Source organism: Thalassophryne amazonica, chromosome 9 (genome assembly GCF_902500255.1).
Source record: "Thalassophryne amazonica chromosome 9, fThaAma1.1, whole genome shotgun sequence".
Taxonomy (NCBI): domain Eukaryota; kingdom Metazoa; phylum Chordata; class Actinopteri; order Batrachoidiformes; family Batrachoididae; genus Thalassophryne; species Thalassophryne amazonica.
The window spans coordinates 40,009,927-40,154,105 of record NC_047111.1 but is presented as its reverse complement, the minus strand read 5'-3'; the positions used below and the strand labels follow the sequence as shown (position 1 = coordinate 40,154,105).

The 144,179-nt window shown below is 43.1% G+C and overlaps 1 protein-coding gene across 1 annotated transcript; it reads left to right on the top strand.

Moving 5' to 3' along the window:
• The first annotated feature begins 70,699 nt into the window (after positions 1-70,699).
• LOC117517024 (15-hydroxyprostaglandin dehydrogenase [NAD(+)]-like) lies at positions 70,700-137,894 on the top strand. Its single transcript, XM_034177940.1, has 7 exons — positions 70,700-70,823; positions 103,307-103,430; positions 108,464-108,570; positions 108,908-109,004; positions 114,713-114,789; positions 131,002-131,159; positions 137,694-137,894. Exons 1-7 carry the CDS (start codon positions 70,731-70,733, stop codon positions 137,833-137,835), a joined length of 798 nt encoding a protein of 265 aa, XP_034033831.1. The 5' UTR covers positions 70,700-70,730; the 3' UTR covers positions 137,836-137,894.
• Positions 137,895-144,179: the final 6,285 nt, after the last annotated feature.

Here is a 144,179-nt window from a genome sequence, read left to right as displayed (position 1 = left end):
TATCATAGGATAGGCACCTCCCTGATCACTATGTTCCACCATGGGAGGGGCTGTAGGCACTTTCGCTTGACTGCGTGTTTGTGGTTTTTCTGGTTTTTCTGGTTTTTCACTTTTTACCTTAGGTTTTACTGCCAAATCATACTGTGGTGGCGGTACATCGTCATACTCCGGTAGAGGAGATAAGGGTGTTGTTGTCACCGACGATCCAGCCGGCGGTGGTTGTTGAGGCTGTTCTGGCTCTCTGTGCTGAATTATCACATCTTCTGCCTTACCTACAGCTTTCTTTTTCCTCGCTTTCTCTAATCGTCGCTTCTCTGCTCCTTTCTGTCTGTTCTCTGCTTCCTCCTCCCAAAATGCCACTAAATCTGCCCCTACTTTCTGCATCTTTTTCTCATCACCTTTATGTTCCCGTTCTAACTCCTTCTTCAGCTTTTGTATGCTGATCAGGTTCAGTCGTCTGTCAAAGTCATGTTTATTTATCCAGGTCTCCAATTTCTTTGTTGCTTTTGGATTTTTTTTGCTTCCATAAATTTCCAGTCGTCAGTTGATAAATTTTCCTTATTTTTAGACGTCTTACCCCCCATTTTTATTATCCCTTGTTATAATTTGGACTTCAGACGGGGGCACACCTAGGGTGTTCTAAATCTGAAGTTTTCACACTTTCTTTGGACGTGACAATCAATTTGCCGTCGTGTGGTTGATTCCTTTCACCTCCCCGTAGGAAGCGGAATCACTTGCCTGCTGCTTCCACACGCACGGTTGTCACTAACGTTGTCCAAAGTATTACACTTTCACACAGTTATTTACACTTGCGCAAAACACTATTTACACATAGAAACACTCCTAATAATCGTACGCGTATTCTTATGTCAGGGGAGCTCGCCCTCCCGTGAAATTTAACTAATGTCCTGCATTAGGGGACTCCGCCGTCCCTGCCAGATTTAACTGCTTTTTTACAGTGCACGTATTTCTACCCGGGATTTCCTTTACGTATTAAAACAGAGGAGTCCGTACCCTCCTTCCGGAATTTAACTACGGGCGTCCCTCGCAACCGTAGAGGAGTCCGCCCTCCTCGCGGAGTTTAACTGCTTTGCATTAACAGACGATTCCACGCCATCGCTTACGGAGTTTAACTGTTTTATGTGATCACTTTTATCCCCTACCGGTACGCGTATATAAACAGAGGAGTCCGCACCCTCCTTACAGAGTTTAACTGCTTTGCATTAACAGACGATTCTGTATCATCGCTTGCGGAATTTAACTGTTTATGTGATCTGATCACCACTCACTCAGTACTATTTACAAAGAAATTCTACTCACTGACGCGACTTCCTGTCTGTCTTCTTCGGGAAAATCTCCTCAACCAGACGATGCCAACGGTGGTCGACAATTGCAGACACGATCAATCGATCGGACCTTGGCCAAGGATTTACGTCTGGACTTGACGACCTCCGCTGGACACCTCCGGTATTGTTGAGCTCCCGGACGTAGCCCCCAGTCAATGTTGGGTATTTTCTCCTCCAAACATTGTTAAAACCTTTAACAAGACAAACAGAGTCAAGAAACACCAGTGAGACAGAAAGTCAAATTTTACGCGCGGAGTGCGGCCAGGCTGTACACCAAGGCTACACTCAAGTCTGGCCTGCTTTTCCGCTCTTTTTATTAAGAGACGCCCTCATCACATAAACAAGAAACTTGTCCTAAGGGTGGGGGTGATGACGCAAGACAAGTTTCTTCCCATAACATAAACGCATACGTCAATAAGTGCAGCTGTAAGGAAGAACACTTTCAGGTCAGCACATCTCGTTCGTCTGTTGCAGGTATCAGCTGTTCTGCATCTGCCTGAAGTGTCCTGTCTTCCACACTCCTTCACACTAAACACCACATCACAATAGTCAAAACGTTCTCTTACTCCCAGTCGTTAGAGGCTGCGAAAACAAAGTTATATTATAATAATAAGTACATCCAGCCCTTCATTCCCAGCTCAGATTGACCCCAGAGTGCTAAAACAAAATTGAATTCTCAGGATTGCATTAAGACAGGTGCAAAACAGCACATCTCCATTCTCATGAGAAAGAAGACAAAGCTAAAACAAGGTTGAATAACACGTACATTCTCAGGGTGAAGTGCAAAACAGCACAACACCGTTCTCATGAGAAAGAAGACAAATGTACAATTGTTTAACAGTGATAACATATATACAAAATCCTTAACACTTAAATATGATCAATCTATCTTTGTTAGTTGGCTATGTACCACAGGCTTTTAAGGTGGCAGTAATTAAACCATTACTTTAAAAGCCATCACTTGACCCAGCTATCTTAGCTAATTATAGGCCAATCTCCAACCTTCCTTTTCTCTCAAAAATTCTTGAAAGGGTAGTTGTAAAACAGCTAACTGATCATCTGCAGAGGAATGGTCTATTTGAAGAGTTTCAGTCAGGTTTTAGAATTCATCATAGTACAGAAACAGCATTAGTGAAGGTTACAAATGATCTTCTTATGGCCTCGGACAGTGGACTCATCTCTGTGCTTGTTCTGTTAGACCTCAGTGCTGCTTTTGATACTGTTGACCATAAAATTTTATTACAGAGATTAGAACATGCCATAGGTATTAAAGGCACTGCGCTGCGGTGGTTTGAATTATATTTGTCTAATAGATTACAATTTGTTCATGTAAATGGGGAATCTTCTTCACAGACTAAAGTTAATTATGGAGTTCCACAAGGTTCTGTGCTAGGACCAGTTTTATTCACTTTATACATGCTTCCCTTAGGCAGTATTATTAGACGGTATTGCTTAAATTTTCATTGTTACGCAGATGATACCCAGCTTTATCTATCCATGAAGCCAGAGGACACACACCAATTAGCTAAACTGCAGGATTGTCTTACAGACATAAAGACATGGATGACCTCTAATTTCCTGCTTTTAAACTCAGATAAAACTGAAGTTATTGTACTTGGCCCCACAAATCTTAGAAACATGGTGTCTAACCAGATCCTTACTCTGGATGGCATTACCCTGACCTCTAGTAATACTGTGAGAAATCTTGGAGTCATTTTTGATCAGGATATGTCATTCAAAGCGCATATTAAACAAATATGTAGGACTGCTTTTTTGCATTTACGCAATATCTCTAAAATCAGAAAGGTCTTGTCTCAGAGTGATGCTGAAAAATTAATTCATGCATTTATTTCCTCTAGGCTGGACTATTGTAATTCATTATTATCAGGTTGTCCTAAAAGTTCCCTAAAAAGCCTTCAGTTAATTCAAAATGCTGCAGCTAGAGTACTGACGGGGACTAGAAGGAGAGAGCATATCTCACCCATATTGGCCTCTCTTCATTGGCTTCCTGTTAATTCTAGAATAGAATTTAAAATTCTTCTTCTTACTTATAAGGTTTTGAATAATCAGGTCCCATCTTATCTTAGGGACCTCGTAGTACCATATCACCCCAATAGAGCGCTTCGCTCTCAGACTGCAGGCTTACTTGTAGTTCCTAGGGTTTGTAAGAGTAGAATGGGAGGCAGAGCCTTCAGCTTTCAGGCTCCTCTCCTGTGGAACCAGCTCCCAATTCAGATCAGGGAGACAGACACCCTCGCTACTTTTAAGATTAGGCTTAAAACTTTCCTTTTTGCTAAAGCTTATAGTTAGGGCTGGATCAGGTGACCCTGAACCATCCCTTAGTTATGCTGCTATAGACGTAGACTGCTGGGGGGGTTCCCATGATGCACTGTTTCTTTCTCTTTTTGCGCTGTATGCACCACTCTGCATTTAATCATTAGTGATCGATCTCTGCTCCCCTCCACAGCATGTCTTTTTCCTGGTTCTCTCCCTCAGCCCCAACCAGTCCCAGCAGAAGACTGCCCCTCCCTGAGCCTAGTTCTGCTGGAGGTTTCTTCCTGTTAAAAGGGAGTTTTTCCTTCCCAGTGTAGCCAAGTGCTTGCTCACAGGGGGTCGTTTTGACCGTTGGGGTTTTACATAATTATTGTATGGCCTTGCCTTACAATATAAAGCGCCTTGGGGCAACTGTTTGTTGTGATTTGGCGCTATATAAAAAAATTGATTGATTGATTGATTGATTGATTAGAAAAGTATCCGACCTTTTTATTTTTTTCAAAAACCTGATGGATTTGAATCAGGTGTGCTTGCAGGAGCCAACCTTGAACCTTCGTGCGCATGTGTGATTTTTTTCACACCTGTCGGTTGCATCATTTGCTTGTAAGCAGCCTTTGTGTGAGGATGGGTGGAGTCGCTCGTCGTTTCAGTTGTCGGCAGAACAACTGGAGCAGCGCGACTGCATCAAATTTAGCCAGAAACTGGGCTGCTACTGCTGTTTTTTAAAGGTTTTTTGTGGTTCTACATATGCAAATACAAGATGGTGATTGCTTCGACTTTTTTCACGTTGTGAAAACAGCCAGTGTGACGTAGCCACAATCTCCCCCCCCTTGTTGACGCATTGGGTTGACGCCTCTGGTGTGAAAGGCCCTTTACAGGCATCTGTTACGAATTTGTGGGTGATTCTTTAACTACGGGCACTATTGTCCTTGTAAATGTAATTTCCACCACACCATTGCCTTAAAATATAAAGCGCCTTGGGGCAACTGTTTGTTGTGATTTGACGCTATATACATGTGCTCTGATGTCACTGTTTATCTCCATAGAAACTACCCAAACAATCTTTCATACAAACTGTTTAAAGGGACATTACAGTGTTGTGGTGGAAATTACGGCAATAGTGTGGGACAACTACATTTTGTTTAATAAAATCACAACAGTTGTATGACATTGAATACCCCAATTATGTTTTGATTATTTTACTGATATTTTATTCAGAGATATTTTAAAACATTAGAAAAAACATTTCTTTACCATTCATTTTTATCATTGAAGATCAAAAGTCTGGGTGTGGGACAAGCACAAAACGGCAATATTTGCATATAATGATGCTGAAAAAAGGTGAAAAAGTCATCATAGACTACTAGAACAAATTTCTTAACACACTTTCATTGTAAAGATAACTATAAAAGTGTGAAATTTCTCCTTTTTTCTGTTTTTCATACAATATGATCAAAGGACATAATAAGTGCCCGTAGTCTAAGAATCACCCTTGTATTGTCTTTTTCGATTACACCAGTTACATCTTCATGGTGGAGTGGAACTTAGAAAGATTTTCTTAAAGATATGAAATTTGCATGACAGTTTGAAAGCATATGGGAGGCCTAATCTGATCGGACCTGTTACGACCTTTGCCAGTGAAGTTGCGCGGACGTTATGTTTTCACCCCTGTTTGTTTGTTTGTGTTGTGTTGCCATCTGTTTATGGGATTGATTTGATTTTTGTGTCAGGTCTGTCCTTCATAACATTTTGTCACTTATGAATGTCTTGGTGTTTGCTGCCCCCTGGTGTTCTCGTTTAGTTTGCACTTGTTTGTGTCGTCTTAATTATTTCCACCTGTGGTCCAATTAGTTTGTGTATTTAAACCATTTCCGTTTTTCTTCTTGTTGCAGGTTCATTTTCATATGTTTAATTCCTAGCTCCAAATCATAACAGTTTGTTTGTTTGTGAACAGCCTGGAACCCACAATTTTTCTTATATCATTATGATTTTTTTTTTTTTTTTTTTTTTTTACAGAGAATTCATACCATGATAGGCAAGAAGTGTTAAAATTTTCAATGTCAAAGGCAAAGTCAGGAAAAATCCCTATCCTTTAACATTGAATGAATTTTCAAAAATTCATAACTGTCCAAAAAAATGAATTTCTTTCATATTTGACAGCATTATTTAGGATGGTATCCTCTATCGACTGACAAAGTTTGATCCGGATCTGATCCAGATTACAGATTTTGTGGCCATTGAAAACCGCTTTTTATGTATATTTTACATTATCACTTAAACGTGCCCCAATCACTCTCATATTTGAAAGTGAGGTGTAGACTGACACTATCACCTGACAAAGTTTTATCCAGCTCTGATTCGGATAGTGGATTTTGTGGACTTTTTTTTTGTGGATTTTTTTTAGTTTAATATTGAAAAGCCCATTGGGTGCACATTTTGCATTATATCTCAGTCAAAAGTGCCTCAATCACTCTCATTTTTCTGTTATGGATTTACCTGCACCACCAAAACTGGATGGAGGTTCCAATTTTATGCCTGTTTGTCTAACTTCCAGTTATCAGTCAGAACCCAAGTGCCAAAAAGCAATGACAAAATGTGCATAGCAGAGATAACCAATGTTCTGTGAAAATTATCTGGAAAAGAATTCAGAAACTGAAAAAAACTGAAAAACAAAAAACCTGACAACACACCAAAAAATCTCTGATTCAAGTGCATGAACTAAATACATACTCCTAACATTTGGTCACATCTAATTTACCTTACTAGGCGGTCGTAAAACCAGGCCACCTTGCCAGAAATCCCTTTCTTCAGACAACTGTGCCTCAAACTGCAAAGAAAAACACAAGTCAAAATCACATGCTGTCATGTCAACATCTCCTTCATCAATGACTGATGTTCAAGCTCACATGTAAAAAGAAATAATGTTGTAAATACGAAGCTATAGCTCCAGTTAGGCTGAAACAAAAGACCCCTTTCAATACTTACATTCGAAAATACAAGGGGCTTATAGTAGGTTGCTTGTGTGCATGCACCACCAACATAGCGACACACCTGGGAACAACAAGTCGCGACACCATTTTGAATCTATGTTTACGCAGTCGAAGTAATGCCATGGCCAAGAAATGGATGAGTAAACGCATCAGAATATTTCAAAGATAGGAATGATTCGACCACTGGTTACAGAAAGCAGGAGCTGTTAGATTTAGCAGAGAGAGCGGATGAGATTGGCCTGCTGGTGAGAGAAGACAACGATCAGGAACGGGAATACCAACGACGTAGAATTGTTGTTCGCAATGTAAAGTCATTCATACAACCTGCATTATTGGCTATTCCATATGCCCAACAGTTATATCCAGGCATGTCTACAATCTAATTGTTTCAAAAGATTTATCAAATTTAAGCATAATCTGTAATTTCTGTGGCAGAAATGTCCCATAGCAAGGCCTCGGACTTCCGAGCTCTAGATAGCCAAAAACTGCCCGGGTCTCAATTTTACATCCGGTAATCGCAAAATCTGTGCGTGTACAAAAGCGCACCTAATATCTTCTAATGAAAGTATTTGATGAACACGGCTGGTCTGTAATACCAATGGTCCAGGTACATGAACAAATGTGTGATGCAGCATGGCGGCAACGTGCAAAACAGTTTGCAAGTGGACATGAGAGACTTCTGCAGTTCTGTGATGAGAGTTTACATGTTTCAAAAACAAGAACAAAATACAACTGGTTTTACAGGACACACGTGATTCTGCTTTGAACTACAGAACAACTCTTAAGTGTCATATCATCAAGCTGAAGGACATGCTTCATTAGTCGTATCTCGTCCTGGAGGTTTTGCTTAACAGGCATAAAACTAAATGAAAATCAAAACTTTCCGTCATTTCTAGATTGATTTCTTATTTGTAAATTATTGAACGGATCTTGAATTAAAACTGAAAAATTTAAATAATGGAAAAAACAATCTTACATGTGTGAGACGTTGCAGTCCGAGAGGGAGGGACTGAAATCCGTCTTGATCAACAACACTTGGCCAGACTGTTGTCTCCTCTGCTCCAACAGAACCACAGATAATTGTGAATAAAAGAAAAAACAAAATGAAGAAAGAGATCAAAGGAAGACTGAGACAGATTCAAATTTCCACCATAATTTGTTGCAATTTCTCAGCCACATGTTTCCTCAAAATTTGGGTCTCAGTCTTGAACACATATGGCACACGGGCTAAACCCATAGACTGTTTATATACTGGACGAAGTCTGCAAGACATCATCCATTGGTTTTGACACAAATTTGGCTTTCTTCTCAAGAAATTATTCAACAATTCGCACATTATTCATAGCAGATGATTAGTTTTGTGTTAATTATTTGCTCCATGTTTCAGCTGCACATTTTAACTTTCACAGAAAGATGTCTGTAAATTAAATGATTAATTTACTATGTCAGTGTTTTTTTTTTTTTTTTTTTTTTTTTTTTGATAAGTGACTCAGCAATTAGCAAATTTTAAGTTAGCTGATAATTGTTTTTCTCCCTCTGCTGGTTTAAATGCTTTTCTCATCCCAATGCAATCCACTAATTGCCGTGTCAAATGTTCAGTACTGTGTAACTTGCCACATTAATGTGTGTACATCTTACCAGCTTCTTCTGAAAATGGGACGTCCACCCAGTATGCCACTGCTGGGTCAGATGGCAGCTGCACATAAAGTTAAAATATATTGTTATTGGATCCCAACATTCATGCTGCACTAACATCGCAAGAGTATTTTTACCTGCCATCTTTGTCTATGTGAAAGTCATAAATTCCTAAAGCTGTCACAAAGTAACTACAGATGTTTACTGACATATTTGCAGTTAAGATTAGTACTTTGCAAGTGGCTTATCAGGTGTAATAGCCAAAAATTTGACGCACTTCACAGCGTACTGAATTCCCACTTTATATACCTTGACCCAGAAATGTAAGTGACATACAGACGAAAAAGTGTACAGACGCCAAAAAATCCAGCAGGGCCTGGTTATCTACAGCATTAACAACTGACAAAAAAAAACAATCAAAACAAAATGTAGCTAGGGAGGGGTGTTATTTCAAAAAATTTGGAAATCTATAAATGTTTGCATGGAATATGGAAATATACACGGAATCAACCATACCAGGATAAATTTTGGGTCATTTGGTTCCAAAAACCCATATGGACGGAGCCAGTGAAGATATCGGGTTCAAAAATCGCCAAAAATATCGATGAAAATGTCATATCTTGAGAACCGCTACACCTAGAGACTTGAAATTTGGCTCCAAATATTGCTTGACCCCAAGTTTATATTCAACTTCTATAGTAACAATAAGCTTATCTGGTGTTTTTTTAAGAGTAATTGACAAAAAACCTAATTTCAGTACATATGTTACGACCAATTGTAACAAACGTTATGCGTAGGACGCGGGTTAGAGAACCAAACCAGCGTCTGACTGAACCCAGCGCTAAATAACCAGAAAGCGGTTCCAAAGAACAAAATTTATTTCCCTCCTGTGCAATAATACAAGTGCAACATAAGACATTTAATGGCCTGGCGAGGTGAACGACGGCGCGCTCTCAGAGCGCCCAAACGGATCGAAGCCCAGCAGTTCTGGACCCAAGAAACCCCGCCGACACCCCCCAGGTGGTTAGAACACGAACTGAATCTGTGAAGGACGGACAAGATGAGGTAAGTTAATACTGTAACACAAAACACCCTTCAGAGGCACACATCATCAGAAACACATTCAGGTTTAAATTCAAGCTTAAGTTAAAAAGGCAGCTTCTCACGGCAAGTGGAGGATCATTAATCCGCACGCCACGGCGGTGAGGAGCAAACCACACAATTTTCACCACAGTTCCAATAAAGCTGCGTAAAAACACCAATTTACAATCATTAATTACTCAAACAGTGATCACCTCTGAAGTGTGCTGACAGCGTGTATCCCTCACCCTTGACCTCCTTCACAGGCACGATGTGTGAGAACCTGGAGCGGCCCTCAGCGTCACACAAACGGTCGTCACAAGGTCGATTCTCCGGCAATTCAGCCCTGGTCACTCAGGGCTTAAATGCAGTACTTCATCTCATAATTGGTCCCAGCTGAAAGTCCTTAGGTCCGCACGTGAGCGTCATCCACAGGTGCAGCAGATAGGCTTAATGGGGGTGAAGGATTCTTCTGTACAGCACATTCCTTTCAGGAATTAGTTCAAAACCACCTGGAGAGAAAAACAAAATAAAAGCAGCACCAAAAGTCCAGCCAAACCCCCCAACACACAACAAAACAAAATCTATGTAGTTTTTATTTCAGGAACATCAGTTGAGTATAATCAGCACATGTAAAGAATGACATGGCCACAATGAGCTAATTATAAGCAACAGAGTGGTTTTCTACGTCAACAGCACATATACGACACACGCGTTACTTGAAATTTTCAAACGCTATGTCCATATGGTTTTTTTGGAACCAAATGACCCAAAATTTATCCTGCTATGGTTTATCTGTGTATATTTCCATATTCCATGCAAACATTTATAGATTTCCAAATTTTTTGAAATAACACCCCTCCCTAATATAGCCTATATCGATAGACATTTTTTAACATTCAAAAGATACATATTGTTTTGTCACCCAGCCTTGAAGGGAACACTAAAATAGTGATTCTGCTTTGAACTACAAAACAACTCTTAATTGTCATATCATCAAACTGAAGGACATGCTTCATGATTTGTATGTGGTTCTGGAGGTGTTGCTTAAGAGCAATAAAACTAAATAAAAATCAAAACTTTCTGCCATTTGTAGATTGATTTGTTATTTGTAAATTATTGAACTGAAATAGAAAAATTGAAGACAGTCTTACCTGTATGTCATCTTCCTGCAGCTGGCCTGGCAGGAACTGATCTTCATTTTCTCCATGCCTGATAGTTGTCTCTGCTGCTCCAAAAGAATAAAGATAATTGTAAATAAAACAAACAAACAAAAAATAAAGAAAGACATCAAAGTAAAACTGAGTTAAATTCACATAACCATAATTAGTTGCATTGTCTCGGTCACCATCTTTCCACAAAATTTAGGGCTCAGTTTTGACCATATATTGCACATGGGCTAAAGCCATAGACTGTATATATATTGGTCAAAGTCAGAAGTCACCCATAGGTTTTCGGAACAGACCCGGAACAGCCAACATGACCCCATGTCTGACAGACACCATGTTGACAGCCCCGCCTACACTGATTCACAATGACCTCATTAATGCATCAAGGGGTAGACCATGGGTGGCTCAGTGTGTGATGAAAAAACCACGAACACGCCCCTCTCTTCAAGTCCAAACCACCAGCTAGCGTCAGTTTGGTTGTTTATTAAATCAGATTTTTTGGACAACGCAGTGGTTCTCCTGATGATTTACTTTGGTGTGTAGACAGTAAAAGTTATGAGCCGATTATTTTCTCAGTAATCGTACATTAGATGGATCTAATGGATGAAACTACTGACAGCTGCTAAAAGCGCTAACAGACAACATAACATACGAGTTTCACGTGCTGTGAATATTCCAACAGAGATGTTTCATGACACAACAATTCATATTATTTCTGGTGTTTGTAATGAAATACTCCAAACAAACAAACACACACAGTAACAACACAACAGCAGAATGGGCGCAGGACTCTGAGTTATGGTCACAGTGAGAGGAGTCGTCACTGGGCTCAGCCGCTGTCACTTAAAGCAACCATGCACACAATTATACTGAATTTTATGTCTTAAAATGTCTGAAACTAAGACACTAGAAGGAAATTCACCCTCTGTACAGTTGTCATGGAGGAGGAATCTATCTATAGAGACCAAAACTGTTTTTTGTACCAGGCTCTAAACATGTTTATTTCTGCTCTATAGTTGAACATTATAACACGGAGCCCTATGTGAATGTGCTCTGTTTTAGAACCAGCCTCAAGTGGCCAGTCAAGGAACTGCAATACATATTACTTTCGGGATGGGGTCAAAATACCTGATTAAGGTTTACATCTTGACTAAAGCACATGGCACCTCTTCATTTATGGTGTGCCCACCTCCACCTTGCAATTAAGAGGGGCAAAACATGATGTTATATTTGTTCACTTAATGATTCATGAACACGTTTAAGCAGAACATGAGGCAAAGCAATCAGACTGTCTTCTGTCGTCCCATTTTACAGCAGATTCAAGTGAGAGGTTTTCTAGTGAGCAAATGGATCTGTGCACAATGCAGTGTACTATTGTAATGACTCATCTGTGCACAATACATTCAGTGATTAATTGTATTCCACTTTACTGAAGTGATCACTGTCATAACACGATGAAGCCAAGAGAACTACATAATCTGCAAAACCCCAACATTTCTGTCACTGTTTGCTCCAATGCACATTTGTTTTTTTCATTGGTATGGTGACACCAGATGGTCACTCTTCTGACTCTGGTCTGCTTGAGGTTTCTTTGTATAATAAAAAACAAACAAACACCTGTAGGAGTTTTTGGGGTCGGCGATGTTGAATCCTTGCTTGTGTGCACTGCATTAAGCTGACCTATCTTGTGAGTTTTTGCCGTATAAATGAATGGAACTTAATTCTGAGTCTGTCTTTCAATAAAATTGAACTGTTCTAAATAAAAATTAATAGAACATCCACTAAAATAATGAAAGATAGCATTGAAATTACTTTCATCTGCAATTAATGAATTAAATTTTAATTTCATGTGTACCAAAATATGTTGAGTGAATAAAATCTGGTAAAAGGCCTTTTTTTGAGAGGGGTGGTGGTGGAGGGGTGTCTTCATATTCTCTTTCTTGGAAGTGGTGGCCGGAGTTTAGAGATGCAGGCTCAAGATAGATCAAACCACAGTTTACTCCCACTGGGTAGCTGAATGCGCGCACACTGTCATCAGTGTGTGTGTATGTGTGTGTGTGTGTGTGCGCGCGCGCATGAAGAGGTGAATGTGAGCCATTATTGCCATCTGTTCATTAATACCACAAACATGCACATAATATTTTTTGTACAATTTCAAATTCATGTTTTTACAAGTGTCAAATGTGATCAGATCATTTAAAATCATGATGAAAAATATTTTGAGATGATAAAAACAAATCAAGGAGAATCAAAGTGTTACAGTTGTAGTTGGTAGACTTTCTACATGATGTGCTCGGTGTCTCATTATTCTGACTCTCCAGGATTCCTGAGGAGGAGGTTGAGGAAGAGGAACCATCATGTTCTGCTGCTCCTCCTGCAGTCCTCCTCCTTTTTGACTCCTGTCTCACCTGAAGTCAGAAAGATACAGCAGTCAACCTGTGCACCCCCCCCAATAAACACAGTGATTATCATGAGAATACTACAGTGATTTACAGCATCATTGGAGTCTTCTGAGTCACTTCGTCTTCTTCTGTTTCCAGACTGAGGCCTGCAGCAAACAAACACCATAACAGTTTTCCATTAAATCAACCAACAAAGACTTATTCTTGTAACAAATCCAAATACTGGTTAATACCTGGATCTTTCTGGCCGGGTGTGGCTCAGATTGAGTGGACCTTCATCTTCAGACCAATCTGACTCTCTGTCCATCAGTTGTATCTGAATGACATAAAGACAAAACTTGTCATGGTTAAATCCCAAACCTCTTCCACAGGCTCAGACAAGTTACTTTAGTTTTGTCAGTGAATGTGGTACAGAAATAGTGACCAATAAAAATGATTCTGTCACAATGAACAGTCCAAGTGAATATTAATTACACATTATTGCGATCGCTGACAGCAACATGAAAATACCATGGTAACAGTTCAGTAGTCCACAGTAATTAATACACACAGATATTTGTGCCGCTGTTTCCAAATGTGTGAGGGGAACCTGTTTGAGTTCAGGCCACTACGATTAAATGGAGCAAAGACGCGAGTTTGTTCTGGCAGACACTTTGAGTCTATAAGTGTTTTGTGGGCTTGTAAAAGGTGTACGACCGCGTCCCTCAAAGTGTCCTGTGGGGGTGACGGAGAAGGTGGGGATGGGATGCAGGAGTATGGGGTACCAGAACTATTGCAATGCATGATCTGGTCTTCATATGACCAAAGCAGGAGGTGGGTCTGCATTCTCAGCATCACATCGGACCTGTTTAATTTAATTTAACCTTTATTTAACTGGGTTAATCCCATTGAGATCAAGATCCCATTTACAAGGGAGACCTGGGCAGTTATTTTAAAGTTTCCAACCTGGATGTCTTTAGATGTGGGAGGAAGCCGGAGCACCAGGAGGGTACCCATGCATACATGGGGAAAGCATGCAAACTCCACACAGAAAGGCCACAGATAAGAATCGATCCCATGACCTTCTTGCTGTAAGCCAACAGTGCTAACCACTAAGCCACTGTGCTGTTCCCTGTGTGTGTTGGACTCCACCAAGGCTGCCACTTGTTACCAGTCCTGTTCATGATGTTCATGGATGGGATTTCAAGGCTCAGTCAGGGACCAGAAGGTGACCTATTTGGTGACTTCAGAGTTGCATCTCTACTTTTTGCAAATGATGCAGTTCTCTTGGCATCATCAGGGACTGACCTCCGATGCAGACTGAGCAGGTTTGAGACAGAGTGTGAAGTGACTGGGATGAGAATCAATGCTGCAAATCTGAGACCACTGTGATGTTAGAAAATGGTGGATTGTTCCATCTGGGACAGCTGAGAGTTATTGCCTCAAGTGGATGAGTTTAAGTATCTCGGGTCTTGCTCATGAGTGGAGGCAAGTTGGAGTGTGAGATTTACAGATTGGAGCGGTGTCTGATGTTTTATGGATGGTGCTCCGGACCATCGTGGTGAAGCAAGAGCTCAGCCAGAAGGTGACACTCTCATTTTACTGGTCCTCTCCCTTGGGAGGTCGTCCAGTCACCTCCAACTGGGAGGAGGCCCCTGGGAAGACTCAGGACACATTGAAGGGATTATGTTGAACCATCTTCACAATGCCTCTGGATCGCCAGGAAGAGTTTGAGAACTTGGCTGTTGATAGAGAAGTGTGGAATGAGCTGTTTAGTCTACTGCAAGAGTGACCCAGATCCAGATAAGCAGCAGAACAAGAATAAATGAATGAATCGTGTGTGATTTAAAATGAATCATTGAAATAATGGACATACAGCAAATTGACTCACATTTGTGTTTTGTTCTTCCACCGGGAGCAGGAACTGAAGTACGTTCTCTTGATCACCACTGGAGTTGACAGCTGCTGGTGCTGCTTTTATAGAACAAATTAAAATGGTTAAGAATTACAAAACAAGTAAAACCAACCTTGAATTTTAATAGCAAAAAATAAACAAGCAACCCCCAAAAAGGAAAACAAATCAATAAAAGAGTGTTCAAAAATCTCATCCTTGGTTAACAGCACGATTTCAGTTTCATACATTCTCTCTTCTTTGTGTCAAATGCAGTGGTGGGTACAGCTAACCCATATGTTGGCTTCAATAATCACTAATTCACTCACTGAAAACTTAAATGTGATATCAAACTTTTTTCTATCTGAAAAACAGACCTAAACAGTTGAAAATGTACTATTCATTCATTTTCCATATCCACTGGTGCCAATCAAGATATTTAATGTGATTGCAGTATTCTTAATTAGTGAGTAAATTTGCATTGAATTTCTAATAATCTTTGAACTTAGTTTTATGGCTTTTGGTTAGTTTGAGATTTACTATACAGTGATCACTTCTGAAACGTTTCAGGATTCAATCCAAAACAAGCCAATAATCAATTCGAGATTTGGCTTTCCCATTTGGCTTAAATTGTGTAAATGATCTTTTATCCACATTTAACTTTCTCCATCCATCTATCAAGTTACTTTTTTCAATAAATTCAATTCAATTCAAATTTATTTATATAGCACATTTAAAACACAGCTGCAGCTGACCAAAGTGCTTCACAATAATAGCAATACAAAAGTGTAAAATATTAAATAAAAATAAAAATAAAAAAATAAATAATCTACAAATACAGAGCAAAATAGCAGAGCAAAGCATACACCACTTAGCCAGTGTTGAAAGCCAGGGAGAAGAGATGAGTTTTCAGTCTGGACTTAAACTGTCCCACAGACTCTGAGGACCTAAAGGAATTTGGGGGACTTTATGGAATTTATTTATAATCTGATTTGGATGTTCTTGTAGAATTCTAGTTGGCCACCTGTTGTAATATTCATCAGGAGTTACATTAAAATCTCCTCCTATCAGTATATGAAAATTCACTAAGGTATATCTTATATATTATATTCCAATTCTAAGGTGGAACTATGCTAGTATAATAAGGTATATTTAAATATCTAAAAAGGAAGAGCAGAATAGAAGAGTAGAAAAGAGTAGAGTAGAGCCACTTAGGTGCCTGGTCTTGAGAACCAGGGATGGTAGGTTAAATATGTTAAATAAATATAAATAAATAAATAAATAAATATGTTCAGTTCAGTTTTTATGCTCATCATTATAGCCGATATTTACCAAAATTATTATACTTCAGTGCATTCTGACTTTCTGGCTTTAAGAATTCATTCTGCCTTAAAAATCCTCTAAAGGTTGGAGATTCTGAACTCTTGCTCTGTAAAAATGCCTTGAAATGTTGTCTTCTAACATATTTTCACTCATGAACTCAACTATGTTTCTACTGTTGAACATGCAACTTTAAAATTATTTTTAAGACAGCATTACTGCTGTATGTTAAACAGTTACATTCTATGATTTAATTGAGCCCAAAAGGAAGACGGAATAAAGGGGTAACATCGCCCCCTGTCGACCGCGAGTGTGAAGCGTCACTGGTGGTTACATACAGAAAGCAGTTACCACAGATAATCACAGGAATTTGTGACAAAAATGATCCACTAGACCCCAGTAGTTCAGCTGTTTCTCTCCAACTGGTGTGTTTATTTAATTCTGGCAGACGTGAAGTTAAGTTGGTTCCACTCCTCCAGCCAAGGCAAAGAAGCTGTGGTACCAGTGCTAATGTGAAGTAGTCAGAAAACCAACGGCTGCTCTTACGTCACTTAGTGCATTCTAAAATTATTAATGGGTGATTTATGTTGAAACCGGAAGTTTTATTCTGGAGGGGACCGGAAGTAAAGCGGTGTGGTTTGTTTACAACGAACTATAGTACCAGGAGAAAACTCAAAAGATGAATAATATCCATCCACCAGAAGAACTGAAGTTATCTGATAATGTTCATTAGAACTTGAGAGTTTTCAGGCGAAGTTTTAAACTTTATACCCTCATCTGGAAGACGATGGGAAAAGGAAGATAGCGTTGTTGCTAACAGTAGCAGGAATATTTGACACTGGATGTGAACGACACGCTTGTCTTTACAGAAGATGAAACGGACGAATATGATGCTGTCATTGCAATGTTACTGCATACCAAAGAAAAATGAGACCTATTTAAGGTACGTCTTCAGAAACAGGATGCAGAAAGAGTCAGAATCAGTTTAACAGTATGTCACAGACTTAATCACAATCAAATTTATTGCCAAGTAACTTGTAACATACAAGGAATTTGATTTGGTGTCATTGGTGTATAAACAACAAAAGAAAATACTTCTGCAAGAAGTAATAGATGCACAACAACAATAAAAAGAAAAGAAAAAATAAGAAAAAAATACTTATGTAAGAGGTAAAGAAGTCAAATAGACAAAGTTTACTGTTAAATAGTTATAGTTGAATGGGGCTGTGCAGATATCAGGGCTGTGAAAACTCCGCGGGGGGAGGGGGCGGGGGTGTTAGTGTTGTACTCTAATCATGATGTTACTGAGTTTTTAAAATGCTTATTGCAAAGCGTTCTTTTTTTACGACATCATGCAAGTTTTCTAAGTCCGCGGACACTGATCTGTGTGTTACAGATACAAATCAGTTTCCTCGGATCCGTGGAGTTTCATGGAATGCCACTCAAAACCTGGCTGTTACGACAGTTGTCGTAAAACGGGGCTGGTTAGTTGCGGCGATGCTGTGTGGCTCCTGTGTGAAGCTTAGCTAGACGTAGCATGTGGACATCGCAAACTTTTAGAACTTTCAAGTTTTTAAAAGAAAAATTTTGCAGCATGTCTGTGTCACGGAGCGACATCAGACAGAGCGAAGATGGCAAGAAAGACGGTTTGAAAAAGTCTGATAAGGACAAGAATCCGTGGAATTGTTGCTGGCTTCATGAACACACCTGCAAGATAAACGGGAAAAGCAAACTGGTAAGAATTTTTTTTCTCTCTCTGGAAAATAAACATTGTGCTGTTCAAACAGAATTTCAGAAAAGATTATGTGCCTTTTTCTTTCATTAATCTAGACTTTCTTTCATTGAAAAAAGACATTGTGGCTTTGACTAAATTTAGGCTACATGAATTTACACAACAATGTAAATTAGTTTTTATTAATGTAGACTTTTTTCATGGGAAAAAAGACATTGTGGCTTTTAGTGGCTTTACAGGAATTTACACAAAAATGTAAATTAGTTTTTATTAATGTAGACTTTTTTCATGGGAAAAAAGACATTGTGGCTTTTAGTGGCTTTACAGGAATTTACACAAGAATGTGTGGCTTTTTACTATAAGGTATTTTATTGATATTTTACACTGATTTTTAAAATATTCTACAAGGTTTAGCTGTGGTTTTTGAAATCCTTTAACAGTCTTTTCAGTCTTCATGAATTTTATGTAGTTTAATTGTTCTGAGTTAATGCATAATTTGGCTTACAATTAAAAGGAAAATCATTCCAGGTCCTACTTCCACGTCATATTCTGTTATTTCAACATGATCATTAATGGTTCAAATGAAAGGTTGAATCTAGGATCATTTAAATATGCACTAATTTTGAGATTTGTTCTTCCAGGAGATGTTGAAAATGTATCAGTAGATGAAAATTTAATTTGGTTTCTGGGGCCCCACAAGGTCCTAGACCCTGGCTCCTCGGTGGGGGGTGCGCCCCCCAGAACCCCTGCGAATTTTCCTCGGATTTCACAATTTTAATTTCACAGCCCTGAGATATGCAGATGAACAGTACAGGGATGACCAGTCTGTACTTTGTGGGCGTGGGGGGGGGGGGGGGGGGGGGGAGAGACAGGGTAAATGGGAATCTCTGGTATTATTTATGAGTCTAGCTGTGGATGGAAAGAAGCCATTTTTGTGTCTTGAGGTTTTAGTCCTGATGGACCTCAGCCACTATCAGAGGGGAGAGTAACAAAAAGTTTGCGTCCTGGGTGAGAGGGGTCGGTCGTGATCTTCCTTGCTCACCTCAGGATCCTAGAGGTGTAGAGGTCCTGAAGGGATGGCATATTGCAGCACCTTCTCTGCTGCATGGATGATATACTGCAGTCTGTTCGTGTCCTTAGCAGTGGCAGCAGCACACCAGACGGTGATGGAGGAGGAGATGATGGACTCAATGATAGCAGTGTAGAAGTTCACCATCATTGTTTTTGGCAGGTTGATCTTCCTCGGCTGTCGCAGAAAGTACATCCTCTGTTGTGCTGTCTTGGTGAGAGAGCTGAAGTTCAGCTCCCACTTGAGGTCCTGGGTAATGATGATCTCCAGGTAGCAGAAGGACTGTACAATGGCAACTGGGGAGTCACACAGGATGATGCAGTTGACCGGGACTGGGTTCTTCCTGAAATCAACAACCATCTCCACTGTCTTGAGGGCACTGAGCTCCAGATTGTTCTGTTTGCACCAGGACACCAGGTGATTCAACTCTCGTCTGTAGGCAGACTCATCTGCATCAGAGTTGAGTCTGATGAGGGTTGTATCGTCCGTGAACTTCAGGAGCTTTACAGACTGGTGGCTAGAGGTGCAGCTGTTGGTGTACAGGGAGAAGAGTAGAGGGGAAAGAACGCAGACTTGGGGGGATCCAGTACTGATGGACCGTGTGTTGGAGACGTGCCCCCCCCCGCTTCATGTGGTGCCTTCTGTTGGACAGGAAGTTAGTGATCCACCTGCAGATGGAGTCAGGCACGCTGAGCTGAGAGAGCTTGTCCTGCAGCAGAGCTGGGATGATTGTGTTGAAAGCAGAGCTGAAGTCCACAAACGGAATCCTGGCGTAGGTTCCTAGGGAGTCCAGATGCTGGAGGATGGGGTGGAGATTGAGATAGAGATTGAAAAGTCAGTCGTGCAGCTCTGGAACGTTATGTAACTCAATGATACGTGACCAAATAGTCATCAGAGTTCAAGATAATGGAGTCAGAATGCACCTGCTAAAAGAATCTGAGCTTACGCTAGAAAAGACTATTAACATATAAGTGTCAGAGAGTGCTAAAGCACATTTAAAGACTTTTTGTACAGAGAAAGAGGCTGCACAGGTGGATTTAGTGCAAAAGGATGACAAAAGAGCCTCAGCAAAAGGAAAGGAAACGAGGCAGAAGACAGATATTAAAGGCTGTGAGAGGTGTGGAGGCAAACATGCACCCAAACAGTGTCCAGGATTCGGAAAAATACTGCAGGGAATGTAACACAAACAGAAAGGTCCAAAAGAGAAATTGTGAAACCAAAGAGACTGATTGAGGAAATGTAAAGGAACAAGGATAAGGAGAAAAGGGTTAAGTTATTGTACACGTTTACAAGATAAAAATTCTGTTAACACAAGAAATGTTTAATGAAAAATAATGTGTAATGCCTGCATAAGCAGTAATTTGATGTTGTGGTGGAATAATTTATTTTAGCAGTTAAACATCCTGGTAACATTTATTTTCCTTTATTTGAAAACAGGGGAGCTGTATTGATGGGTGATTCGTGTTGAAATTGTAAGTCTTATTCTGGAGGGGACCGGAAATAAAGTGGTTCTGACTACATAACTGAGGTATGTTCACAGTGAAACACTGACTTTGGACTTTTTTTTTTTTTGTAAGAATTCATGCGCCTTAAAAATCCTCTAAATGTCAGATATTCTGACTTCTTGCTCTGGAAAAATGACTTGAATGCTGTCTTGTGCCAAATTTTCACTCATAAACTCAACTGTTACTAATGTTGAAAATGAACCTTTAAAATGAATTTTTAAGACGGCATTACTGCTGTATGTCATACAGTCACCTTCTATGCACAATTAGTTATTTTCTGCACCACACAACAAACATGCTGTTAACAATTTAATTTAGCCTAAAAGGTAACATTAGCCTAGCTCTCCTGTGTGTAAATAACTAATTGATATAACATTTTATCTCATGAATGCACTTTTTCTGTTTGTAGGGGTTTTTATTTCTGGTTTTTCTGAGGGTTCTGAATGCAGCACCATCATTTATACTGCAACGTTTGTGTTGAACAACTCAACACAACTCAACCTTTATTTCTAAAGCACGTTTTAAACAATAGTAGTCAACCAAAGTGCTGTACATAATGAAACAATGGGCACCACGTTACCCACAATCATAAATAAATGAATTAAAAATAACAACATTACAATAGCCACTAAGACAAATAAAAGACAGAATGAAAGAATAAAAAGTAGTAGGAAATAATTGAATTTGATTTCATTTATTTTATTACATAGCGCGAAATCACAACAAAGCTGCCTCAGGCGTAACACATAAGTAAGGTCTAACCTTACCAACACCTAGAGCAAGCACACAGGCAACAGTGGTAACGAAAAACTCCCTCTGATGATACTGAGGAAGAAACCTTAAGCAGACCAGATTCAAAGGGGCGACCCTCTGCTTGGGCCATGCTACTGACAGATGACAAATAAGGAATCATTTGCCAGCATTAAGAAAAAACAGAAGACAACTAAGGTGAAAAAGAGATGTAATTGCTCATTTAGGTAACACCAGAAAAGAAACAGGTTTTTAAAAGAGGCTTTAAAAGTCTCTCGGGACAGGGATGATCTAATATTAAAGGGGAGATTATTGCAGAGCCTGGGGGCAGCCGCTGCAAAGGCTCTGTCACCTCTCGTCTTTAATCTGGTTTTAGGCACCTCCAGCAACAATTGGTCAGAAGACCTTAAGGGCCCTGTCCCACTGGGGAGAGGATTAATTGCGCATGATTTGAGTATACAAAGTACGGGCGTTTGTTGTCGTCCGCAACAAAAATGGCCAAAAATGACAAATGTCCCAGTATGAATTACGGATATATTAATAATATATAGCGAATATATGATGAACAATCACGGTTATATCACGCATGTAGTGAGGAAACTGATCCGACACATTGAGATTATCACGGCAGTATTACAGTGTATTATGAATGCATCGCGCACGGCATCTGCATTGCGGCCATAAAATAAGTGCACTCGGGCCGTCGGCATCACTATTCACACCAACAATACAGGCTCTGGAGCATTTGCTGGACTTTACAAGTTGATCACAGAGTTAATGTTCTTGTTGTCATGCGAGGGTTAACTGTTAATGAGTTTGGGGAGCGGGAGGGAGGAAGCTGCTCGGGTGTGAGATGGTGTTTTGTTTTGTTTTTTTGAGAGTGTCACAGAAAACAGACTTCAGCGTGAGTTGTGGCTAAACAGCAACTCTTCTGTTATGTGCAGACGCAGGTTGAGGAGTGGACCAACGTCTGACCGAACCCAGCGCTAAATAACCAGAAAGCGGTTCCACAAACAAAACGATTTTATTTCCCCTCCAGTGCAGTAATTAGTGTACAACATAAATATTTGGTTTGTCTGGCGGAGTGAAGGACGGCGCGCTCTCCAGCGCCCAAAAGGATCAAAGCCTCGGCGCTTCTGGACTCAGATTCACCGCCAAACACCCCCCAGGTGGACACGACAAACTGACTCTGTGAAGGATGGAAAAGGTGAGGTAAGTCAACAGAGCTACAGCAAATATCCTTCAGAGGCACACACTATTAGCAACACATTCAGGTCTGAATTTAAGCTTTATGTAAATGAGCAGCTTCTCACAGCAGGTGGAGGATCATCAGTCTGTACGCCACGGCAGTGAGAAGCAAACTGCACAATTCTCATCAATGTTCAAATATACTGCGTAACAAAATGCCAAATTACTATTAACGATCATTCAGACAATAATCACCTCTGATGTGTGCTGACAGCATGTGTCCCTCACCCGTCCTCCTTCACAGGCACGATGTGTCAAACCCTGGCGCGGTCCTCAGCGTCTCACAAACGAACGTCACAAGGTCGAGTTCCCGGCAATTCTGCTTGAACCACTCATGGCTTAAATGCAGAACGCCATCTCATTATCTGCTTCAGCTGAAAGTCTTTAAATTTGCACGTGAGCATCATCCACAGGTGCTGCGAGTCAGTAGGCCTGCACGTGAACATCCTCCACAGGTGCAGCTAATAATGCTGATGAGGGTGAAGGACTCTTCTGCCAGCACCTTCTCCACAGACAAAAACCAGTCTGCACACCACTCGGAGAGCAAAGAAAAGAAAACAACACAAAAACATCCAGCCAAACCCCCAACACACAACAGTACCCCCCCATCAACGGGAAGACTCCCGGCGACCGAACAGACCAGGCCCGAGAACAACACCTCCCTCCGGGGTCCATGACAGAAAGCAGACGGCAGGACAGGGCACCGCGGCTGGAAGGCTGGCTGGCATCAACAAAAACCCCAAAAAAGTCCCATATACAACCCCAACATAGACCCGGTAACACCAATGACGAACGGTCAAAGGCCCACCGGGGCTGGAGAGGAACCGGGCCCTAACCAAACCCAAAAAAACGCCCCTGACAACCCCCCCCCTAGGTGCAGAGGTCTTCTGAGAAAAGCTCAGCGTGACCAAGCTGCACCACCCCACAACCCAAAAGACAAACGGTCTCAGAGCAATGTGAGGTTGGGGTTAGGGAAGCAGGGAAATAAAAAACAACAAAACAAAACAACCCAATCCTCAAACAGAAAATACCTAAGTCCAAATAATGAAAACAAACGATTACCTGAGTCCAGCCGAGCTCCGAACTGCCAGTCGTTCACTCCTCCAGAACCGCCTCTAAATCCCCAAACAATTTATAACCCCTTACAAAAAAACAAAAATAGCCCAAATAACTAAACAACCAAAGGTTTTTTTTTGTGTCCATTATTATGCCTGTCCCAGAACACCTGGAGATACGTCATCACTATCTTTCTTGACGCTTATGTGACCAGGGCAATATGGCGGCTTCAGCTCGTCCGAGCTGCATGGGCTCATCCGCAAGAGGAGCCAGAGGTCCCTTCGGAGGAGTCTCAGTGGGGCGAAGAAGAGGCGGCCCAGATCTGCGTCGGGGAAAGCCCCGAGACGAAAAAACCCGCTCTGATGTCCGCCCTCTCTCGCGCCCACACTCCTTTATCTGATCATCTAGACGAATAACCAAAGATATTAGTTCATCTAAATCTTTTGGTTCGTCACGGACTGCTAGCTCGTCTTTTAATGTATCGTTCAAACCATCCACAAACACTCCTCTTAAAGCTGCGGCATTCCAACCGGACTGAGCAGAAAAAATTTGGAAATCCACGGAATAATCCGCCGCACTGCGCCTCCCCTGCCTGAGATTCAGCAACCGCTGGGCAACGGTACTTGTTTTCACCGGATGGTCAAAAACCAAGCGGAACTCCCGGGAGAAATCCTTAAAGGATCCTAACAATGGAGAGTTATTACTCCACAACGCAGTGACCCAAGCTAAGGCGTCACCTCGGAGCAAATTTGTCACATATGAGACATGGCTACCATCAGAAGAGAAGGAAGCCGGTCGCTGAGCAAAAACCAGAGAACATTGCATCAAAAACGGAGCACAGGCTTCAACGTTTCCCGCATAAGGCTCCGGATGACAAATGATTGGTTCGTAAGCTGAATCTCTGGGTGACGGAGTTATCTGCACCGGTATTGATGGTGCCGCAGCTGGAGCAGCAGGAAGCGGAACGGCTTGCGCTGCAAGCTCCATAACGCGGGCATCTGTTTGTTTAATTTGGTTTGCGAGATGCTGTAATTGCTCCATATTTTCTCCAAGTGTTCTTGAACTCTTTCAGCAAATGGAACCGCTTCTGCCGCTGGGTCCATTTTGGAATGGCCGGGAACTACTGTTATGTGCAGACGCAGGTTGAGGAGCGGACCAACGTCTGACCGAACCCAGCGCTAAATAACCAGAAAGTGGTTCCACAAACAAAACGATTTTATTTCCCCTCCAGTGCAATAATTAGTGTACAACATAAATATTTGGTTTGTCTGGCGGAGTGAAGGATGGCACGCTCTCCAGCGCCCAAAAGGATCAAAGCCTCGGCGCTTCTGGACTCAGATTCACTGCCAAACACCCCCCAGGTGGACACGACAAACTGACTCTGTGAAGGATGGAAAAGGTGAGGTAAGTCAACAGAGCTACAGCAAATATCCTTCAGAGGCACACACCATCAGCAACACATTCAGGTCTGAATTTAAGCTTTATGTAAATGAGCAGCTTCTCACAACAGGTGGAGGATCATCAGTCCGTACGCCACGGCAGTGAGAAGCAAACTGCACAATTCTCATCAATGTTCAAATATACTGCGTAACAAAATGCCAAATTACTATTAACGATCATTCAGACAATAATCACCTCTGATGTGTGCTGACAGCATGTGTCCCTCACCCGTCCTCCTTCACAGGCACGATGTGTCAAACCCTGGCGCGGTCCTCAGCGTCTCACAAACGAACGTCACAAGGTCGAGTTCCCGGCAATTCTGCTTGAACCACTCATGGCTTAAATGCAGAACGCCATCTCATTATCTGCTTCAGCTGAAAGTCTTTAAATTTGCACGTGAGCATCATCCACAGGTGCTGCGAGTCAGTAGGCCTGCACGTGAACATCCTCCACAGGTGCAGCTAATAATGCTGATGAGGGTGAAGGACTCTTCTGCCAGCACCTTCTCCACAGACAAAAACCAGTCTGCACACCACCCGGAGAGCAAAGAAAAGAAAACAACACAAAAACATCCAGCCAAACCCCCCAACACACAACATCTTCCTTTTGTTGGTGTTAAATAAAAGTCCTGGAGGAGACGCGATTGCAGCAGCTATTGTTATGTTGGGACGCGGGTTAGAGGAGCGAACCAGCGTCTGACAAGGACCCAGCGCTAAATCAACAGAGAGCGGTTCCAGAAAACTGATTTATGTACAAGTGCTGTTCATAAACAATGTGAATTAACAGCCTGGCGGGGTGGATGACGACGCGCTCTTCCCAGCGCCCAAAAGGGATTGGAGCCCAACAGTTATGGACCCAAGAATTCCCGCCGGCACCCCCCAGGTGGTTAACGAGTCGGACAGCGCCTGTTAAGGACGAGAGGTGAGGTAAGTCCACACTGTTCACACAAATACTGTTTAGGGTTCACACCATCAGCAAACACATTAAGGTTCTAATTCAGACTCAAATTACAGAAACAGCTCTCACAGCCTGTGGAGGACCATCAGTCCGCACGCCACGGCTGTCAAGAGCGAATTTACACAATTATCAAAGTAGCTCAAATATTGCTGCGTGCAAGACGCCAAATTACTACTGTTAATTACTCAGTCATTTAAAGCTTTAGTTACCTCTGAAGTGTGCTGATGAAGCAAGTCCCTCACCCATCTCCTTAACAGGCACGGTGCGTCAAACCTGGAGCGATCCTCGGCGTCAGTGTTAGACAAATGACCGTCTCACAGCAGCAACAAGGTTGAGTCCCCAGCACCTTACACAGAGCAGTCATGGCTTAAATGTAGTACATCATTAGGATAGCTACTTCAGCTGGAAGTCCTTTGGAACTGCACGTGAACTGCTGATCAGGATATCCACTTCAGCTGGTAGTCCTTTAGCTCTGCACGTGAACTGCTCATCAGGTGCATCCTCTTCAGCTGGTAGTCCTTTAGCTCTGCACGTGAACTGCTCATCAGGTGCATGGGGTTGGCGTGATGACAGTGGAGGGTGAGAGACACTTCATCCATCATCACAGCTTCAGACACGCCCCCCACAAACCACCTGGAGTGCACACAAAACACACAAACAGTATCTTGGCCAGCCAACCCCCCCCAACACATAACAGCTATGTCTTTGTGGATCTACACTGCCGGACCGGCACTAACTGGCAGGTATGTCGCTTTCTGCCACATATAATACTTTAGGTTTATGTGACATGTTTGTTATGCATTCACAGATTGTCCGCAAATCAGCTGCAAAGCAGATGTAATAAAACCACTTTATTCATGGCCAATCTGTATGCAGTCGCTACAACATATTTTACTTTGTGATGTGGATGTGATAGGCACAATATATATCTGTTTTACACACTGTCTGCTGCCAAGCCGCAAATCCCCGTCAGTTGCGGATATCAGCGGTTAATGGCAGATACACAGCGCATAGAGTGAGTATGTATTGTGTATGAATTGAGTATGTATGGAGTATGTAAGGCGGATGTCATCCACAGCCAAATTTTGTGCAGCTCAAAAATCCTGGCAACAGAAGAACATGCCTCTGCAGATAATTGCGGACGTGTGCGGGTGTCGGCCGACTCATACAAGCATGTTTCACGCATATTGTGTATGTTAAGTGAATATGAGCCAATTTTAAAATGATGGGGGAGTTAAGGGGGATGTAGTTGGGGGCAGGGGAGCTGCCAGGGATTTTGGACCCCATGAAAAGAAATCTTATGGGGCCTCCCTTTCCCACCCATGTTACTTTTGTCAGCATTACAATTGTATTTGGGGCGTCTCTGGGGCCCTGTCAATCATGTGCCCCTAGAATCCTCCTTATTCTCCCCTTTTTGGCACCCCTGGTTGGGGGGGGGGGGGGGGGGTCTGGGGGCTGAAGGTTTTTAACCATGTTAATGCTCCCCAGAAGCATTTACTGAAAAAAGTCTGAAAGACCTAAATAACATGGTGAGATCCTGAAGAACTTCACTCATTCATGAAAATTCAGTAAGGTATGTCTTCCCTAATATATTCCAATTCGAAAGTAGAACTCTACTAGTGTATACTAAGGTATATATAAATATCTAAAAAAGAAGAGTAGAATAGAGTCGAGTCACTTAAGTGCCTGGTCTTGAGAACCAGGGATGGTAGGTTTGTCCGCGACATATACATATTAACAATAATAGTTTATTGCATAGAAACATAACTATAAAAACACACCAAGGGGGTGTTAAGATGAAACAAATGCTCCCCCTACCAATAATATCATTAATTGCATCGATATTTCCTTTTAAAGTCTTTACATTTCTTGAATTGACAATGTCATGTCTTAAGTTATTCCACTAATATACAAGTCTGTTTATCCAGTAAAACTTACTTTTATCTGTTCTACTATAGAATCCAGGGTTTTCATGTATCCCATAATCCCTTGTGCGCCAGAGGGTCGCTGCAGTCAAAACAACATAGAGAATCCACATGACAATTGTAAATGAATATTATACTACAAAAAATAATTTTTTATGCTTTTCATCACGTTAATAAGAGACTGCATGCATGATACCCTGAAAACTTGCTAAAGCAATTATAACAAATAATCTGTGTCTGCTACATTTAATCTGCGTGGAATTTAATAAACGCAAACCGAATTTCAGATATATATATTAGTCTGGAACAAAGATGACAAACAGTGTTGTAAAGAACAATAATCAAGACGTTAAAGAGCAAACTTCACTTTCCCCCAGAACGACATGATCAGGAAGCGAGCGTAGCTCACAGCAGCTCCCATTGAAAATAACTGAGAGACAGACTGTGATTCTCGCATGTTTACATAAAACAAATGCAATAACGTCTATAAAGCCAGAGAATATATATTCATGAGAGTTTTAGGCACAATATAAAAATAGTTTTATGTTATGATGTTAATGGTGTTGTCTGTGTGCAGCGGTTAAAGTGCAGCGTGATCAGAGCGTCTCAATGCAGTTCTCAATGTTACCGAGATCTCGCAGAGCAGCGACCTCTCCGAAGTTTTGTGGGATTTGAAACCTGAAAAGGGCAGATGTAAATAAATGCCTATTATGACCTCTTAACCTGTTTACAAATCTGTATTGGTCATGTACATCAACAAACGTTAGACTATTTATTAGTTCATAAAACAATATAAGATCTGAACAAATTCTTATACTTCTAATTCTTCTACTACTAGTTTTAATATTAAGAAAATCTAATCTGTCTGCATATGACATAATTTGGACAAATTCGCCTGGTGAAATATCTCTGAACACTTTCTATTCTGTCATTTTTCTTTACATTCCGTGACCAGACTTGACTTGCATATTGTAATATGAGTTGAACATAACTTGTATACAATTTCAGGTAAAATGCGGGTTCATGATATTTAAATACAGTACAGATTACACAGTATGCATTCTTGACAACATTTGAACAGTGCATAGTAAATTTCAAGTTTGACTGGATAATAACAGCAGCATCTTTTACTGTATGTATTTAACCGTTTCTATTTTAGTGCCTTTCAGAATCTAGTAAAAAAAAAAAAAAACAGTTTTGTTACCTATAGTTATCCCTTTTGTTTTTTTTTTTGTTTTTTGTTTTTTTGCTGAGTTTAGACTCATTTGTCATAACTCTGCCCATTCAGAAATACAATCATTAACATTTTTTTCTGACTTGTAAACTTTAGTATCATGACTTTATTAGTAACAGGATAAAATCCTACAGGACAGTGCAATGAACATCTCAATGTACAAATATAAGATAAGAATATATATATGTACTGAGGCAAATAAGTATTTGATCCACTGTTGATTTTGCGCATTTTCCCACTTACAAATAATGGAGAGGCCTGTAATTTTTATTGTAGGTACACTTCAACTATGAGAGACAGAATCTAAAAAAATAATAATCAGAAAATCACATTGTATTATTTTTAAATAATTTATTTGCATTTTATTGCATGAAATAAGTATTTGATACAATGGAAAAACAGACCTTAATACTTGGTACGGAAACCTTTGTTTGCAGTTACAGAGGTCAAACGTTTCCTGTAGTTCATGACCAAGTTTGCACACTGCAGCAGAGATTTTGGTCCACTCCTCCACACAGATCTTCTCCAGATCTCTCAGGTTTTGAGTTTCGGCTCCCTCCAAAAAAGTTTTATTGAGTTCAGGTCTGGAGACTGACTAGGCCACTCCAGGACCTTGAAATGCTTCTTACGGAGCCCCTTCTTAGCTTCCCTGGCTGTGTGCTTCAGGTCATCGTCATGCTGGAAGACCCAGCCACGACCCATCTTCAGTGTTCTTACTGAGGGAAGGAGGTTGTTTGCCAAAATCTCACAATACATGACCCCATCGATCCTCCCTTCGATACGGTGCAGTCGTCCTGTCCCCTTTGCAGAAAAGTACCCCCAAAAAATGATGTTTCCACCCCATGCTTCACGTTTGGGACAATGTTCTTGCGGTTGTTCTCATCCTCCAAACACGGAGAGTGGAGTTGATTCCAAAAAGCTCTATTTTGGTCTCATCTGACCACATGACCTTCTCCCATGCCTCCTCTGGATCATCCAGGTGGTTACTGGGGAACTTCATACGGGCCTGGACATGTGCTGGCCCTGAGCAGGGGGACCTTGCGTGCCCTGCGGGATTTTAAACCACAACGGCGTGTGTGTATGTATGCATGTATGTATTTACATGCAATTCACATTTTTCCCATAGCCATGTATTGCAGTGTTGTGATGTCATTCATCTCGGGCATTATTATTATGTTACTACGCTGGGTGGGAAAAGTAAGCTCATTCATGATGAGGTAAACCACAAACATTATCCCTGCACGATCAAACCAGTAGCGTGTTACTGAATCACTGCCATTCAACATACAGGGAATATCTCTCCTTCCTCTCTATCTTTTTCTTAGGCTTCTTAAAAGTCCTCCTCATGATTCTGAACAGTTTGGCACCTTATAGACAGCAGCCAAGAGCTGTTTGGTCATACAAACTTGGCACTAATTATGGAGTACAGGGTCACGTAGAGAATGATAAGGCATATGAAAAACTTGATGTCTGCCAGGTACCCCCTGCTGCGTTTGGCCCCTGGGGACCACCAAAAGAGGCAAAAAAACAAACAAACAAAAAAAACTCCCCAGCTCAATCAAACATACCACAAATAATGTATTTTTAGGGTCATTTTCAAATCACACTAGGTAACAAATGGTTCATGCCAGACATAATCTCTGCTGCATTAGGCCTGCCAGACACCCAAAAAGGGCCTAAAGACTTTGGCTGGATCAAACATTATTGGTACCACTTGAAACGTTTAAATACTTTGAGACATCTCATAGGGTACAGAATGGTCAATACCAGACAAATTACCCGCTGCACTAGGCCCACCAGACACAGCCAAAAGTTGAACCCTACCCAGCATCCCCAGTGCTGATCAAACATTATTCATAGGCCTACACTTGAAACAATGTTTAGAATCTTGGGGAATGGTTACTGCCTGTTAAATGTCTGCTGCAGTCGCTCAACCAGATAAGCGATACATACAAAAAAACCCACCTGAGCTTGATTCCTGGCATAGTGGAACACACGACGTTCCATGTCCCAACAGCCAGAGGCTGTGAGCGCAGATCAGGCCGCAGGACCACCCGTCCTCGACTGCCACCCTGTCCTCTCTGCACCCGACTCCCATGGCCCCCTCTGCAGGTGGTGAACCCATGGGAGGGCAGGCCCACGTCGCTCTTTTGGGCTGAGCCCGGCCGGGCCCCGTGGGCTAAGGCCCGACCACCAGGTGCTCGCGCGTGAGCCCCAACCCCATGCCTAGCTCCAGGGTGGAGCTAGGCATGGGGTTGGAACCACCCTAGCTAGGCAGCTAGGGTGGGGCCCGGAGCTAGCTCAGTCCTTGATATCGCACTGGTCATAGGAGCTTCTGAATTGCTGCAGCTCTCAGCCAACACTGTCTATAGTGCGGGAGGGGAGTTGTTGACCCTGACTGGAGATGTTGTCGGGCGGTGGACGGAATACTTCGAGGATCTCCTCAGTCCCATTGTCACGTCTGCCGAAGAGGAAGCAGAGACTGGGGACTCAGAGGTGGACTCATCCATCACCCAGGCCAAAGTCATCGAGGTCGTCAGAAAGCTCCTTGGTAGCAAGGCTCCTGGGGTGGATGAAATCCATCCTGAGTACCTTAAGTCTCTGGATGTTGTGGGACTGTCTTGGTTGACACGCCTCTGCAACATCACGTGGCGGCTGGGGACAGTGCCTCTGGCTTGGCAGACCGGGGTGGTGGTCCATCTGTTTAAAAAGGGGGACCGGAGGGTGTGTTCCACCAACAGGGGGATTACACTCCTTATCCTCCCCGGTACGGTCTATTCCAGAGTACTGGAGAGGAGAATTCAATCGATAGTTGAACCTCGGATTCAGGAGGAGCAGTGTGGTTTTCGTCCTGGTTGCAGCACACTGGACCAGCTCTATACCGTCCATCAGGTGCTCGAGGGTTCATGGGAGTTCACCCAACCAGTCCACATGTGCTTTGTGGATCTGGAGAATGCGTTTGACCGTGTCCCTCGAGGCACCCTGCGGGGGTGCTCCGGGAGTACCGGGTCCTTTGCTAAGGGCCCTGTATGACCGTAGCAGGAGCTTTGTTCGCATTGCCGGTAGTAAGTCAAACCTGTTTCCAGTGCACGCTGGCCTCCGCCAGGGCTGCCCTTTGTCACCGGTTCTGTTCATTACATTTATGGACAGAATTTCTAGGTGCAGTCAGGGTGTAGAGGGGGTCCGGTTCGGGAACCACAGAATCTCATCTCTGTTGTTTGCGGACGATGTGGTTCTGTTGACTTCGTCAAATCAGGACCTTCAGCGTGCACTGGGGTGATTTGCAGCTGAGTGTGAAGCGTCCGGGATGAAAATCAGCACCTCCAAATCCGAGGCCATGGTTCTCGACCGGAAAAAGGTGCTTTGCCCTCTTCAGGTCAGTGGAGTGTCCTTGCCTCAAGTGGAGGAGTTTAAGTATCTCAGGGTCTTGTTCACGAGAGAGGGACGGATGGAGCGTGAGATCGACAGACGGATCGGTGCAGCATCTGCAGTGATACGGTCGCTGTATTGGACAGTCGTGGTGAAGAGAGAGCTGAGCAGGGGGGCAAAGCTCTCGATTTATCGATCGAGCTACGTTCTGACCCTCACCTATGGTCATGAGATTTGGCTCATGACCGAAACAACAAGATTGTGAGTACAAGCGGCTAGGCGCTCCCTTAGAGATAGGGTGAGGAGCTCGGTCACTCGGGAGGAGCTCGGAGTCGAGCCGCGGCTCCTCCACGTTGAAATGAGCCAGCTGAAGTGGCTCGGGCATCTTTTCCGGATGCCCCCTGGTCGCCTCCCTGAAGAGGTGTTCCGGGCACGTCCCATCTGGAGGAGGCCCCAGGGAAGACCCAGGACATGCTGGAGGGACTACGTCTCTCAGCTGGCTTGGGAACGGGTGGCCTGGGAGGTGTGTGTGGATCGGGAGGTCTGGGCGGCTTTGCTTGAGCTGCTGCCCCCGTGACCTGACCCCAGATGAAGCGGAAGAAAATGGATGGATGGATGGAACACACGAGTGATCTCGACCTGCAGTCTCGGGTGTTCCTGGCAAAAGCTCATCACGAGTATGTTCCACTACGTCACAGATCACACAAGGGTGGTTTTGTATTCATCACATACCACGCAAATTTACTAGAGCTGTATATTTTTGTTGAGCTTTTGAAGCAGAAAGTTGTGATTTGCCCCTGAAAAGAGTGTGGTACATGGATCCAATATCAACCCCTCCAACTAGAAATGATGTCGCCCTCCAAACAATGAAAAGAAGCATGAACGTGGCTAATGAAACTGGTCAAAAATATGGAATCATGACCTATGACCTAGCTATTGCTCTCAAGGCATACTTGATCCAGGCATTAGATGCACCTTTGTTTGATAAGCTACTTGTCATGCTTGGGAACTTTCATTTGGAACTTGCTTTTTGGTGCCATTTGGATGTTCAGCAGTGAAAGCAGAGCAGAACACCTGTTAACAGAATCATGTATCCTGGCTAAAGGATCACTCATGGGGTTCATTCATGGCAAATTGTACATTTGATGTGTCACAGTCCATGATCTCCTTGCTCTGGTGATGGAGAAGAAACTATGAGAGCAGGTAATTTGTCTGGTATTACCCATTCTGTCCTCTGTTAGATGTTTCAAGATATACGTAGTGGTACCAATAATATTTGAACCAGCCAAAATTTTTAGGCCCTTTTTGGGTGTCTGGCAGGCCGAATGCAGCAGAGATTATGTCTGGTATGAACCATTTGTTACCCAGTGTGATTTGTAAATTACCCTGAAACACATTTTTTGTGGTACCTATCTATGTTTGATTAAGCTGTTTTGTTTTTTTTGTCTCTTGGGGGCCGCCAGAGGCCAAACGCAGCAGGGGGTACCCGGCAGATGTCAAGTTCTTCATATGTCCTATAATTCTCTATGTGATCCTGTACTCCACAATTAGTACAAAGTTCATTGCAGCAGTTATAATGGCAATAAAACAGTGCTGTCCTCTGGTACAGACAGCAGACTCAGCACACATCTTGATCCTAAATCTGACAGATTCCATCAAAAATTAAGAGTTGAGAGGAAAGTGTCTGTCTCCTCTTTGTATGGAGCAATGAACTGGGCGGCGCGCTCGACGCTCGTACACAGCTGCAAACTGGTAGAAAGTCCCAAAGCTTCTGAAAATAACGTTTTCCAAGAGTCTGCTCGCAGGTCCACTGATCTGAGGCATCACTTTCGTATGAATGATGAGTAGTTTATGATCTGATGTTGCAATGCTCATTTCACTCTGTTCACTACTGTGCTGTTTCTGTGTTTGCTCAGACTGATGTCACCCACCAAGAACTGCCAAGTGAAAGGTCTTCCAGAAATATATCTGCTGACTCGCCGAGCGAGAGGTTTTATTAGCAGTAAAGTAAGTCAGTGACCACTTATTGAGACTATATGTGCGTAGATAGACTTACAATCACCAATACTTTGATGCTGTGTTGTTAAACGGCACGTTGAATAACATGCAACGTGTCCTTTAATTCCGATCAGTATAATAGAGCAGCTTTCAGTTGTCAGGTGTAGATGGTGCCATATTGTCACTGTAGATTATAATGCAGTAATTTTGAAATGCCAGTTGCCAGACCAGCCAAACAAGTTAAAAAATTAACTTAGACTAGATAATACAGCAACTTTAATTTTTGGTGAGGTAACTGACAGTGCAGCTGTCCTGTCTTGTAGTTTTGTTTTTACAGAGTACAGCAGGGGCCTCATGTTCAAAGACGTGTGTATTTCCTGCTGAAAAACCCAGAAACTGGCATAAACACAAAAATATTTAGATGTATCAAAGTGTGCATAGGCATGGATCCAAGCACGTTCAGTTTGTACATCCCAATCTATACTCAACAAAAATATAAACGCAACACTTTTGGTTTTGCTCCCATTTTGTATGTGATGAACTCAAAGATCTAAAACTTTTTCCACATACACAATATCACCATTTCCCTCAAATATTGTTCACAAACCAGTCGAAATCTGTGATAGTGAGCACTTCTCCTTTGCTGAGATAATCCATCCCACCTCACAGGTGTGCCATATCAAGATGCTGATTAGACACCATGATTAGTGCACAAGTGTGCCTTAGACTGCCCACAATAAAAGGCCACTCTGAAAGGTGCAGTTTTGTTTTACTGGGGGGGATACCAGTCAGTATCTGGTGGGACCACCATTTGCCTCATGCAGTGCAACACATCTCCTTCGCATCATCCGTGAAGAGAACACCTCTCCAACGTGCCAAACGCCAGCGAATGTGAGCATTTGCCCACTCAAGTCGGTTACAACGACGAACTGGAGTCAGGTCGAGACCCCGATGAAGATGACGAGCATGCAGATGAGCTTCCCTGAGACGGTTTCTGACAGTTTGTGCAGAAATTCTTTGGTTATGCAAACCGATTGTTCCAGCAGCTGTCCGAGTGGCTGGTCTCAGACGATCTTGGAGGTGAACATGCTGGATGTGGAGGTCCTGGGCTGGTGTGGTTACACGTGGTCTGCGGTTGTGAGGCTGGTTGGATGTACTGCCAAATTCTCTGAAACGCCTTTGGAGACGGCTTATGGTAGAGAAATGAACATTCAATACACGAGCAACAGCTCTGGTTGACATTACTGCTATCAGCATGCCAATTGCACACTCCCTCAAATCTTGCAACATCTGTGGCATTGTGCTGTGTGATAAAACTGCACCTTTCAGAGTGGCCTTTTATTGTGGACAGTCTAAGGCACACCTGTGCACTAATCATGGTGTCTAATCAGCATCTTGATATGGCACACCTGTGAGGTGGAATGGATTATCTCAGCAAAGGAGAAGTGCTCACTATCACAGATTTAGACTGGTTTGTGAGCAATATTTGAGGGAAATGGTGATATTGTGTATGTGGAAAAAGTTTTAGATCTTTGAGTTCATCTCATACAAAATGGGAGCAAAACCAAAAGTGTTGCGTTTATATTTGTATGTGGAAATGAGAGCACATGCACACACACCAAGCTCCTCCCTTTCCACGCTCCTATTTAAATATGCATATTTTTTTAAGTAGTTTGATTGTGTTATTAAGCTCCTCTCCTGTGGAACCAGCTCCCAATTCAGATCAGGGAGACAGACACCCTCTCTACTTTTAAGATTAGGCTTAAAACTTTCCTTTTTGCTAAAGCTTATAGTTAGGGCTGGATCAGGTGACCCTGAACCATCCCTTAGTTATGCTGCTATAGACGTAGACTGCTGGGGGGTTCCCACGATGCACTGTTTCTTTCTCTTTTTGCTCTGTATGCACCACTCTGCATTTAATCATTAGTGATCGATCTCTGCTCCCCTCCACAGCATGTCTTTTTCCTGGTTCTCTCCCTCAGCCCCAACCAGTCCCAGCAGAAGACTGCCCCTCCCTGAGCCTGGTTCTGCTGGAGGTTTCTTCCTGTTAAAAGGGAGTTTTTCCTTCCCACTGTAGCCAAGTGCTTGCTCAGAGGGGGTCGTTTTGACCGTTGGGGTTTTACATAATTATTGTATGGCCTTGCCTTACAATATAAAGCGCCTTGGGGCAACTGTTTGTTGTGATTTGGCGCTATATAAAAAATTGATTGATTGATTGATATTTGCCGGTACCATAAGTGTGGAGTGTAGTGTGTCTGATGGCTTCCGCCATTGTCTCTGTGTTGTGTGTAAACATTAAAGCACTTTTAGATGTAGCATGCAAAAACAATGAAAGCTGTGACTCGGTTGCCGTTCTCCCACAGAGTTCACCGCAGTGCAAAATGAAAATGAAATGAGTGCGTCCATGTGTGTAAATGTTGTGGCCAGAGCAGCGCACACACACCGAAGTAAAAACATATTAGATATGCAACGGTTGACAGTGTGTGACATTCACATTACACACTTGACAAATACTGAACACCCTGTGTTCAGTATTTGACTGAACACCAATGACAGATATTCGCCCTAGTCTAACTCGGGCGAATATCGGTCATTTTGGGGAACTCGGCATGGATGCAGGGACTCTGAAAATTCATACCGCCCTCTAAAAGCATGTTATTGTATTATTACGCAACTCTACGGTGGCCCGGTGTGAAAGTGTTGTGTGGGCCGCTGAAGAGGAGGTACTGCTGGCCCACCACCACCAGTCGGCGCCCTGCTTGGAGTGCGGGCTTCAAGCATGAGAGGGCGCCGAGACAACAGAGAGTGACAGCTGTCACTCATTTACACCAGCTGTCACCAATCACCACCTTCCCTACAAAAGCCGGATTATTACTCCACCTCCTCGCCGAGAAATCAGCTACCGTTTAAGGTAATTCTCTGCAAGTCATACTTTTTTGAGACTAATTATTGTTCTGTGTGCAGCCGTATTCCTGAAGTCTGTCATAATTGGATTGGCGTGCAGTGAGAGTCTGCGATGTCTTCGCCTCTCACTCCATCCAAGGAGCAACTGTCAGGAGCTGCACGGGTGATTCTGTATCAGAGGTGGAGGTTTTCCCTCCCTGAAGACCTGTGGGTGAAGGATTACTGGGTGTGTGGATACACACTCACCATTAACTGTTTTCATCTTCTGCCAGCAGTACCAGGGTCTGCAACAGAAGATGGTGACCACCTGGGGACTCAGGACTTGGCGGCTCCGGTGTTCTTCAGGCCGTTGGTGGTGGAAGCTGTGTGGGTCCCGGCTCTTCGATCGCCAGAGGTCTCCTATCTTCGAGCCTGCCCGCACGTCACCTTGTGTTTAATTGGCATTATATATTTTTGTCTGTATCCAGTTGTGCGTTTCACAACATTAAATTGTTACTCTTTGTCTTATCCATTGTCCGTTCATTTGCGCCCCCTGTTGCGGGTCCGTGTTACGACACCTTCCCAACAGGATTTCTCGGCCATTCGTCATGGATCCCGAGGGGCGTCAACCACAGCTTGAACAGCCAATGGGAGAACAAGGAGCGCAGGTGTCAGCAGGAGGCATGGTAAGTGATCTGCAGCAAATCCTTACCGCTTTCACCGCTCAGTTAAATCTGGTAGCCGAGCAGAATGCAGTCCTCAATCGGAGGGTGGAGGCTCTCACCGCCAGAGTGGAAGCGCGCGACTCGAGCACTGCTGCAGTGACTCCTCCTGCTGGCCCTGGGCCACAGACAGACGTTCCACTGGCCGTTCAACAAACCCCCCCACCGTCCCCTGAAGCTTACATAAGCCCTCCAGAACCATACGGAGGCTGTGTCGAAACGTGCGCAGACTTCTTAATGCAGTGTTCGCTCGTTTTTGCACAGCGTCCAGTTATGTACGCATCAGATGCCAGCCGGGTGGCTTATGTGATTAATTTGCGTCGAGGTGAGGCACGCGCCTGGGCTATGGTGCTTTGGGAACAGAATTCGTGGCTCCTGACGTCATACGCTGGGTTTGTATGGGAATTCAAACAGGTGTTTGATCATCCCAACAGAGGCGAGACCGCCTCGAGCGTGCTGCTGTCAATGAGACAGGGGCGCCGGAGCGCAGCTGATTATGCAGTCGACTTCCGCATCGCGGCTGCGAGGTCCGGCTGGAATAACGTTGCGCTCCGCGCCGCCTTCGTAAACGGACTGTCTCCGGTCCTGAAGGAGCATCTGCTGGCTAAGGAGGAACCGCAAGATTTCGACGGGCTTAACAATTTGGTTATACGCTTAGACAACCGGTTGAATGAACGCCGTCGGGAGCAGGCCGGGGGGCGTGGTCGGGCTCAAGCCGTCCCTCTTTCCTCCGGGTCCGAAAGGGTGTCGTCGTCCCCACGTTCCACTGCCAGAGGGCTCCGTGTGGCAACAGCTCCCCCTGCTGACGAAGCTATGGACACGAGCAGGGCCAAATTAAAATCAAATATCAGACAAAGGAGGCTGGCCCGCGGGGAGTGTTTTTTCTGTGGCTCTTGTGAGCACATGTTAAAAGACTGCCCCAAACGATCAAACTCCAACGCCCATCCTTAGGAACTGGGCTAAGGGTGGGCCATAATATGTACACGGGGAAAACCCATAAATCAGCACGAATCCCAGTAACAATCCTGAGTGGGGATTTAACCCTTCACGCCCCAGCATTGGTAGACACGGGGTCAGAAGGGAATCTGCTGGATAGCAGATGGGCAAGGGAAGTAGGGCTTCCTCTGGTGGCTCTGCCTTCACCATTGAAGGTGCGAGCACTAGATGGCACTCTACTCCCGTTAATTACACATCAGACACAGCCCGTGACCTTGGTTGTGTCTGGGAATCACAGGGAGGAGATCGTGTTTTTTGTGACACCTTCTACCTCCCGAGTGATTTTGGGATTTCCATGGATGGTGAAGCACAATCCCCGGATTGATTGGCCGTCTGGGGTGGTGACGCAGTGGAGCGAAACCTGCCACTGGGAGTGTCTTGGATCCTCGGTTCCACCCGGAATCACAGCTAAAGAGGAGGTCAAAGTCCCCCCCAATCTGACAGCGGTGCCCGAGGTGTACCACGATCTTGCTGACGTCTTCAGCAAAGATCTGGCACTCACTCTTCCCCCGCACCGACCGTACGATTGTGCCATCGATTTGATCTCGGGCGCTGAGTACCCGTCCAGTAGATTGTACAACCTCTCACGTCCGGAACGCGAATTGATGGAGACCTACATCTGGGACTCCTTAGCCGTCGGGTTGATTCGGAACTCCACCTCCCTGATGGGTGCGGGTTTCTTTTTTGTGGGTAAAAAAGACGGCGGACTCCGTCCATGCATTGACTACAGAGGGCTGAACGAGATTACGGTTCGCAATCGATACCCGTTGCCCCTGTTGGATTCGGTGTTCACGCCCCTGCATGGAGCCAAAATGTTCACCAAACTAGATCTTAGGAATGCGTACCACCTGGTTCGGATCCGGAAGGGAGACGAATGGAAGATGGCATTTAACACCCCGTTAGGTCACTTTGAGTACCTGGTCATGCCGTTCGGCCTCACTAATGCCCCCGCGACGTTCCAAGCATTGGTTAATGATGTTTTGCGGGACTTCCTGCACCGGTTTGTCTTCGTATATCTGGATGATATACTCATCTTTTCTCCGGACCCTGAGACTCATGTCCAGCATGTACGTCAGGTCCTGCAGCGGTTACTAGAAAACCAGTTGTTTGTGAAGGGCGAGAAGTGTGAGTTCCACCGCACGTCTTTGTCCTTCCTGGGGTTCATCATCTCCTCCAACTCCGTCGCCCCGGATCCGGCCAAGGTTGCGGCGGTGAGAGATTGGCCCCAACCAACAAGCCGTAGGAAGCTGCAACAGTTCCTCGGCTTTGCAAATTTCTACCGGAGGTTCATTAAAGGTTACAGTCAGGTTGTTAGCCCCCTGACTGCCCTGACCTCCACTAAAGTCCCTTTCACCTGGTCGGATCGGTGCGAAGCCGCGTTTAGGGAGTTGAAACGCCGGTTTTCGTCTGCACCAGTTCCGGTGCAGCCTGATCCTACTCGCCAGTTCATAGTGGAGGTGGACGCCTCTGACTCAGGGATAGGAGCTGTTCTGTCCCAGAGCGGGGAGTCCAACAAGGTTCTCCATCCATGTGCCTACTTTTCCCGCAGGTTGACCCCCGCTGAACGCAACTATGACGTGGGCAATCGGGAACTCCTCGCGGTGAAGGAGGCTCTTGAAGAGTGGAGACACCTGTTGGAGGGAGCTACGGTGCCTTTCACGGTTTTCACGGACCATCGGAACCTGGAGTACATCCGGACCGCCAAGCGGCTGAACCCCAGGCAAGCCCGCTGGTCCCTGTTCTTCGGACGCTTTGACTTCCGGATCACCTACCGTCCCGGGACTAGGAACCAACAATCCGACGCACTGTCCCGGGTGCACGAAGAGGAAGCCAAGGCCGAGTTGTCAGACCCCATCGAGACCATCGTTCCCGAGTCCACTGTCGTGGCCACCCTCACCTGGGACGTGGAGAAGACCGTCCGGGAGGCCCTGGCAAGGAACCCGGACCCGGGGAACGGTCCTAAGAACAGACTCTACGTCCCACCAGAGGCCAGGGCTGCCGTCTTGGACTTCTGCCACGGATCCAAGCTCTCCTGTCATCCCGGAGTGCGTAGGACCGTGGCAGTGGTCCAGCAGCGCTTCTGGTGGGCGTCACTGGAAGCCGACGTCCGGGACTATGTCCAGGCCTGTACCACCTGTGCTAGGGGCAAGGCGGATCACCATAAGATCAGGGGCCTCCTCCAGCCCCTGCCTGTGCCTCATCGCCCCTGGTCTCACATCGGCCTGGATTTCGTCACGGGCCTCCCGCCGTCCCAGGGCAACACCGTCATCCTCACGATAGTGGACCGGTTCTCCAAGGCGGCCCACTTCGTGGCCCTTCCGAAGCTCCCGACGGCCCAGGAGACAACAGACCTCCTGGTCCACCACGTCGTGCGTCTGCATGGGATACCATCGGACATCGTTTCGGATCGTGGTCCCCAGTTCTCCTCGCAGGTCTGGAGGAGCTTTTGTAAGGAACTGGGGGCCACCGTGAGTCTCTCGTCCGGGTATCACCCACAGATGAACGGCCAGGCAGAGCGGGCGAACCAGGAGTTGGAGCAGGCCCTCCGCTGCGTAACCTCCGCGCATCCGGCGGCTTGGAGTGACCATCTGGCCTGGATCGAGTACGCCCACAATAGCCAAGTCTCATCTGCTACCGGCCTCTCCCCTTTTGAGGCGTGTTTGGGGTATCAGCCCCCATTGCTCCCACTTGTGGAGGGAGAGGTCGGGGTCCCCTCGGTCCAGGCCCACCTGCGGAGGTGCCGCCGGGTGTGGCGGACCGCCCGTTCTGCCCTGTTGCAGGCCCGGACGAGGGCTAAGGCCCATGCAGATCGCCGGCGTTCCCCGGCCCCTACATACCAGCCTGGGCAGGAGGTGTGGTTATCAACTAAGGACATCCCACTTCAGGTTGAATTGCAGAAACTCAAAGACCGGTTCATCAGACCTTTTTCCAAGAGTCAAGATCCTCAGCCCGGCCGCAGTGAAGCTGAAACTCCCAGCTTCACTGCAGATTCACCCAGTGTTTCACGTCTCCAGATTGAAACCATACCACGCCTCACCACTCTGCACCCCTGGACCCGTACCACCTCCTGCCCATATCATCGACGGGGAGCCGGCATGGACTGTTCGTCGGCTCCTGGACGTCCGTCGGAAGGGCCGGGGTTTTCAATATCTGGTGGACTGGGAGGGGTACGGACCTGAAGAACGCTCCTGGGTGAAGAGGAGCTTCATCCTGGACTCGGCCCTCCTGGCCGATTTCTACCGCCGACACCCGGACAAGCCTGGTCGGGCGCCAGGAGGCGCCCGTTGAGGGGGGTCCTGTTGTGTGGGCCGCTGAAGAGGAGGTACTGCTGGCCCACCACCACCAGTCGGCGCCCTGCTTGGAGTGCGGGCTTCAAGCATGAGAGGGCGCCGAGACAACAGAGAGTGACAGCTGTCACTCATTTACACCAGCTGTCACCAATCACCACCTTCCCTACAAAAGCCGGATTATTGCTCCACCTCCTCGCCGAGAAATCAGTTTAAGGTAATTCTCTGCAAGTCATACTTTTTTGAGACTAATTATTGTTCTGTGTGCAGCCGTATTCCTGAAGTCTGTCATAATTGGATTGGCGTGCAGTGAGAGTCTGCGACGTCTTCGCCTCTCACTCCATCCAAGGAACAACTGTCAGGAGCTGCACGGGTGATTCTGTATCAGAGGTGGAGGTTTTCCCTCCCTGAAGACCTGTGGGTGAAGGAATACTGGGTGTGTGGATACACACTCACCATTAACTGTTTTCATCTTCTGCCAGCAGTACCAGGGTCTGCAACAGAAGATGGTGACCACCTGGGGACTCAGGACTTGGCGGCTCCGGTGTTCTTCAGGCCGTTGGTGGTGGAAGCTGTGTGGGTCCCGGCTCTTCGATCGCCAGAGGTCTCCTATCTTCAAGCCTGCCCGCACGTCACCTTGTGTTTAATTGGCATTATATATTTTTGTCTGTATCCAGTTGTGCGTTTCACAACATTAAATTGTTACTCTTTGTCTTATCCATTGTCCGTTCATTTGCGCCCCCTGTTGCGGGTCCGTGTTACGACACCTTCCCAACAGAAAGGGGCTTAATACAGCCATTGTTAATGCCATTTTATGCATCACTCTGCACGTGCTTTTACATCCACCCATATAATTGCAAACATGGTGTGTTAATTGTCCATCAGTGTGTACATCATTCTGATGACTTCTTGTTTTCACACTGTTAACGGTTTCCAGCATCACATGTCGGCAGTGGAACGGTAGCTGTAGAAACGTGCGTACGCCAGCCAGGATTTTTGTGTGACTCAACGCACATTTCCACAGTCATTTCACTTTTGATACATTTCAACATTGGCATAGAGAAGGACGTACGCCACATTTTTGTGTGTAGGCGTGCTTTGTACATGAGACCCCTGATGTTTAAGAGCTGCCTAAATAAATGGGGAACTGAACAGGAAGCCACTGAATAGGAATCATTCCTTCCAGAAAATACTGAAGAAGGCTGATGGGCATCATCGCTGTCAGTCAGGCTGTGACCGTGGCCGCCTTAGCGAGGTTTCACTAATTCATCCAGATTCTCCTCATAGGTCCTCATGGTCATTCAAGTAGTTGTAGTTTTTCATTGTGTTTCTATGTTGTCCGTATCTGAGTGTAACACATTTTAGATATGAAAGTTCAGAAATTTATAAACAGTAACCTGAGAAGAGAAGCACGTGTGTGTTTGTGTATAAGAAAGACAAGGGCAGCACCTGGGTGTCTTCTCCAAATTTGGCCTTTTTTGAGCCGCATTCTTAAACTGTGCTTCCAGCCTTGAATAGATTCCTCCTGCAGGCTGAAACAACCAAAACACATGCAGAGTTCAGTACAAAAACAATCAGACATGAGGCAACTGCAGAATGTGGAACAAAACATGAATTTACTCTACATATCCTGACCAAATGTAGACCACTTTCACATGACAACAGCTTTGACACACATTTACAGATCATATGTTGATTCTTTATCAGGACATAGAGATAACAATGTTGGACACTGGCCAAGTCTCCCCTGTGGGTATAAACGGCATTTCTGGATAAATCATGGATTTCAGCAGCTTCTATTTGTGTGTGTGTCCTGGTGATAATATAATGTTACCACAAGTGGAGGAGTGCATGGTGAAATATTTTCTGCAGGGCGCTGCGGTTGCTCTAAAGAAGGGCTCACCGTCCTTGGAGGTTTTCCATGTGTACCTGCTGCAACCACAGTTGATTAGTTATGTCTGGTGTTTTCTAGCTCTTGATTGGCTGAGCACACCTGACTTAGTTAATTGGCAGTAGGTAGAGCAGGTAGAGTTAAAAAACATGTAGGACAGGTGATTTCCAGGAACAGGGCTGGTGACCGCTGCTCTAAAGTATTATTTCAACAGTGATGCACAATAATAATCACCACATCAGAGTGCAACAAGCACTTGTGTACCAAAAAGGTTGAACATATGATTTTCTGTTTGGAAATTTTGATACCTTATGTAGAAGATTTGCCCAGTAAAATGTTACAAGTTCAGTGGTCACACATCCAAAATCTCTGCTACCCTGGATCAGTTTGTGCTGCTGCACAGTTTCTACTATGAGACTACTCAGTAATTAGAACACAGTTCACTATATGTCCAATAACGGGTTCATGTTTACATACAAACAGCGGGGGCCGGCAGACTCGAAAAACACAATGTGGCTCTCCAAACATGTAAAACCAGAACCAACATCATATCTGAGACATGATGTTCTTGACAGTGTGAAGTGGGTGTGAACCAATGAGGTCTGACTTTCAAGAGTCAGGTCATGTAACCCATTCAAATCAAATTCAACAGGAGATGCACGCGTCTGATCCGGGTCAAGCAGAGTGTCCTCAACACAGGCCACCTGTTCCATAATGGTCCTTTCAGATGGACCACAGACATGGGTTTGACACCCTTTCAGTCTGAAAGGGTTATTACTTCAAACATCCCAGTGCAAACACAGAATTTCCCCTGTGACTGACTGATTTATGGTACTGACCTCCTTTGTCTCCTTGGATTTCCTCTGTTCCTGATTTCCAAACAACATCTTGTTCAGGTTGCTGATGATCTCCACCATGCGGCGCTGGTCTGTTTTACAAACACTGATGTCACCGTGGCAAGAATAGACTTCCTCTGCTGTGAAGACAAGACTCTGTAATCAGTGAACCTTACCTTCTTCTCACTGAGCGTTCTAGTTGTACGTCAAGGAGCGAGAACTTTTCCACTTACTGTTCTTAACGCTGTTGGGGAAGAAATAACTTTCTCAAAACACAGAAAATCTCAGGTTTCCCCTCGTGAGTCTGTGGGCAGTGCAAGATAGAATACACAAACAATATTAATTTGAATTCAAGTTAATCCTACCAAGTTTATTAAAACAGCAGAGCAGATCAGTCATCAGGAAAAGTCCTTCCTGTGCAAAGTTCCTGCGGGAGAATCCCGTCGATGAGTTAATGGAAGCCCTGATAGCCATCAAGGCAATTGGCAATGCCTGTACACAGGTCAGCTTTGAGTCAGCACAAATTTTAGCCAGCTTCTCCTTGAGTGTCCGATTTGCACCACCAGTCTTTGGGACTGTGGGTGATAAACAGAGCCAAATCTGTGTTTAATGCTTATATTTTTGTCGACTCTAGCCAAATCTTCATTTTTGAAATGTGAACCATTGTCTGATCTGATTGGTCTTGGGAAACCATGTCTAGCTATGAACTGATTGATCAGATATTTGCAAACTGATGCAGCATCTTCCTTTTTGGTGGGGATGGCCTCTACCAACTTTGTATAGCGATCCACAATGACCAGCAAGTACCTGTAGCCTTGAATTTGGTTTTCTGGTCCCATGTCTGTGTAATCAATTACTATGTCCTGAAATAGAGCAGTTGGCACCAGATATGACCCCATTGTGGGGGTCATGCCTGGACGCGCATTGTACTCCAGACATACCTTGCAGTTTTCCAATTGATGTTTAATCAGTTCAGTTAGTCTGGGACGCCAGCAGTGTTCTGACACAATTTTTTCTGTCTGCCTTCTTGACAAATGAGCCATACCATGTGCTCCATCAATTATAATATGTGTCAGTGTTGATGGTAAGCAGATTCTCACATCAATAAATCTCTAAAGTCTGTTTTTTTCTATTGCTCCATATTGTTTCCACACTGATTTTTCATATGCTCCTGCATCATCTTGCATTTCACACACATCCCACTTTGTTAATGTATGTCCTTGCAACTCTGCTTCTTCTTCTTCTGAGTACATAATCAACTCTCCTTGGTACCCTGCAGCTGCTTTTGCTGCCTGATTGTTTCCTTCATAGACATTTACTGCTTGGTCTTTTGAATGTCCTCTGCATTTTACTATAGCCAGTTTGTTAGGTCCCATCATGGCTTCTGCTAGGTGGCTCACTGTGTCATAATGTTTTACAGGTTGTCCTGCTGCTGTCAAAAAGTCAGTCCTATACCATCTTGCCAACTCATAGTGAACTACACCATAAGCATAGGCAGAGTCAGTGTACAACCCCTGGCAATAATTATGGAATCACCGGCATCGGAGGATGTTCATTCAGTTGTTTAATTTAGTAGAAAAAAAGCAGATCACAGACATGACACAAAACTATTTCAAATGGCAACTTTCTGGCTTTAAGAAACACTATAAGAAATCAGGAAAAAAAATTGTGGCAGTCAGTAACGGTTACTTTTTTAGACCAAGCAGAGGGAAAAAAATATGGACTCACTCATTTCTGAGGAATAAATTATGGAATCACCCTGTAAAGTTTCATCCCAAAAACTAACACCTACATGAAATCAGACCTGCTCGTTAGTCTGCATCTAAAAAGGAGTGATCACACCTTGGAGAGCTGTTGCACCAAGTGGACTGACATGAATCATGGCTCCAACACGAGAGATGTCAATTGAAACAAAGGAGAGGATTATCAAACTCTTAAAAGAGGTAAATCATCACGCAATGTTGCAAAAGGTGTTGGTTGTTCACAGTCAGCTGTGTCTAAACTCTGGACCAAATACAAACAACATGGGAAGGTTGTTAAAGGCAAACATACTGGTAGACCAAGGAAGACATCAAAGCGTCAAGACAGAAAACTTAAAGCAATATGTCTCAAAAATCGAAAATGCACAACAAAACAAATGAGGAATGAATGGGAGGAAACTGGAGTCAACGTCTGTGACCGAACTGTAAGAAACCGTCTAACCGTCTAGGAAATGGGATTTACATACAGAAAAGCTAAACGAAAGCCATCATTAACACCTAAACAGAAAAAACAAGGTTACAATGGGCTAAGGAAAAGCAATTGTGGACTGTGGATGACTGGATGAAAGTCATATTCAGTAATGAATCTCGAATCTGCATTGGGCAAGGTGATGATGCTGGGACCTTTGTTTGGTGCCGTTCCAATGAGATTTATAAAGATGACTGCCTGAAGAGAACGTAAATTTCCACAGTCATTGATGATATGGGGCTGCATTTCAGGTAAAGGCACTGGGGAGATGGCTGTCATTACATCATCAATAAATGCACAAGTTTACATTGATATTTTGGACACTTTTCTTATCCCATCAATTGAAAGGATGTTTGGGGATGATGAAATCATTTTTCAAGATGATAATGCATCTTGCCATAGAGCAAAAACTGTGAAAACATTCCTTGCAAAAAGACACATAGGGTCAATGTCATGGCCTGCAAATAGTCCGGATCTTAATCCAATTGAAAATCTTTGGTGGAAGTTGAAGAAAATGGTCCATGACAAGGCTCCAACCTGCAAAGCTGATCTGGCAACAGCAATCAGAGAAAGTTGGAGCCAGATTGATGAAGAGTACTGTTTGTCACTCATTAAGTCCATGCCTCAGAGACTGCAAGCTGTTATAAAAGCCAGAGGTGGTGCAACAAAATACTAGTGATGTGTTGGAGCGTTCTTTTGTTTTTCATGATTCCATAATTTTTTCCTGAGAATTGAGTGATTCCATGTTTTTTTCCCTCTGCTTGGTCTAAAAAAGTAACCGTTACTGACTGCCACAATTTTTTTTTCCTGATTTCTTATAGTGTTTCTTAAAGCCAGAAAGTTGCCATTTGAAATGACTTTAGTTTTGTGTCATGTCTGTGATCTGCTTTTTTCTGCAAAATTAAACAACTGAATGAACATCCTCCGATGCCGGTGATTCCATAATTTTTACCAGGGATTGTAGATTAGGGATGGGTATTGATAAGATTTTATCGATATCGATGCCATTATCGATTCTGCTTTTCGATACCTCTTGTGAATTTTGTACAAAAAGTAGGCTTTACAGGTTTTCTATGTATTTCATTGAGTCTTAAAGTAAATAAATATGGAATTGGTCACTGTATCCTTGATCTCTGGACATAAATAAAAATAAACAAAACAGTGTTTCGCTTTGAAGTTATTAATTCCGACTGGACTCTATCGTTCTAACTTGACTTGACAGAGAGCCGCGCAGCGTTTGGCACTGTGTGAACAGAACGGAGGACGATTCTCGTTTCTTTATCGCAACAAGACAGGAGTCCCAGTTAGTAACTTTAATCAGCACAAAAGTGACTCACGATTTCACATATTCAGGGATGAAAGTGGTGAAAAACAAAAAAAAGCTGAAACCCAAAATTACCCCCCCAACACCACCTGCACAAAAATGTTTGAATTCCAGAAGCTCTGAAATGCAATCTGGGACTATAAACTGCAGTGAGTGCTGCATCCATTTAGGTGAGGAAAAAAAACCCAAAACTAATTTCCTTATTCAAATTCATTCCAGTAGTATTCTGCTCTTACTAGGATGCAGACGTTTTTTAGCTTGGCAGATAGTTCTGGAGGAAATCACTGAAGAAATTAACACATTGAAAATATGGTTTGACCGAAACAAACTGTCATTAAACTTAAATAAGACAGGGATGAAATGGAGGCGTAAGAGTCACTAGGTGTTCACAGGAAACACTTATTTCTGTATGTATGTATTTTTTTATGCATGTTCATTGTTAGTTGGTTTTATATTTTCTGTTGTGTTTTTATTCAGGTTCTTTTTGTCTCTTTCTCTAAAATTGTATATAATAATTAGATTAGTTATTATTACTATTATTGTTGTGCTTGCTATTATTATTAATATATAAACAAAAATAAATGTAAAAAATGTTACAATTTGTAATACATTTGACTTTTACGACAACAAACGCTTGACAGCTGCAACTGCTTAATGCTAATTTTAACATTGAAAATGCCATAGACATGCTAATGTGTTAGCATCGGTCCCGTTTTTAAGTTATAAAATACATCTATCGACTGTTTCAGAAGACCATAACAGGTCGGTTTAACATTAAAAAAGGTAACAATACTCAGCTATATGCTCTTTAGGGTTTTACCGGGGGGAAGCGAAAGAAAAAAAATTAATCAACGAAGCAATGATCGAAGCACTGCTTCGATCTGCGAATCACTGCTTCGATTGGTTCAAGGTTCAAAGCAGGGATCATCATAATTGGGTACAGCCAACGAGGCTGCTTTTGCCAAATGTTGAATAAACTGTTGCTCTGCTTCTGTAGTAAGGTTCAGAGCTGCTTTAAGGTTTCCGTGCCCTTTTTCTTTTACCAGTCCCCTTAGGAGTGCAGTGTTGTCCACATAGGATGGTACATAATTTCTGCTGTATCCAGTCAATCCCAAAAATGACAGCATCTCTTTCACTGTTGCAGGTCTTTTGTGATGCAAACTGATTTACCAGCAGCAGAGATTACTCTGCCTAGGAATGAAACCTGAGGTCTTGCCAGTTGTAGTTTGGCCTTACTGACATTGAAACCTTTGTCTGCTAATGTTTGCAGGACGATGCATGTAGCTTCCAAACAGGAGCTGTCCGATTCAGCTGCAATAAGGAGGTTATCCACAGGGCAGCTCTACATCTTTAATCAGCTGTTTGAGAGCATGATTAAATAAACCTGGAGACAATACAAATCCTTGTGGCAGAGAAGTGTGTGTGTATTGCTTTCCCAAAATATGTGAATGCAAAATAAAAAAAATAAATCTTTGGAGTTGAACCAACAGAGGAACACTAAAGAACGCATTTGCCAGATCAATTACTGTGAAGAATTTATGTTTTGGTGTCAGTAATGACAAAGCTGTGTACGGATTAGGAACAGGTAGACACTTTGAATGATGTCATTAATACGTCTCAAATCGTGCACCATGCGGTATTTGTCTGTGTTTGGTTTTGGAATAGGTAAAATAGGAGTGCTGTAGTCAGATTCGGTCTCGATCAAAACACCAGAGTCAATTAGCCCTTCAGTGGTGGTCTTTATGCCTTGTGCAGCCGCGTCTGAAATGGGATACTGTGGAATTCAAACAGGTGGACCAGATTTGACCTCAAACATAACAGGTGGCACATCAATGCGCCCAACATCTGTTGGAGAGGTGCCCTACAATTTCTGAGGCATGCTGTCCAACAGAGGTATAGTATTCTCATGGTCAGTTTGTTCAGCACCATGATGTCGTTCCAAAAACGGTTTCTCCAAAAATACACTATCACGTAAGGATCAAGGAATGTAGTAGCTTTCTGGGATGGTGAGTACTTGACTTGGGGCAACAGAGTTCTGCCAGTCCATAGTTTTTTAGCCTCTTAGTCATGGGACCCAGTTCTTTTGCTTGGTGTCCAGAATGCAATGCAAGCGAGACATGAGGGTAAGAAACATCAGAGAGTGCAAACCACTCATTTTGTTCTGCATCTAGTTCCACCACTGCAACAGCACCTTCAGGACCGACAAACAACCCATCAGAGACAATGAACCAATGTGTCTGGTCAAGCTGCTGTTGAAATGCTTCATCATACACAAGGCTCGGTCTGCCTGGTTTAATTTAGGGTGACATGAAAAGGGTCTGGTGGAGGAACATAAGGTTGGAGAGACTTGATCCAGGGCTCCCACTTACAATAAAAGTCAATATGCCTGTGGTCGTGGCAGATTCTGAACAAAGCAGTCCCCAATAGATCTCAGCATGTTTGTTGGGTATAGTGGGTGCAGTGTCAGGTTGCAACAACATCATCCCTCCATTGAGCTGGGAGTGGCACACTTTGCCATCTCTCAGAGTCACTATAGTCCCAACCTCTGAACAGGACAGTTCCACACCATACTTTACCATGATGTCTCTTCCCAAAAGATTGACAGGACAGTCTGATGCATGAATCTCTGGCTTCCCATAGTCACTTGAACTGGCACAGTTTTTGGTATTGCTGCAGATTTCCCAGAGACCCCCTTGACCCTCACAGCAGTACGGGATAGTGGAATATTAGAGTCAGCCTTGGTCAGCGTGGAGTAGGTTACACCAGTGTCCACCATGAAATCCACTTCCCTCTTGTTCACAGACACGGTCAGCATGGGCGGGGCTAAGGTTCCCTGCGTAGGGTTCTCTAATGCCGCGTTCACACCGAGCGTGACGCGAGCGACTACAGCCACAGGTTGCCATGTAATCCCTATGTAAGGACACGTTCTGGCGCCAAACTGTGCAGCGCGACGCGATGGACGCGAGTGAAGCGATTTTGAGCGTTTTGTGCGTTTGTAGCACGATATTGCGTCGCGTCACGTCGTGTCGCCCTCCTCCCCAACCAAGTTGAAAAATCGGAACTTTTTCGTCTCTTCGCGCCGCGATGACCAATCAGGGACTGAATATGTAGTGACGTGGAGATGTCTGGAGTTTGACTGAAGATGTGAACATGTCCTGTCTCTGGTAGCAGCCTGTGAGCAGGACTTATGTCTCTTTTGTCCTTTATTTCACAATTATGAGAGAGTTTTTGGAGCGAGCAGCAGCCCCACAGCAGGGGGAGCAGAGTTTCTTTTTCTTTTTTTTTATTTTACGTGTGCGCGCGAGGGTCCATGGAGATTATTTTACTTATTAACTACACAGATGTATAATGGTGACTGGTTTCTAAAGACAATTATGACAGAGTTTTTTTGGGAAAGAGCGAGGAGCAGCCTCACAGCAAGCCGCGGAGTTTCTTTTTATTTTTATTTTACGTGCGCGCGCGAGCGAATGTCTGTGTGGATAATATTTTATTAATTAACTACACAGATGTATAATAAAACAAATGGTGACTGGTTTCTAAACACAATTATGACAGAGTTTTTTGGGGGAAGAGCAAGCTGCAGCAAGCAGCGGAGTTTCTTTTTTTTTTAATTGTTTACATGTGCACGCGTGAATGGGACAGTTGGTCCTCAGACTGGGTCCCACAGAGGCGGAAAGACCGCTGAAAGCGGCCGTCATCCAGACACAGCTCCTGCAGCAAATAATGATACTCTCTGTATTGGGAGCTTTTCACAACAACTCGCTCTGTGTGATCAAGGTCCGTCATGATGGAAGCTCCTCCTATTTGATGACGCACCGGGGCGAATTTTCGCAGCGAAAGTCCACCCAAGCAGAGTGACACACCGGGCGAAGGAGGCGCGTCCGTCGCCACGTGACCCCCGCGAATTTGTAGCGTCTGATCGCGCCCGGTGTGAACACGGCATAAGCCTCCCTATTGAGGAAACTGGCCCCCTTGTGGTGACCAGAAGGGATTGCCAGCTGATGGTACCATGTCCTGTTGGGATTGCTGTACATAATACATGCTGACATACATCCTGGGCAGCTTGTAGGCAGTTCTTAGACCCAGTGTCCTGGTTGACTACAGTTGTAACAGACGCCTGGCTGTGGTCCACCCTGACCTGTCCCTCTTCCCCTCAGAACATCCTCCACCCCCACGTCCTGTTCGCGGGCGGAAACGGCCTCTACCTTTTCCACCCCCATTTTGATTCATGCCTGTCGGCCATTGCTGTTGGTACATAAGGTGGATATGGCCAGTTCTTTCCAGAGGCCCCAGCCACAGGTTGTGGCACTTGAACCATCTGAAGTTGATCGAAGCCATTTTTATCCTTTTTGCTGATTTTGGCTTCAGCTTCTTTGAGTTGCATTTTGAGCAACTTCAGTTCCATTTTTGTTTTCTCACTCTGGTCTTCTGCTTGCCTTACATTGAAATTTTTCAGGAAGTGTATCACATATAACTTCCATCTATCCATCGGCATAACAGAAATCTCAGGTGTGTCGTCCAATTTAGCCTTTACAGGAGCAGGGAGACCAGAAAACACAGCCTGTTTAAACAGGATCTGTGCACCAGCGTCACCTGCACCCGGATGTCAGCCAGTTAAGTCAGTTAAGTGATTTACGGCTCTTTGTATGAATCCTTCAGGGGACTCTTTTGGTGATTAAGAGGCTGTGCTAGATATTATAATGTAAGAGTATTTATCTCTGAGTGCAGCACAATACTCACGCCTTACATTATCAAATGGCATATCATCAGGGAATGTGGTAATTTTAGCTACTTCTTCCAGTACCACACTTTCATTTCTGGATGCACAGGTTGCCACCAGAGCGTGCACGTCACCCAATTCTAAATACATACCTCCTGTGAGGTCTTCCAATTGCCTGCACCCCCAGACAGGGGTGGTAACCTATCTTTGATTGCAAACATGTCACGTTTTCCAGGCTTGATAGACCTGGTATCCTCCTACTCCTTCAAACAATGGTGCATTCAGAGGAGTTTGTAAATCAGATTCACTTAATGCAGTGTTTTTAGTCTTTTGTCTAAAACCATGGGATGGCTTACAGCTGTGTCAGGCTGTGATGAAAATTTTGCTGGACTAATGTCTCATTGGTGTGTTTATCACTATTGACCACTAGGGAGCAGCAGTCAGCCATTTGAGATCTAGCATCAATGTGTCGAGACTCATTTTGATCAGCTTCCTTCCTCTTGCTGTCATTTGTTAGATGTATGAGATCTAACTTTTCCTCCTGTCTCTTGCTCTTTTCTGGAGGTATTTTTCTTCTTCAGTATCCCTGAATATCTGTTTCTTGTCCTTCAGCTACAGCTCATTGACTCTTTTAGATTGTTTTTCTAACCCTCTTTTTGGTTTGTTTAATGTGTACACCTTTGTACCCTTTATTTTAACCACTCCAGAAACAGGGGGTGGACTTCCACATTGCTCGATGTCCTCACTGTCTGAGTCAATTTTGTATTGTTTCATGTTTTTGAGACATTGCTTCACTAATTTCTGATGCATTTTTTTCATGTATGTACTTTCTCCTCACGTTTATGCTTGTTGTGTTGTCTTACTTGTCTGAGAAATTTATGAGTCAGGGTCAAGCAAGTCTCCCCCATAAGTTCCACCTTCCTATCCTGTCAAGTCATATCTGTCATCATTACTTTCTGAATCCTCCTTCCTGCTTGTTTTTTCTGTTTCCCTTGGGCTGATGGACCCTACGGAGTAGAGGATCTTAATGAGCCTCTAATAGAACCCGAGGCACCCCTCAGGCCACCACCAGTGTCTCCCTGGGGAGACGGTGGAGGACCCAGAGGACCCTCACTGCTGACCAATCCTGGAGTCTCCTCACAGTCCAGGCTTAATCACTAGAATCGGAGCTTGGACAGGCTGTGGAGTCGGCAGTGTGCCATTTTGAATCACCATAGCATTAATATAAGGTGGTGAGTCGATGTCTGTCAATGTAGGATAAATTCTCTGTACCACAGGTGCCACTTCACCCTTTAGAGGCAGTGGTATTTTCTCAGATTGTTCTACAGTTTTCTCTGAGCTACAGTTTCTTCCCAGGATTTACAGGCACAAAGCTGTATTACAGCATTGTGATAATGGATATGATTTTTCTCAGCTGTTTTGCACAATTTTTCAACCAATCAGTGTTAGCGAAGGAACATCTTACCCATAATCCCTTTGGCATCTGTCTGTGTTTGTTACAAAACTTCAGGATTAGTGTATTATTCAACATTAAAAGATACATTATACAACCCCTGGCAAAAATTATGGAATCACCGGCCTCAGAGGATGTTCATTCTGTTGTTTATGTTGTGTGGGCCGCCAGAAGAGGCCCACCACCAGAGGGCGCCCTGCCTGAAGTGCGGGCTTCAGGCACTAGAGGGCGCTGCCGCCTACAGGAACAGCCGAGGTGACAGCTGTCACTCATCAACTATGACAGCTGTCACCGATCATCTGCATCTCACCCGGGATAAAAGCAGGATGACACCTCCACCACATCGCAGAGATATCGACTTCTGTGAGAGGTAACTTTCCCTGCCAGCATTCAGTGATTTCAAGAGCTATTGTGTTGCAGCTGTCAACCAGAGGACCGGCGTGGGTCGCGACTGTTTCGTCCTACGTCCCGTCAGATAAGTGGTTAAACAGACACTGCACGAGTGTGTGTTAAAGGTGGAGGTGGAATTCCCACCATTATTGTTACGGGGTGTACACACACCCACACTTGACTGTCTTTGTTCTCCGCCAGCAGTACCAGATCCGACACGCTGAGACGGTGGCCACCTGGGGACTTCGGGACTTGGCGGCTCCAGTATCCTTCGGGTTCGGTGGCGGTGGAAATCGTGTGGTTCCGGTTCATCTCCAGACGGGCGTCTCCTATCGTCAAGCCTGCCCACACGACACCTTCATTAATTGACTTGTATTTATTCTGTAATCTGCTGTGTGTGGTTGTGACATTCACAACAGTAAAGTGTTCTAATTTAACTCCCTCTATTGTTCGTTCATTTACGCCCCCTGTTGTGGGTCCGTGTCACTACACTTTCCCAACAGTTTAATTTTGTAGAAAAAAAGCAGATCACAGACATGACACAAAACTAAAGTCATTTCAAATGGCAACTTTCTGGCTTTAAGAAACACTATAAGAAATCAAGAAAAAAAGATTGTGGCAGTCAGTAACGGACCAAGCAGAGGAAAAAAATATGGACTCACTCAATTCTGAGGAATAAATTATGGAATCACCCTGTAAATTTCCACCCTGTAAATTTCCATCCCAAAAACTAACACCTGCATCAAATCACATCTGCTCGTTGACATTAACCCTATGTCATGAAATTGACCCTATGTGTCTTTTGCAAGGAATGTTTTCACAGTTTTTGCTCTATGGCAAGATGCATTATCTTCTTGAAAAATGATTTCATCATCCTTAAACATCAGAAAAGTGTCCAAAATATCAACGTAAACTTGTGCATTTATTGATGATGTAATGACAGCCATCTCCCCAGTGCCTTTACATGACATGCAGCCCCATATCATCAATGACTGTGGAAATTTACATGTTGTCTGCAGGCAGTCATCTTTATAAATCTCATTGGAACGGCACCAAACAAAAGTTCCAGCATCATCACCTTGCCCAATGCAGATTCGAGATTCATCACTGAATATGACTTTCATCCAGTCATCCACAGTCCACGATTGCTTTTCTTTAGCCCATTGTAACCTTGTTTTTTTCTGTTTAGGTGTTAATGATGGCTTTCGTTTAGCTTTTCTGTATGTAAATCCCATTTCCTTTAGGCGGTTTCTTACAGTTCGGCCACAGACGTTGACTCCAGTTTCCTTCCATTCGTTCCTCATTTGTTTTGTTGTGCATTTTCGATTTTTGAGACATATTGCTTTAAGTTTTCTGTCTTGACGCTTTGATGTCTTCCTTGGTCTACCAGTATGTTTGCCTTTAACAACCTTCCCATGTTGTTTGTATTTGGTCCAGAGTTTAGACACAACTGACTGTGAACAACCAACATCTTTTGCAACATTGCGTGATGATTTACCCTCTTTTAAGAGTTTGATAATCCTCTCCTTTGTTTCAACTGACATCTCGTGTTGGAGCCATGATTCATGTCAGTCCACTTGGTGCAACAGCTCTCCAAGGTGTGATCACTGCTTTTTAGATGCAGACTAACAAGCAGATGTGATTTGATGCAGGTGTGAGTTTTGGGGATGAAAATTTACAGGGTGATTCCATAATTTTTGCCAGGGGTTGTATATTTTAACTTTGTACAAATGACAGAATTGACATTAATGGAGTTATTTTATCTATTAAATTTATTTAGAAACCAAACCATAAGTCAGCACTGCTTTATTTAACAAGACCTCCGCCTCACGGCAACGTGGCTATTGAGTAGAGAGTTGAGCTTCGCTGCTCCTCTCAACTGCTTCACTGTTGGAAGCTATGCAGGAGTTTCCAGCAGGGGGCAGAGCGCTCAACGACAGAAATGCTGACTCATTGTTTTGGTCTGCGATCGCCTTTGATGCTACCAGAAGCGATTGTTTTTCTGGGTGGTTTTCAGTTTAGCTTTATAAAAGATAACCTTTCAGTTAGCTGATTATCTGTTATCAAAGCTAACTTTTTGGTTAGCTGTGCCCACTACTGACGAAACATCATGTCAGGCATTAGTCATGACTTTATTAAAAATGTTCAATGTCTGACATGTTTTAAACCAACATGTTATACCCTACTTAAGCATATGTTATTTATGAAAACCTTAAACCTAAACACTTTACTGATTTGAGAGTCCATAAACCTGTCAGCAGTTCCACATGTTCAATACAATTTATCATAAGCACATATTTCCCTCAATCAAACCGTATAATATTGTATCATTTCACAACCATCATAAATAAACTGAACACCTATAAAAGCATAGGCATATACATTTTCATTCATTTGACATCATGATAAAACCCTTAAATACATTATGGCACAAGTATACACTCTATTCAATGTAATTCAATACCTAATTCATTTTAACTGGCATGGTGTGCACACTTCTAAACATTTGTTACTTTTTGAAAATAATGAACGCAAGACCTTTTATTCTGTTTGGTACCTTTTAGCATTGTTAGCATGCAAAGCTAATTATGAGTAAAATAGCATACATTTTTATTTATTCTTTACACATACCACCTGAGACTTTCCCACAATAAGGATGCAGCCAAAATAGGAGAAATCACTTCCACAGAAGCCACCTGCTGCTTTGCTCTGGAAAACAGAAAGAAAACAAATTAAACAAAAATTAGCTTCACCAAAAAACAAGCAGAAAACACCTCTCTAGTCTCAATTTGTATCCCACTTCTGACACCAAAATATAGCAAAGCGGACAAGTTAGTCTCAATTGTCAAAACAATTGGAAATCATGAATAAACATATGTCAGATTTCTGACACCACCCTGGGAATTCGACAATTTGGATAACTTCACTCAAGACACACGGGTTCGTTGCAGCTGAGACAGAGGTGGTTCCAAAGTACAAAAAAAGAATTTATTAACAATAAGATTTAAAATGACAATTTTATAAATACTAATCATTGCCACGAAGGCGCCCTTGCATTAGACAGCCCGGCACACACAGCTATCAGGTTGAAGCTGTCAGAGTTTTCCAGTTATCCCCGCTGAGCATAAAGCTGCCACAGATAGATATATATTTTCAGTTTAAATATATTTTTGATTCAGCTCTGTAATTATTATAAATAATTTATTTTCATTCATATTTCTTTTTTCCCACACTTTCAGATCTTATTTTTTCAGTTTCAAACTTTTGGCCCCGTTCTGGCGTGGGAGGGCGTGGCTTCGATTGAGAGGGGCGTGGAATTGGGAGCGACAGCAGAGCAATCAGTCCTCACATGATGTTGCTTTCAGGAAACATGGGTACTTTGAGAGATAATGACTCTGCTCCCGTCTCCATCGTGGATTACTACGCGGCTGGTGCGTGAAAGAAAATAGAGAGAATGAAAGCTTATTACTAGGCTTTAAACCCTTGAGATAAAGCTGTTTATTGTGATCAATGTGTAGCAGTTGGTTCAGTGGCTGCATATGTTGTACCGGATAGTGAATTTAATAACGATGTAACAAAGTGGCCGGCAGTTTCACAGCGTAAACTTAATGACCAGAACCAAGCAGACCACCCGTAAATCAAAGCCAAAGCCGGAAGAGCGCTCTGGCTACCGGCGGTGTGAAGAAGCCTCACCGTTACAGGCCCAGCACTGAGGTGCTGAGAGAGATCCACCGCTACCTGAAATCCACTGAGCTGCTGATCTGCGAGCTGCCAACCAGGTCAGCCTCACCGGCCTCCTGCAGAGCATCACAGCGGAGCTCTGAAAGTGGAGGTCGGTCTTGAAGTCCTGAGCGATTTCTCTCACCAGGTGCTTGAAGGGCAGCTTGTGGATCAGCAGCTCGGTGGATTTCTAGTAGCGATAGAGTGCCACAGTGCCGGGCCTGTAACGGTGAGGCTTCTTCACACCGCCGGTAGCCAGAGCGCTCTTCCGGGCGGCTTTAGATTTCAGGGCGGTCTGCTTGGTTCTGGCCATATTAAAGCTTCCTTCAGATCTGCTGAGCCAGGTCTCTCTGTGTGCCACTTAGAAAGCTCGTAACACTCCACTGCTTGATGGACAATAACTGCTGGCAGCCTGTAAAATTAGCAACCTGCCTCATTTTACTTACTCATTGTACTTACTGTAGCTAATAAATGAAAATAAGTGAGATAGATCGGAAAATTTTAGTTTTCCATTTAGTTGCATAATAATTGTGCACACTAACAGTTGTAGAACATTTGTGTACACATTTTCCCCCGAGAAAGCCAAAACTCCAAGCCAAAAATATTCAGGTTTGAGGTTTATCATTATTTTGGATGAAGTCAGAGGGCTGTGTTTGTTCAATAATCCTTGGAAATACAACTTGACTAATAATTCTGCACACAGTATAATTTACCAGATGATTTGAAACTTAAATGGATTTAAAAAGAAATCAGTTTACACCCGGTTTCGAACCGAGGACCTTTCATGTGTTAGGCGAACGTGAAAACCACTGCACTACGTGCACTACTTTTTTTCATTATTGATATGTGTATGATGAATTCCATTGGAAAAACATTGAACTAATGATTGAAACTAATGTTGAAATGGGATTTCTTTTTTATATTCAATTTAAAAAAAGATTAATTGCTTCACTTCATTGATTATTTAATATTCGGGTTTGGCTCTCAGTCACTGTGTCCAAAAGACACACACGCCACCTGGTGGTTATGGTAAATACTGCAACTGCATGGTTTGCAAATTTTACTACACTTTTGGACACGCTGGAGTCAATCGTTCACACTAATACTTTCACTTATAAATGTGACAGTGTTATTTTAAATATTTCTTCCTCTTGAAACATTTTAAAAATCATTCAACAGGTTCTAATCTAAAGTATTTTACTGTTCATGTTGTGTGTTGGGAGGTGTGGCTGGATGTTTTGGTGTTCTTTTCTTTTCTTTGCTCTTCAGGTGGCATGAGAACTGATTTGTCTGTGGAGAAGGTGCTGGCTGAAGAATCCTCACCCTCATCAACATCATGAGTAGCACCTGTGACTGGTGCTCACATGCAACCTTAAAGACTTTCAGCTGAAGCAGATAATTGGATGGCGTTCTGCATTTAAGGCATGTGTGATTCAAGCAGAACTGCCGGGAACTCGACCTTGTGATGTTCGTTTGTGAGACGCTGAGGACCGCGCCTGGGGTTGACACATCGAGCCCGTGAAGCAGGGAAGGGTGAGGACACATGCTGTCAGCACACATTAAAGGTAATTAAGTGTTTGACTAATTGTTGATAGTAACTTGGTGTTTTGTTACACAGTATACTTGAATTGTGATGAGAATTGTGCAGCTTGCTTCTCACTGCTGTGGCGTGCGGATGAGTGATCCTCCACCTGTTGTGAGAAACTGCTCATTTGCATAAAGTTAAAAAAGATACAGACCTGAATGTGTTGCTGATAGCGTGTGTCTTTTGAAAGATATTGTTGTAACTGCTGACTTACCTCACCTCTTCTTTGCTTCACAGAGAGTCAGTTTGTCGTGTCCACCTGGGGGGTGTTTGGCGGTGGTAGTGGGTCCAGGAGCGCCGGGCTTTGATCCTTATGGGCGCTGGAGAGCGTGCCAACAGTCACTCCACCAGAAACACGCTGTTTAGTTTGTACACATTAATATGCACCAAAGAGGGTAAAGAAATAAATTGTTTTGTTTTGGAACCGCTTTCTGGTTATTTTTAGCACTGGGTTCTGTCAGACGCAGGTCCGCTCCTCAACCTGCGTCGACACATAACAGTAGTTCCCGGCCATTCCATAATGGACCCAGCGGCAGAGGCGGTTCCTTTTGCCGAAAAAGTTCAAGAACACTTGGAGAAAAAATGGGAGCAATTACAGCATCTCGCAAACCAAATTAAACAAACAGACGACCGTGTTACGGAGCTTGCAGTGCAAGCCATTCCGCTTCCTGCTGCTCCAGCTGCGGCACCATCGATACCGGTGCAGATAACTCCGTCACCCACAGATTCGGCGTCCAAACCGATTGTTTGTCGTCCGGAGCCTTGTGTGGTGATGCAATGTTCTCTGGTTTCTACTCAGTCAGGTTGGAGCACCGCAGCTTTACGAGGAATGTTTGTGGAAGGGTTAAATGAGTCATTGAAGGACGAGCCGGCAGTCCGTGACGAGCCAGGTGATTTAGATGAGCTAATATCGTTGGTGATTCGTCTAGACGATCGGATGAAGGAGCGTGGACGCGAGAGAGGGCAGCCATCAGAGCGGGTTTTTTCGTCTCGGGGCTTTTCCCGACACAGGTCTGGGCCGCCTCTTCTTCGCCCCACTGAAGCTCCTCCGACGGGACCTCTGGCTCCTCCTGTTGACGAGCCCATGCAGCTCGGACGAGCAGAGATTACTGTATTGCCCTGACATGTAAGCGTCAAGAGAAATAATGGTGACGTGTCTCCAAGTGTTCTGGGACAGGCAACATAACACACATAAAAAAAAACAAAAAAAAAAACAAGAAAAAATCTAGCAGTGGTAAATGTTTTGTTTTCTTTAAATAGGGGTTATAATTGTCTGGTGAAGTGACTGTTAGGCGGTTAGAAGTCCGCCTGGGCTCACGTCATTGTTAATTTTTATGTGTTTTTAGGTATTTTCTGTTTGGGTTGTTGGGTCGTTTTATTTTGTTGTTTTTTTATTTCTCTACATCCCTAACCCCAACCTCACTTGCCCCAAGAACGTTTGTCTTGTGGGTTGTGGGGTGGTGCAGGTTGGTCACGCTGAGCATTCTCAGAAGACCTCTGCACCTGGGGGGGGGGTGTTAGAGGCGTTTTTCTTGGTTTGGATAGGGCCCGGTTCCACTCCAGCCTCGGTGAGCCTTTGTACCGTTCGTCATTGGTGTTGCCGGGGTGTGGTGCAGCGGAGACTTACCTCAGTCGGAGGGGTGGGCCGATCTGTTGCTGTTCGCCATTTCGGTAGTTCCACCCCTCCCGAGAGGCTGGGGTATGGTCGAGTTGGGGCACCGGACCTATTTCCGGTTCTCCGCTGCGCCTTGGGGTTGGATCTGGGTTAGTTTTTTCCTATTCCCTTCTCCGGCTTAATGTTTTGAGCTGTTCACCAAAGTAGAGCCGCCAAGGGGCTCTGGGAGGGACCCGGGGTCTTTCGGGGTGCCGGGGAGGGTAACAGGGTTTACGGTCGTTTTATATCCCCCCGGGGTTGTTTTTGGTAGTCCTCCGGGGGTTGATTTTTGATTTTGTTCTGTTTCCTTCCGGGTTCCACCTCCAGGGTCGATGGGACGGTCCTCTGGGGGGGAATTGGCTTGGGGCCAACTAGCCAAGTGTGACCGGGTCTGGGGTTCCGGGGTTGTGGGGAGGGTACCTCCTGGGGTTGATGGTACGGTCCTCTGGGGGGCGCCGTTTTGCTCCATGTACACCTGGGGACCTTTGTGGGATTATGGTTCTGGCTGTTCCTCCTGGAACTGGCGATGAAGGCCTTCTGGGGGGGGTTGGGCTCTGCAGGTCATTCTGGGGGGATTGTTTGTTATTTTTCTTTTATGCATTTACGTTTGTATTGTGTTTGTGGGGCTGTGTTGGGTTTTTGCGTTTGGGAGTTTTTCTTTTCTTCCCGGGGTTTGATGGGACGGTCCCCTGGGGAGGTTTTGGGTGAGTTTTATGTTTTTTTTTCTGTGTGTTGAATTGTACTGGGGAATGTTTTGGGGCTTTTGTTGATTCCAGCCGGCCTTCCAGCTGCGGTGCCTGTCCTGCTGTCTGTGGTGGACCTTAGGAGCGTGGTGCTGTCTGCTTCCTGACGTGGACCCCGGAGGGAGGTGCTGTTCTCGGGCCTGGTCTGTTCGGTCGCCGGGAGGCTTCCCGTTGATGGGGGGGTACTGTTGTGTGTTGGGAGGTGTGGCTGGATGTTTTGGTGTTCTTTTCTTTTCTTTGCTCTTCAGGTGGCATGAGAACTGATTTGTCTGTGGAGAAGGTGCTGGCTGAAGAATCCTCACCCTCATCAACATCATGAGTAGCACCTGTGACTGGTGCTCACATGCAACCTTAAAGACTTTCAGCTGAAGCAGATAATTGGATGGCGTTCTGCATTTAAGGCATGTGTGATTCAAGCAGAACTGCCGGGAACTCGACCTTGTGATGTTCGTTTGTGAGACGCTGAGGACCGCGCCTGGGGTTGACACATCGAGCCCGTGAAGCAGGGAAGGGTGAGGACACATGCTGTCAGCACACATTAAAGGTAATTAAGTGTTTGACTAATTGTTGATAGTAACTTGGTGTTTTGTTACACAGTATACTTGAATTGTGATGAGAATTGTGCAGCTTGCTTCTCACTGCTGTGGCGTGCGGATGAGTGATCCTCCACCTGTTGTGAGAAACTGCTCATTTGCATAAAGTTAAAAAAGATACAGACCTGAATGTGTTGCTGATAGCGTGTGTCTTTTGAAAGATATTGTTGTAACTGCTGACTTACCTCACCTCTTCTTTGCTTCACAGAGAGTCAGTTTGTCGTGTCCACCTGGGGGGTGTTTGGCGGTGGTAGTGGGTCCAGGAGCGCCGGGCTTTGATCCTTATGGGCGCTGGAGAGCGTGCCAACAGTCACTCCACCAGAAACACGCTGTTTAGTTTGTACACATTATTATGCACCAAAGAGGGTAAAGAAATAAATTGTTTTGTTTTGGAACCGCTTTCTGGTTATTTTTAGCACTGGGTTCTGTCAGACGCAGGTCCGCTCCTCAACCTGCGTCGACACATAACAGTTCAACTGGATACTCGTTGTACGAGTGTTTTTCTCAAATATAGTATCCTGTAAGTGTTTGAAAATCTAATAGTCATGGAATCTGTACACATTTTCCCAAATTCCAAGCCAAAACATTTGCTAAACTTAAATGATATAAACCTCAAGGTTTAAAATGATAATAACCCTCAAGGTTTATTATCATTTTAAATACCTTCTTGCAATTTGTAGCTGAACTTTCAGGTGTTCTTTTTAAGAAAATCCTCCTCTATACCACTTCACCATGAAGCTGTACAAGTATTATGCCAAAGCATTCCATTACTTATACAACCCATCATCTTAGCTTTTATAACCTCTCCAAGATGGCGCCGGCTTATGGCGACATAGTGTTGCTCTGTCTGTCAGTATGTCTGTTGCTGCTGTGTTTTCATGTGGATTATGCTGTTGGACTGATGAAATATGAAAGACTTACCCTCCTATGCATTCGGGATAATATGGCAAACTTTCAGCTGGATCTGAGTTTTTGCGCTGAGGATGTGGGCCTGATCAGGTCGACGAAGGCCAAAGGACTAACTGGAAACAACCCCAAGCCCCAGGTAAGAGCCAGGAAGCGAGGCAAAAGAGCTGGCTCTCTGGTCCGGCTTAAACGACGAAAGCATCGTTCGCCGCTGCCAAGCGTCCTACTCTCTAATGTCCGCTCTCTGGCTAACAAACAAGACGAACTTAAGATGCTCATCAATAGCAGATAAGTAATTGCCGATTGCTCCATCTTGTGCTTCATCGAAACATGGCTTAACGCAGACATCCCGGATTCTGCGGTTCATCTAGATGGCTTCACGCTTTATCGCGCTGACCGCACCAAAGCCTCGATGAAGACCAAAGGAGGCGGCCTATGCTTCTATGTGAACCAACGGTGGGGTACCGACACAACAATGATTTCACGGACCTGCTCCTCAGCCCTGGAGATACTCGCCATCAAATGCAGACCATTTCATCTGCCAAGGGAATTTACTTCTATCATCCTGGTTGCCGTATATATTCCGCCTCAGGCTTCAAGTTCCGAAGTGGCCCAGCAACTTTCTGCTCAAATTATGGTCATTGAAAACTTGCACCCAGATTCTACTGTGTTGGTCTTAGGGGACTTTAACCACATCAACCTGAGATGATCGCTGCCACGGTTTAAACAGCAGATCCGGGTGTCTACAAGGTACGATAAAATCTTAGATCAGTGTTACTGTACTATTGCTAATGCCTTCCATGCAGTAGCCTGGGCGCCCCTTGGACAATCAGACCATAACATTATCCTGTTAATGCCTGTTTACCGACAGAAACTAAAAACTGTCAAACCAACAATAAAGGCAGTCAAACAATGGTCTTCTCAAGCCATCTGTGAGCTGAGAGACTGTATGGACAATACGGACTGGTTTGCTATTAAAGAATCCAGTAATGATCTTAATGAGTTTGCTGAGGTTGTTAATGCCTATATTTATTTCTGTGAAAATGTCTGTGTCCCAACCAAGATGGTGACCGTTTATAGCAATAATAAGCCATGGTTCAGTAGAGAGTTAAAATGTCTCTGGAAGAATAAGCATGATGCATTTAAGCATGGGGACAGAAAATTATACAAGACAACAAAATATAATTTTGACAGGGCCGTTAGGAAAGCTAAAATAGATTACAAACAGAAGCTAGAAGGCAAACTTATGGCTAAGGATAGCAAAGGGGTATGGGAAGGTCTAAGGCAGATAACCAATTATGCAAGCAAAAAATCTGTAGTCAGTGAGGACTCTGAGCTGCCTGATAGGCTCAATGAGGTCTATTGTCACTTTGATAAGGAACAGGATGTTACTGCACAAACACTAAGTACCCCCCCCCCCAAATCCCCCCTTTATTATCACAGAGCATGAAGTAGGCTCCTGTTACAAAAACAAAACAGTAGGAAAGCTGCAGGCCCCGACCTTGTATCATCTGCCACTATAAAGTTCTGTGCTAATCAACTGGCCTCAGTTTTTACTGACATCTTTAATTGGTCTCTCAGGCAAAACGGTGTCCCTGCTTGTTTTAAATCTGCTGTTATCATTCCCGTGCCTAAGAAACCAAATATTAGCTGCCTTAATGATTACAGACCTGTTGCTTTAACGCCCGTGGTTATGAAAATCTTTGAGCGACTAGTATGTGATCGCCTGTCTAAACTGGCCAGATTGGACTCTGGTCAGTTTGCATACAGGGCAAATAGGTCTGTTGACGATGCTGTGTCCATGTGTTTACATTTCATCCTGCAACACCTTGAGACCCCAGGCAACTGCACTAAGGTTCTTTTCATAGACTATATGTTGTGAAAGTGTAGGTACACGGACCCACAACAGGGGGCGCAATGAACGGACAATGGAGAAAAGTAAGAACAAGTTTTACTGTTGTGAAAAATAGCACAACTGATACAACAATTAGCAATTTGTAAGCCGAAATCTGCTGGTGTCTTGTGGGCAGGCCCGAAGGTAGGAGACGTCCGTCCTAGTTGAACCGGAACCACCCAGATCTCCTCTGCCACCGAAACCCAGAAGTACTGGAACCGCCAAGTCCCGAATTCCCAGGTGGCCACTGCCTCCGCTCGTTGGATCCGGTACTGCTGGCGGGAAAGAACACAAACACACAGGTTGGGATGCGACCGCACCCAGTAGATGAGAGGGGCAAAGCCGCCTCCACCTCTTGTCACACTGAAGCAGGAAAGGTGAGTACTTATCCGAACACTTGGCCTTCCGCTGTCCTGAAAAGTTTATAATCTATTGTCACAAAGATACAGTATCTGTTGCAGAGGTGATTACCTTAAACTCAAGGTGATATCTCGGCACTGAGGTGGAGACGCTGTCCTGCTGATATACCTCTGTACTGAGTGAAGTCAGCTGTGTCCAGTAATGGTGACAGCTGTCATCCTGGCTGCTCTCATCAGGCGGCGGCGCCCTCTGGTGCCTGGAGCCCGCACTCCAGGCAGGGCGCCCTCTGGTGGTGATGGGCCAGCAGTACCTCCTCTTCAGCGGCCCACACACAACACTATAGTTCTGCTTTTAATACAATCTTGCCCAGCAAACTCTTTTATAAGCTGCAGCAAATGGGAATTCATAGTTCCCTTTGTTATTGGATACTTGACTTTTTAACACAGCGCTCCCAAGTGGTCAAAATCCACAATAACACCTCCAAGGTTAAATATATAAGCACTGGTGCTCCCCAGGGATGCGTGTTGTCACCTCTTTTATATTCCTTGTACATAAATGACTGCACATCACAAACTGACACTGTGAAAATGTTTAAATTTGCAGATGACACTACACTAGTGGGTCTAATTTCTGGTGAGGACGATAGTGCCTATAGAAATGAGGTCCACTCACTCATATAGTGGTGTCACATTCATAATCTAGAGTTAAATGTAGCGAAAACCAAGGAGTTAGTGGTTGACTTTCGCAGACAAAAGAAGGCATCCCTGCCATTGCACATTAACAGAATGGAGGTGGAACGTGTGAACAGTTTTAAATTCCTGGGCACTATGATAGATTCCTCCCTGAAATGGGATGAGAACCTTACTTGCATCACCAAAAAAGCACACCAAAGACTCTTTTTCCTACGCCAGCTGAGGAGGTTTGGGGTAGCCAGTAAGGGGATGCTGCTGTTTTACCAAGCAGCTATTGAAAGTGTCCTGACATTTTCCATCACTGTCTGGTATGGCAACTCCACTGCTCAACAAAGGATGCAGATGGATAGGATAGTCCACACAGCCTCAAAGATCATTGGCTGTGAACTCCCTCGCATCTCTACTATTTACGAAACACGTATCTGTCGGAAAGGGTTGAAGATCCTACTAGATCAGTCACATCCAGCTAACTCCCTTTTCAACATCCTCCCATCAGGTAAAAGGTTGAGAGCCATAACCACTAAAACATCAGGCTTTCTCAACAGCACCTACTGCAGAGCCATTAAGCATCTAAATAGTTCTCCTACCCTGAACCAGCACCTTATGAAAGTACGTTTTTAGGACTATGACTGAGCTCATATACATTGTTGTATTTATTTTATCTTTTTATATAGTTATTTATTTAGCATTTTAGTGCAATATGTCCATTTTGTATCTGCTGCGTACTGTACTACTGCACTTAGCACTTTAACAAGCCACTGCTGAGAGTCTATGTTTGCACTTGACACTTTAACCTGACTCAGGTTAAGGGGGTCTATTTTTTTTATTATTATTATTATTATTCTTCAGATATAATGTGTGTGATTTTATGTGGAGTATTGTGTGTATGCTTATGCTTTTTATGTCTCCTGTTAACGAGCACACTGAAACAAATCCCTAGCAACTTGCATTGGTTGCATGGCAATAAAGTATTGAATCTTGAGTCTTGATATTTTTAATTAATTTATATCAAGCTGTAGAGATTTGCTTTGAGTTTGATCTTAAGGAAGATCATTTTAGAATTTCATATTGAGAAGCCTGGGATCCCGGATCCCGGGGGAGGTTGGAGACATGGAGTCCGAGTGGACCATGTTCTCCACCTTCATTGTCGATGCGGCTGCTCGTAGCTGTGGTCGCAAGGTCTCTGGTGCCTGTCGCGGCGGCAATCCCCGAACCCGGTGGTGGACACCGGAAGTAAGGGATGCCATCAAGCTGAAGAAAGAGTCCTACTTATCTTTGTTGGTAGGTGGGACCCCAGAGGCAGCTGACAGGTACCGGCAGGCCAAGCGTGCCACAGCCCGTGCGGTCGCAGAGGCAAAAACTCGGGTCTGGGAGGAGTTTGGGGAGGCTATGGAGGAGGACTATCGGTCGGCCTCGAAGAGATTCTGGCAAACCGTCTGACGCCTCGGGGCAGAAGCAGCTCTCCACCAGCACTGTTTACGGTGCGGGAGGGGAGCTGTTGACCCTGACTGGGGATGTTGTCAGGCGGTGGAAGGAGTACTTCGAGGATCTCCTCAATCCCATCGTCACGTCTTCCGAAGAGGAAGCAGAGACTGGGGACTCGGAGGTGGACTCATCCATTACCCAGGCCGAAGTCACGGAGGTGGTTAGAAAGCTCCTCGGTGGCAAGGCTCCTGGGGTGGATGAAGTCCATCCTGAGAACCTTAAGTCTCTGGATGTTGTGGGGCTGTCTTGGCTGACACGCCTCTGCAACATTGCGTGGCGATCGGGGACAGTGCCTCTGGATTGGCAGACCGGGGTGGTGGTCCCTCTGTTTAAGAAGGGGGACCGGAGGGTGTGTTGCAACTATAGGGGGATCACACTCCTCAGCCTCCCTGGTAAGGTCTATTCCAGAGTACTGGAAAGGAGAATTCAACCGATGGTCGAACCTCGGATTCAGGAGGAGCAGTGTGGTTTTTGTCCTGGTCGCGGCACACTGGACCAGCTCTACACGCTCCATTGGGTGCTCAAGGGTTCATGGGAGTTTGCCCAACCAGTCCACATGTGTTTTGTGGATCTGGAGAAGGCATTCGACCGTGTCCCTCGGCGCACCCTGTGGGGAGTGCTCCGGGAGTACGGGGTCCGGGGTCCTTTGCTAAGGGCTATCCGGTCCCTGTACGACCGCAGCAGGAGCTTGGCTCGCATTGCCGGTAGTAAGTCAAACCTGTTTCCAATGCACGCTGGCCTCCGCCACCGGGGTCTGGTTTGCGAACCACAGAATCTCGTCTGTGCTGTTTGCGGACGATGTGGTTCTGTTGGCTTCGTCAAATCAGGACCTTCAGCGTGCACTGGGGCGGTTTGCAGCCGAGTGTGAAGCGTCCGGGATGAAAATCAGCACCTCCAAATCCGAGGCCATGGTTCTCGACCGGAAAAAGGTGCTTTGCCCTCTTCAGGTTGGTGGAGTGTCCTTGCCTCAAGTGGAGGAGTTTAAGTATCTCGGGGTCTTGTTCACGAGTGAGGGACAGATGGAGCGTGAGATCGATAGATGGATCGGTGCAGCATCTGCAGTGATGCGGTCGCTGTATCGGACCGTCGTGGTGAAGAGAGAGCTGAGTAGGGGGGCAAAGCTCTCGATTTACCGATCGATCTACGTTCCGATCCTCACCTATGGTCATGAGATTTGGCTCATGACCGAAAGAACGAGATCGCGAGTACAAGCGGTCGAGATGAGTTTCCTCCGCAGGGTGGCAGGGCGCTCACTCGGGAGGAGGTCGGAGTCGAGCCGCTGCTCCTCCACGTCGAAATGAGTCAGTTGAGGTGGCTCGGGCATCTTTTCCGGATGCCCCCTGGACGCCTCGCTGGAGAGGTGTTCCGGGCACGTCCCACTGGGAGGAGGCCCCGGGGAAGACCCAGGACATGCTGGAGGGACTACATCTCTCGGCTGGCTTGGGAACGCCTTGGGGTTCCCCCGGAGGAGCTGGAGGAGGTGTGTGTGGATCGGGAGGTCTGGGCGTCTTTGTTTGAGCTGCTGCCCCCGCGACCCGACTCCAGATAAAGCGGAAGAAAATGGATGGATGGATACTGAGAAGCCTGATTTACTTTTTGTATTTGAAGTTGCATAAACAAATCAAAATATGTGAAATACCAAGGGACCCAATACTTTTGTATATATTACTTAGTCAAGTTCTTTTTAGAATGACCTACTTTGCATTTTATCGCAAATGCTTAATGCACAAACAATAGCCTCAAGGTTTAAAAACCTTATACCTCAAGGGAAGATAAGAACACAAAGATGAGATCAGTTCTGTGAGGCAGAACTGTTTGCTTGACATTATGGACCAACCCAACAAACTGAAACATGAATTTCGTGATGTCAGCAGTGAGGGTTGGGATTATCTGCAGAAGGACGGCAACAGTACAAAAATAACTAAATTTCCCTGAATTCAGATTTCATGCCAGCAGTGAGTGTTCGTCTGACAGCTCTGCTCTTGTTGACTTGCTAAAATGTCTCTAAATGGCAAAACTGCTGTGGTGACCGGAGCAGCACAGGGAATAGGAAAAGCATTCTCAGAGATTCTTCTGCAAAAGGGTGCAAAGGTAAAGTGCAAGTTTTGTGTTGTGTGGGAGTACAAAGTTCTTTTCCCCTCTGAGCTATGGGTAACTGATTGATAAATGTTAACTATTGCCATTTGATTCTTTACTTGAGGGAGCCATTCAACAATTTACTTAAGCTCAACAGCTGAACTTGTGTGTGTATATAGATATATATATATATATATATATATATATATATATATATATACACGAGTTCTGTCAATAAAGTATAGGTCCTTTTTATTTTTTTCAAAAACTATATGGATTTTGTTCATATGTTTTTACGTCAGACATGCTTGAACCCTCGTGCGCATGCGTGAGTTTTTCCACGCCTGTCGGTGATGTCATCCGCCTGTGAGCACTCCTTGTGGGAGGAGTCGTCCAGCCCCTCATCGGAATTCCTTTGTGTGAGAAGTTGCTGAGAGACTGGCGCTTTGTTTGATCAAAATTTTTTCTAAACCTGTGAGGCACATCAAAGTGGACACGGTTCGAAAAATTAAGCTGGTTTTCGGTGAAAATTTTAACGGCTGATGAGAGATTTTGAGGTGATACTGTCGCTTTAAAGGACTTCCCACGCAGTGGGACGTCGCGCAGCGCTCCCAGGCGCCATCGTCAGCCTGTTTCAAGCTGAAAACCTCCACATTTCAGGCTCTATTAATCCAGGATGTCGTGAGAGAACAGAGAAGTTTCAGAAGAAGTCGGTTTCAGCATTTTATCCGGATATTCCACTGTTAAAGGAGATTTTTTTAATGAAAGACGTGCGGACGGATTGCAGCGTCGGCTCGCAGCCACCGCGACGCTCCGCCACAGGAAAAACACCTCTTTTGGAAGCCTTAAGGACAAGTTGGAACATGCCCAACTGTTAAACAATTTCTCAGATACTCACTCCACTGAAAGCCATCAAAAGCCGCCTGGATTTTACAAATGGTTATCAACACGGAGGTGTTTTCCTGTGCCGCCGCACCGCGCCGGCTGCGTCCCAACGCGTGGACCCGTCCGCATGTCTTTCATTAAAAAACTCTCCTTTAACAGTGGAATATCCAGATAAAATGCTGAAACCGACTTCTTCTGAAACTTCTCTGTTCTCTCACGACGTCCTGGATCAATAGAGCCTGAAATGTGGAGGTTTTCAGCTTGAAACAGGCTGACGACAGCGCCTGGGACTGCTGCGCGACGTCCCGCTGCGTGGGAAGTCCTTAAAGCGACAGTATCACTTCAAAATCTCTCATCAGCTGTTACAATTTTCACCAAAAACCAGCTGAATTTTTCAAACCGTGTCCACTTCGATGTGCCTCACAGGTTTAGAAAAAACTTTGATCAAACAAAGCGCCAGTCTCTCAGCAACTTCTCAGACAAAGGAATTCCGACGAGGGGCTAGATGACTCCTCCCACAAGGAGTGCTCACAGGCGGATGACGTCACCGACAGGCGTGGAAAAACTCACGCATGCGCACGAGGGATCAAGCATGTCTGACGTAAAAACATATGAATGAAATCCATATAGTTTTTGAAAAAAATAAAAAGGACCTATACTTTATTGACAGCCCTCATATATATATATATATATATATATATATATATATATATATATATATATATATATATATATATATATATATATACAGTGAGGAATATAAGTATTTGAACACCCTGCGCTTTTGCAAGTTCTCCCACTTAGAAATCATGGAGGGGTCTGAAATTTTCATCTTAGGTGCATGTCAACTGTGAGAGACATAATCTAAAAAAAAAAAAAATCCGGAAATCACAATGTATGATTTTTTTAATAATTTATTTGTATGTTACTGCTGCAAATAAGTATTTGAACACCTACCAACCAGCAAGAATTGTGGCTCACACAGACCTGTTCATTTTTCTTTAAGAAGCCCTCTTATTCTGCACACTTTACCTGTATTAATTGTACCTGTTTGAACTTGTTACCTGTATAAAAGACACCTGTTCACACACTCAATCAATCACACTCCAACCTGTCCACCATAGCCAAGACCAAAGAGCTGTCTAAGGACACCAGGGACAAAACTGTAGACCTGCACAAGGCTGGGATGGACTACAGGACAACAGGCAAGCAGCTTGGTAGAAGATAACAACTGTTATGATTATTTATTAGAAAGTGGAAGAAACACAAGATGACTGTCAATCGCCCTTGGTCTGGGATTCCATGCAAGATCTCACTTTATGGGGTAAGGAAGATTCTGAGAAAGCTCAGAACTACACAGGAGGACCTGGTCAATGACCTGAAGAGAGCTGGGACCACAGTCACAAAAATTACATTAGTAACACATGATGCTGTCATGGTTTAAAATCCTGCAGGGCAGCAAGGTCCCCCTGCTGAAACCAGCACATGTCCAGGCCCATTTGAAGTTCACCAGTGGCCATCTGGATGATCCAGAGGAGGCATGGGAGAACGTCATGTGGACAGATGAGACCAAAATAGAGCTTTTTGGAATCAACTCCACTTATCATGTTTAGAGGATCAACTCAATCAATCAACTTTTTTCTTGTATAGCGCCAAATCACAACAAACAGTTGCCCCAAGGCGCTCCACATTGCAAGGCAAGGCCATACAATAATTATGAAACACAGTCTACGTCTAAAGCAACATAACCAAGGGATGGTCCAGGGTCACCCGATCCAGCCCTAACTATAAGCCTTAGCGAAAAGGAAAGTTTTAAGCCTAATCTTAAAAGTAGAGAGGGTATCTGTCTCCCTGATCTGAATTGGGAGCTGGTTCCACCAGGAGAGGAGCCTGAAAGCTGAAGGCTCTGCCTCCCATTCTACTCTTACAAACCCTAGGAACTACAAGTAAGCCCGCAGTCTGAGAGCGAAGCGCTCTAATGGGGTAATATGGTACTACGAGGTCCCTAAGATAAGATGGGACCTGATTATTCAAAACCTTATAAGTAAAAAGAAGAATTTTAAATTCTATTCTAGCATTAACAGGAAGCCAATGAAGGGAGGCCAACACGGGTGAGATATGCTCTCTCCTGCTAGTCCCCGTCAGTACTCTAGCTGCAGCATTCTGAACCAACTGAAGGCTTTTTAGGGAACTTTTAGGACAACCTGATAATAATGAATTACAATAGTCCAGCCTAGAGGAAACAAATGCATGAATTAGTTTTTCAGCATCACTCTGAGACAAGACCTTTCTGATTTTAGAGATATTGCGTAAATGCAAAAAGGCAGTCCTACATATTTGTTTAATATGCGCTTTGAATGACATATCCTGATCAAAAATAACTCCAAGATTTCTCACAGTATTACTAGAGATCATGGAAATGCCATCCAGAGTAACGATCTGGTTAGACACCATGCTTCTAAGATTTGTGGGGCCAAGTACAATAACTTCAGTTTTATCTGAGTTTAAAAGCAGGAAATTAGAGGTCATCCATGTCTTTATGTCTGTAAGACAATCCTGCAGTTTAGCTAATTGGTGCGTATCCTCTGGCTTCATGGATAGATAAAGCTGGGTATCATCTGCGTAACAATGAAAATTTAAGCAATACCGTCTAATAATACTGCCCAAGGGAAGCATGTATAAAGTGAATAAAATTGGTCCTAGCACAGAACCTTGTGGAACTCCATAATTAACTTTAGTCTGTGAAGAAGATTCCCCATTTACATGAACAAACTGTAATCTATTAGACAAATATGATTCAAACCACCGCAGCGCAATGCCTTTAATACCTATGACATGCTCTAATCTCTGTAATAAAATTTTATGGTCAACAGTATCAAAAGCAGCACTGAGGTCCAACAGAACAAGCACAGAGATAAGTCCACTGTCCGAAGCCATAAGAAGATCATTTGTAACCTTCACTAATGCTGTTTCTGTACTATGATGAATTCTAAAACCTGACTGAAACTCTTCAAATAGACCATTCCTCTGCAGGTGATCAGTTAGCTGTTTTACAACTACCCTCTCAAGAATCTTTGAGAGAAAAGGAAGGTTGGAGATTGGCCTATAATTAGCTAAGATAGCTGGGTCAAGTGATGGCTTTTTAAGTAATGGTTTAATTACTGCCACCTTAAAGGCCTGTGGTACATAACCAACTAACAAAGATAGATTGATCATATTTAAGATTGAAGCATTAAATAATGGTAGGACTTCCTTGAGCAGCCTGGCAGGAATGGGGTCTAATAAGCATGTTGATGGTTTGGATGAAGTAACTAATGAAAATAACTCAGACAGAACAATCGGAGAGAAAGAGTCTAACCAAATACCGGCATCACTGAAAGCAGCCAAAGATAACGATACATCTTTGGGATGGTTATGAGTAATTTTTTCTCTAATAGTCAAAATTTTGTTAGCAAAGAAAGTCATGAAGTCATTACTAGTTAAAGTTAATGGAATACTCAGCTCAATAGAGCTCTGACTCTTTGTCAGCCTGGCTACAGTGCTGAAAAGAAACCTGGGGTTGTTCTTATTTTCTTCAATTAGTGATGAGTAGAAAGATGTCCTAGCTTCACGAAGGGCTTTCTTATAGAGCAACAAACTCTTTTTCCAGGCTAAGTGAAGATCTTCTAAATTAGTGAGACGCCATTTCCTCTCCAACTTACGGGTTATCTGCTTTAAGCTACGAGTTTGTGAGTTATACCACGGAGTCAGACACTTCTGATTTAAAGCTCTCTTTTTCAGAGGAGCTACAGCATCCAAAGTTGTCTTCAATGAGGATGTAAACCTATTGACAAGATACTCTAACTCCCTTACAGAGTTTAGGTAGCTACTCTGCTCTGTGTTGGTATATGACATTAGAGAACATAAAGAAGGAATCATATCCTTAAACCTAGTTACAGCGCTTTCTGAAAGACTTCTAGTGTAATGAAACTTATTCCCCACTGCAGGGTAGTCCATCAGGGTAAATGTAAATGTTATTAAAAAATGATCAGACAAAAGGGAGTTTTCAGGGAATACTGTTAAGTCTTCTATTTCCATACCATAAGTCAGAACAAGATCTAAAATATGATTAAAGTGGTGGGTGGACTCATTTACTTTTTGAGCAAAGCCGATAGAGTCTAATAATAGATTAAATGCAGTGTTGAGGCTGTCATTCTCAGCATCTGTGTGGATGTTAAAATCGCCCACTATAATTATCTTATCTGAGCTAAGCACTAAGTCAGACAAAAGGTCTGAAAATTCACAGAGAAACTCACAGTAACGACCAGGTGGACGATAGATAATAACAAATAAAACTGGTTTTTGGGACTTCCAATTTGGATGGACAAGACTAAGAGACAAGCTTTCAAATGAATTAAAGCTCTGTCTAGGTTTTTGATTAATTAATAAGCTGGAATGGAAGATTGCTGCTAATCCTCCGCCCCGGCCCGTGCTACGAGCATTCTGACAGTTAGTGTGACTCGGGGGTGTTGACTCATTTAAACTAACATATTCATCCTGCTGTAACCAAGTTTCTGTTAGGCAGAATAAATCAATACGTTGATCAATTATTATATCATTTACCAACAGGGACTTAGAAGAAAGAGACCTAATGTTTAATAGACCACATTTAACTGTTTTAGTCTGTGGTGCAATTGAAGGTGCTATATTATTTTTTCTTTTTGAATTTTTATGCTTAAATAGATTTTTGCTAGTTATTGGTGGTCTGGGAGCAGGCACCGTCTCTACGGGGATGGGGTAATAGGGGGATGGCAGGGGGAGAGAAGCTGCAGAGAGGTGTATAAGACCACAGCTCTGCCTCCTGGTCCCAACGCTAGACAGTCACAGTTTGGAGGATCCCAAAAAATTGGCCAGATTTCTAGAAATGAGAGCTGCTCCCTCTAAAGTGGGATGGATGCCGTCTCTCCTAACAAGACCAGGTTTTCCCCAGAAGCTTTGCCAATTATCAATGAAGCCCACCTCATTTTTGGACACCACTCAGACAGCCAGCAATTCAAGGAGAACATGCGGCTAAACATGTCACTCCCGGTCTGATTGGGGAGGGGCCCAGAGAAAACAACAGAGTCCGACATTGTTTTTGCAAAGTTACACACCGATTCAATGTTAATTTTAGTGACCTCCGATTGGCGTAACCGAGTGTCATTACTGCCGACGTGAATTACAATCTTACCAAATTTACGCTTAGCCTTAGCCAGCAATTTCAAATGTCCTTCGATGTCGCCTGCTCTGGCCCCCGGAAGACAATTGACAATGGTTGCTGGTGTCGCTAACTTCACATTTCTCAAAACAGAGTCGCCAATAACCAGAGTTTGATCCTCGGCGAGTGTATCGTCGAGTGGGGAAAAAACGGTTAGAGATGTGAACGGGTTGACGGTGTACACGGGGCTTCTGTTTAGGGCTACGCTTCCTCCTCACAGTCACCCAGTCAGCCTGCCTTCCCGACTGCACGGGGTCTGCCAGGGGGGAACTAACGGCGGCTAAGCTACCTTGGTCCGCACCGACTACAGGGGCCTGGCTAGCTGTAGAATTTTCCACGGTGCGGAGCCGAGCCTCCAATTCGCCCAGCCTGGCCTCCAAAGCTACGAATAAGCTGCACTTATTACATGTACCGTTACTGCTAAAAGAGGCCGAGGAATAACTAAACATTTCACACCCAGAGCAGAAAAGTACGGGAGAGACAGGAGAAGCCGCCATGCTAAAACGGCTAAGGGCTAGTAGCTACGCTAAGCTAGCGGATTCCCAAACAGGGAATCCGACACTAGACAGGCTGTGGAGCAGCACAGGTAACGCACGACAACAGTGCTAAAATAAAATAAAAATCCACTAGACAGGCTGTGGAGCAGCACAGGTAACGCACAACAACAGTGCTAAAAAATAAAATAAAATAAAAATAAAAATCCACTGGACAGGCTGTGGAGCAGCACAGGCAACGCACGACAACAGTGCTAAAACAAAATAAAAATCCACTAGACAGGCTGTGGAGCAGCACAGGTAACGCACGACAACAGTGCTAAAATAAAATAAAAATCCACTAGACAGGCTGTGGAGCAGCACAGGTAACGCACAACAACAGTGCTAAAAAATAAAATAAAATAAAATAAAAATCCACTGGACAGGCTGTGGAGCAGCACAGGTAACGCACAACAACAGTGCTAAAAATAAAATAAAATAAAAATCCACTGGACAGGCTGTGGAGCAGCACAGGCAACGCACGACAACAGTGCTAAAACAAAATAAAAATCCACTAGACAGGCTGTGGAGCAGCACAGGTAACGCACGACAACAGTGCTAAAACAAAATAGAAATCCACTAGACAGGCTGTGGAGCAGCACAGGTAACGCACAACAACAGTGCTAAAACAAAATAAAAATCCACTAGACAGGCTGTGGAGCAGCACAGGTAACGCACGACAACAGTGCTAAAACAAAATAAAAATCCACTAGACAGGCTGTGGAGCAGCACAGGTAACGCACGACAACAGTGCTAAAACAAAATAAAAATCCACTAGACAGGCTGTGGAGCAGCACAGGTAACGCACGACAACAGTGCTAAAACAAAATAAAAATCCACTGGACAGGCTGTGGAGCAGCACAGGTAACGCACAACAACAGTGCTAAAACAAAATAAAAATCCACTGGACAGGCTGTGGAGCAGCACAGGCAACGCACGACAACAGTGCTAAAACAAAATAAAAATCCACTAGACAGGCTGTGGAGCAGCACAGGTAACGCACGACAACAGCGCTAAATAAAAATCCACTGGACAGGCTGTGGAGCAGCACAGGTAACGCACGACAACAGCGCCCAAAAAAATAAAAGAAAAATCAAAATCCACTGGACAGGCTGTGGAGCAGCACAGGTAACGCACGACAACAGTGGTAAAAAATAAAATAAAAATCCAATAAAAATCCACTGGACAGGCTGTGGAGCAGCACAGGTAACGCACGACAACAGTGCTAAAAAATAAAATAAAAATCCACTGGACAGGCTGTGGAGCAGCACAGGTAACGCACGACAACAGTGCCAAAAAAAATAAATAAAAAAATAAATAAATAAATAAAATAAAATAATAAAATAAAAATCCACTGGACAGGCTGCGGAGCAGCACAGGTAACACACGACAACACTGGCAAAAAACAAACAAAAATCCACCAGACAGGCTGTGGAGCAGCACAGGTAACACACGACAACAGTGCCAAAAAAAATAAAATAAAAATCAAAATCCACTGGACAGACTGTGGAGCAGCACAGGCAACGCACGACAACAGTGCTAAAATAAAATAAAAATCCACTAGACAGGCTGTGGAGCAGCACAGGTAACGCACAACAACAGTGCTAAAACAAAATAAAAATCCACTAGACAGGCTGTGGAGCAGCACAGGTAACGCACGACAACAGTGCTAAAACAAAATAAAAATCCACTAGACAGGCTGTGGAGCAGCACAGGTAACGCACAACAACAGTGCTAAAACAAAATAAAAATCCACTGGACAGGCTGTGGAGCAGCACAGGTAACGCACAACAACAGTGCTAAAAAATAAAATAAAATAAAAATAAAAATCCACTGGACAGGCTGTGGAGCAGCACAGGCAACGCACGACAACAGTGCTAAAACAAATAAAAATCCACTAGACAGGCTGTGGAGCAGCACAGGTAACGCACGACAACAGCGCTAAATAAAAATCCACTGGACAGGCTGTGGAGCAGCACAGGTAACGCACGACAACAGCGCCCAAAAAAATAAAATAAAAATCAAAATCCATTGGACAGGCTGTGGAGCAGCACAGGTAACGCACGACAACAGTGGTAAAAAATAAAATAAAAATCCACTGGACAGGCTGTGGAGCAGCACAGGTAACGCACGACAACAGTGCTAAAAAAAAAATAATAAAAAAAAAAATAAATAAATAAAATAAAATAAATAATAAAATAAAAATCCACTGGACAGGCTGCGGAGCAGCACAGGTAACACACGACAACAGTGCTAAAAAATAAATAAAAATCCACTAGACAGGCTGTGGAGCAGCACAGGTAACACACGACAACAGTGCCAAAAAAAATAAAATCAAAATCAAAATCCACTGGACAGACTGTGGAGCAGCACAGGCAACGCACGACAACAGTGCTAAAACAAAATAAAAATCCACTAGACAGGCTGTGGAGCAGCACAGGTAACGCACGACAACAGTGCTAAAATAAAATAAAAATCCACTAGACAGGCTGTGGAGCAGCACAGGTAACGCACAACAACAGTGCTAAAAAATAAAATAAAATAAAAATCCACTGGACAGGCTGTGGAGCAGCACAGGTAACGCACAACAACAGTGCTAAAAAATAAAATAAAATAAAAATAAAAATCCACTGGACAGGCTGTGTGTAGCACAGGCAACGCACGACAACAGTGCTAAAACAAAATAAAAATCCACTAGACAGGCTGTGGAGCAGCACAGGTAACGCACGACAACAGTGCTAAAACAAAATAGAAATCCACTAGACAGGCTGTGGAGCAGCACAGGTAACGCACGACAACAGTGCTAAAACAAAATAAAAATCCACTAGACAGGCTGTGGAGCAGCACAGGTAACGCACAACAACAGTGCTAAAACAAAATAAAAATCCACTAGACAGGCTGTGGAGCAGCACAGGTAACGCACGACAACAGTGCTAAAACAAAATAAAAATCCACTGGACAGGCTGTGGAGCAGCACAGGTAACGCACAACAACAGTGCTAAAAAATAAAATAAAATAAAAATAAAAATCCACTGGACAGGCTGTGGAGCAGCACAGGCAACGCACGACAACAGTGCTAAAACAAAATAAAAATCCACTAGACAGGCTGTGGAGCAGCACAGGTAACGCACGACAACAGCGCTAAATAAAAATCCACTGGACAGGCTGTGGAGCAGCACAGGTAACGCACGACAACAGCGCCCAAAAAAATAAAATAAAAATCAAAATCCACTGGACAGGCTGTGGAGCAGCACAGGTAACGCACGACAACAGTGGTAAAAAATAAAATAAAAATCCACTGGACAGGCTGTGGAGCAGCACAGGTAACGCACGACAACAGTGCTAAAAAAAAAAAAAAAAAAATAATAAAATAAAAATCCACTGGACAGGCTGCGGAGCAGCACAGGTAACACACGACAACAGTGGTAAAAAATAAAATAAAAATCCACTAGACAGGCTGTGGAGCAGCACAGGTAACACACGACAACAGTGCCAAAAAACAAAACAAAAATCCACTGAACAGGCTGTGGAGCAGCACAGGTAACACATGACAACAGTGGTAAAAAATAAAATAAAAATCCACTGGACAGGCTGTGGAACAGCACAGGTAACGCACGACAACAGTGCTAAAAAATAAAATAAAAATCCACTGAACAGGCTGTGGAGCAGCACAGGTAACACACGACAACAGTGCTAAAAAATAAAAAATCCACTGGACAGGCTGTGGAGCAGCACAGGTAACGCACGACAACAGTGCTAAAATAAAATAAAAATCCACTAGGCAGGCTGTGGAGCAGCACGACAACAGTGCTAAAAAATAAAATAAAAATCAAAATCCACTGGACAGGCTGTGGAGCAGCACAGGTAACACACGACAACAGTGGTAAAAAATAAAATAAAAATCCACTGGACAGGCTGTGGAACAGCACAGGTAACGCACGACAACAGTGCTAAAAAATAAAATAAAAATCCACTGAACAGGCTGTGGAGCAGCACAGGTAACACACGACAACAGTGCTAAAAATAAAATAAAAATCCACTGGACAGGCTGTGGAGCAGCACAGGCAACGCACGACAACAGCGCCAAAAAATAAAATAAAAATCCACTGAACAGGCTGTGGAGCAGCACAGGTAACGCACGACAACAGTGCTAAAAAATAAAATAAAAATCCACTGGACAGGCTGTGGAGCAGCACAGGTAACGCACGACAACAGTGCTAAAAAATAAAATAAAAATCCACTGAACAGGCTGTGGAGCAGCACAGGTAACGCACGACAACAGTGCTAAAAAATAAAATAAAAATCCACTGGACAGGCTGTGGAGCAGCACAGGTAACGCACGACAACAGTGCTAAAATAAACTAAAAATCCACTAGGCAGGCTGTGGAGCAGCACGACAACAGTGCTAAAAAATAAAATAAAAATAAAACGAAAGCGTTAGCAAGCTAGTTAGCTTGCCAACGCTGATGAAGGTTAGCTGATAAAAGAGCTTTGTCGCGATGCTTCGACCGTTAGAGGTCTTCTTTAGGCGTTGGAGCACGGTGAAAAAGTAAAAAAAAAGTAAAAAAGTCTTGAAAAAGACTGTTAATTCAAAGAACTCAAACAGCTCAGTTCAAACAGCTAACAGATACAGCAGAACACCGCTGTGCTCCGGAACCAGAAAAAAGTCCACCCTCCACCACCCCCAACAACCCCAAGAAAACCATCCCAACCGTGAAGCATGGGGGTGGAAACATCATACTCTGGGGGTGCTCTTCTGCAAAGGGGACAGGACGACTGCACCGTATTGAAGGGAGGATGGATGGGGTCATGTATTGCGAGATTTTGGCAAACAACCTCCTTCCCTCAGTAAGAGCATTGAAGATGTGTCATGGCTGGGTCTTCCAGCATGACAATGACCCCAAACACACAGCCAGGGCAACTAAGGAGGGGCTCCGTAAGAAGCATTTCAAGGTCCTGGAGTGGCCTGGCCAGTCTCTAGACCTGAACTCAATAGAAAATCTTTGGATGGAGCTGAAACTCGAAATGTGAAAGATTTGGAGAAGATCTGTATGGAGGAGTGGACCATAATCCCTGCTGCAGTGTGTGCAAACCTGGTGAAAAACTACAGGAAACATCTGACCTCTGTAATTGCAAACAAAGGCTACTGTATCAAATATTAACATTGATTTTCACAGATGTTCAAATACTTATTTGCAGCAGTAACATACAAATAAATTATTAGAAAATCATACATTGTGATTTTCGGAATGTTTTTTTTTTAGATTATGTCTCTCACACTGGACATGCACCTAAGATGAAAATTTCAGACCCCTCCAAAATCACAGGGTGTTCAAATACTTATTTTCCTCACTGTATATATATATATATATATATATATATATATATATACAGTGAGGAAAATAAGTATAAAATAAGTACACCCTGCAATTTTTTTTGCAAGTTCTCCCACTTAGAAATCATGGAGGGGCCTGAAATTTTCATCTTAGGTGCATGTCCAGTGTGAGAGACATAATCTAAAAAAAAAAAAAAATCACAATGTATCATTTTTTAAATAATTTATTTGCATGTTACTGCTGCAAATAAGTATTTCAGCACCTGCCAATCAGCAGAAATTCTGTCCCTCAAAGTGTTAGTGTTAGTCCACTTCTAAAACGTCCACCTCCACTACACTTATTATTCCAAATAAGAAGCACCTATTTGAGTTCGTTAGCTGCATAAAGACACCTGTCCACCCCACACAATCAGTAAGACTCCAACTACTAATATGGCTAAGACCAAAAAGCTGTCCAAAGACACCAGAGACAAAATTGTAGACCTCCACAAGGCTGGAAAGGGTTACGGGGCAATTGCCAAGCAGCTTGGTGAAAAAAGATCAACTGTTGGAGCAATTATTAGAAAATGGAAGAAGCTAAACATGACTGTCAATCTCCCTGGCACTGGGGCTCCATGCAAGATCCCACCTCGTGGAGTATCAGTGAGCCTAAGAAAGGTGAGGAATCAGCCCAGAACTGCACAGGAGGAGCTGGTCAATGACCTGAAGAGAGCTGGTACCACTGTTTCCAAGGTTACTGTGGGTAATACACTAAGACGTCATGGGTTAAAATCATGCATGGCATGGAAAGTTCCGCTGCTTAAATCAGCATATGTCCAGGCCCGTCTTAAGTTTGCCCATGACCATTTGGATGATCCAGAGGAGTCATGGGAGAAAGTTATATGGTTAGATGAGACCAAAATAGAACTTTTTGGTCTTAATTCCACTCGCCGTGTTTGGAGGAAGAAGAATGCTGAATACCATCCCAAAAACACCGTCCCTACTGTGAAGCATGGGGGTGGAAGCATCATGATTTGGGGGTGTTTTTCTGCACATTGGACAGGACGACTGCACTGTATTAAGGAGATGATGACCGGGGCCATGTATTGCGAGATTTTGGGGAACAACCTCCTTCCCTCAGTTAGAGCATTGAAGATGGGTCATGGATGGGTCTTCCAACATGACAATGACCCGAAGCACACAGCCAGGATAACCAAGGAGTGGCTCCTTAAGAAGCATACGAGGTCTGTCAGAAAAGTATCGGAGCTTTTTATTTTTTTCAAAAACTATATGGATTTGAATCACGTGTGATTGCATCAGCCAAGCTTGAACCTTTGTGCGCATGCGTGAGTTTTTTCACGCCTGTCGGTTGCGTCATTCGCCTGTGAGCAGGCTTTGTGTGAGCAGTGGTCCACCCCTCTCGTCGGATTTGTATTGCGAATAAATGTCTGAACGATTTGGAGCTTTGCTGCATCAGTTTTTTCCAGAAACTGTGAGAGACCTCCTGGTGGACACCATTCGGAAAATTCTGTTGGATTTCAGGGACAATTTTATGGGGATTACACAGATTAAGGAGTGCTCCAGTTGGTTTAAAGACTGCCCACAGCTGCTGAGAGCACGCCGCGCTCCGAGCGCCGATCGACAGGCTGAAACAACCAGATCATTTCCAACGTGAAGGCTTTGTTGATCCATTTGATTGTTGATGAAATTGTGGGTGAGCCTGGACATGCCAGAACATGTCCTGTGAGGCTTCATCACGGCGTTGCTTTGCGCCATGCGGCTCCACCGCGAAGCGCGGAATTCCTCCGCATGTCTGTCTCAATTGCCGATAAAGTGCTGATGTCCACGTCTTCCGCAATTCCTGTGCTAGTCAGAGGACGTCCCGGATAAAACACAGCGTTCAGTTTAGAAATGAACGGCACATTCCACTGTTACAGGAGTTTTTGTCATGGAAAGAGGAGTGGAGGAATTCCGTGCGTCGCGGTGGAGCCGCATGGCGCAAAGCAATGCCGTGATGAAGCCTCACAGGACATGTTCTGGCATGTCCAGGCTCATCCACAATTTCTCGGTTAGTCACACGACTGAAAACCCACCGACAGCCGTCTGAAAGCCATCTCAAAGCCGTCCTATGAGACCAACACGGAGGTGGTTTTGTGCCGCGCCATGAGCGGCACGGTGGCGCATCCGTCCGCTTTTCTTTCCATGAAAAAAAAATCCTGTAACAGTGGAATGTGCCGAAAAAGTGCTGATGTCCACGTCTGCTGCCATTTATGTGTAAGTCAGACGACGTCCCGGATCAACAAAGCCTTCACGTTGGAAATGATCTCGTTGTTTCAGCCTGTCGATCGGCGCTCAGACCGCCCACAGTGTCTGAGAGCGCAAAACCGGCTGGAGCACTCCTTAATCTGTGTAATCCCCATAAAATCGTTCCTGAAATCCAACGGAATTTTCCGAATGTGTCCACCTGGAGGTCTCTCACAGTTTCTGGAAAAAACTGATGCAGCAAAGCTCCAAATCGTTCAGACATTTATTCGCAATAAAAATCCGACGAGAGGGGTGGACCACTGCTCACACAAAGCCTGCTCACAGGCGAATGACGCAAGCGACAGGCGTGAAAAAACTCACACATGCGCACGAAGGTTCAAGCTTGGCTGATGCAATCACACGTGATTCAAATCCCTATAGTTTTTAAAAAAAAAATAAAAAGGTCTGATACTTTTCTGACAGACCTCGTATCAAGGTTCTGGAGTGGCCGAGCCAGTCTCCAGACCTAAACCCAATAGAAAATCTTTGGAGGGAGCTCAAACTCCGTGTGTCTCAGCGACAGCCCAGTAACCTGGCTGATCTAGAGAAGATCTGTGTGGAAGAATGGGCCAAAATCCCTGCTGCAGTGTGTGCAAACCTGGTGAAAAACTACAGGAAATGTTTGACCTCTGTAATTGCAAACAAAGGCTACTGTACCAAATATTAACATTGATTTTCACAGGTGTTGAAATACTTAATTTCAGCAGTAACATACAAATAAATTCTTAAAAAAAAAAAATCATATATTGTGATTTCCGGATTTTTTTTATTATTTATTTATTTTAGATTATGTCTCTCACAGTGGACATGCACCTAAGATGAAAATTTCAGACCCCTCCATGATTTCTAAGTGGGAGAACTTGCAAAATCGCAGGGTGTTCAAATACTCATTTTCCTCACTGTATATTAAGTTAACCGTTCTACTCATAAGAAGAATTTTAGCCATGTCATTGTATATTTCACGTCACTTTAGTTAAGGTGTAGTAAGTTGCATTGCATTGTGTGTGTGTGTGTGTGTGTGTGTGTTGTCGTCATTAATTTTCATGAAGCAATTTGTGGCATTCATGAGACTCAAGTGAATGGATGTTAGGTGATGGTCTAGTGGTTAAGCTTGGGCTTGAGACCAGAGGATCCTCTGTTCAAATCCCAGCCTGACTGGAAAATCATTAAGGGCACTTGGGGAAGGTCCTTAATCCCCTACTTGTGCCCGGTGTGTAGTGTGCCCTTGCATGGCAGCAGCCTGACATCAGGGTGAATGTGAAGCACTGATGTGTAAAGCGCTTTGAGTGTCTGATGCAGATGGAAAAGCGTTATATAAATACAGTCCATTTACCATTTAATGATGATAAAAAGTTGATAGCATGTCATATCACTGCAATGCCAACTTGTGTTGTTACCAACATCTGGTGAAAATTTCATGTTAATATTCTTCCCGGTTTAGCGACCTCGCTAAACGCCAGAACTCATTCATGGAGTCGGTGAGCACCCAGATGGGTCAGCTACTGTCTATGTTTGATCATCAGGCTTCTACTGTTCCAGCCACCGGCAGCACCAGTGTGCCTCCTTCAGGTCCATCAATGTCTGCATCGACCTCCGTACCTGTACATGAATACTGTAATCTGCTGTCACCTCCTGAACGCTTTTCAGGCGAGTCCGGTGACGCCCCACACCTTTCATTACACAGTGTGAACTGATTTTTGAGCTCATGTCATGTAAGTTCCCGTCCGACAGGGCGAAGATAGCTTACGTGATCACTCACCTGACCGGTCGTGCGTTGGCGTGGGCAACAGCGGAGTGGGGTCGCCGATCTGCAACCTGTGCCTCTCTTCCGGCTTTTACAGCTGCACTGCGATTGATTTTCCAGCACACCTCTCCAGGGCGAGAAGCAGCCCGTGCCCTCATGAGGCTGAGGCAGGGGGACGCTGAGTCGCCGACTATGCAGTGGACTTCCGCATCCTGGCAGCCAAAAGTGATTGGAATTCCGCGGCACTCCATGATGTTTTTCTTCAGGGGCTTGCCAAAAACATTCAGGACCAGTTGGTGGTCGTTGAATTGCCTGGGGACCTCGACCAGCTCATCGCACTCGCCATATGGACCGACCAATGTCTACAGGACCTTCCTCGCCGTGCCGTCTGGCTTCCTGCTCGACATGCCGCAAGACCTCCCGCCCACTCATCTTCCTACAGCCGTGCCTGCTCAGAATATCCACACCGCAGCCCTGAGAAGCCAGTACAATTGGGTCGCACACGTCTCTCCTCCGCTGAAAGCAGCGACGCCGTGAAAAAGGACTTTGTTTTTACTGTGGGCGTTCCGGTCACATGATAACCTATTGTCAAGCCAGGGGTGCCACCATGCGGCCACAAGCCGAGATTCGGGTGAGTCAAAACACAATTTCTCCTTCCTCAGCACAAAATGTGATTTTGGCTAAATTAATTTCAGACCATTCATCAGTATCTGTGCCTGCATTTGTGGATTCTGGTTCAGATGCAAACTTGATTTTGTCTTCTCTGGTCGAGTCTTTACATCTTAAATTATATGAGCTCTCGCGCCCTCTAGTGGTGCGTGCCGTTGATGGTCATAAAGTGGGGTGCATTACCCATTGCACGCAGTCAGTTCAGATGATAATTTCTGAAAACCACTCTGAATTAATCAGTTTTCACGTTTTTGATAAAATGACTCACCCGGCTATTTTGGGGCATCCCTGGTTACAGAAACATGGTCCCAATTTTGACTGGGCTAGCGGAGAAATTATTTCCTGGGGGCCTGCTTGTTACGATTCATGTCTGTCTGAACCTACTAGTGCTCAATCTACTTCCAACCCGGACCTACTTCCATCCTATCATGACTTGGCACCAGTGTTTAGTAAAAGGAAAGCTAAGTCATTACCACCTCACCGGGAATACGATTGTGCAATAGAACTACTCCCCAGGGCTAGCCCATCCCAAGGGAAGCTCTATTCACTGATGGCTCCTGAACGCAACGCCATGAATAAGTACATTCAAGAATCTCTGGCCGCAGGCTTAATTAGACCATCATCGTCACCTGCAGGAGCGGGATTCTTTTTTGTAGAAAAGAAGGATAAATCCCTTCGCCCATGTATTGATTACCGGGGGCTAAACGACATCACGGTAAAGAACCTATATCCGCTGCCACTCATCTCATCTACTTTTGAGCTCCTAGAAAGAGGAAAGATTTTCACAAAACTCGACCTTCGCAATGCATATCATTTGGTTCCTATAAAGCAAGGTGATGAATGGAAGAACGCTTTTAATACGCCCTCAGGACACTACGAGTACCTGGTCATGCTTTTTGGTCTCACTAATGCCCCGGCGGTGTTCCAAAATCTGGTTACTGACGTTCTGCGCGAGTATCTGAATGAATTTGTTTTTGTTTATCTTGATGATATCCTGATTTTTTCCCCCGATCTGGAATCCCACACGCACCACGTCCGCACCGTACTGCAAACTTTGCTGCAAAACAATCTTTTTGTTAAAGCCGAAAATGTGAGTTCCACAAACCCACAGTATCATTCCTCGGATTTGTGATCACAGAGGGAGAGTTTAAGATGGACCCAGAGAAGGTTGCGGCTGTGCGGGATTGGCCGGTGCCTACCTCCCACAAAGAAGTCCAAAGGTTCCTCGGTTTTGCCAATTTCTACCGAAAGTTCATCCGTAATTTCAGCACAGTTGCAGCTCCACTTCACGAGGTCACGTCGTCCCTCCGACCGTTCGTATGGACACCGATGTGTGACGAGGCTTTTAGGGTCCTAAAACACACAATGGCCCCCATGCTGCTCCTCCCTGACCCAGCTCGACAGTTTGTGGTTGAGGTAGATGCTTCAGATACTGGAGTTGGGGCTGTCCTGTCGCAGGTTAAAGCCTCAGACAATAGGCTACATCCATGCGCCTTTTTGTCAAAGAAGTTGACCGCAGCTGAACGTAATTATTGCATCAGCGACCGCGAGCTGTTGGCTATTAAAGTGGCCTTGGAGGAGTGGCGCCACTGGTTAGAGGGGGCACAGATTCCCTTTTTGGTCTTTACCGATCATAAGAACCTAGCCTACCTTAGAACCGCTAAGCGGCTTAATGCACGCCAGGCCAGGTGGGCCATTTTTTTCAGCCATTTTGACTTTGTAATCTCTTTCCGACCTGGCTCCAAGAATGGCAAGCCAGACGCATTATCACGGCAGGGTGACCCGGTCGACACGCCGGCCGATCCGGGGACTATCTTGCCAGCATCCTGTTTCGTGTCGACATTAACGTGGGACATAGAATCCAGGGTCCAGTCTGCCTTAGGCAATACGAGGTCTGTCAATAAAGTAACGGTCCTTTTTATTTTTTCAAAAACTATATGGATTTCATTCATATGTTTTTACGTCAGACATGCTTGAACCCTCGTGTGCATGCATGAGTTTTTCCACGCCTGTCGGTGACGTCATTCGCCTGTGAGCACGCCTTGGGAAGGAGTGGTCCCGCCCCCTCGTCGGATTTTCATTGTCTGGAAATGGCGGAATGAAAAGGACTTTTTTTCCATCAGAATTTTTTCAGAAGCTGTTAGAGACTGGCACCTGGAAACCATTCGAAAAATTTATCTGGCTTTCGGTGAAAATTTTACAGGCTTCACAGAGAATAAGGTCTGTTACTACAGCTTTAATTACCCCTTTAAGGACGCTCGGCGCGCCGTGCTCCAAGCTGCGACGACGCGGCACAAGCCACCGGACCATTTTTAAACGGATGGCTCTGTGGATACGAGACCGTCGTGTGCTTTTTCTCTGGTTATCACAAGAGCTGGACATCAGCCATTTCCGGCAGATTTCACTTTTAACAAAAGATTTTGTCATGGAAAGCCGCGCAGAGGCTTAGCGCATAAAGACCGATTCGCTTTGGAAGCGAGACAAAGGAACACCTCCGTTTCAGCGTGTCAGAGGACACGTTTGGACATGTCCAGCTCTCCACAATTTCACTGATACTTACTGGACTGGTAAGCATTGAAAGCCGAGATAGACATGTCCAAACTTGCCCTCTGACACGCCGAAACGGAGGTGTTCTTTTGTCTCGCTTCCAAAGCGAATCGGTCTTTACGCGCAAAGCCTCCATGCAGCTTTCCATGACAAAATCTCGTTAAAAGTGAAATCTGCCGGAAAATGGCTGATGTCCAGTTCTTGTGATAACCACAGAAAGAGCACACGACGGTCTCGTATCCACAGAGCCATCCATTTAGAAATGGTCTAGTGGCTTGTGCAGCGTCGTCGCAGCTCGGAGCGCGGCGCGCTGAGCGTCCTTAATGCTGTAGTAACACACCTTATTCTCTGTGAAGCCTGTAAAATTTTCACCGAAAGCCAGATAAATTTTTCGAATGGTTTCCAGGTGCCAGTCTCTAACAGCTTCTGAAAAAATTCTGATGGAAAAAAAGTCCTTTTCATTCCGCCATTTCAAGACAATGAAAATCCGACGAGGGGCGGGACCACTCCTTCCCAAGGCGTGCTCACAGGCGAATGACGTCACCGACAGGCGTGGAAAAACTCAGGCATGCGCACGAGGGTTCAAGCATGTCTGACGTAAAAACAAATGAATGAAATCCATATAGTTTTTGAAAAAAATAAAAAGGACCGTTATTTTATTGACAGACCTCGTACTCCAGTTCCCCAGTTGTCCCCAGGGTAGGCTGTTTCGTTCCGGTTGCGCTCAGAGGGGACGTGATTAGGTGGGGACATGACAGTCGGTTCTCTTGTCATCCGGGAATCAAGAAGACTGAGTATGTAATTCAACAGAGGTTTTGGTGGCCAGGGATGTTGAAAGATATTACAGAGTATGTTAATGCTTGCTCTATGTGTGCAAGTCACAAATCCTCTAACCGTCCGCCCGCGGGCTCTTTAATGCCACTTCCTGTCCCTACTCGTCCCTGGTCACATATCACATTGGATTTTGTAACCGGTCTGCCACCTTCTAGAGGTAATACTGCTGTTTTAACCGTGGTGAATAGATTATCCAAGATGGCTCACTTCATCCCTCTGCCTAAACTTCCCTCAGCTAAGGAAACTGCAGAAATAATGCCCACAAATGTGTTCAAGTTACATGGATTTCCAGAGGATATAGTGTCCGATAGAGGACCGCAGTTTGTGTCTAATTTCTGGAGGGAATTCTGCCGTCTCCTCTGGGTCTCTGCCAGCTTAACCTCAGGTTACCACCCCCAGGCCAACGGGCAGACGGAACGTCTCAATCAAGAGTTGGAAAAAGGACTCCGGATTCTCACCTCCCAGCATCCTGCTTCTTGGTCTGCTCAACTGTCCTGGATAGAGCTGGCACACAATAGTCTTCCTTCTGCATCCTCTGGTTTTTCACCATTTCATGTAGTTTATGGTCATCAACCTCCACTGTTTCCGTCCACTGCACTTGATTCTTCTGTTCCCTCTGCCTTAGGACTCATTCTCTGCTGCCGACGAACCTGGGAGCGGGCCCGTAGGGCCCTCCTATGGTCCTCTGTGGCCTTTAAGACGGCAGCTGATCGTAGGAGATCCTCCGCACCTGCGTATAAACCTGGACAGAAAGTTTGGCTCTCAATCCATCATCTTACTCTGCGAGGACTGCCCAGGAAATTGGCTCCCAGGTTCGTGGGTCCATTCTCTATTTCCAAAGTTATAAATCCGGTTTCTGTTCGCCTCCGCATCCACCCTACCTTTCATGTGAGCCACGTCAAGCCTGCTCGTTCCAGCCTGTTGTGCCCTCCGGCCGTTCCCCCTCCTTCCGCCCAGTGTGTGGACAGGGGCCCTGTTTTTGCCGTACGGCGGCTCCTCGACTCTCGTCGCCGTGGTCGTGGGGTTCAGTATTTGGTTGACTGGGAGGGTTATGGCCCTGAGGAGCGGTCTTGGGTTCCCTCCCGCTTTGTCCTTGATCCTGCTCTGATCCGTGAGTTTCATGCCTCTCATCCTGCTGCACCTGGGCCGTCCGGGGCCGGCCGTGGGGGGGGTGGGTACTGTCACGGTTTGAGTTTTGCTTGGTGTTCTGGGTTGTTTGTTCTCTTGTGCTGTTAGTTATTTTTTGTGTTTCATTGGGTATGCTTGGCTTCTTCTCTTGCTGGGTGTTTCTCTCTCTTTCTCTGGCCACGCCCTGTTCTGGTGCTTTCCAGGCACACCTGTCCCTGATTTGCTGATTGCCACCTGCAGTTATTTTAGCTCACTGGGTGTGTTTGTCTCTCGCCAGTTTGTCGTGCCTTGTGCCTTCAATCCAGCTCTGTTCTTGCATTCCTTAGTTCTGTCTGCCTCTTTGTGTGTACCTGACCTCCTGCCTGTTGCTTTGACCACGCCTGATTGCCTGATGTTTCTTGTACTGCTGCTTTTCCTGGACTGCCTTCTCGTGTACCGACCTCCGCTGTCTTCTACAGTAAAACCATCTAAAAACCAGAGCTGTTCGCTTGAGTTGTGCATTTGTGTCCTACAGTTCCAGACCATTCAGCCTGACAGCGGTAAATCCTCTATATATTAAAAGCGTATGTGTGTGATGTTATTTAGGAAGTTCAATGTAAGTATATAATATAATATAAATACGTTAAAAATACATGGATGACACAAGAAAGTGAAAACACTTTTTTCCATTGTGATCCATTTAAAAATCAAATGACAAAATAGAAGTAATACACTCAACAAAAATATAAACGCAACACTTTTGGTTTTGCTCCCATTTTGTATGAGATGAACTCAAAGATCTAAAACTTTTTCCACATACACAATGTCACCATTTCCCTCAAATATTGTTCACAAACCAGTCTAAATCTGTGATAGTGAGCACTTCTCCTTTGCTGAGATAATCCATCCCACCTCACAGGTGTGCCATACCAAGATGCTGATTAGACATCATGATTAGTGCACAGGTGTGCCTTAGACTATCCACAATAAAAGGCCACTCTGAAAGGTGCAGTTTTGTTTTATTGGGGGGGGATACCAGTCAGTATCTGGTGTGACCACCATTTGCCTCATGCAGTGCAACACATCTCCTTCGCATAGAGTTGATCAGGTTGTCAATTGTGGCCTGTGGAATGTTGGTCCACTCCTCTTCAATGGCTGTGCGAAGTTGCTGGATATTGGCAGGAACTGGTACACGCTGTTGTATACGCCGGTCCAGAGCATCCCAAACATGCTCAATGGGTGACATGTCCGGTGAGTATGCCGGCCATGCAAGAACTGGGACATTTTCAGCTTCCAAGAATTGTGTACAGATCCTTGCAACATGGGGCCATGCATTATCCTGCTGCAACATGAGGTGATGTTCTTGGATGTATGGCACAACAGTGGGCCTCAGGATCTCGTCACGGTATCTCTGTGCATTCAAAATGCCATCAATAAAATGCACCTGTGTTCTTCGTCCATAACAGACGCCTGCCCATACCATAACCCCACCGCCACCATGGGCCACTCGATTGACATCAGAAAACCGCTCACCCACACGACGCCACACACGCTGGCTGCCATCTGCCCTGGACAGTGTGAACCGGGATTCATCCGTGAAGAGAACACCTCTCCAACGTGCCAAACACCAGCGAATGTGAGCATTTGCCCACTCAAGTCGGTTATGACGACGAACTGGAGTCAGGTCGAGACCCCGATGAGGACGACGAGCATGCAGATGAGCTTCCTTGAGACAGTTTGCGCAGAAATTCTTTGGTTATGCAAACCGATTGTTTCAGCAGCTGTCCGAGTGGCTGGTCTCAGACGATCTTGGAGGTGAACATGCTGGATGTGGAGGTCCTGGGCTGGTGTGGTTACACGTGGTCTGCAGTTGTGAGGCTGGTTGGATGTACTGCCAAATTCTCTGAAACGCCTTTGGAGACGGCTTATGGTAGAGAAATGAACATTCAATACACGGGCAACAGCTCTGGTTGACATTCCTGCTGTCAGTATGCCAATTGCACGCTCCCTCAAATCTTGCGACATCTGTGGCATTGTGCTGTGTGATAAAACTGCACCTTTCAGAGTGGCCTTTTATTGTGGGCAGTCTAAGTCACACCTGTGCACTAATCATGGTGTCTTATCAGCATCTTGATATGGCACACCTGTGAGGTGGGATGGATTATCTCAGCAAAGGAGAAGTGCTCACTATCACAGATTTAGACTGGTTTGTGAACAATATTTGAGGGAAATGGTGATATTGTGTGTGGAAAAAGTTTTAGATCTTTGAGTTCATCTCATACAAAATGAGAGCAAAACCAAAAGTGTTGCATTTATATTTTTGTTGAGTGTAATAAAATCATCATCATCGGCCTCCCTCCGTCTGAACAGATGATGGCATAATAAAATAAAGCAATAATAATAATAATGATAATAGTGTGTATATGATAAAAAAATAACCCAATTCATAAATACATAAAGACAGTAAATTAACATGAAAAAAATTACATAATTAAGAGGAAATAAAAGGGTCAGGTTCTTCTAAAAACTGTTGAGGTTTAAGCTTCTAAACAGTGCTTAATTTGTTAAGTGGGAGGTCCCAGATCGCAGAGGATGGGTGGCTCCGGTGCAAAAAAAAAAGGAAGGGCGGGGGGCTTGCGAACAACGCTGTGCGCCACACCAAAAATAAACTGGGCATGTATTGTAGGCCTAATAACACTAGTCACACCAAATCCGGATAGAGTACAAATTCCCGTTTAATGATGTACAGTGGTCCCTCCTTTATCGCGGGAGTTACGTTCTAAAAATAACCCGCGATAAACAAAATCCATCACATTTTCTCACTTTTCTCTCTTGTGTAAACACTCTCTTTTTTCTTCTGTGTGAGAAGATTATAAACAGACACACGCAGAACACAATGCACGGCTCTCCCTTCGCTCACTGCCTCCGGGGGTACGGATGTGGGACCCGCAAAGAATCCAATCCATCTCTCTGTGGCCACGGAGCTCTGCGGGTACGGTCAGCATCCGGATCAAAACAGCGAACGTAGCCTCTGGACCTGTTGCCAGATTTGGCACAATTCCGCACAGCAGACAGGAGGGCGGTGTGAGTGGCAGTCAGAGCAATCGCGGTGATTTTTTTTATTTATTTTTTTTATATTTTGTTAGTCAAGAGAGGTGGTGGATCACCGGATCCAGTATAAAAAGCTGGCGGAGCCAACATCAGAGGTTCCGGAGCATGCGTCCGAGGTTCCGGAGCGTGCTTCGGCTTGCTCCCCCTCAAATTAAGCCCTGCTTCTAAAAACATTCTGGACTCACACGCTACTCCAACTCATTACAGAAATTTATTTCCACCTTTGAAAAATGTCAGCTGCCTATTTTACAAACATTATCTATCTATCTATCTATCTATCTATCTATCTATCTATCTATCTATCTATCTATCTATCTATCTATCTATCTATCTATCTATCTATCTATCTATCTATCTATCTATCTATCTATCTATCTATCTATCTATCTATCTATCTATCTATCTATCTATCTATCTATCTATCTATCTATCTATCTATCTATCTATCGAGTGATCTAAGACCACTCAGGCCCATAACTATCCAGTCCACTAAATACTGCAGAACGCGGTGCACATCCAACATCTACTACATGGTTTAGGCTGGGTGACTATACACAGAGAGGGATTGGTCTGAGGGCACAAAGGACTTGAGTGCAGTGACTTAAGGCAGAAACCTGGAACTTCAGGCGTATCTGGAGAGTACTCAGTAACTACAGCTTGACCACTAAAGGACCTGGTTGATGACATACAGACCCAAGAACAGGGGAGTCAGCTTGCAAGTCTCAAGTCTTCAGGGGTATGTCTTCAGCTGATAACCGTGCATGTTGTTCCGGCTGGTAGAGAGGGGCTGGGGTGCAATGCCGGTCTGCATGACATTGAGCCTGTCCTCTGCTGTGGAGTAGAGGAGAGTGAGCTGGCTTCCACACCCTGCGGCAGTAATACAGATGGGTCTTTCACATACGAGACAGCAAGATCTGCCTCCTGGGTCAGAAGCAGTGGTGGCTGATATCCCAGAGAGCCATCAAATGGTGAAAGCCCAGTCACTCAGCTGACCTGGGTGTTCTGGGTGTACTTGATCCAAGGAAGGTGGGAGCTCCAGGAGGTCATTTGACCGTCCATGACACACCAAAGGATGAACTCAGGTTTCTGTTTGGCCTGTTCTGCCTGGCCATTGGTTTAATAGAGGAAGCTAGAAGACAGGCTTAATGTGGCCCCCAGGGAGGTGCAGAAGGCCTTCCAGACATGTGAAGTGAAAACAGAACTGTCAAATTTCATGGTGATTCCCAGATGTAACTAACTTGAAAGAAATTGAGTTATTTTAGACATAATTGAACCACATAATTCTTCAGTTGGGATGATCTAAATGTATCGAGCCTTCACAAAATTCAGGAAATCTGCTTTGCACAAATGACTGCATTATATTTTTTATTACAAAGTGTATCATAATAAAACAATCAACATTGCCCATTTTTACTCTTTTAATTCATTTTATTAGGAAACGGAGCGGGCCGCTGCCTCAACTTTATCTAAATTCTGGGTCTTTTAGTGAAGCTTAGGGCTAGTGGCCAGCGATCACCTTCGTATTTCTTCTGTTTTTCTTGTTGCTTAATGCTGACAAATTACACTATATTTGTTGTTTTTCTGATACTCAATTCTGCTTTTTTTTCTTTTCTCTCTGTTTGAGGCACAGCTCCATCCAGAGATGGGTGTAGTATCTGTTCCAGAAACTGTCCTGTGCACTGGCAATATTTCCTGTATGTTCGTTTTGTAACTCATGTCTGTAGCATGGCTCAAGCAGAGGGTCACCCCTTTGAGTCTGGTCTGCTTGAGGTTTCTTCCTCAGAGGGAGTTTTTCCTCACCACTGTTGCTCTGGAGATTGGTAAGGTTAGACCTTACTTGTGTGAAGCGTCTTTAGGCATCCTTGTTGTGATTTGGCACTATATAAATGAAAATAAATTGAAAATTGAAACTGAACTCACCACCAGATGGCGATCAGTTGACAGCTCTGCCCCTCTCTTCACCCGAATGTCCAGAACATGCGGCCTCAGATCAGATGATATGATCACAAAATCAATCATCGACCTTCAGCCTAGGGTGCTGTGGTACCATGTACACTTACGATGAGCACTTACGATGAGCATCGTATGAGCATCCTTATGTTTGAACTTGGTGTCCATGACTAGCACAGAAGTCCAACAACAAATGACCACTCAGCTTTACATCACAGAGGCCATTCCTCCCGATCGCGCTTCTCCAGGTGTCTGTCATTGCCCATGTGTGGGTTGATGTCCCCCAGGAGAACAATGGAGTCCCCTACTGAAGCCCTGTACAGAACTCCATTCAGGAATGCCAAGAAGGCAGAATTCTCCAAACTGCTGTTTGGTGCATACGCACAAACAACGGTCAGAGGTCCCCCCTCCCATCACCCACATGCGCAGGGAGGTGACTCTCTAATCTTCCAGGGTAAACTCCAATGTTACGGTGATCAGCCTAGGCCTTGGGAGTATCCCCACACACGCCCAGTGCCTCACACCCTGGGCAACTCCAGAGAAGAACAAGGCCCAACACCTATCAAGGAGAGTGGTTCTGGAGCCGAGGCTGTGCGTGGAGGTGAGGCCCACCAGATCTAACTGGTAGTGCTCCACCTCCTGCACAAGTTCTGGCTCTTTGCTTCACAGCGAGCTGATGTTCCACGCACCTGGAGCTAGCCTCTGCCTTCTGGGTTTGGTCCGTCAAGGCCCTCAACAGCGCACCCGATCCCAGCAGTTTGCCCTGAGGGTGGTGAGCTGAGCCCACAGGGTGGAGATGGAAAGTCCATGCCTTTTTGGGCTGTGCCCAACTTGGCTTTGTGGCAAGTCTGGCCACCAGGCACTCACTGATGGACCCTTCATCCAGGTCTGGCTCCAGACAGTGGCCCCAGGCATCCTCCAAGCTGGGCCATGTTTCCTCTGCCTTGTTTTTTTCTGGTCAGTGTGAACCATTCTTAGTCTGGCCCCTTGCCTGGGACCAATTTGCCCAGTTCCTGGAGTGGCAAATCCCCACTGTGAAAAACATTTCACATTCTGAATGCAAAACTGTTGTTGCCTCTGGCTGTTAGCTGGTTAGTTCGTTTGTTAGATCAGTTATGTCTTGCCTTTGATCTTTGGGCCTTGATCTTTGTTCTTATTTGAGCCTAACCCTGACTTGGATCTTTGATCCTGACACCACTGAATCTTATCAAGGGGTATAACCTTTATTTGCCCTTGAATCAGATCACAATTTCTTTCCATGTTGTTTTAATGTTGAAACAGAAAGTTTAACAGTTAACAGTTTGTAGATTTTATCCTGTCTGTCTCTCTGTCAGAGTTGCCCTTTGTCACCAATCCTGGTTGTGATGTTCAAGTACAGGATGTTAAAGCTCAGTCAGGGACTGTAGGGTGTCCAGTTTGATGACCTCATAATTACAGCTGTGCTTTTTGTACATGATGAGGTTCTGCTGGCATGGTTATGCGCATTGGGCCAGTTTAGGCAGAGTGTGAAATGACTGGGATGAGAATCAACACCTGCAAATCTGAGATCATGGTCATCTGTCAGAAAAGGGAAGATTCTCCCCTTTGGGTCAGAAGAGAGTTATTGCCTCAAGTGGATCAGTTTTAGTATCTCAGGGTCTTTCACGAATGGGATTAAGATGGAGTGTGAGATGGATAGATGGATTGGGTTGCGTCCAGTGTTGTATAGTAACAAAGTAAAAATACTTCACTACTGTACTTAAGTACGTTTTGGGAGACTTGAGTTTTTAAATTCAGCTTACTTTCACTTTTACTTCACTACATTTCCGACCTTAATTGCATACTTCTACTCTGATACATTTTCTATGCGCCATGCCATTACTTGTTACAAAAAAAACCCAAAACACACAAACACACACACGCACACGTGAAAAAAGTCGTGTTTTCACCCAGCGACACCACTGATTACTAGTTACTGCAACGAAGTCAGTCCGATTTGTCATGAGGCATGTCCGGTAGGCTTTTTTGCAGCTGTGCACTTGGGGGGTGTTTGTCAGGAAAATGATCATTTCTCTGCATTGATTACATACCTGCAGCAGGTCTGTAATAAACTTTTCTGCAGCGCGGCTTTGCTTTGAACCTTGAACTAATCGAAGCAGTGATTCGCAGGTCGAAACAGTGCTTCGATCTACAGTTCGTGGATTTTATTTCGCTTTATCCTAATTTTTTCCCGCTAAAACCCTGAAGAGCATATGTCTGTGAGTAATATTTAATATTTTTATGTTAAACCGACCTGTTATGGTCTTCTGAAACAGTTGATAGATGTATTTTATAACTCAAAAACGGGACCGATGCTAACGCGTTAGCATGTCTATGGCCTTTTCAATGTTAAAGTATGCATTAAGCTGTTCGCATCAGCACGTTTGTGGGTGATTCTTTAACTACGGGCACTATTGGCCTTGTAAATGTAATTTCCACCACACCATTGCCTTACGATATAAAGTGCCTTGGGGCAACTGTTTGTTGTGATTTGGCGCTATATACATGTGCTCTGATGTCACTGTTTATTTCCACAGAAACTACCCAAACAATCTTTCATACAAACTGTTTAAAGGGACATTACAGTGTTGTGGTGGAAATTACGGCAATAGTGTGGGACAACTACATTTTGTTTAAAAAAATCATAACAGTTGTATGACATTGAATACCCCAATTATGTTTTGATTATTTACTGATATTTATTCAGAGACATTTTAAAACATTAGAAAAAACGTTTCTTTACCATTCATTTTATCATTGAAGATCAAAAGTCTGGGTGTGGGACAAGCACAAAACGGCAATATTTGCATATAATGATGCTGAAAAAAGGTGAACAAGTCATCATAGACTACTAGAATAAATTTCTTAACACACTTTCATTGTAAAGATACCTATAAAAGTGTGAAATTTCCCCTTTTTCTGTTTTTCATACAATATGATCAAAGGACATAATAAGTGCCCGTAGTCTAAGAATCACCCTTGTGTTGATTTTTCTGTATAATTAATGGCTCAGCGTTCGTTGTCGTAAAAGTCAAATTGTAATTTTTTTTATTTATTTTTATTCATATATTATAGCAACAACAATAATAGTCTACATAATAGACAGTAATAGTCAATAATAATAGACTAATAATGTTACAATACAATTTTAGAGAAAGAGACAAAAAGAACCTGATAAAATGAAACACAGGAGAAAAGATAAAACCAACTAACAATGAACATAAATAAATGAATATAGAAATAAATAACTGTTTCCTGTGAACACCTATTGACTCTTACACCTCCACTTCATCCCTGTTTTAAGTTTAATGACAATTTTGTTTCGGTCAACACCTAGTGAGTAACCTACTCTCATTTAGGTTTTGAAACCTTGTTTCTGAAGTGTTTTGTGTGATGTGCACAATTTTCAGTATTTTGATTAATACTGCCAGTCATTTACAAGCCTAGATAAACTTTTATTTAAAAAATCAGTCTGTTTTTGATTATTAACATTTACTTGTACTTTTACTTTCAATACTTGAGTACATTTAGTTGAACATTACTTGTACTTGAACATTACAATAAATACTAGATACTTTAAGACTCTTACTTGAGTAGCATTTCAATCAGTGACTTGAACTTCTACCAAAGTCATTTTTTAAATTGGTATCTGTACTTTTACTCAAGTGTGATTTTTCGGTACTTTATACCAGTGATTCTCAACCGGGGTGCCGCGGCACCCTAGGGTGCCGTGATCGATCGTCAGGGGTGCCGTGGGCAATTATCAAATATCGCCATTATCGGGTGTATGTGCTGTAATAGTGTAGCAGATGACGTAAAGCTCTTTTATTCCAGTAGATGGCAGCAAAGCGCTGTACTATAGTATAATAGACATACTTGCGCACATAGCGTGCGTCTCCATGGTTACGGGTTGCTGACTACAGAGTGAATCTCAGCTGCTCACGGAGCATGGCTCCTCTGGGGAAGGAGAAACCGCGTTGGCTGTGGAGGTGTGCGGGGAAGGCGGCCTGACCTCCGTTGATGTCACCGTGGTCAGACTTGGGCCTTCTCGCTCACAACTGGGTTCACTGAAGGCAGCCTCTGCACTCCGTGAATATTAGAGTGGCAGATTATTGTGAATAAAAGTGTCGACACGTCTAAAAAAACACTTGAGATTAGGGCTGTCACAATTCTTACAATATTCGTCAATCGCGATTATTTTTCATATTCGCGATTACCGTGAATTATTTTATCCACAAAGCATAAAACGACTCAGAATCTGACGTCATTGTGCTGCAGCCTCACTCTCGTCTTAAGGCGGGACAATAACATGGAGGCTGAAGAGCGCTCCGTCCTGCCGTTTGAATAAGACGGCCGATTAAAACAGTGGCCGTCTTCTTCAAAAGCCATCTAAAATGCGGAGTTGTCGGTGTGTGTGTGTGTGCGCGCGCGCAGAATCAACAGGCTGCAGGCTGGGAGGGAGGGGGTGCGTGAGGGAGATTCCTGAATGGAAGCACGACACGTTACAGTCTGAGAACCATCAGTGCGCAGCGAGCGCGGAGCAGAGAGGATTTTAACCCGAGTGAACATGTTAAAAAACAAAACCAAAACATGAAGCTGCCTTTACTTCTCTCTGAACTTTCTCTAAAGGTGTGATTCTGCCGTTACTGTCCTGTTCACACCATGTGCGTGTCGTATGCTGAATTTATGAGATCATGAGATGAAATAAACGGTCAAATATGTTTAAAAACATATTTAAAAAATGAGAATATACGAATGAACTGAGCCACAAAAAAAAAAACCCTGACATGGAGAAGCTGTGGTGATGTTCAGACGCACAGATCACAAAAAGCAGGTGAGAACTCTAAACTAACAGCGGTTACTTTCCAAGGTATTTGTTCAATATGGGCTTAATGCATTGTTTAAGCACAAAACGTGACTGATGAGGAGAAACAATTTCAGAAATGCAACAGAAACAACCACAAATCAGAAAAGTTGGGACTGTATGTAAAATGAAGATAAAAATAAAAATGTTGCACTATTCCCAGTTTCTCCACTCACAGAAGCCAAACGTTCTTCCAGAGTTGTGTAATTATACTACAATAGTAGAATATAAAGAAGGGGGGGGGGGGGGAATAGACAATATATTCGTCAATCGCAATTATTTGTCTGACAATTAATCGTCTCCAGAAATTCCTAATCGTGACAGCCCTACTTGAGATCAGAGCGCAAAATGCTTGAGGATTTTCGAAATGCGGTGTTTTCTGTATCGATTTTCTATTGCGATAATTGGGTTTTGCGCAAAACCAGAGGTAATAAAATTATAATATTATTTTGGTTGGTGGTGTGCCGCAGGATTTTGTAAATATAAAAAGGGTGCCGCGGCTTAAAAAAGGTTGAAAATCACTGCTTTATACAACACTGGTTGCGTCTGATGTCCTCGGACACTGTACCTGACCATCGTGGTGAAGAAAGAGCTGAGCCAGGAGACAAGACTCGGAACCAGCTTCACCGATGGTCATGAACTTTGGGTAATAACTGAAAGAACAAGGCTGAGGATACAAGCAGCGGAAATGAGATTTATGTGTCAGGTATCCCAACCTGTTCTCACGGTAAGTCGTGATTCAGCAGCATGAAATATACATTAATCTATTGGTTCGTGAAAAGCGCCTAATTTTCGTCACAGCAGCACAAATTCATTCTCATTCATGCCGTGATAGCTGCATGAAATTAAAAGTGAGGTGGGGGGGTCGGGCTGGTTAGGGTTGGGGTGGGAGTAGGGTTAGTAATAGTGAGTTAAAAAAAAGCCCCGTCACGAAAATTTGACTCATTTCGTCACGGGAGCACGAAAAAACAAACAACAACAACAAAAAAAAAAACGTGAGACTGGGCTGGGTATCCAGGATTATACTCCGGGGTGAGAAGCTCAAATTTGTGGCAAGGACTCAACTTAGAGCCAGCTGAGGTGGTTCAGGCATCTGGTGAGGATGGCCCTTGGTCATCTCCCTCTGGATGCCTTCCGGGCATGTCCAACAGGGAGGAGGACCAGGAGAAGACCCAGGATACGCTGCATGGATTATATTTTCCAGCTGACTTAGGAACACCTTGGGATCCCCCAGGAATAGTTGGAGGACTTGTGACATGTGAGGGAAGTGTGACATGAGCTGTTTGGTGTACTGCCACACTGCAACCCGGACGCAGAAAAACGGCAGAAAATGAATGAATGCATGAATGAATGTCTCTCTGACTGAGCTTCATCTGTATCAGGTGGCCCTCCTGGATGTGAATGAAACCAAAGGACAGAGTTTGAAGGAAGCTTTTGTCAAAGACTATGGACATGAGAAAACCCTGTTCCTGAACTGTGATGTTCAGTCAGAAGAACAGTTCAAAGGTAAAACCTGAATTAATTTTTTTGTTGGGGGTGGGGGGGTTTGCTGCTACAATAAAATGTTTTGCTTTGCTGTGTGTGTGTGTGTGTGTGTGTGTGTGTGTGTGGTGGTGGTGGTGGTGGGGGCTTTGTAAAAGTTATAGTTGAATTTTCTAACAATATTTTTATTCTCCTATTCATTATTTTCTGGTTAATTGATTGTTGTTTGGTTAATTTATGAGTAAATCATAAAACTACCAATAACTTTCAATCATGCATTCAAATATTTTGTCATAAAATGTAATTTGCTCTGCTGTCTCACACTAAAAAGGTCTGATCGCTTTCTCATCTGGTCCTTCCTCTATGGAGTGCTTATGTTCTCCCCCAAATCTGTGCTTCAGTTTCCTCCCACTTCCAAAGATATGCAGGTTAGGTGAACTGGTGACTCTAAATTGATAGTAGGCATGAATGTGAGTGTGAATGTGTTTGTCTGTCGATATGGTAGCATGTGATAGGTTGGCATACTGTCTAGGGTGTACACTACCTCTCGCACAGTGACTGCTCGCATAGGTTACAGCTGCCCCATGACCCTTGATTGCAGTAAGCCAATATCGAAAATAAATGAATGAATATGCCCCTGGGGTTCACTTGGACCCTCGGTATAGAGATTCGGATTAAGTGGCTGACATTTTCACATGATCCCAGATCATTTGGTTCTTTGAAACAGATGGTGGATTGGCTGTAGCAGATGCAGGTTATTGAATGGAAATGGGATTAGAAGACAGACATAACTAACATTATTTCAAGAAATCTGCCCAGCCATTGGCTGTGCTTTTCTTGTGGGAGGTACTGGCTGTGATCAGTGCCTTAATAATCATAAGATAAGAAGATTATCATGATCCTTTATCACACTTTGAAGAGGTGCCTGGTACTTTACATCAGATTTTTGATGATCTATGATGGAATTTGTGACTGGCCATACATCATTTTAAGACCAACAGATGAGCACAAGTACATTTTCTACTGACACAACATGGGCAATGGACATTAAATGATAATTTATAATAATTCATAATTCACTTATTGTGTGAAGTAAAAAATATGTATAAAAAAACAATAAAAGCACACATCAGTTGTCATAAAGGTACCATAGTAAAACTCATTAAATATCACAGTGTAAAACTTGTAAATATCACAATAAAAAAAAAATCGTCAATCACTGTAAAAATCATCAATCACAGTAAAAACAATCACAGTAAAAATCATCACAGTATTTTTTTAAAAGTAATGACACTTGGAGCATTTTCCATGTGATGGGGAGGCTTTTCCACAAAGTTACAACTTTATATATATATATATATACATATATACATATATATATATATATATATATATATATACATACATGTATATATATATATATATACATACATATATATATATATATATATATATACATACATATATATATATATATATATATATATATATATATACATACATATATATATATATATATATATATATACATACATATATATATATACATACATATATATATATACATATATATATATATATACATATATATATATACATATATATATATATATATATATATATATATATATATATATATATATATATATACATATACGAGGGCTGTCAATAAAGTAACGGTCCTTTTTATTTTTTTCAAAAACTATATGGATTTCATTCATATGTTTTTAACATCAGACATGCTTGAACCCTCGTGCGCATGCGTGAGTTTTTCCACGCCTGTCGGTGACGTCATTCGCCTGTGAGCACTCCTTGTGGGAGGAGTCGTCCAGCCCCTCGTCGGAATTCCTTTGTCTGAGAAGTTGCTGAGAGACTGGCGCTTTGTTTGATCAAAATTTTTTCTAAACCTGTGAGACACATCGAAGTGGACACGGTTCGAAAAATTAAGCTGGTTTTCAATGAAAATTTTAACGGCTGATGAGAGATTTTGAGGTGATTCTGTCGCTTTAAGGACTTCCCACGGAGCGAGACGTCGCTCAGCGCTCTCAGGCGGCGTCATCAGCCTGTTCAAGCTGAAAACCTCCACATTTCAGGCTCTATTGATCCAGGACGTCGTGAGAGAACAGAGAAGTTTCAGAAGAAGTCGGTTTCAGCATTTTATCCGGATATTCCACTGTTAAAGGAGATTTTTTTAATGAAAGACGTGCGGACGGGTCCGCGCGTCGGGACGCAGCCGACGCGGTGCGGCGGCACAGCAAAAACACCTCCGTGTTGATAACCATTTGTAAAATCCAGGCGGCTTTTGATGGCTTTCAGTGGAGTGAGTATATGAGAAATTGTTTAACAGGCAGGACATGTTCCAACTTGTCCTTAAGGCTTTCAACAGAGGTGTTTTTCCTGTGGCGGAGCGTCGCGGCGGCTGCGTCCCGACGTGCGGACCCGTCCGCACATCTTTCATTAAAAAAATCTCCTTTAACAGTGGAATATCCGGATAAAATGCTGAAACCGACTTCTTCTGAAACTTCTCTGTTCTCTCACGACGTCCTGGATCAATAGAGCCTGAAATGTGGAGGTTTTCAGCTTGAACAGGCTGATGACGCTGCCTGAGAGTGCTGCACGACGTCTCGCACCGTGAAAAGTCCTTAAAGCGACAGTCTCACCTCAAAATCTCTCATCAGCCGTTAAAATTTTCACTGAAAACCAGCTTAATTTTTCGAACCGTGTCCACTTCGATGTGTCTCACAGGTTTAGAAAAAAATTTGATCAAACAAAGCGCCAGTCTCTCAGCAACTTCTCAGACAAAGGAATTCCGACGAGGGGCTGGATGACTCCTCCCACAAGGAGTGCTCACAGGCGAATGACGTCACTGACAGGCGTGGAAAAACTCACGCATGCGCACGAGGGTTCAAGCATGTCTGACGTAAAAACATATGAATGAAATCCATATAGTTTTTGAAAAAAATAAAAAGGACCGTTACTTTATTGACAGACCTTGTATATATATATATATATATATATATATAAAAAATCTTAGCTCATATCTGCATCTTTGCACCTCAAACATGTGAGCATGACCTCTTATACCTGAATAAACTGTATTTTGGAAAAAAAATTTCAGGCCTGATATTTTCAAAACCATAAACCATCTTATAAACTTTAATCAGGTCTCCCCAAACCTGTTGGGAAAGTGTAGTGACATGGACCCACAACAGGGGGCGCAAATGAACGGTCAATAGATGAGCCAAAATATAACAATTTAATGTTGTGAATGTGCACAACGAACATACAGACAATCTCAATATCATAACAGTCAATACACAAAGGTGACGTGTGGGCAGGCTCGAGGATAGAAGACGTCTGTCCTGAGAAGAGCCGGAACCACATGATTTCCGCCGCCCCAGAACCTGGTGAATACTGGAGCCGCCAAATCCCGAATTCCCAGGTGATCACCGTCCCCGACTGTCGGATCTGGTACTGCTGGCGAAGAACAAAGACAGTCAAGTGTGGGTGTGTGTACACCCAGTAACAACAACGGTGGGAATGCCACCTCCACCTCTCACTCAATATGTTGCAGCGGTCTCAGCTGTAAAGGAGCGCCGTCTTGCACAGCCTCCTCACAAACGACCGGTTCTCCTGCAAACACTCACAATAATAGATTTATCGATCTCAAAAAGGCTGAGGATATTACCTCCAATGAAGTATGATATCTCGGCAACGAGGTGGAGATGACGTCTGGTCTTTATGGAGTGAGATGATGTTGAGTAGATGGATGACAGCTGTCAAGAGGTAATGAGCGACAGCTGTCACCCCCGGCTGTGTCCATGGCGGCAGCGCCCTCTCGTGCCTGAAGCCCGCACTTCAGGCAGGGCGCCCACTGGTGGTGGGCCAGCAGTACCTCCTCTTCTGGCGGCCCACACACAACAAAACCCTTCTATTTTCAAGAGTAGTAAGCTTCAATTGCTTTAATCTAACAAAATTTAACAAAAAGACAGAGGTTGGGAATGAGAGGAACAGTAGTAGCCAGTAAAACAGTATTGCTCAGTGTGTCTGGTATTTATATTGTGTATTTATATTCATATTTGCAAACTCTTTTTTATTTTTTACTTTGACTTTTGATACTCTGTGTGCTTCTTACCCTGTGTGCTGCTATACAAGTTCAATCTAATGTAATGTAAAATAATGTAGTGTAATCTCATCTAATCATATGGTAAATTTTCTGGCCGTCCTCAGAACCTTTTCCAATATATTTTTGTCCCTCTGACGATGAGGGGACCAAACATGGACACAGTACTCCAAGTGAGGTCTGACGGACCTTTTATACAAGATCAAAAATGATTCCTTGGAAATATAAGTAAAAGTTCTCTTGATCATCCCCAAAATTCCATTTGCTTTTGTTTCGCAATTGTTTGGCTGTTCCACACATGTATCTGCTACAACCAAATGACAACTGTGTTGGCTGGAAACAAGTAATTGTAGTTTACTGCTTTGCACCAGGTGTAAGTCTGAACTGGACCCTACTCAAAGCATAGAGGCCAAATCAACATTTCAGAAAACAATGGAATAGTTCTTTGACATCAGGAAAAACAAAAGAGGGATTTTTTTTTAAATATTTGTCATTTTATTTAAACTTGAATGCAAAAATAGTTGGAGGACCAAGCTTTAATTTGATCAACATATCAGAATAAAAATTTAAAACACAGACATCTTGAAAAAAATATTTAAAGCTACAGTGTGTAGGATTGAAGGGAGTGTATTAGCAGAAATAGAATATAGCATTTATAAACATCTCTTCATTAGTGTAAAAATGCATGAACAGTGCAACAATGAATCAATGTGTTTTCATTGAACCCTTTATATCCATAAGAGACATGACCACTAAAGTCACAAAGTCCTGCACACTGTAGTTTTAATGTTATACTGTATGTACTTCATAAAGGAGGTAACTGAGTCAGTGAATGCCACACTACAAAGCGATCTGAAAGTGTACTTGACGTAACATATACAGTTTGACTTGGTTGGAAAATAAAAAATTCAGTTTTGTTTTTTCTACTCTCAAGCTGCTTTTCAAAAAGCTGTTGAAACTTTTGGAGGAATCGACATCATGTGCAACAATGCTGGAATCCTGAACGAAGCCCAGTGGGAGAAATGTGTCTCCATAAATCTTGTAAGTTTTAATAAATTTGCAAATATGAAAATTCCTTCTTTGCACCACTGCTCAGAGGAAAGTTATACGGTACATGGACCTTTCAATGCTTACTGAGTTGCTGCTAATACGTTTGGCAGCCAAAAAAAACAAAACAAAAAAAAAACAACAACAAGAAAAATCCCATTTTGTCTCTTTTGAGAAGCTAAAAATGTGAAAGTAAATGATTTTGCAATCAGGCTGGTCAAACATTGGGACACTGATGTGTTGTTTTATTTCATTTGAGAACAATTGTGAAACAAAGACACAGAAAAGCACTTGTGGGCAGTAAGAAGTGGTGTTTGTGCCTGTGTTGTAGATGAGCTTCATCAGAGGATCTTATCTGGCTCTGGAACACATGAACAAGTTGACTGGAGGTCAGGGAGGGGTCATTGTCAACATAGCATCCATTGCAGGTAATTTCACAATAAACTACAGTAGTGTTCAGAATAATAGTAGTGCAATGTGACTAAAAACATTAATCCAGGTTTTGAGTATATTTCTTATTGTTACATGGGAAACAAGGTACCAGTAGATTCAGTAGATTCTCACAAACCCAACAAGACCAAGCACTCATGATATGCACACTCTTAAGGCTATGAAATTGGGCTTTTAGTAAAAAAAAAAAAAAATGTAGAAAAGGGGGTGTTCACAATAATAGTAGTGTGGCATTCAGTCAGTGAGTTTGTCAATTTTGTGGAACAAACAGGTGTGAATCAGGTGTCTCCTATTTAGAATGAAGCCAGCAGCTGTTGAACATGCTTTTCTCTTTGAAAGCCTGAAGAAAATGGGACGTTCAAGACATTGTTCAGAAGAACAGCGTAGTTTGATTAAGAAGTTGATTGGAGAGGGGAAAACTTATACGCAGGTGCAAAATTTATAGGCTGTTCATCTACAATGATCTCTAATGCTTTAAAATGGACAAAAAAAAAACAGAGGCGTGGAAGAAAATGGAAAACAACCATCAAAATTGATAGAAGAATAACCAGAATGGCAAAGGCTCACCCACTGATCAGCTCCAGGATGATCAAAGACAGTCTGGAGTTACCTGTAAGTGCTGTGACAGTTAGAAGACGCCTGTGTGAAGCTAATTTATTTGCAAGAATCCCCGCAAAGTCCCTCTGTTAAATAAAAGACGTGCAGAAGAGGTTACAATTTGCCAAAGAACACATCAACTGGCCTAAAGTGAAATGGAGGAATATTTTGTGGACTGATGAGAATAAAATTATTTTTGTGTCCAAGGGCCGCAGACACTTTGTGAGATGACCCCCAAACTCTGAATTCAAGCCACAGTTCACAGTGAAGACAGTGAAGCATGGTGGTACAAGCATTGTGATATGGGCTATATGCTATGGTGTTGGGCCTATATATCGCATACCAGGTATCATGGATCAGTTTGGATGAGTCAGAATACTTGAAGAGGTCATGTTGTCTTATGCTGAAGAGGACATACCCTTGAAATGGGTGTTTCAACAAGACAATGACCCCAAGCACACTAGTAAACGAGCAAAATCTGGGTTCCAAACCAACAAAATTAATGCCTCGTAGATGTGAAGAAATCATGAAAAACTGTGGTTATACAACTAAATACTAGTTTAGTGATTCACAGGATTGCTAAAAAAGCAGTTTGAATATAATAGTTTTGAGTTTATAGCGCCAATAGCAGATGCTACTATTATTATGAACACCCCCTTTTCTACTTTTTTTTACTAATAGCCCAATTTCATAGCCTTAAGAGTGTGCATATCATGAATGCTTGGTCTTGTTGGATTTGTGAGAATCTACTGAATCTACTGGTACCTTGTTTCCAATGTAACAATAAGAAATATACTCAAAGCACTACTATTATTCTGAACACTACTGTACATGAGTTTATTTCAAATCCTCCAACATACTAGACTATATATATATATATATATATATATATATATATATATATATATATATATATATATATATATATATATATATATATATATATATATATATATATATATGTGTGTGTGTGTGTGTGTGTGTGTGTGTATGTATTATAATAGCAACGTGCCGTCTGTTTACATGCGTGCGTGTGTATGGCTTAGATCAGGGGTGGCCAAGTTCGGTCCTCGAGAGCCACCTTCCTGACATTCTTAGTTGTCTCCCTGCATGAAAGACTCATTGGCAGACCTTTAATGAGCCTTTCATTGGATTCAGGTGTGTTGGAGCAGGGAGACAACTAAGAGTGTCAGGAAGGTGGCTCTCAAGGACCGAACTTGGCCACCCCTGGCTTAGATCATGGAGAAACTGGGGAGAGCTGACATTTGCTGACATATTTGATATGCTGACATATTGACATATTTGGTATGCTTATGCATTTTGGGTCAAGGATGAATGCTGCAAAAACAGAAAGTTGATAAGGCAAATATTTTTTGAGAAATTAGTGATTGTAGCTAACCAGTAAACAATGGGCATTGTGCTACAATGCACCATAGGAGTTCAGAGTTTTGGTGTTTTAAATATTGTTATTGTGGTTCATGTTAGTTTAACAGTGCTGTTAGTGTAATTGATTTATTGTGTTTTTTGTAGTATCATGACTGGAGACGAGGGAGGGCTGGACACAAATGCAGAGCTCAGACACCAAAGGGATACGGTTAAAAGATTTTACTGGGTAAACAAGCAAAAAACAGCATTCGATTAGGCAGTCTAAAATCAGCAACAGTATCAGAAACATAAGGCTTAAGCGTGGTCCAAATAACGAGCAGGAATTAAAAAAAACACAGCAAGGCAAAACGGTAAAACGAGAACAGAGCAAAGAAAGGAACTGGAAACAAAGGCACAACAATCTGGCGGGGAAGTGAGGGAACCAAGGGGTTTAAATTCAGGAAGTGATGAGTGGTTGATTGAGAACAAGTGTGCAGGAAAGTTCCAGAGAGGGGTGTGGCAACAGGGAAAGAACTGCCCACCATCAAAGATCCAAGTGACACCAAAACCCAGGCAAACGATAAGCAAAACCACAGTGATAAAACACAAAACAAAATAAAAACAATACTTGACTGAACCAATAAAATATCTAACAAAGCCCCACAATCCTGACATATAGTTCAATTGGTTTAGTCAGTTTAGTTAAGTCTCATGTTGCCATTACCATGAGTGAAAAGTGTATTGTGTTTGATGTCTTCTGCCATTGTTTCTGTTTGTGGTTGTGTAAAAATAAATGCATCTGCTTGTGGCAGAATGCAGAAAAGACAAAAAGCTCTCTGTGCATGTGTGTGTGCATGTAACTTCGACCACAGGCAAACTGAGGACAGCTGACATTTGCCGTTTGGTATGCTTATGTATTTTGGGTCAAGGATGAATCCTGCAAAGCTACGGATATTAGCTAACATTGCTAATAACATTCTGGACTAACATGCCATTCCAGCGCAGGGCAGTATATCATCTTTATATTAAAAGCGTGAGTGCTTGCCTGTGTGATTTTATTTAGTAAATTCAGTGTAAGTACATTGTAAATATGTTAATAATACATGGATGACACAAGAAAGTGAAAACACTTGTCTTCATTGTGATAATAATGATAATAATAGTGTGTATATGAAAACAAGAACCTAAACAATTCAGAAATATATTAAGACAGCAAATTTACATTAAAACACAATTAACAGGGAAAAAAGAGTCGAATTCCTCTAAAAATTGTTGAGGTCAAAGGATCTAAAAACACACACCATTCCAACTCCTTATAGAAACTTTGCACAATTCATTACCACCCTTGGAAATTGTCAGCCACCTATTTTATCAACACAACCCAATCTAGAGCCTGTGGATCCACATGAGTAACATGCTAGTACACACACACACACACACACACATATATATATATATATTCCTATCATGTCAGGAAAGGCAAATGTTAGGCTTATCAATATAAAATTAAACTAACATTAGCATTTGTCTGAGGACACTTGACATATTCTAATTCAAGAAGATAAGGATATTGTGTATAGCAAGGTACGTAGCTACAGTATTTCCCTGACAATAAGTCAGACAGAAATAAAAACACATCTGTCAAAAAATGCATCATAAAATGGAAAAAAAAACATATATAAGTTGCACTGGAGCATAAATTGAATTTATTTTTGAAGCATACAGTAGTGTTCAGAATAATAGTAGTGCGATGTGACTAAAAAGATGAATCCAGGTTTTGAGTATATTTCTTATTGTTACATGGGAAACAAGGTACCAGTAGATTTAGTAGATTCTCACAAATCCAACAAGACCAAGCATTCATGATATGCACACTCTTAAGGCTATGAAATTGGGCTATTAGTAAAAAAAGTAGAAAAGGGGGTGTTCACAATAATAGTAGCATCTGCTGTTGACGCTACAAACTCAAAACTATTATGTTCAAACTGCTTTTTTAGCAATCCTGTGAATCACTAAACTAGTATTTAGTTGTATAACCACAGTTATTCATGATTTCTTCACATCTGCGAGGCATTAATTTTGTTGGTTTGGAACCAAGATTTTGCTCGTTTACTAGTGTGCTTGGGGTCATTGTCTTGTTGAAACACACATTTCAAGGGCATGTCCTCTTGAGCATAAGGCAACATGACCTCTTCAAGTATTTTGACATATCCAAACTGATCCATGATACCTGGTATGCGATATATAGGCCCACCACCATAGTAGGAGAAACATGCCCATATCATGATGCTTGCACCATCATGCTTCACTGTCTTCACTGTGAACTGTGGCTTGAATTCAGAGTTTGGGGGTTGTCTCACAAACTGTCTGCGGCCCTTGGACACAAAAAGAACAGTTTTACTCTCATCAGTCCACAAAATATTCCTCCATTTCTCTTTAGGCCAGTTGATGTGTTCTTTGGCAACCTCTTCTGCACGTCTTTTATTTAACAGAGGGACTTTGCGGGGGATTCTTGCAAATAGATTAGCTTTACACAGGCATCTTCTAACTGTCACAGCAATTACAGGTAACTCCAGACTGTCTTTGATCATCCTGGAGCTGATCAGTGGTTGAGCCTTTGCCATTCTGGTTATTCTTCTATCCATTTTGATGGTTGTTTTCTGTTTTCTTCCACGCGTCTCTGGTTGTTTTTGGCCATTTTAAAGCATTGGAGATCATTGTAGATGAACAGCCTGTAATTTCTTGCAGGTGCGTATAGGTTTTCTCCTCTCTAATCAACTTTTTAATCAAACTACGCTTTCTTCTGAACAATGTCTTGAACATCCCATTTTCCTCAGGCTTTCAAAGAGAAAAGCATGTACAACAGGCTTAAATAATTCTTTGCGATGATGTGTCAGACAGGCAGACAAGACTTTGAACTAATGGCTTTGAAATGGTCCTGTCCATTTTAGGGGTGTCTAAAATTGTAAGATTCTTGCACGTCTGAATATAGGAAATACGTATACTTTAATATTTATAATTACAAATAAGAAGGATATATATATAATGTGTTGAAGTCCCCAAACTGTTGTTTTTACCTGTTTTGGTGGGTCCAAGTGTTAATTAGAGGGGACCCTGGTAGGAGACACCCCTGGTATCACAAATAATTCGAACCATGATCTATATAACATGGTTTTTAATGCACTCTGCATACTGCATGCTAAATTCCAAATTTACAAAAAGCTGACAAAGGGGTTCCCCTCTCCAGTTTTATGGATTCAAACAAAAATTCTTTTTAATATTTTCCTCCTTTCTCAGCCGTCAGATCTGACACCAGATAACCTGGAAAACAATGTTCATTTTCATAATAAATGAATAAATAAATATAACTAAATTGGAAAAAAAAATGGTCTAAAAGTGCAGTTAATTATTAAAAGCAATTTAAATCCTAGGTTTTTGGCATATACTTCACTATGTTAATTAATTAGCATTTCATACTGGTTATCAAATTCTTGTTGACTGAATAATGGTAAAACAAATCACATTTCTACTGAATCATTATACCACAAAGAAAACTCTCATTAATGTTCAACAGCAAATCGATGCATTAATATGCTTGAATACAGAGAGAGAGAGTTTTTCTATTTGAATTGTGAGAGTTTTGCATATCCAGTTCATCAGGATTGTACTGTCACATTTGTAACTTGTAATTTGACTGATATGAACCTTGTGCATCACCTTGCAGGTCTTACACCTATAATATGCTGTCCTGTCTATACAGCCGCTAAGCATGGAGTGGTGGGCTTCACTCGGGCCATGGCGGTAAGGAATATTTTGTAGTGTAACATGATGTACCAAAGTAAACTGGTGGATTCTACACTGTTCAAAAGGAGTTATGTTATGTCAGTTAAAGTGTCAAAGTTTCAGAAATGTGGAGTTTGTACTTTACATTGATCTAAAGTAACTCAGACAAGGCAAAGCATTGATCTGACTGAGTCACATGGAAGCACCACATAGTTTTTCACACTATATCTCTGTATTATAAACTAATTAGATGGGCTTCTTTATGTGGGCTTGTCCAGAGTCTGAGAGTTGGATGACCCCAACTCTGTGTACAAAACAAACTCTGAATTGCAACGTGGATCTCAGGACAGGCCTCTCTGAGTTGTGGACCTGTTCAGTCTTTCCTCTGTCAAGAGGTGTGGATGGACTGGTTGTCTGCCTGGGTGGTCACCATCCAGGACCCAGAAGGGTTCTGTGGTATGGTTCATCAGTGCACAGCACCTGTGCATGTTTTCAGGCCTTACCTTGTTTTATTTCCACTCCATTGTGGTCAAAAATCATGTCACTGTTCAAAAACATACATACCAGACTGTATGGTGTGTGTGTCTCCCAGTGGCGAGCACAGTTCAGCTAATCCGATAACCGATAATTATCAAAGCGAATGTTTTTACTAGCGCATTAGCTTTTCAGATAACTTTTAAAACCATCAGCGGACCAATTAGCTATATTCAAATACATTTAGTTCCGATAACTTGCAGCCCACTAACATTTTTGTTTTGTTTTTTTTGCTGGTAAAGTGAGCAAAGTTTAACAGTCAAAAACATCTGTAAACCCTAAAAATCAAACATTTTAGTCCGTCTGTTGTGTGTTTGTCGCTTGCTGATGACGTGATCATTAAGCGCAAAACGTGATTGGCCGGTCAATGCAGGGAACATTGTGGGTAGTGTAGTTCAGGTTCAGTGTGGACATTACAGTGAGTGTTACTGTCCGCTCGACACAAAAACAAAATGGACTAATTTTAACATTATTATATTTTATTTTTTTATGGCTGACGGCATAATTTAATCGGCAAGACTCGGTGGGAGAGAGGAGATCTCACAGCGCAGCTGTGTTAGAGGGACGTTTCTTAGACACCATTTTGGATAATCAGGATGCTTTATGTTCTTCAGAATTTAATGAATCCTACTGAAACTAACAGGTAAGAATGTATATTTACTATGTGTATTTTACTCTGCCAGTCAATGCATTAATGGACGTATTTCAGTTGTTTAAGCCGCAGGGTTGAAAGCATGTGAAAAAAGCAGCAGCTTTTTAGTTCGTAAACAGTGTTGCCACAGTTACTTTGAAAAGTAATCCAATTACTGATTACTGATTACTCCTTGAAGAAGTAACTTAGTTACCTTACTGATTACTCAATTGTAAAAGTAACTAAGTTAGATTACTAGTTACTTTTTAGTTACTTTCCCCAGCTGCTGACAACAACCCTCTGCCACCTCAACATGACAATGATACCTGTTTTGCCAAAACTTACTTTATAGTCACCCTTTCTTGACTTCAATGAAAATAAATACTTGTTTTATAAAAAGTAAAATAAAGACCTCTTTCTTGACCTCATATTTAACTGCTGACAGCACTGTAACAGTAAAACTTGCCATTTCTAACCTGCATTGTTTATAAATGTAACTATTAAATTTAACATTTAAATTCTCTCTAAACATTTTACTTGTCGAAATTATTATTATTATAAGTAGTATTAGTAGTTGTAGTAAACAAAAAAGGCTTCAAAACTGGACATTTAATCTAGGGGTGTTGGGGGGGGGGGGCACATTCTTGCCCCACGCCCCCATTCCATCCAGATTTGCCCCTGCTTTGGCGTCTGAGCACAAAGAATGGATAACATTTATTTATGCAGAAAACATGACCAGATTTACAGGTAAGAAAGTTTTATTGCATTTTCACATCATGTGGTCCTCAGAAAGAGAGTTTAGGTGCTTTTGAGTGGAAAATAGTGTTAATTGTTGACGCGTGGCAGAGGATCAGCTGTTTTAGCGAGAAGACACGGAGTGGCTCAGCTCAGAATTCTAAATAAAGGAGAAAAAAGCATAAAAATGTCTTTGTAAAGCTCAGTGCAGGTGTGCTGTTGTCACCGCGCTTTAAGAGGTGAGGACGAGTTGTAGCTGCTGCAGAAAACCGCGGATGAAAAGCTCACAGCTCGCAGTTCAGTTGAACCCCGACCTCCTGCTTACGGACCAAGTTTAATGCTGCTATCGACCCACAATGCAAAAATAATAGTAACGAACAGTGACTTGGAGAAGTAACTTTACTTTGATTACTCATTTGGAAAGATTAACGTGTTAGATTACTCGTTACTAAAAAAAGTGGTCAGATTAGAGTAACGTGTTACTAAGTAACGCGTTACTGGCATCACTGTTCGTAAATGACAGTGTATCTAATACCGAGATAAACTGTGACGTATAATATTGTGTTTTAATGCTTTTCAAAGATTTTTTTATTCATTCATTTTTTGTGCGTTCTTTTTGTGTTTGTGATCCTTGAATTTACCCAGCAGCCCCTGCGGCGCTTAAAGTGAAACTGGTTTATCAGAAGCTGACAGTGTAATCTGATGTGGCCGCATCCGAATCAATACTAAAAGTTATCGGTTTTCTGTAATAAAGATTAATTTTTTAGCAGTTTATTGGTTTAGCATCATAAAAGATATCTTTTCAATTATCTGATGAATGGTTATCGAAGCTAACTTTTTGGTGTCTCCACACGTAATACTGAGCTGGGTCAAGGACATCCGGTGTAAAACGTGTGCCAAAACCCAATGTGGATCTGCGCTGCATTCGCTGTGGCAACCTCACTCAAACAGGAGCAGCCAAAAGGCGAACAAGTGTGAGTGTGTGAGTGTGTGTGTGTGTGTGTGTGTGCGTGCCTGTGAAAGTGACAAACAAGCGAATTTCAAGTAGCATATAACTTGACAACACAACACAAGCTGACAACACAATTTGAGAGATGGAGAGGGGGGAGGAGGGGAGAGAGAGAGAGAGAGAGAGAGAGAGAGAGAGAGAGAGAGAGAGAGAGAGAGAGAGAAAGGGGGAGAGGGGGAGAGAAAGGGGTGTAGCTGCCTCTTGGATTAAATAAATAAGACATGGAGTTTCGTACAGGTGCCAATTTATTTCTTCTTGTTCACATGCACCGTGAAAACTACAGAAAACAGAAAAATGCAAGAACCAACATTGTTATAGTTTCACACACAAATGTTCCAAATGTGAATCATACGTAAGTGAAATATGAGATTAAACAATAATACGAATTAAACATAACACATCTCATGCTCCCTTTGAATTGAATAAAATAATTTTTATCCTGTCATGTAGCGCTTCTGTCAGAGATTTGGCAGGGTCAGGGCGCTGAGCCCTTGTTTTCCTCCTTTCTGCTGCTTCTGGTCTGCTTCGGCTTTGATTTATTAATATTTGTTTTCTTTGCGATTTATTTGGTTATGTTTTTCTTGTTACTTTGTTTTTTGTTATTCTGTTGCCATCATCCAGTTCCGTTCTAGTTTTGTTCTGTCAGATTATGTTTGCATTACTGATCATTAGTTCATCATCTGTGTATTTTTTCATTTGTGTTGTCAGTTACATTGAGTTTTGTATCTGTATCATGTAGTCTCTGATTTCCTTGTTGCTCTGCTTTAGTATTTGTTCCTGTTCTTGCCCAGTTCTGTTATATGCTATTCTGTCTCATGTCTAGCCTGTTCATCATTCCCTGATATTCCTCACTTCCAGTTAATCATGTTCACTTCTCTGCACCTGCCTCATGTCTGTCTTTCTCTTTGGTTCTGTCTGCTTTGTTTCCTTTCACTCACACTCTTTGCACCTGGCCCATGTCTCTCACCTTGTTTCTGTGTGTGTTGTTCATCTCACTCACACTCCCTACACCAGCCCAAGTATGTTTGCTCCTTACATCACTCTCTTGCACAGTGTTTGATCTTTGTCTACTAGCCACGCCCCCTTTCTGGAATCTTCACTGCACACCTTATTACCTAATCAGTCCGCACATGCACATTGTTCACAGCACCTGTTATTTAAGCCCTCACAGTCTTACAGCTCACCGCCAGATTGTTGTCTTAGTACACTCTCCAGCCTTTGTTCACAGCCTTGTTTTTGTCCAGCCGTGTACCATATTTTTGCCCTGATTTTTTGACTGCATCTTTGCATAATCTCTGATGTCTGAGTTTGCCTGTGCCACTGGACCCTGCTCGTCTATGACTGCGTTTTTGCCTGGTCCTGCTTGTACCTCTGCTCCGCTATATGACCACCTGTGTACCGAACCTCTGCCTGCAATAAACACGACGACTTCTTATACCTCAAAGCCTGATTTGGGAGTTTGTACCATGGGTCCACCCGCTCCTGGTGTCGGGCAGCCGCCCGTCATGACAGCTTCACTTATAAATGAATGACCAATGAGAAAACAGATTAAACCTGTTCTGATACAGTTAGAGGTGAATAATTTAGATGAACAGTCAATCCTTTCTGTACCACGTTTCGCCTTCCAAGGGCCGCTATCTTAAAGCACTGGAAAACAGCCATCCTTGCTAGCACAATCTTTAGCCCGACATGTGTTTCACCATGCGATGTCTCACTCTGACAATAATAAGCACAACAATGACATGAATCGCCACAAACTTGTTATACGTTTGGAGAAACAAACAGGATAAATAACTTATTAATTTACCTCTGACGATATGCAAGGAGAATCTGTGTGGAGAAAAGGCGAACGTGTGCATCTCAAAAAACACACCAGAAGAAGAAGAAAGGGAAGAAAAGAAGGAGAAAGTGCTCTTCAAAATAAAAGCACAGCCAACGCTAAAGCAAATCACATGCTCTTCACAATAAAGCACAGCCAAACATAACGTGACAAAACCACATCCTCTAATATGAAATTAAATGAATAAACAGTAGCACATGAGAATGTTAATAAAGTACATAATTTATCTGCCATTTACACTTCCACCAAATCCTGTGATGATGAATGAACAGACATGCAAAATGTAAAAGAATTGCACAGGATTTCTTGCAACTAATAAAAAGAAACTGCCCACTGAGCTATCACAGGTGTAACTGTACAACAACATACATAATAAAACTGTGCACATAGCGGTTACCAGTTTGTTCTCATCAATTCTCAAGAAGAAGCACTAATTTTTGAACTGGTCTCTCAATAACTGAATGGTTGAAGGGGGAACCTTGTTGTCTTTGATGGTTTCGCTCCCCTGCTAGCACCTTGATTCGATGAACTAAGTTGTCACTATCCTGGACAACCGCAATCACTCGTCCTATATAGTTGCCAGTGACTTCTTGGGAGGTTGTCGTCTTTGATGATGACAATATCGTTCACCTTGAGGTTGCGCTGCGGTAGGTGCCATTTCTGTCTTGTGGATATGTTCATTAGGTACTCCTTTCTCCACCGACCCCAGAACTGTTCTATGAGATACTGTACTCTCCTCCACCTCTTTGCCGCATACAGATCCTCCTTCACAAACAGTCCTGGGGGAGGAAGGGCAACTTTAGACTTCATCATGATGAGGTGATTTGGTGTTATAGTCTCCATTGTCTGACAATTGCCATGGCTTCATACAGCAATGTTCTGAGAGAAGCATCATCCAGTCGACCTGGTCACTGTGCAAAGGTGGCGTTCAACACATTTCTGACTGTTCTGATTTGTCTTTCCCAAACACCGCCCGCGTGACTGGCAGAGGGGGCGTTGAAGACAAATTCACACTGCTTCTCAGTAAGGAAGACTTCCAGTAACTTGGTGTCACATTGTTTGAGACTTTCCTTAAACTCGTTTCTGGCGCCAACAAAATTGGAGCCTTGGTCACAGTACAGTTGTCGAACAGATCCTCTGATGCTGATAAAGCATCTCAGTGCATTGATGAATGAGTCTGTCGACAGGTTTTCAAGCATTTCAATATGGATAGCTCTAGAGTACAAACATGTAAAAATCAAGCCATATCTTTTACACTCTTTATGGGCATTCTTTACAACGAATGGACCAAAGCAGTCCATGCCACTGTACGTGAAGGGAGCTGATGCTTCGACACGTTCTTTGGGGAGTTCAGCCATTTGCTGGTTCTCTGTTGGCCGCCGAAGTTTGCGGCAAAACACACAGGTGTGTATCAGCTTAGCAGCCAGCTTACTCCCGCCAATGACCCAGAATCCATTGCTCCTAAGCTCCATTTCTGTCTGGCCTCGACCTTGATGCAAAGTTTTAGCATGATAGTGTGACACAATCAGCTTAGTAATGTGACTGTTGTTTGGTAGGATGACCGGGTGTTTGACTTTGCGACAGAGAGAAGCCTTTTTTAATCTCTCACCAACACAGACAAGTCCTTCAGACAGGATGGGGTCAAGACTGAAAAGAGCACTTGAACTTGGAAGGTTATTGTTACCTTGAAGCACCTTAATCTCTTGGGAGAAGGCCCGCTGTTGTACGATTTTTATCACTGCGTCAGCAGACTTCTCATGCTCCTCAACAGTCACATGATTGCCGTGTTTTTGTCTAGACTTCAGTCTCTTGATTCTTGCCACAACCTTGAGAAGCCTTGTCCAAGACGAAAACTGACTCACACTACTAAGGATGTCATTACTACCATTACTGACTTTGGTTGCAAGCACCTGAATTGTCTTGACTTCAGGATCACCGACGGGTAATTCTGTTGGAGCAGTGGGTGTTAGATGTAATTCACCTTCCCACAGGAATTTTGGTCCTCTCAGCCAGTTGGTTGAGTGAATCTCTGAAGCAGAAAGACCTCGGGATGCATGATCGGCTGGGTTTTCTGAGGTATCCACATAATGCCACTGACTGGGGCTGCTGTTATCTCTGATCAACTGAACGTGGTTTGCTACAAATATGTGGAATCTACGGGCATCATTGTTGATGTAATCTAGCACAACTCGTGAATCTGTCCAGAAAACCTCTTGATCAACCTTCATGTCAAGTTCATCTTTTAACATAATGCTAATCTTTGTAGACACCACCGCTGCCATGAGTTCCAGCTTCGGGATACTTGTGACCTTTGAGGGTGCGACCCTTGCCTTTGCTAAGACGAGACTGCAGTGAACCTCATTGTTGTCATTTTGGTACCTGAGGTAAGAACAAACACCATATCCCACGCAGCTGGCATCTGAAAAATGATGTAACTCTACTCTGATGTTACGGAAGTCATGTGGATGGTAACATCGCGGGATTGAGACCTCTTTCAGCTGGTGGAGACCATTCATCCATTCCTCCCACCGTGGCTTTATATCCTCTGGAAGTGGATCATCCCATCCAATACCTCGGTGGCACAGCTCTTGAAGGATAAGTTTTCCGTTGAGGCTGAATGGGGCGATGAATCCCAGCGGATCATAAAGAGAGGCAATGACAGACAAGCAACTGCATCAAGTTGGTGGCTGATTCTTCAAGCTGATGCCAAAGCTGAAAGTGTCATTTTTTACAGACCATTGAATGCCGAGGGCTCACTGAGATGGGATTGAGTCAAAACTTAGATTCTAGCGTTTGCTGCTCTTTCTGAGGGTTTTAGGCAGGCGAGGGCTGCTTCCTCATTCGAGTTGAATTTATGAAGGCGTAAGCCTCCTCTTTTACACAGCTCTTGTGACTCAGTGATCAGTTTTTTGGCATCTGCAATTGATGGGACGCTGACTAGCCCATCGTCTACATAGAAGTTTTTTCTCCACAAATGATGATGCTAGTGAATAGTCGGCCTTGTGTTGCCGTGCCAGGTGTTTTAAGCCAAAATTGGTGCATCCTGGAGATGAAGCAGCTCCGAATAGATGAACAGCCATTCTGTACTCCTGTAGTTCCTTGTCCAAATCACCACCTTCCCACTAGAGGAATTTGAGATAATTCCGGGATTCAGGGGTGACGGAAAACTGATAAAACATTTTTTCGATGTCGCAGATAATGGCTACGGCCTCCTTCCTGAAGTGGCAAAGGACTCCCACCAAAGAATTGATGAATTGATTAGATCAGGACCAGTTAGCAGAGTGTCATTCAGCGAAACACCATGGAATTTGGCAGAACAGTCAAAGACAACTCTGAGCTTCTCTGGTTTTTGGGGGTGATAGATGCCATGATGTGGAATGTATCACTCTCCCTCAGATGTTGTAGGGGCAGGCTCTGCATCACCTTTGTTTATTGTTTCTTCCATGAATGTTTTGTATTGCTCATAGTATTGTTTATTAGCCTTCAGCTTCTTCTTAAGACTCTGCACGCGGACTGTGGCTAGTCTTTTATTATTCGGCAGGTTGGGTGGACTGTTGCTCTTGAAAGGGAGGGGCATTTCATAATGTCCGTCCTACTTCTGTGTAATATGGTTGCTAAGGAGCTGTATAAATTGAACGTTGTCCTGAGAAACATACCTTTCTTCATAAGTTCTCTCGATGAAGTCTGATTCCAGGGCCTTTAGAAGATCTGTTGATGATGGAACTGGCAGTTGTTTTACTGTGAGACGATGCACAAAGCTCTGACTTCCTTGCCTGTCTAGGTGGGGGTTTGATGATCCTGTTACACTCCACCCTAGTTCTCCTCTTTGTGCAAACGGTTCATTTTTGCCACCGATGACAACTTCAAGAGGTGCCAGTGCTGACGGACAGTCATATCCAATCAGGAGTCCTACATCACAGTCTTGAAGAGGTGGTAACTGATCTGCCATGTGTCTGAGATGAGGCCACTGTAATGCTGTTTCCTTCGTTGGGATGTAAGACTTGTCCACTGGGATAAAGTCATGGCTGTTTGCCTACTGCAGTTCAGTGTGGTTCTCAGAGTTGAGTCCTCGAACTTGCAAACCATGAACGGTTTTGCTAGAAATGATTGTGTCGATAGCGGTCATAGTACTAAGTTTCAGCTTTACCGGTTGGACATCTGCATTCAGTTTGTTGAGGACATCGTCTAAGACAGTGATACTCACTATTTTTTCTCAAGAGCCACATACGAAGAAAAAAACCAGGAGGAGAGCCGCATATGTACATTAACATACCACGCCTTTGCAAATGTGCACAAATGTCCACAAAAAAGACAAAAGCAATATATTTTCAATTAAGATATTTATTACCTTAGTACTGGGATAAGCGGAACATTGCTTGCATGGCCTTGACCTTCTTGATGTTGTATTTGTAGTTTGTTGTTGCAATCACAGTAAGACATTCAAGATGAGCATTTGTCAGTCGGTTTCTCTGTTTCCTCTTGATAGTGTTCATAGTTGAAAATGTTGACTCGCAGGTGTATGTGCTCACAAAACAAGACATCACTTTCTGCACAAGTGGTTTCAAAGTGGGAAAGCTTGTTTCAGAAACCAAACTCCAGAAGTGGCCAACACCTGCTTTGAGTTCAACCTGCAGAATGGCATTTGTTTGCAGCTCAACTATTTCACACTCCAGAGCTGCACGATCACCAGGGCAGAGCTGAGTGATGGATGGAGTGAGAGAGGATACATCCATGTGGAAGGGGTTTTCAATAAAATTGAAAATGTTCTGATGTTCAGTCACATCACTGAACCTGGATTCAAACTCAAGCTTCAGCTCCTCCCAAACTTTAACAAATCCAGTGTAGCTGAAATGCTGCAGCAGTGATGGGTCTCGTGTGATTGTTTCTCTGAGTTTTGGGAAGTGGATGAGTTCTCTGTCAGGTATCCACAGAGCAGTTATTTTGCTTTGGAATGCTCTGACTGCCCTCACCATGTCACTTGGGAGCTTGTCTCTTCCTTGGAGTTGCAAGTTGAGAGAATTCAGGTGACATGTAATGTCAGTAAGGAGGGCCAGCTGCACAATCCACTGTGGGTATTTCAACTCTGGCTGTTGCTTCCCCTTGCTGTCCAAGAAGGTGCTGATCTCAGGAAGGAGGCTCAGGAACCGCTCCAGCACTTTCCCACGAGACAGCCATCTTACTTCATTGTGCAGCACTAAATCACTGTACTCTCTTTCATAGTCCTCGATTAACTGTCTGAACTGTCTGTGGTTTAGTGATCTTGAAACAATGTAGTTGACCACATGCACAACAATTTGCATCACATTTTGAAATGCATTATTTCTGAGTTTTGACACCAGGGCTCCTGGTGGATGATGCAATGGAAGCTAATGAAATTTGGCATTTCATCCCTTTTTTTCATGAGCCCAACAAGACCCTTCTCTTTGCCTCGCATGCTTGGAGCACCATCAGTACAGACACTTGCGAGTTTGGGCCAGCTGAGATTATTTTCCTCAAAAAATGCCAAAAGTGCATTCAGGATATCCTCACCTCTTGTTTGGTCCTGAAGTGGTAGTAAACACAACATTTCCTCTCAAAGAGTTTTCTTTTTGGAACCTCACCCAAACGCACAGCTGAGCTACATCGGTGATGTCAGTGCTTTCGTCCGCTGCCATGCTGAAGCAAGGTGCAGCGCGCAGATCAGCAAACAGCTGGTCACGAATGTCCTTTCCAATGTTTTCCATCCGCCTCATTATTGTTGAATCAGAACTGTAATGCTTTTAATCGTTTAATGATCTCGTCCTTGTTGGCGGAGTATCTGAACACTATTTCCACGGAAGCCAAAAAACAGTGTTTAACTGTTTCGGAGTCCGAGAAAGGTTTTTTGTCCTGGGCCAAAATCTACGCTATCTCAAAAAACGTCTCTGTTAAAAGCTCTGCAGCAGAGCTTGTCTTGTGGATAAGTCTTTGCTGCTCACCAAGTGAAGTAGTGAGCTGTGTTATTTTAATCTTTCTTACTTCACTGCCAGGTGGATAATTTTCATTAAATTGTGGATGCGCTGTTTTGAAATGCCTCTCCAAGTTACTCCTTTTAAAGCAGGCACGGGTTTCATTGCACAATAAGCACAGCAGGGTCGTGTTATGGAGAATAAACAAAAACTCATCCGTCCATTTATCTTGAAATTTCCTGTGCTCATCTTGTATGCTTCGTACCTTCCTTTTTGTACTCTGACTTTCCGTTTGGCTGCTTGTCCCCTCGTCGGGGTCTGCATGCTGATCTTCCTCACGCTCTCTCCCCTCTCTGTTTCTTGCAACTCTCTGTGTCTTTCCATCTCCTGCATAAGCTATTTTCTTTTCCTTTTTAATTACAAAACGATCCATTTTGTCATCTGTGATTTTTGCATCTCACATCCAAAGTAGCCTATTATATGACATCGCTGCACATGCGTTCACAAATGGTTGGTGGGGTGCGTTGCCAGGTTTGCGAGCCGCCAAGTAAAGCTTCACGAGCCGCATGTGGCTCGAGAGCCGCGCAATGAGTAACAGGGGTCTAAGATAAATGTTGAGTCACTCTGTGTGTCTAATATTGCATGTGTAAGTACCTCTCTGTTTGGCTCTTGTAGTGAAGACACAAAGACTGGGACGGTGCTTGAGTTAGCAGAGGCACGTTGTGTTGATGTATGGGACATGACCTTGTGCATTTCTGGGTTTGCATGTTCTTCTGTGGAAGTGGAGCTATTCATTATTTCTTCCACTGGTTTTTGCTTCCTGTCCTCATGCAAGCGTCGGATGATGGAGGCTGCATATGTTGCACGTGTGTCGTCTCTTACAATCCTTGGTCATGTGACCCTTTCTCAAGCACCCGAAGCAGAGGCAATGTTCATGGATGAAGGCCCTTTTCTCTTCAGCACTCTTTGCTGTGAAAGTGGGGCATTTTGCAATGCCATGAGTTTCACTTTTACAAACACAGCACGGTGATTTAGACTGAGTGCTGTTTGTATCTTGTTTCTCCTGAACAATGCTCTTTGTTTGTGTGTTTGTGTTGAAAGCTTTGGCTCCTTTTGGTAATCTTTCCTTTGTGGGTTTGAAATTCATCAACAGTGGAGAGGCAATGGGGTTGCAAGCTATCCGGGCTTCTTTGTTCAGGAACTCTGTGAACAAAATCACAAAACACAAAATCTGGATAATTTCCAGAAGTGTCAAGTTCATCTACAACAATGCGACTCCACCTGCGTACGATCCATTCTGGTAGCTTTTTGAGCAACTTGTGGTTTTCTTCACAATCGTTAAGAATAGCTAGCCCTCTGACATGTGAAATTGCCTCAGCGCAGCTCTGGAGAATGCTCTCGTAATGCTAGTGGGTCATTTGCGTTGATCTTTGGCCATCTCATTAGCTTATCATGGAAGGCCTTTTGTATGATGAACGGATTCCTATATCTGTCCTGTAATACCTTCCATGCCTCATTGTATGCACTGTCTGAATCTCGATAGAAGAAACCTTCAACTGCTTTGCGTGCCTCTCCAGCAAGATAATTTTTGAGATAAAACATCTTCTCACTTGGTGGTAGAGGTCAATGAGCGTCATGAATGTCAACTTCCAGTCTGTTAATCTTAAAGGTTTGCCATTGAACATGGTGGGTTCAGGGACTGGTAAGCAGTTCATACTTAATGAGGCAGCAATTGCTTGGGCTAAACTAACAGACTCCTGTGTCATTGTCACTTGAGGGCCTGCTTGGTGAGGATGGAATGGTGCAGTATCTAGATTAAGTTGAGCATCAGACCTCATTCTATGGCAAGCAGAATTAATTTTGTCATTTAACTCATCATGACTCTCGAAACCTTCAAAATCATCATATGCTCTCACACGGGCTGCTGCTGTAGCAACATCCTTCATAGCTTGTAACTGCTGTAGTTTTGCTCTCTCTTCCTCAAGTTGCTGTTGCATTTCCACCTCCTTTTGTCTCATTTCTGACAACATTTTAGCCTCTTTAAGTTTCCATTCGTTTTCTACCTTGTGAATATATGCCTTTTGTGCTTGAATTTCTTTCATGGCTCTTGATTGTTCCAGCTTAGCGGCAAGTTCTGCTTGTGCGTCTGCTTTGCTGCTGTGTGTGCCGACTGAGCTGGCGTGGCTGCTTGATGTCTCTGACTTTGATGAGCTTATGGTTTCAGTTTTAGTGTAACCAAAGATGGAACCGTATTCATCTTTGTTTAATATTTTTCGGACCCGTTCTTTCTCCAGCTGGTCATTATAATCTTCATCAACAGTCTTTAGCCGGTTGCTTACGAGCTCACAGATTTCTCTTGTTAGTGTGATACAAGCATCCATTTTGTTGACAATTCTAGGCGTGGTGTTGCTGTTACGTAGAATAGGTTCATACTAGAGTCTTAAAGCATCATGCTTTGCTTGAATGTCTTGCTGTAATTGATTGAGTTCCTCCACTGAGCAGAGGGGTTTTAGTTTTGTCCTAGTATCTCTTGCCATCAGCTTCCAAGAATCGTAGGCCTTGTTAAATGACACCTCACGTTTTTTGACATCTTGGTCAAGCATCTCTTGGCCTTTCTCTGTTAACTTTCTCTCACGTGAGCTGGACCTGGGTAGTGTGTCTGCCTTTTCTGTTGGGAGTGACATTTCGTTTGTCTCGTGCAGCTGCTTTAGGTCGATTATGGTGTTTAATTGTGGTCAGCTTCTTTGCAGGGACGGCAGGTCTGATGCAGTGATGAGTTTTCACTGTAGCTGCCTCTTGGATTAAATAAATAAGACGTAGAGTTTCGTGCAGGTGCCGATTTATTTCTTCTTGTTCACATGCACCGTGAAAACTACAGAAAACAGAAAAATGCAAAAACCAACATTGTTAAAGTTTCACACACAAATGTTCCAAATGTGAATCATACGTAAGTGAAATATGCCTTTAAACAATAATACGAATTAAACATAACACATCACATGCTCCCTTTGAATTGAATAAAATAATTTTTAGCCTGTCATGTACCGCTTCACTTATAAATGAATGACCAATGAGAAAACAGATTAAACCTGTTCTGATACAGTTAGAGGTGAATAATTCAGATGAACAGTCAACCCTTTCCGTACCTCTTTTCACCTTCCTAGGGCCACTATCTTAAAGCACTGGAAAACAGCCATCCTTGCTAGCACAATCTTTAGCCCAACATGTGTTTCACCATGCAATGTCTCACTCTGACAATAATAAGCACGACAATGACATGAATCGCCACAAACTTGTTGTAAGTTTGGAAAAACAAACAGGATAAATAACTTACGAGGTCTGTTAGAAAAGTATCAGACCTTTTTATTTTTTGCAATAACCTTGATTTGAATCACGTGTGATTGCATCAGCCAAGCTTGAACCTTCATGCGCATGCGTGAGTTTTTTCACGCCTGTCGGTTGCGTCATTCGTCTGTGAGCACGCTTTGTGGGAGGAGTGGTCCAGCCCCCTTGGCGGATTTTCATTGTCAGGAAAATGGCCGAGCGAATGCCGCTTTGCTGCATCAAAATGTTTTCAGAAACTGTGAGAGACAGGTGGAAACCATTCGGAAACTTCAGATGGCTTTCGGTGAAGATCCTATGGTCATCACACAGATTAAGGAGCATTACAACCAGATTAAAGACGGCCCATAGCGGCCGAGGGCGCGCCGCGCTTCGAGCAGACATCGACAGGCTGAAACGACCAGATCATTTCCAAAGTGAAGGCTGTGTTGAACCGGGACGTCGTCTGACTACCAGAGAAACGGCAAGAGAGGTGGACATAGCACTTTTTCGGCACATTACACTGTTACAGGAGATTTTGTAATGAAAGACGTGCGGCGGAATTTGCGCGTCAGGACGGAGCCGCTAATGGCGCAGAACAAAAAGCACCTCCGTGTTGGAAGTTTCACAGGACAGCCCAGCTCTTCCACCATTCGGAAGATTCAGACAGCTTTGGGTGGCTTTTCAGTCGAGTGAGTATCCGAGAAATCCTGTGAGACCAACATGGAGGTGCTTTCATTCCGCGCCATTAGTGGCTCCGTGGCAAATTCCTCCTCTCCTGTTTTCATGACAAAATCTCCTTTAACAGTGGAATGTGCCGGAAAAGTGCTGATGTCCACCTTTTCCGCCATTTCTCTGGTAGTCAGTCGACGTCCCGGATCAACACAGCATTCAGTTTGGAAATGATCTGGTCGTTTCAGCCTGTCGATCGCTGCTCGGAGCGCGGCACGCCCTCCGCCATTGTGCGCCGTCTTTAAACCGGCTGTACCACTCCTTAATCTGTGTGATGCCCATAAAATCGTCCCTGAAAGCCATCTGAATTTTCCGAATGGTGTCCACCTGGCTGTCTCTCACAGTTTCTGGAAAAATTTGATGCAGCGCTGCTCCAGCTGTTCAGACATTTTCCTCACAATGAAAATCTGACGAGGGGGGAGGACCAGTGCTCACTCAAAGTGTGCTCACAGGCGAATGACGCAACCGACAGGCGTGAAAAAACTCACGCATGTGCACAAAGGTTCAAGCTTGGCTGATGCAATCACACGTGATTCAAATCCATATGGTTATTGCAAAAAATAAAAAGGTCCGATACTTTTCTAACAGACCTCATATTAATTTACCTCTGACGATATGCAAGCAGAATTTGTGTGGAGAAAAGGCGAACATGTGCATCTCAAAAAACACACCAGAAGAAGATGAAAGGGAAGAAAAGAAGAAGAAAGTGCTCTTCAAAATAAAAGCACAGCCAACGCTAAAGCAAATCACATGCTCTTCACAATAAAGCACAGCCTAACATAACGTGACAAAACCACATCCTCTAATATGAAATTAAATGAATAAACAGTAGCACATGAGAACGTTAATAAAGTACATAATTTATCTGCCATTTACAAGGGGGAGAGGGGGAGAGAAAGGGGAAGGGAGAGAGACACAGACAGACAGACACATTCAGGATTTTGATTTTTGTGTCTGCAGGGTTATGTGGAGTCATGACTACATCCAAGTCTTAGCTATCATCCATCCACTAACCATCCAGGACACGAGATATTACATAGATCAATCAAAAAACATCTTTGATTTGACTATCTATGAAAGGGTTTGTCCAAATTATGTGCCTTTTTATCTGATGAGTTCTCATTCCATTTTGTGATGACATCACAAAAAGTAAATTAATCTATGGTTCATGCTCCCATCACAAAAAGTGCCACATTTTCATGACGGGAGCAAAATATGCAGGGTGGTGCGGGGGTGGGGTCTGTGGGGGTTATGGTTACAGTTAGGGAAAGGGGTAGGGTTAGGAATAGCAAAATAAAATAAATAAATAAATGAAATAAGTAATTTTCGTGATGGGAGCATGAAAAAGCATGACTGGGCTGGATAGGTTACAAGATGTATTTTGTTGAAGGAGATGGACACTCTAATCACTCACTTCACTTGAGGTGAATCAAAAACAAAATGAAACTGAGCATCACAAAGTTCTACTTCTAAGGAGCTGATTGTCTTTCTCTTTTCTTAGCTTGCGTCTGCTGCCTCAGGCTACGGCGTACGGTTCAATGCCCTTTGTCCAACCGCTGTGGAAACTGAATTCAGCAAAACAGTGCCAAACAAATCAGGACCATTCTCACACTTGATCGAGGGAGTCGTAAAATCAATGCAAGGGATTGGGCTCTTAAAGTAAGTGTTTTCTTGTGTCACATTTTCTTTTTTATCAATATATTTGATTGAACAATACAAACTATATAAACAAATGTACAAAACAATTTCAAAAATACACACACACACACACACACACAGTACTGTGCAAAGGTTTTAGGTATCCCAGAGTTATAATAAAAGTAGCTTTTGTCCCCACCCCTCCCTTTTTTATTGGCATGTCAACACAATTACTCACACTTTAAGTTGCATTCGTCTTAAAATAGTTTTTGAGGTCCTGTAACTTTTTCTATGGTGTGACACCGAAAAATCACATGTAAAAACAGCCCAGTTTTTATATAAATTCTCTTTAAAGTTGAAATTCATCACACATTTCATTTATTCATTAATATTTATCAGGTTTTCAAAACTTTTAATGCTTTTATGATGCATTAATTGTGTATAAAACATTTGCACAGTCCTGTGTGTGCTAAAATAGATCCTTGTCATTTGATATTATATTCATTTATAAACAACAGAAAAGGGACTTGCATTTTGGTGCGTCATTGCACTGACTTTGTGTACTTCCAAAAAAACAAAAACAAAAAGAGAGTTGTGTTCTTCCTCACTCCAGCGAAAAATCATGTCAGAAATTTGTCCAGCTTTGGTGCATCACTGCCGCTCTGACATCAACAATCCAACACAAACTTTAAATAGGAGTCTAAAAATAATTCTGACGATGTTGTCCGTGATGCTGTGCACCAAATTCGTGTACTTCCAAAAAAAAAAAAAGACTGTGTACCTCCTCAGTCCAGCAAAGAAAAAAAAAAAAAAAAAAAATCTCATCAGAAATTAGTCCAACTTTTCATTCTAACTTCCTCCTAATGGCTCTTCGTGCCTCCAGAGGGCTTACAGCGCAGTGGATTTGTTTCGTGTGCGCACGCGCGCGTGTGTGTGTGTGTGTGTTTGTGCACGTGTGTGTGTGTTTGGAGAATTAGCATCGTCAACTAGCTCCTCCAAATCGTCGTCAGTCAGCAAAACAAACTCCGCATGTTTAGCTAAACACTTCCCGCCCTAGTGGGCGGGGTTTGCAGAGTGCAATGGTACCAAATGTATGGAACAAAATTTCCATGCTAAATAGAACCAACTTGCACTGTAAATGCAATGCAACACAAATTGGACGAATAATCCATGTCACGTGACATACAAAGCACCAATCAATCAATCAATCAATCAATCAATTTTTTTTATATAGCGCCAAATCACAACAAACAGTTGCCCCAAGGCGCTTTATATTGTAAGGCAAGGCCATACAATAATTATGTAAAACCCCAACGGTCAAAACGACCCCCTGTGAGCAAGCACTTGGCTACAGTGGGAAGGAAAAACTCCCTTTTAACAGGAAGAAACCTCCAGCAGAACCAGGCTCAGGGAGGGGCAGTCTTCTGCTGGGACTGGTTGGGGCTGAGGGAGAGAACCAGGAAAAAGACATGCTGTGGAGGGGAGCAGAGATCGATCACTAATGATTAAATGCAGAGTGGTGCATACAGAGCAAAAAGAGAAAGAAACAGTGCATCATGGGAACCCCCCAGCAGTCTACGTCTATAGCAGCATAACTAAGGGATGGTTCAGGGTCACCTGATCCAGCCCTAACTATAAGCTTTAGCAAAAAGGAAAGTTTTAAGCCTAATCTTAAAAGTAGAGAGGGTGTCTGTCTCCCTGATCTGAATTGGGAGCTGGTTCCACAGGAGAGGAGCCTGAAAGCTGAAGGCTCTGCCTCCCATTCTACTCTTACAAACCCTAGGAACTACAAGTAAGCCTGCAGTCTGAGAGCGAAGCGCTCTATTGGGGTGATATGGTACTACGAGGTCCCTAAGATAAGATGGGACCTGATTATTCAAAACCTTATAAGTAAGAAGAAGAATTTTAAATTCTATTCTAGAATTAACAGGAAGCCAATGAAGAGAGGCCAATATAGGTGAGATATGCTCTCTCCTTCTAGTCCCCGTCAGTACTCTAGCTGCAGCATTTTGAATTAACTGAAGGCTTTTTAGGGAACTTTTAGGACAACCTGATAATAATGAATTACAATAGTCCAGCCTAGAGGAAATAAATGCATGAATTAGTTTTTCAGCATCACTCTGAGACAAGACCTTTCTGATTTTAGAGATATTGCGTAAATGCAAAAAAGCAGTCCTACATATTTGTTTAATATGCGCTTTGAATGACATATCCTGATCAAAAATGACTCCAAGATTTCTCACAGTATTACTAGAGGTCAGGGTAATGCCATCCAGAGTAAGGATCTGGTTAGACACCATGTTTCTAAGATTTGTGGGGCCAAGTACAATAACTTCAGTTTTATCTGAGTTTAAAAGCAGGAAATTAGAGGTCATCCATGTCTTTATGTCTGTAAGACAATCCTGCAGTTTAGCTAATTGGTGTGTGTCCTCTGGCTTCATGGATAGATAAAGCTGGGTATCATCTGCGTAACAATGAAAATTTAAGCAATACCGTCTAATAATACTGCCTAAGGGAAGCATATATAAAGTGAATAAAATTGGTCCTAGCACAGAACCTTGTGGAACTCCATAATTAACTTTAGTCTGTGAAGAAGATTCCCCATTTACATGAACAAATTGTAATCTATTAGACAAATATGATTCAAACCACCGCAGCGCAGTGCCTTTAATACCTATGGCATGGCATAGGTATTAAATCCAATCAAATGGATCCACTCATATATATATATATATATATATATATATATATATATATATATATATATATATATATATATATATATATATACACACACAAGGTCTATTAGAAAGTATCCGACCTTATTATTTTAAAAAAAAAAACATATGGATTTGAATCACGTGTGATTACATCAGCCAAGCTTGAACCCTCGTGGGTATGCGAGAGTTTTTTCACGCCTGTCGGTGACGTCATTCGCCACAGGAAAAACACCTCCATTGGAAGCCTTAAGGACAAGTTGGAACATGCCCTGCTGTTAAACAATTTCTCAGATACTCACTCAACTGAAAGCTACCAAAAGCCGCCTGGATTTTACAAATGGTTATCAACACGGAGGTGTTTTTCCTATGGCGGGCGCACCGACGCACCAATCCGTCCGCACTTCTTTCATTAAAAAAATCTCCTTTAACAGTGGAATGTCCGGATAAACTGCTGATTCCGATCTCTTGTGAAACTTCTCTGTTCTCTCACGACATCCTGGGTCAACAGAGGCTTAAATTTGGAGGTTTTCAGCTTGAAACAGGATGACGATGTCGCCTCGGAGCGCTGCGCGGTGCCCTGCTCTGTGGGAAGTCCTTAAAGCGATAGTAACATTCCAAAATCTCTCATCAGCTGTTAAAATTTTCACCGAAAACCAGCAGAATTTCTCGAATGGTGTCCACTTGGATGTGCCTCACAGTTTTGAAAAAAAATTTATTGAAGCACAGCACCAGTCTCTCAGCAACTTCTCAGACAAAGGAATTCCGACGAGGGGGCTAAACCACTCCTCCCACAAGGCGTGCTCACAGGCGAATGACGCAACCGACAGGCATGGAAAAACTCACGCATGCGCACGAAGGTTCAAGCTTGGCTGACGTAAAAACATATGAATCAAATCCATATAGTTTTTTTAAAAATAAAACGGTCGGTTTCTTTTCTCGCAGACCTCGTATATATATATATATATATATATATATATATATATATATATATATATAGAAAAGTATTGGACCTTTTTATTTTTTGCAATAACCTTATAGATTTGAATTACGTGTGATTGCATCAGCCAAGCTTGAACCTTTGTGCGCATGCGTGAGTTTTTTCACGCCTGTCGGTTGCGTCATTCGCCTGTGAGCAGGCTTTGTGTGAGCACTGGTCCTCCCCCCTCGGAGGATTTTGACTGTGATGAAAATGTCTGAACGGCTGGAGCAGTAATGCATCAAATTTTTCCAGAAACTGTGAGAGACAGCCAGGTGGAAACCATTCGGAAAATTCAGATGGCTTTCGGTGAAGATCTTATGGGCATCACAGAGATTAAGGAGCATTACAACCGGATTAAAGACGTCCCACAGTGGCTGAGGGCACGCCACGCTCTGAGCGGCGATCAACAGGCTGAAACGAACGGATCATTTCCAGACTGAATGCTGTGTTGATCCGGGACGTCGTCTGACCAAAGAAATGGCAGAAAGGTGGACATAGCACTTTTCCGGCACATTCCACTGTTAAAGAAGATTTTGTCATGAAAACAGGAGCGGAGGAATTCGCCACTGAGCCACTAATTTCTCGGATACTCACTCGACTGAAAAGCCACCCAAAGCCGTCTGAATCTTCCGAATGGTGGAAGAGCCTGGCATGTCCCGTGAGACTTCCAACACGGAGGTGCTTTTTGTTCTGCGCTATTACGCGGCTCCGTCTTGACGCGTGAATTCCGCCACACGTCTTTCATTACAGAATCTCCTGTAACAGTGTAATGTGCCAAAAAAGTGCTATGTCCACCTCTCTTGCCATTTCTCTGGTAGTCACACAATGTTCCGGATCAACACAGCCTTCACTTTGGAAATGATCTGGTCGTTTCAGCCTGTCGATGGCCGCTTGGAGCGCGGCGCACCCTCAGCTGCTGTGGGCCATCTTTAATCCAGTTGTAATGCTCCTTAATCTGTGTGATGCCCATTGAATTTTCACCGAAAGCCATCTGAATTTTCCGAATGGTTTCCACCTGGCTGTCTCTCACAGTTTCTGAAAAATTTTGATGCAGCAAAGTGGCAGTCACTCAGCCATTTTCCTGACAATGTTTATCCGCCGAGGGGGCTGGATCACTCCTCCCACAAACCGTGCTTTTTTGCAAAAAATAAAAAGGTCCGTTACTTTTGTAACAGACCTCATATATATATATATATATATATATATATATATATATATATATATATATATATACACCATGGTCAGTGAGAATTCCTTGTCTAACTGGCGTGCATTATTTTCGTGTATATGCAGACGTATGTAGTTCGGCGAGTTAAGTCACTGTTACAGTCACTCCGCTCTGGTCGTCACCATAGCAATGCGCAAATCAGTTGGCGCAGATCAGCTGTGTTTTGACAGCCGAATGACAGAAACGCGATAAGACGTGGATTTCCAAGTGAATTTTAATATTTTTGGCCAAAATAAAACATTTGAGGAATGGAAAGAGGAGGAGAGCAAACGAGAAGAACAGCAAAAGCAACGGTGTAAAGATTTAACATCGGACGAACTGGACAAGATTCTATCCTTGCGGGCTGTCGGAGCGCTCTGCATCAAAACAGCGAGCGTAGTTTCTGGACCTGTTGCTAGATGGCCGCAGCTCCACACAGCAAAGAGGGGGGCGGTGTGAGTGCCCCTCTGCTGCGCGAGCCCTCAGACACGGTAAGCGCATCGGAGGCAAAATGTCTTGAGACTGGCATAAAATAGTCACAAATACTTACGCATTTTTATCAAGTTCTGTTAACTTAAATAAATATTTGTGTGTTAGCTCACTGTGTGGGACCATGGTATAAGTGGATTAAACAACTCATAGCCGTGCATTATACGGTTTGAATACACTTTGCAGAGTATTATTTTAGACTCCGCGTCGTGCATTGAAACCGTATAATGCACGGCTTCTCGTTGTTTAATCCTTTTATTTATATATATATATATATATATATATATATATATATATATATATATATATATATATATATATATATATATATATATATATACATACACAGACAGAGAGAGAGACAGATGAGATGTTATTAATGTTTGACGGTGTTTGGTGTGAATCAATTCAGACTACACAGTGCACTTTTTACACTTAAATTAAGCTCCCTCACAATGTCCATTATTGTGAACTATTTGCTCATTTTTAAGTCTCACCCACTCTAGTTATTTGTGTGAGGAGAGGACATGAAGTACAAACAGCTAATGAAGTAATCATTACAGTGGGCGTTAATGCCTAACACTAGTAAAGGGTTAGAGATCCCCGGCGTAAGGAGGTTAAAAGGTCAAGACTTCATCTGCACACCTTTGTCCTATCACATCTATATGTATGAATGATGTCAAAAGTTAATGTGATCAAGATTATGTTATCAAAATCAAAATTTACATTATAGGTTTTATTGGCTACATTCAGTTCTTCAGTTTGGTCAATGGTGGACTACCTAAATCAACAAGATTACACTCCACAGTTTGTCAGCACTGCATGGAGTAGCTGATCTGCTGAACATGCCACTAATAGGTCAGAGGACTATTTTCAAAAAGTCAAAATTGGTTAGAATTATTGAATGTGAATGTAAGAAAAGCCCTTAAAAAGGTACAGACAGCGTGAAATGTCCTGTAGGCATCATATTATTAATGGTGTTATTAATGGTATTATTAATGGTGATGGCACAAGTTTCAAATTTCCCTCTCAGAGGTAGTAGGTATGGTCCATTTCAATGGTCCACCACATTGATAATAACATGTAATAATTCTTCCACTTGTTTCTTTAAGGTTTTTGCTTATGTATGATGCTGTGGATGTACTTCTTGTTGATTTCAGGGTGACTGAGGTTGCTGATTGTGTCCTCGAGCTGGTGATGGATGAGATGAAAAATGGTGAAATCGTCCTTGTGTCTCCTCAACGAAAGGCGAACACCCCGTGTCCTGTTTTATTCCCACCAACCCTTGTAGACGATGCTTGATGCCAATGTTGCAAACAGCACATCACTCACTCACTCACTCTCTGAGATGGTGAGTGAGACTGGAGTCTATGCCAGCAGTCATAGGGTGTGAGGTGGGGTACACCCTGGACAGGATTCCAGTCTGTAGCAGGGCCACATACAGACAGACAAACACATTCACACCCCACCACACACCTACAGACAATTTAGTTTCCATTCCACTTGACCTACATGTCTTTGGATGTGGGAGGAAGTTGGAGCACCCAGAGGGAGCCCACACAAACACAGGGAGAACATGCAAACTCCACACAGAAAGGCCACAGGTGGGAATCAAACCCATAAGCTTTTTGCTGTGAGGCAACAGTGCTAACCACTGAGCCATCGTGCAGCCCACAAACAGCACATGAATGTGCAAAACCATAAAGCCCAAGAAATTAAAGTTAAAACCTGTTATTTAAATTAGGTGAGCAGTGTGTCATTTTCACATAGAAATGTTGTAACAGTTAATTATTTTCATTATTTATTACTTCTAATTACAGCTCTTGACTACTATTATTTTCAATCTCTCAATTATTCAGCTATAAACATTTTCAAAACTTATGAGAAATCTTAAAATGTGAGCATTTAAATCCTGAAACTCAACATGAATGTGCCTTTTTTTCCACATTAAAGCATTGCATCATCATCTCCATATTTCTGCTGTCAACTTATTCAGAACCTCAGGCTGCTTTAGTGTGTTCCAGGATGTGTCACTGCTACTCTGACAAATGCATTTAGTTGAAAGTGGGACAAAGATTTTCAAATTGCAAAGCAATAAAACGTAGAATCAGAAGTGAGAAAATGGCCACATAATGATACCACATGTACCAGAAACTCAGAACTTCTTCAATGGCCCATAACCTTACAACCCACCAAACTCATGAAGAGATAAATACAGTGATTAAGAAAATAAAGAAAGAATAGAATTTCCACAGTGTAGGATGCGCAACGTCACTTCTGTGAAGAAGGTCCTCTGGACTAGGGTAGTCCACATAATATGTAGGACTGCACACACCCAGTATGACCAAACACACACACCACAAATCTCATTTCAATACTGGACTGGTCGAGGGCAGTGGCTATAGTGCCACTGGTACTATTGTCCAGCAGGGTGGTGGCAGAAACAGTGTTATACTGTTGGGCAAAGAAGAAGAGGAAGAACACATGTCTGAAGGCAGTAAGAGAGGAGGAAGGTTGAGTTTCAACTTTAAATGTTGGAAGTATGACGTGTAGTGCAAATGCTAGGTGATATAACAGAGAAAGATAGAGACACTGTACATGAAACGAAGTAGAAGGAAAGTAAGGCCAGGAGCATCAAAGGTGTGATCAAACTACTGGATGGGGAGATGGATGGGGGGACAAATGTGCAATCTTGAAGGAAAACTACAATAAGGTGAAGTGTCTAATAGAGTGATGGTGTGAAGCTGGTAATTGAAGGGATAATAAATGTCATCAGTGCATATGCCCCACAAGTGCCTTGTGAGATAGAAGAGGAAGATTTCTGGAGTGAGTTTGATGAGTGGGGAAAAAGAGTGTATCATTAAAATGAATGAGTGGTGAGTGGAGCTAACCTTATCCTTGGGTTAAGTGGAGCTTAACCTTAACCTTGAACACGCTGCTGAGGGGAGCAGAGGTAATAGGAGGTGATTGTTAGATAATGGTGTTCAGGAGAGAAAGGTCAGAGTTTGCAAATAAAGGGATGGAAATGCTGTGGTGAATATTTATTTTAAGAAAGAGGATCAAAGGGTGGCATATAACCCCTAAAAATGGCTAGGCCACAGTTGTGTTCAGTTTTGCACATGGCTTCAGATCTCTTTGTTTAGTTCCAGGAGCACAGTGTTTAAGAAGTGGAACATTTGTTCACTTGTTGATTTGGTCTTTTTTTTTTTTTGTGCGTCTGTCACGGAGGAGGGAGGGAGTGGCAGGTGTTGTTGCAGACCAGTTCCTTACAATGGTGTCAGATGTCCCCCCTCAATGAGTGTATTATAAGGCTTACGGCGAATCCCAATACTGCATTTCGCGAAATGAAGGGAAAGGGGAAAGTAGTTGGGATTGGGCCTTATACTCAAGTATTCATTGGGCGTTTTGTCTGTTGCCTCAGTCTGCACTCTGACCTCAGTCAGTGATGTCTCAATAAAGGAGACTGTTTATTGGCAGCTTCATGCAGCTTGATGACCATCCCGTAGGTGACGCTTGACTGGTCATGGTTGATTTGAATTCATCATTTGACACCGACTTAGATGGCTATGAGGACTGCATCACTTCTCATGATAACCATGACAAAGCAGGATGATGCAAAAGGTCAGGGGCTAGGACTTGCTGGATCGTTGTTAAGTAGATCATGTTTCATTGTCCAGAGTCACAGTGCTGTACATGGTGCTCTAAAATGGACTGTGTTGCTGTGAAGATTGACAGTGCTCTTGTGAGAAAACTTTGGAGACATGAAGAATTGTAGGTGCTACAGAGGCACCCAGTTTGTGTATTCTAACTGCAGACTTGACGTAGTTTCTTTGAGCATTCAGCTAAAGTCTCACAGACTGCTGTTTACTCAGTGCTCAAGACTAAATCTGGCCAGACTTAAACATCAGACTGACTCGCAGAACTTGCAGGTTATCTGGTTAGAAGACTTTCAGACAAAGAAAGAAATAGTGACCTGATTGGAATGTGAGAGTTCTTCCGTGACCAGACATTGAAAGTTGTTGGGGATCGTATTAGAGTCACCACTGTTGATCGGATGAGGTGTTTTATATTGAGGGCACTCTGAATATGATCAAGAAGAGCAGTGGTGAACATCTTGATGTAAATTCTAGGATGTACAGTAGTGTTCAGAATAATAGTAGTGCTATGTGACTAAAAAGATTAATCCAGGTTTTGAGTATATTTCTTATTGTTACATGGGAAACAAGGTACCAGTAGATTCAGTATATTCTCACAAATCCAACAAGACCAAGCATTCATGATATGCACACTCTTAAGGCTATGAAATTGGGCTATTAATAAAAACAAAGTAGAAAAGGGGGTGTTCACAATAATAGTAGCATGTGCTGTTGACACTACAAACTCAAAACTGTTATGTTCAAACTGCTTTTTTAGCAATCCTGTGAATCACTAAACTAGTATTTAGTTGTATAACCACAGTTTTTCATGATTTCTTCACATCTGTGAGGCATTAATTTTGTTGGTTTGGAACCAAGATTTTGCTCGTTTACTAGTGTGCTTGGGGTCATTGTCTTGTTGAAACACCCATTTCAAGGGCATGTCCTCTTCAGCATAAGGCAACATGACCTCTTCAAGTATTTTGACATATCCAAACTGATCCATGATATATATGTATATATATATATATATATATATATGTGTGTGTGTGTGTGTATGTATATATATATATATATATATATATATATATATATATATATATATATATATATATATATATATATATATATGCGATATATAGGCCCAACACCATAGTAGGAGAAACATGCCCATATCATGATGCTTGCACCACCATGCTTCACTGTCTTCATTGTGAACTGTGGCTTTAATTCAGAGTTTTGGGGTCATCTCACAAACTGTCTGCGGCCCTTGGACCCAAAAAGAACAATTTTACTCTCATCAGTCCACAAAATATTCCTTCATTTCTCTTTTGGACAGTTGATGTGTTCTTTGGCAAATTGTAACCTCTTCTGCACATGTCTTTTATTTAACAGAGGGACTTTGCGGGGCATTCTTGCAAATAAATTAGCTTCACACAAGCATCTTCTAACTGTCACAGCACTTACAGGTAACTCCAGACTGTCTTTGATCATCCTGGAGCTGATCAATGGGTGAGCCTTTGCCATTCTGGTTATTCTTCTATCCATTTTGATGGTTGTTTTCCGTTTTCTTCCACGTGTCTCTCTTTTTGTTTTTTTGTCCATTTTAAAGCATTAGAGATCATTGTAGATGAACAGCCTATAATTTTTTGCACCTGCGTATAGGTTTTCCCCTCTCCAATCAACTTTTTAATCAAACTACGCTGTTCTTCTGAACAATGTCTTGAACGTCCCATTTTGCTCAGGCTTTCAAAGAGAAAAGCATGTTCAACAGGTGCTGGCTTCATCCTTACATAGGGGACACCTGATTCACACCTGTTTGTTCCACAAAATTGACGAACTCACTGACTGAATGCCACACTACTATTATTGTGAACACCCCCTTAAATACTAGTTTATTTTAGAAATAATTTGAATTTTTTTAACTTTTTATTTTTTAAATTTTTTTAACTTTTAATACTTTTAATAATTTTAGAAATACTAGTTTAGTGATTCACAGGATTGCTAAAAACGCAGTTTGAACATAATAGTTTTGAGTTTGTAGCGTCAACAGCAGATGCTACTATTATTGTGAACACCCCCTTTTCTACTTTTTTTTACTAATAGCCCAATTTCATAGCCTTAAGAGTGTGTATATCATGAATGCTTGGTCTTGTTGGATTTGTGAGAATCTACTGAATCTACTGGTACCTTGTTTTCCATGTAACAATAACAAATATACTCAAAACCTGCATTAATCTTTTTAGTCACATAGCACTACTATTATTCTGAACACTACTGTATAGGGTGCCGAGAATGTGGGCTGTGATGGCCTTGAGAGTATGGGCCATTTGGGAAGTGTTCTCCATGAAGACCTGACCTCAGACTCCACATACATGTCAGTCCCTTCACTTTGGTTTAGCACTACCATCCATTTTGACCTGGTTGAGGGTTTTTAACCAGGTGGTGGTACATCATTTTACATGTTGAATTACCCAGTGTTAGAGTTTCTGCTTGATTAGGCTCTGAAAAAACAACCAGAAGAGTTTTTGAAATCAGTTAACAGTCTCTCTAAAGGAAAAGGATCATTGTCTTTGCAGAGTAAAGAACCATCACAGTACCTCCAAATCATGTAGCTTTCTTCCTGTGAGAGCTGGTCTGTACAGTTCTTCAGCATGCTGCTGCTGAGTTTCACTGACACCCCCTCAGCAGCAGCCAGGCCGGTAGCATCCTAAAGAAATAAGACTTACAAATAAGACTTCAACATTTCTTTTTTAAATTTATATTTGAATTGAATAATATTCGAACATGATTTTAATTCATTTCCCAAAGAGTTCCATAACTTAACTCCAGCATGTGAGACACTCATTTGTTTAAGTGTTGTTCTAGAAAAAGGTCATTTAAAATCAAGATTTCGTCTACTATTTTCATCATTCATAATAAAAAGATTTTGCAAAATTTGTGGTAACAAATTATGTCGCGCTTTGAACGTAATTATCAATGTCTGTAAAGAGATAAGGTCTTTAAGTTTTAACAGCCCTGACTTCAAAAAGAGTCCAGAAGTGTGCGCTTTTGGAGGAGCTCTGTGCAGAACTCGTATCACTTTTTTGGTAAAATAAATAAAGGCAATAAATTAGAATTGTAGGAATTACCCCAGACTTCCAAGCAATACATAAAATATTAGGATTAGAATTAAGAATTAATTAATTCGAATTAAGAATGAATTAATTAGAATTAAGGAGCAGTACAACATTCTCATTAAATAGCAAAGTTTTTACTGACTTTCTTTTTTTATATAGGCAATGTGTTGCTTCCATTTTAGCTTCTCATCTATAATAACCCCCAGAAATCTAAATTCTGACACTCTTTCAATTTTAATCCCATGAAAAATAAATTCACCAGCATCTCTTTGTTTTTGATTAGTAAATAACATATACTTTGTTTTGCTTAAATTCAATGAAAGTTTGTTCGCATTAAACCATTTTTGAAGTAGGGCCATTTCTTGCTCAACTATATTAAATAATTCATCCAAATTCTTTCCAGAACAGAAAAAATTTGTATCATCTGCAAAAAGTGCAAACCTTAATATTTTTGACACATCACATAAATCATTTATATACAAAATAAAACATTTCGGTCCCAAGACAGAACCTTGCAGAATTCCACATTGAATCTTTCTACAATTTGATACCTGTCCTGCATATTCAACATACTGCTGTTGGTTTTCTAAGTAACTTGTCATCCATTTTGACACGACCCCTCTAATTCCATACGCCTGTAACTTAGTTAATAAAATTTGATGACCAAGAGTATCAAAGGCCTTTTTTTAAGTCGATAAAGACTCCAACTGTATGTTTTTTGTTTTTCAATTCTGTAGCAAGGTCCTCTGTTGTTGTTGGGAAAGTGTAGGTACACGGACCCACAACAGGGGGCGCAAATGAACGGACAATGGAGTAGGTCAAATAACAACACTTTACTGTTGTGAATGTGCACAACAAATACAACAGATTACAACAATGGACAAAAGTCAAT

Coding starts and splice junctions, on each gene's coding strand:
- LOC117517024 (XM_034177940.1), top strand. CDS start 70,731: ATGTCTCTAAATGGCAAAACTGCTGTGGTGACCGGAGCAGCACAGGGA. Junction 108,571..108,907: donor AATGTGTCTCCATAAATCTT/GTAAGTTTTAAT, acceptor CCTGTGTTGTAG/ATGAGCTTCATCAGAGGATC. Junction 114,790..131,001: donor GCTTCACTCGGGCCATGGCG/GTAAGGAATATT, acceptor CTCTTTTCTTAG/CTTGCGTCTGCTGCCTCAGG.